This window comes from Electrona antarctica, assembly GCF_951216825.1.
Source record: "Electrona antarctica genome assembly, chromosome: 1".
In the NCBI taxonomy this organism is placed as follows: Eukaryota; Metazoa; Chordata; class Actinopteri; order Myctophiformes; family Myctophidae; genus Electrona; species Electrona antarctica.
Window position 1 is genome coordinate 43,716,143 of NC_136806.1, and position 144,179 is coordinate 43,860,321.

Sequence of the window (144,179 nt, forward strand, 5' to 3'; positions counted from 1 at the left end):
GCAGAAAGCTCTCAAGTGCTTTATCATATTAACAGTTCATTCGTAGGCCTATATACATCTGTGTTAATAAAAACATCAATCAATCAATCAATCAAAACACTGTAAATATTCTCATATTGATGGACTGTATATATTATCCAGATACTGTCACGTATAGGCCAGTTGACACTGTACCAGTCTCATATTCACTGTTGATAGTCCATTCATAGTTTATATATGTATATCCTCAGGTATATACGTGGAGATAAATTGTATATTACACTTATTAATATTACTGACTGAATTCACCATTAGCTGAAGACCATTATTGTTGTCTGTCCTACAGATATACTGTATCTGTATCTGTTTACAGCACTGCAGTGCACACATCAGGGTGTCCTTCACTGCAGTGCACACATCAGGGTGTCCTTCACTGCAGTGCACACATCAGGGTGTCCTCCACTGCAGTGCACACATCAGGGTGTCCTCCACTGCAGTGCACACATCAGGGTGTCCTCCACTGCAGTGCACACATCAGGGTGTCCTCCACTGCAGTGCACACATCAGGGTGTCCTCCACTGCAGTGCACACATCAGGGTGTCCTCCACTGCAGTGCACACATCAGGGTGTCCTCCACTGCAGTGCACACATCAGGGTGTCCTCCACTGCAGTGCACACATCAGGGTGTCCTTCACTGCAGTGCACACATCAGGGTGTCCTTCACTGCAGTGCACACATCAGGGTGTCCTTCACTGCAGTGCACACATCAGGGTGTCCTTCACTGCAGTGAACACATCAGGGTGTCCTTCACTGCACTGCAGTGCACACATCAGGGTGTCCTTCACTGCAGTGCACACATCAGGGTGTCCTTCACTGCACTGCAGTGCACACATCAGGGTGTCCTTCACTGCAGTGCACACATCAGGGTGTCCTTCACTGCAGTGCACACATCAGGGTGTCCTTCACTGCAGTGCACACATCAGGGTGTCCTTCACTGCAGTGAACACATCAGGGTGTCCTTCACTGCACTGCAGTGCACACATCAGGGTGTCCTTCACTGCAGTGCACACATCAGGGTGTCCTTCACTGCACTGCAGTGCACACATCAGGGTGTCCTTCACTGCAGTGCACACATCAGGGTGTCCTTCACTGCAGTGCACACATCAGGGTGTCCTTCACTGCAGTGCACACATCAGGGTGTCCTTCACTGCAGTGCACACATCAGGGTGTCCTTCACTGCACTGCAGTGCACACATCAGGGTGTCCTTCACTGCACTGCAGTGCACACATCAGGGTGTCCTTCACTGCAGTGCACACATCAGGGTGTCCTTCACTGCAGTGCACACATCAGGGTGTCCTTCACTGCAGTGCACACATCAGGGTGTCCTTCACTGCAGTGCACACATCAGGGTGTCCTTCACTGCAGTGCACACATCAGAGTGTCCTTCACTGCAGTGCACACATCAGGGTGTCCTTCACTGCAGTGAACACATCAGGGTGTCCTTCACTGCAGTGCACACATCAGGGTGTCCTTCACTGCAGTGCACACATCAGGGTGTCCTTCACGTTGCACTGCAGTGCACACATCAGGGTGTCCTTCACTGCAGTGCACACATCAGGGTGTCCTTCACTGCAGTGCACACATCAGGGTGTCCTTCACTGCAGTGCACACATCAGGGTGTCCTCCACTGCAGTGCACACATCAGGGTGTCCTTCACTGCAGTGCACACATCAGGGTGTCCTTCACTGCAGTGCACACATCAGGGTGTCCTTCACTGCAGTGCACACATCAGGGTGTCCTTCACTGCAGTGCACACATCAGGGTGTCCTCCACTGCAGTGCACACATCAGGGTGTCCTCCACTGCAGTGCACACATCAGGGTGTCCTTCACTGCAGTGCACACATCAGGGTGTCCTTCACTGCAGTGCACACATCAGGGTGTCCTTCACGTTGTTTACAGCACTGCAGTGCACACATCAGGGTGTCCTTCACGTTGGCGGTTTTCCACCAGGAGTGCCATGGTAAGTAGGCTTCGTGTCCGCCCAAGCTATTTATCATATCTCTGCCCAATCCTTAAAGCCGCTTTTCTGTGCAGCCTGTCTTCATCCAACTCAAGGACTGCCCTGAAATTCCCCTCTGAAAAAAAAAAGAAAAACATTAAATACCGGTGGTAAACAGCAGTAGAGTAAAGTGGTTCTTCAAACCCCCGTTGGGGGCTTTATTTTCATTCAAGCAGGGAAACGTGTCATTGCAGAGTTCTTTCCCTTCACCGATAGCTGAAATGTGCAGTGGATGCCAGGCAAAACACCACAAGCAGATCAGCTCAGACCAAACCTGACAGGTTTCTGGAATGGCGGAAGGTTGTCCATCACACGCCTGGCTCGTCGCCAGGCACAGAAGAGTTGCTATATTATATAGACAACACAAAGGGCCCTTGTTTGCCATCGTTTTGATGCTTCATTGTAATTCCAGCAGTCATGCACAGGGTTATAAATCATTAATCTTTAAGCATGTGGAGCAGATTCATTTGTATATTATGCAAATTACATGCCATGTCAGTTTAAATTATATTGTGGGGATTAACATGAGTGGTTGCCCACGTTGTCTTACGTGAAGCAACACAATCAAATCCTTAGTATGTTCATTTAACTCTGAAGACTGCATACATGTATCAAAATGGACCGGGTCCATTTGATTCGATTTGTACACTCTTCTGAGCTAAAAACAAAACAAAACAAAAAAAGGATTTCACTGTGAAGGACTGAGATATGCATCAGCTTCCTGGGATAAATCACAGTACTGTGTGTTCTTGAACAGAGTCAGTCTTCTTTTTTGAGTAAATATGGACCCCCTGCTTATGCGTATGTGGTACAAAGTGTTCTCTTTGACCAGTGGGTTTCTGTTCCAAAGGAGTTGTCATGACAACGACTTTTCATTGGAATATTCTTTATTGTGGCAAACAGCTCACCAAACACCCAAACCAACTCGACAGGGAACACGGAGGCATGCAGTCACACACGTACTACGGTCCCCCACAATTACACACATAAAATAAATGGCAGCTGAACATAACCCAAGTACAATAAACACATAACCCCCCCCCCCCCCCCCCCCCCCCCACACACACACACACACACACACACACACGCATTCCCACCATAGCAAACATTAACAGAATAGCACACAACAATAAAACAATACACAAAATGTATGCACCCAGAGCACACCCTGGGACACTACACAGGCTACAGGGGTCTTGCTGTCCTCAGCGACCCACAAACTCATCAAAGTCCCAGAATGCGGAGGCATATGCCTCGTTCTGCGTCACGAATCATATAGGCCCATTTCTGGTGAGCCCCAAATTAAGTTAATCCTTGTTAAACTTGCCTTTTGCAGTCTTTCTCTCAGCTGCAAGTAATCATGCAGTCTACCCCATAGCATTCCAGCTCAGACTGTGGCCCAAACATGAGGTCCACATGGGTCTGTAGGCAGCTCTTTCCCAAACATAAGAGATGCTGGGGTACAACATGACGACTCTTGAACGGTCCACTATGGACACAGGACCACAGGCATTTGGAGGTCCTCTATGTATGTAGTCATCCTATAGTCTCTTTTTGAGTGGTGTAAACCACTCCTACAACTGGCTTTGTTAGTGCAGAAAAAATTAGCATGGTTGCTATGTTCACCCTGTTCACCCGGGTGTGATTTCATACAACTGGCTTTGTTAGTGCAGAAAAAATGAGCATGGTTGCTATGTTCACCCTGTTCACCCGGGTGTGATTTCATTACGTCAGACATGATTTCATTACGTCAGACAGGCTATATTACACCACTCAGTTCACACAGGTGTGATTTTTTTATTGTGAGCCGGAAACAGACCTCCTAGAACACCCGGGCCATGAAGTTGCAACTCTCTGTGTGTAGCTTCTCCTCCCTGCACTGACAGAGCATCATTGCTATGGCAATTGTGCTCTGGGACCACGCCTCTGGCCTCTTAGTGAAATAATCCATCACCACTATGAAGTAGCAATTCCTATGGTTTGTGATGGGGCAGAGACCTGGTGCGTGAGGCTCCTCGGTGTTGATCTTGTGCTGGACCACTTGGCACGGGAAAGAAAGATGTCACACGATTCTTCCCGTACTACTGTAAGGTCCCTTTGTGTGGGAGAGCAGTTCTTGCTTCTCTGCTGAAAACGCTTCCCCTGTCTATGAGTCTCCTCTGATGGGCTATAATGATCGTGTTGGTGCAGGTGTTTGGTCTTTCCTCTGTCTTTCTGGCACTCTCTTGTTATTGTCTGGGAGAGACTGATCACTGGAGACACCCGCTGCACTGGCTCTTCGCTGGCCACGTCATCATCCCCCGCCTCTGCTTGTCTGATATAGGCAGGGACAGTCGATGCCATGCTGGCATGGGCTCTACACAATCTGCTTCATTCCGGCCATGGAATGTCTGTGGACATGCAGAAGATGATTGTGATGGAGTCCTTGAACAAAGGCTTGCAGCGCCAACTGTTAACGCCGGAAGGTGAGATAGCTTCCTTGGATAACTTTTTTCAGCTCTGTTGCATGCTCTCCTTTAAGCTTAATGTAGCCTGCTTGTTTTACAACTGTTGTGACACATTTTTAAGTTGAAAATGAATTATTAAACTCAAACAACACTGCCACTCAACTGAAAATATGTATGTAGCCTGCTATTTCGTCAAGCGACAGTCGGGTGATTAAGTATAAATTAGGCTCAAGACAGACCAAGTTCATCTGTTTTCCTATTCATTATTATTTATTCATATTCTGTTTTAGATTTGTTTTGTTTTTCTGTTTCTTATTCAGTTATAGGAGAAAACAGAGGAGAGAGTTGTGTACAGAGGGACAGATCACAGATGGCATGATGTGGCAGAGCTGGGATTTTGTCCAAACCTTTTACTGCGAAGCCCTGAGGTCAAATCCAGCCCAAAACTGTCTCTGTACACCTATGCTTTACACACCCTACAGAATGGCAGATTAAATGCAGGTTGCGTATAGGCTACACTGACCCACACATAAAAAGGAATATGATTAGGTTCAGTTGTCATATATATGTATACAAAAAAATAAAGTAATGTAGGCCTAATGAGAGAGAGAGAGAGATATGTGTGTGTGTGTGTGTGTGTGTGTGTGTGTGTGTGTGTGTGTGTGTGTGTGTGTGTGTGTGCGCACGTGCGTGCGTGTGTGCAACTGTGCATGTGTGTGCGTACGTACATGCATGTGTGTGTGTCTGTGTGTGTGTGTGTGTGCATGTGTGAGAGAGAGCTCGATCCTACTTCCACAATTTAACAGGACAAAGCAATGAGTCAGAGAAGCTTGAAAGAGATATAATAAACTGCGTGCGTAAGTGTGCGTGCAATCTTTAAGTGTGACTGCGCTTTATATATAGCCTTTATATAGCCACAGCCTTCACAATTCAAACCCAACTCACGCATACAATTCATGTGTGTTATGACTGTGCCATAAATCTCTTCATATTATAGACTGTCACCCATAAATAGCTGGGCGTTTTCTCTCCCTTGACGTGCAATCTCCTGGCATTACATAATAATGTCTTGTTATCTTATCTGTGGTCCTCGCACTGCTGCTGATGTGACTGCTTCCATCCGCTGGCAGCCAGCAGCGCTACTGCGCATGTATGTTGTATGACAGGTGCATGCGAGCCTGCCTCCATCTTGGGCATCCCGATACAGAAGACAGGCAGACACATAAACAACACATAATTCATCACTGAAAATTAGCCTACCTCAAATAGGCCTACTAGATACAGGTGGGTGGGGGGGCGGGGAGGAGAACATTTGGCAATTTGCCGAGATGTAACTTTTGATTAATTCAACATCTGCTTCTTCCATCCAACGTTACGGAGGGAGATAATTAAATAATGGAAAAGAGGAGAAACAGCGACCGGTCGTGAAGGCATTTAACGACTATAGCGACAATTCAGCGCTGTCAGTTTTCTAGTTTTCCGTAAGGGAAAATAACCAGTTACAAAACCAAAATGGTAAGTGATACGCGTCTGTTTTCCCAGGAAAACACGGACTTGCGCATGTTTACATCCGATCCGTTGTGTGTCCTGCTGCTGCTGCTGATGCTGAAACGCGTGAGGCGTTCATGTGTCATCACAATGGCTCTAAATCATGGTGGTCGATGCTGTGTGTTTGTTGTCTTCTGTTCACCTCCCCATCCCCTGTGCTGCGCGTCTTCAGCCTCCATGTCAGCATCTGGTCTCACTTCGATCCCTTATGTTCAAACAGGACCCGAAGCTGTGGACAGCAGCCACAGGTTGGGAGCTGATGTTATAGCCATACTGTAAAGTAAATACACCGTGTGTAGGCCTATATGGCCAGGTTCACATTCACAGCTTGTAGATCATGCTATAGGCTCATTTGTGTTTGTGATGTGAGTATTTGCATGGCTGCCTGCAGTTATGGTAGCTCAACACATTGTATCAGTTGTGATTGTTTGGTGTTGTTGACAATAGAAAACAACAACGTTTTTGATTCAGACTGAATCATTCAGTGCTAGGCCATTTGCAACAACAACTCTGGCAACTTTGTCCGATTTGTGGGGGTCAGATCCGGCCTGTCTGTGTAAAGTGCGTTTTATAAAAATCGGGAATTTATGAATAGCCTACAACTTTTTTTAATTGGATTTTTTAAAAGGAGCCCTTATAAAGTGGAGTCTCATGGTATGCTATTAATCTGTCCTGGACCTGAACTAGAAAATCTAAAATAATTACACCATAAAATAGTTTTTAGTTTTTATCCCCCTCCCTGATTTAAGAGACATTTTAATATTTTGAGGCGCTGTTGTCATTTGGATAATGTTATATTTCTCACACTGGGGCATCATTTGGTTATAGTTTATTGTCCTTGTGAGAAGAAATAGTTCAGAGTTTGTTTGGCAAGGGAATAGGCCTACAGCTCTTGCTGAAGTGTGCCCCTCTGTACTTTTGTCCTGTGTCAGCAACCAGCGGGAAGCAAGACAAGACATGGTGCTGCTGGCTCTTACTGTGAGCTTGTAGATCGGCTATTTAAACTTCTTTGGTGTGACACTCTCTTGTACAATGAAGTGTGGCATTGATTTACAAAAAAAAATAAAAATCTACATTCAAAGTTGAAACATTGAGATACAAGGTTTCTAACACGGCAGCAGCAGTACTCTAGAAAGAGTTCAGAAGTAGAGTCTGGTTTGATAGTACCTTTAAGGCCACAACGCAGTGGAAGTAGAGTCTGGTTTGATAGTACCTTTAAGGCCACAACGCAGTGGAAGTAGAGTCTGGTTTGATAGTACCTTTAAGGCCACAACGCAGTGGAAGTAGAGTCTGGTTTGATAGTACCTTTAAGGCCACAACGCAGTGGAAGTAGAGTCTGGTTTGATAGTACCTTTAAGGCCACAACGCAGTGTTGCTTGTTGGCTTTGTGCCCATGGGCAATACGTTATCACCGTGGCAGCCAGAAACTCTGTCAGACTACGAAGAGCTGTGTCCTCCCTGTAACATTGCCAGCGGTGAGGCTGACTCGCGGCACAGTCAAGAAAGGAAAGGAAAGGTCATCTTCTGAAAGCTCTATAGACTCTGTGTTTAAAACGGTTTTGCTGTGTTTCATTAAAGCACAGTAAACATATAAAGGAAAGTCCTGAAATCTGCCATCAAAGCCGCCAGTCATCCACGATACATTTAGCTTGATTCCCCTGTCTGGTATTATTTTCATTATGAGATACTATCTCTTTATAGAGCGACACATCACTGTTAACCTCCACGGTAACGTGACTCCCAGCTGTTGGGGTGGGGGGGGGGGGGGTATTGTAGGTCAGATAAGAAACGGTTTGTGAAGACAGTTGGTCGGATGCCAAGTTAGATATTTCACTTCTACTCCAGTTGTGGGACTGACAATCTGATCTGATCTGAGTTGGCATGTACTTTTTCGCATCTACACAAAATCGCTGGCCAACAATAGCAGATCGACAAGCTCGACAATATGTTGTGAACTTGCAGATCTGTGATTCCCCCAAGAAAATGGATGCTGGCCTGGGGTTGAAGTGCTTAAGATGATCGTGCCTGCTGCACTGGAGTAAAGCAGCAGCTCGCCTGATTTCATTTCAACCGAGGAATGGTCGTGATATATCTGGGAAGACAGTCGTGTTCTCGCCAAGCCTTAGCTGTAACCACAGGCTGTTTCGACTGGTCACCATGTCAAAAGTCCTCTCATTCACTTCATTCTCCTTGTAGGTTTGTCTCTCAGACGTGACCCGTGCGCCACAGCCTGCCAGCTCACTAGTTGCATAATCGTCTAGATTAATATCAAACATGTTTGAAAATTACCGGGGCGGGTTTGTGAGATGCCCCTGAGTGAACCATTAGGCGAGTGAGTGCCTGAGGCAAGCAGCCAATGGCAAAGCCAGAAGAAAAGTGAGCACTACCTCCCCGGGCCAATCACAGGCCGCCTCTTCCACAGCCATCCTGGGGAAAATGCAAATGGGGAACCCTCCCCCAAGAAATCTCCCGATTATCCTGTATTGTGAGCCAGGTTTCAGTTTTGGTAGTTTTTTTGAGCCCCAGGCTCCTATGCTCAGCTTTGTGCGTTTGTGTGTACCAAATCTGAGATGATTGGCTGGGCACGGAATGTGATGTATGATGATTTATGATGATAAGAGCGCCCCTCACTTCACACAAGTGTGATTTTTTGGAGCGGCACTAGCTCCTATGCACAGCTTTGTGTATGAGCACGGAATGTGATGTATGATGATGTATGATGATACGAGCGCCGCTCACACAAAAACTCACACAGTGTGTGAGTTTTTGTGAGAGAGAGAGACTGTCTAGACAGTAAATGGCTGGAGTTCTGTTCTGCCAGCACTACACCAGCCTGTAAGTCTCCCATCCCAGCGGAGGTAAAGGGCACCTCTTCCCTCAGAGGGATGAATCAAGCCAGATACTACACTATTACTATTGCTGTCTGATTAATGACCGCTATCAAGGAACCCTGCAAGCACACGGCCTGTGAGTAGAAAGTGTGTATACCGCACTTATGGCTGTGTTACCATTAGTCTGGCCTTGAATCTGCTAACAGAGAGATTTATGGTAAACACACGTTTGTAGGTCTGTACTAAGTCCTGTTTTATAGTATGTGTGGTTCAGGCACAGGATTTTCTCAGCACCACAACTAAATTATCTTGCCTCAGACAAATGATATGGATTTACACTAAATAAAGTCTCTTTACTGGATGTCCCAGCAGAGATGCCTGGTTCTAGAGCCACTATACTATGGTTGAGGTGTATTTTCTATATGGGAGGAAAAAGAAAATGATTACAATAATCAGAATAGGGGTGCTGGGGGTTCAAGTAGTGAACAAAAGTGCCATTTTAAGTTTTAAGCATATTTTGATTATCGTGATGATATCGTTAATCGCAATTATTTTTGCCACAATAATCGTGACATGTCTGTCTGTCTGTCTGTCTGTCTGTCTGTCTGTCTGTCTGTCTGTCTGTCTGTCTGTCTGTCTGTCTGTCCAGTCATCCATCCATCTACTGTATGTCCTGCTGCTTATTCAGAAGCTAAAGTTACCACTAGGCTAAATTATACATTCATTCTGTAACATTAGCTGACACTCTTATCCAGACTAATTTACGAGTATTCAAACGAATGGAATACATTACCCTCATTTTATTTTGTCCCTTTCTTTCACAGGAAAACGTCTCAACTTGTGTGAAGATGACTTTGAGGAATCTACCCATCCTTCTCCTGATCTTGCTGGTCTGCTTAGAGGAAGGCACTGCCAAAGCCAAAGACAAAAGAAAGAAAGGCGGGATAGAGGTTTTCTGTCCCTCGTAAGTACTGGACCTCTGACAGCCCTGTCCATAAGACAGAACAGGACATAGAAGGCATTGTACTGGACCTCTGACAGCCCTGTCCATAAGACAGAACAGGACATAGAAGGCATTGTACTGGACCTCTGACAGCCCTGTCCATAAGACAGAACAGGACATAGAAGGCATTGTACTGGACCTCTGACAGCCCTGTCCATAAGACAGAACAGGACATAGAAGGCATTGTACTGGACCTCTGACAGCCCTGTCCATAAGACAGAACAGGACATAGAAGGCATTGTACTGGACCTCTGACAGCCCTGTCCATAAGACAGAACAGGACATAGAAGGCATTGTACTGGACCTCTGACAGCCCTGTCCATAAGACAGAACAGGACATAGAAGGCATTGTAGTACATTACACAACATACTGTAGCAGTACATAACAAGACATAGCAGTCAGTGCATAACATGACATAGCGGTACACAACAGGACATAACAACGTGACACAGTAGGACATAAATAACAGTAGATACATGTAGCAGGACATCATTTATTTAACAGCTAGGACATAGCATTACATAACTGTAACAGAAGGAATTTTATGAAACACATTTTGAGCTACATAGTGTATGCGACAGAAACAGACATTTCAATCTTTGTGTTGTTTAAACGGTGATTTTCGGACAATTATATTTTTGTAATTTTCATAATGTTGCTGATGTCTGATCGGGTGGGTGGGTCTTTCAGTACCTTCATGATGCTCAGTGACATCATAGAAAGTAGGTTTGTTTCCCTGCCCACAGCCCTGTTTTTTCTACAGGCAGGTGGTCAGGTGAATTTCACCCGTGTTTAGTGCAGTGATAGAGAAAAATCCCATACACCCACAATGGGATTGATGTTGTTATGTCACATCTCAAACTCGAAGAACTTAAATATACAATGAGGGGCTCCACTCAGAAATATACCAGAGTTTGGCAACCGTTTCTAACCTACTTTGCGGTAGTATTTTCTACGTAGACATTGGCCATCTCCCCCCCTCCATTGTTATTTATCTTTTTGTATTTTTTGTATTTTTTTGTATTTTATTTCAGTTACGGTTGATTTCATTAATGTACAATTTGTGGGTTTTTTTTTACATTGTATTTCAGACTTTTATATTTTATACATGAATGTTGAGTACTGGTGTTTGTTGTTTTGTCCTGTATCTGTTCTGTAATTGTTGTCATGTATCTGTTGTTTGTCCTGTCTCATGTGCAAACTTCAATAAAAATACTTGAATAATAATAAGAAGAATGGGATTTGTTTTACTGGTCCATTCTCACATGTCCCAGGAATGGGTGGACCAAAGGAGAAGTTCCCAGCTCCACTATTTCTTTTATTTTTAGGAATATTTAAAACAATAATATCTACTCTTTTCACCGATTTTGCCCCCCTATGATAGGGCCCACCCATGATATCTATTTTGTTTTTGGCGTTTCTGCCTTTATTGATAGTATCAAGTGAAGATAGACAGGAGAGGGAGAGAGGATCGTCGAGATCGGGAGTCAAGCCCGCGGCACACTGCCAGACTGGATTACCAGCCAAGGTGCCTGGACCGCTGAGCCACGGCCCAGGCCATGATATCTATTTTTGATGAGAAATATGTTTTACGGAATATTTGACATTGGATAAATATATACGGTACCCGTGTGGTGTGACACATTTTATTTGATAAGAGGCTAAGAGCTGGTCACTGTCTCACATTGAAGTTGTTCATCAGGTCCGCCAACAACATTTGTAATCCTCCCTCTCATCTCAACGTTAACCTGATTAGACATGCTGTTTTTTAAACTTCCTGCAACTCAAACACCTTAAAAGGGAACAAATGCCTCGACAATGAGCCTTTCCATTTGGCAGGGGAAGCCTTTTCAAGTAGTAGTGGCAAATGCAAAGCCGTGTGGATGGTCTATATCGGGCACTAAACTGTGTCTGAGAGGATTCACTAAAACCAGTTGGTTCCAGTTTAGCTACAAGGCTTGTCAGAATGTTCAGTTGAAAGAGAAAGAAAAATAGGTTTAGCTGAACGTTATGGCTTTCACTTTGATCAGGGAAGCCGCAAAACATACGCATACTCCACACACACACACACGCACGCACGCACGCACGCACGCACGCACGCACGCACGCACGCACGCACGCACGCACGCACGCACACACACACACACACACACACACACACACGCACAGTTCCTGCTGGGCACTTAAGTCATCCTGGGTGCATGGTAGGTTTACAGTATGTAATGTAAAAGTGCTCTGGGAGGGGGAATTCACTGCCACCCACATAGAGCCCTTCCATTTTCCTGTCTTCCCTGCCAAAGCCTGCCCCCATACCCCCCGCCTCCCCCTCTTGTATACTCTCTCTTTACCTCTCTGCTGTATGCTGTTATTATTTCACCAATCAGCCTGTCACAAAACAGAAGCTGTTGCTTTAGTGTTCAGTGGAAAGTCTTTGCTGTTTAATGTTCTGTATATACACTGTTCAGTAGGAGTGTTGTTGCGACTGTAGGTCGCATTTACTATGAAAACCTGCATCATAAGATCAGACATCCTCTTTTATTTAGTTAGTATTTATTGCGACCGAAGGTCGCAGTTAACTATGGAATTGTGCATTTCCCGTCAGTTTGTGTGTTGGTCGGGCACGTGACATCACGTGACATCATCAGGGCTGGAGCACGTGACATCACGTGAGTCGTGACATCATCAGGGCTGGAGCGCGTGACATCACGTGACATCATCAGGGATGGAGCATGTGACATCACGTGACATCATCAGGGATGGAGATCCCTGATGTCATCAATATTAAGCCCATATATGTAGATCCCTGATGTCATCAATATTGGCCAGCAACTCTACATCTGACCTCAAACACTTAGATCTCCATATATGGAGCTGACCTGTTCTGACATTCCTTATGTTGATCCTTCCCCATCCATCCTTCCTCTTCGATGTCTCCCTTTTGACTGATACCTGTCCATTCAAACTAGACGGGCCCGCCCCAACGTTATTAGTGCAGCCGCGCCCGGCAGCCGGCGAAAACTAGAGTTCTCAACAAGCTCGAAAATTAAGATCTTACCCCCCATGCCAAAGCACCAGCGTCTTACTGGTTTATTTATTTGTGTGTGTGTACAGTGTGTGCGTGCATACGTGTGTGTGTTTCTTTTGATCCTGTGTTGTTCTCTTTGTACATTTTATTTGTATTATACCGGTAAGTGTTGTTTGTGACTGGACAGCGACCATACTGTAGCTGTCATATTCACAAAGGAGACTGAATAAACATCCAGGTAAACTGTCCTAGCAGATCTCTCAGATGTGCTCTTTCTCTATCCTATTGATGGAATTCCTTAACCACTTGAAGCACAGCATCCCTATTCTAGCGTTGCGACTCATTGTGAGATTGTACTGTAGTTCGGCTATTTTAGGTAAAGACAAAAAGTGGTCTGAGTCCAGTCTACACTAAGAATAGAGGATTTAAGTGGTTAAGCTCAATGATGATATATTGTGAACATCTCTAAGTGTCATCTGTAGATGTAACGCATGCTAACACTGGCTGGGTGGTCTTAACTCAGAGCTAACTCAATCAGCTCTCAGGTTAAGAGTTTAATCACAGTATACAGAGAAGTGGAGGTTCTGTACATCTGTTTCTCTGGGACCTGCCAGGAATGTGACTAGCCAATGTTCTTTCTTTCTTTCTTTCTTTCTTTCTTTCTTTCTTTCTTTCTTTCTTTCTTTCTTTCTTTCTTTCAATTCTCTCTCTCCTTTCCCTCTCTTTCCCTTTCTGTATATTTCTTTCTTTCTCTCCATCTTCCTTTCTCACATTCTCTTTCTGTTTGTTTTTTTCTCTGCAGACAGATGTCCACAGAGGACTTGGCCCGTGTTCCTGCCAATACAACCAGTAACATATTGAATAAGTTACTGCTCACCTATGACCCCAGAATCAGACCCAACTTCAAAGGCAAGTCTCTGTTCGTCTGCCTCTGTCTGTGCCTAGTCTTGTTTCTGTCACTATGTCAATTAAATTCAGTTCAATTCATACATATTTCACTAGATCTGTTTCCATTAAAGAGAATCTGATGAAAGTTTTCAGAAAGTCAGAAAACATAAATGCAAATAAATAATAAAACAAATATTATGCAATTATTATGGTCCAAGCAGTAGGTAGAACTATTTTGTCAGTCAGGGGAGATTTTACCTGCTTGGTAGGGCCAATCGTTATGCAGCCTCTGGTTATGCGCTTCTTTCAATCGTGCTGTCTGGAAATAGTACTATTCATGAACGACATTAACTTACAGACATGCTTGGAATTGGTTGGCCTACTCACCAGTACAGTAAAAGTTCTGCTCTCTTTTTCCCACTTAGCAAGTTATTTCTTATAATGTGGGGAGGCTGTGCACACCGCTGTACCTAACATCATTGCACTTTGGCTGCCCATAGTTAAATCACTGAAAATAAATCCAGCAAAATGATGGACTTTATTTGGACCACCCGAGTTTCAAAGTTGGCTTTATGAACTGCTACATAATTATGAGAAAGCATCACAGAAAGTGCCAGATGTTAATTAACGGAGCAGCAAATTGTGCACATTGTATATCAGGAAAAATAAATTAATTCAAACAATAGTACCATGTTGAAAATGGTTAATGTGATCTAGGACAGATAAAAGGCAACCATATGTACAATTGGTATATTGTATATTATCTATATCACTAGGAATTACAACTATGTACAATATAATTATTTAAGTAAATAAACATAAACATGTTTCAAGTTAAACATTCCAGTATCCTAATAACGGTAGTTAGCTGTGACAGTGTTTCCCACGTAGATCTGTTTAGCACAGCTATACTACAGCTAAAACAGACCTTCAACACTAAGCCTGTCTGATGGTCATAGCAGCACAAGGTAGACCCTGTGACTTTGTCCAGCCTCTGGAATCAGACTGGGTTCCAGTCCAACATTTGGTGTTTGATGTGGTCTGTGTTGAACCAGCTCGTGGCTCACTGCCCTGCTAGGTACCAGCAGCCAAACATCTGCTATTCATATCAGGGTAAGATGAAAGCCACTACCATGCATTAACATCACAGTTATAAATTTCATCCAAAGATGTTCCTTGGACATCACTACTAGAGCCCAGGGCCCATTAAACTTTGAGCTGCTTTTACAGGATAATGTTTTAAAGCAACACCAGGGGTGCTGCATGCATGGTGAGTGTGCATTGTAACTTATGGCTTATCAGGAATCGGTAGTTTGCTGATGTTCATTGTTCGTTGTGTGGTTCTTCTCAGTATCACTTTATTTGTGTTCCGGGCCAACCCACTTTAGGTTTAGGCCCGGGACACAATAAATATACTATATATCGTTTTTGTGTAATTATCTATATTCCAAACTAAGTCAGTTAAACTCTGAAACATGAAATAAATATTAGTTCACATTACCTTTTGTAAGTTAGTTCAAGACAATCGGCAGCAAGTGTCCTCATGTGGGTATAAATGTAATGACCAGCTCTATATAATAATAATAATAAAAATCATACCCGTATGAAGTGAGCTCTAATCAATGATTTAATTGACCTTATACCAACCTTGAAACATACCTTAGTTACGTCACCAAGAATGGTGGTCCCTTATTGGCCAAGGGCTTCCACTGACATACCGACAGACATACCGACAGACATACCGACAGACATACCGACAGACGATTTGCTCAGACACATATGATGTAAATTCTCCATTCATTGTCAATGGCATTTAATGCTTGTGTTAAGACAGAATCTACACTATAGCAAAGTTATAGTTCTGCATTTCCGGTTGTCCAGAACCAGCACAAAAGCCTCATTTGGCATGCTTGATAAAGAACTCCATATATGGGCATAAAAGGGACACATACATAATAACTATGGGTGGGGCATGCATTTCTGGTTGTCCAGAACCAGCACAAATGCCTCTGCCCGGGATCTGGACCCGATCACCCCTATATCTCCATACAGTATATGGATCTGGTCCTGATCACCCCTATATCTCCATACAGTATATGGATCTGGACCTGATCACCCCTATATCTCCATACAGTATATGGATCTGGACCTGATCACCCCTATATCTCCATACAGTATATGGATCTGGACCTGATCACCCCTATATCTCCATACAGTATATGGATCTGGTCCTGATCACCCCTATATCTCCATACAGTATATGGATCTGGACCTGATCACCCCTATATCTCCATACAGTATATGGATCTGGACCTGATCACCCCTATATCTCCATACAGTATATGGATCTGGACCTGATCACCCCTATATCTCCATACAGTATATGGATCTGGACCTGATCACCCCTATATCTCCATACAGTATATGGATCTGGACCTGATCACCCCTATATCTCCATACAGTATATGGATCTGGACCTGATCACCCCTATATCTCCATACAGTATATGGATCTGGCCTGTTCTGACATTACAAAAGGAAAGAGGAGATCCGCACACGTTTATTTATTTTTTGCTTTTTTCTGCCTTTATTGATAGGTTGAAAGTAGACTGACAGGAAATGGGGAGAGAACAGTGATGACACGCAGCAAAGGCCGTCGGGATCGGGAGTCGAACCCGTGGCACGCCGTCAGGCTGGCTTAGCAGCCTAGGTGCCCAGATGGTTGAGCTAACCAAGCTCCCAAAACTATTTATTGACAACAGAGCAGAAAACAATACAACGTTTCGGCCTCAGGTTGTCAATCAATTGTTTTGGGAGCTTTTAAAACGGTGTGCGGATCTCCTCTGTCCTTTCTTAGTTCTTCTTTTGGATCCTGCACCCGTTGTGTGGATGTGCGGGCACCTCTTGACCACTGTTCTGACATTACAACACAGGCACCGCTCTAGTAATAATAATAATAGCTATAAGACCGGGTCAAGCCCAAAAAGAAAAATCACACCCGTGTGAACTGAGTGGTGTAAGGTCTTATATAGACTGATCAGCTGTGGTCTGACGTAATGTCTGACGTAATGAAATCACACCCGTGTGAACTGGGTGACCATAGCAACCATGCTCATTTTTTTTGGTACGGACAGACACGTAAACTAACAAAGCCAGTTGTAGGAATGGTTTACACCACTCAAAAACTATACGCAATATATACAATGAGAATGAGCTATATGAACATTGATGACTGAAATTATTTGACAAGTAATAAATTAAAATCAGACTTGTGTTAAGTGAGGGGCGCTCTTATCATCATACATCATCACATTCCGTGCTCAGCCAATCAAATCATCACAATTGTGGTACACAGACACAACGCTGGGCAACGAGGTTTGTGTGTAACCAGAGTCAGACTCCATTTACATGGAAAGTGATTTCTTTGACGTGGCCAAAAAAGGCTTAAAAGTAGATGTTTAGTCCTCTTTCTCACGAATACACTAACTTCAACATGTGTGTGCATTAAACTTAATGCACACACATTAAATGTGCATTAAAGGTGATTTGTTTTAATGTGTCAAATAATAGGATAATCTTAACTCTTTAAATAATTCACACAGTTGCTCCATTAAGGTTGTTCAAACCTGTCAGGAGGACCTGTTGTGACCAACATTTCCACAGGTTCAGGATCACTGCTTGAAGACAACCTCTTATACTATTTTCTTCTTGCAGGAGTCCCAGTAGAAGACAGAGTGAATATTTTTATCAACAGCTTTGGCTCCATCCAGGAGACGACGATGGTAAGACACCAGCCTATGTCACCAGCAGTTCACTACTGATTCCTACTATCAACTCATTGATCAGCCAAAGGTTTAAAGTGTGTGATGACAAAACGTGCTCCTGCAGACTTTGTGGAGTAATCTAGTTATTAGTGCTCTGTATTGTATGGGACTATTTAGTGGTGAATTCATTTGAAGACTGGAGGTCTTCAAGCCCCATTTATCAGATGGCTTAATTGCTGATAAAGATGCTGCTATTTGAATGCTAATGAATAGATTAGAGCCAAGGACAGAACTGGGTCGACCGTGGCTCACTTAGGAAACGTTAAGGAGAACATTCTGGAAACTCGCTAATGAGCTACCAAGGCTGTTCTGTTCTCTCTCTCTCTCTCTCTCTCTCTCTCTCTCTCTCTCTCTCTCCTCTCTCTCTCTCTCTGTCTGTCTCTCTCTCTGCCCCCCCCCCCCCTCTCTCTCTCTCTCTCTCTCTCTCTCTCTCTCTCTCTCTCTCCTCTCTCTCTCTCTCTGTCTCTCTCTCTCTCTGCCCCCCCCCCCTCTCTCTCTTTCTCTCTCTCTCATGTTATTATGATATATATAATATTCTATGGGGTTTGGGGGGGGGGGGGGGGGGGGGGGGTGTTCAACTAGTGTACACACATCCAAAACAAAGGTGGTCATTATAAAAAAAAGAGATCAATTGGAAGATCAATACGTCAGAGCAGCTGCTTTACAACAACAGCAAAGATTGTGATCCTGGAGGATGCTGAATGTCTGCTGTTCTCTGAGCTGAGAGATCAGCAGACATGCCATGCTGTAGATCCAAGGTGCTCCCTGATACCAGCAGGCAGGCGGTCCACTTAACTCCAGGAATGCCCAGAGCGATGTGGAGCAATACTGACAACATATTTAATGAGAAAGAGGAGCACAATTATAACCGAACCAAGATAGGTGTTTGTGCGTGTGCGCGTGCATGCGTGCCTGTGTGTGTGAGTGTGTTTGTGTGTGTGTGTGTGGGGGGGGGGGGGGGGGGGGGGTGAAGGGTGTGAGAACAGAGAGAGATGAAGACAGCAGGAGGGGAGGTTGAGAGAGAGACAAAGTGACAAAGGGCTGTGCGTGCGTGCGTGCGTGCGTGCGTGCACGTGTGTGTGTGTGTAAGAAAGAGAGGAACAAACTCCTCCCTAGGGAGATGAACCGCCTCAGATTAGATCCTCCTCTCTCTACTCGCGCACTCTGGCGAGCTACAGAGAGAGTGTGAAAGAGTGCTAGAGAGACAGCTGGCCACCTTGCCACTTCAATTCGTCACCCAGCAGGATGTCTGATCTCAGAACAGCCAGGCTGGTCATTTACACCACAGACAGCCTGAGCACAACCCTGCCCCGCTGCAGTTAGCACGTCACTAACTGCACTTTATCGAGCGCAGCCGCACAGAAAGATCACCAATTTGATATTGCACTGTGAATTCAATCTGAGCTGTGTTTAATAGCTGCCGCCTGATTACCGCGAGCGCTCGCTGTCTGCGTTAAATCTCCCCGCCAATCGACTGCCGTAATGGCAGTTTGATGGCTAGCCGAAGGAGAAGATATATTTCACTGTCTGGTTTTCAGAAATGGATGAGCTGTCAAACTGTAGAGAGAGAAAAAGAGCACTGCCTTAGCTTAAACGCACTTGAAGAAGGAGAGGTGCTCATAGGCCTATCTCACAGCCATTCCCCGCCCCCTTTAAGAAGGAGAGGTGCTCATAGGCCTATCTCACAGCCAATCCCCGCCCCCTTTCCACGCCGTGAGATAGGCCTATTGCAAGGTGGCGTTCGAGAACATAATGAAACATTTTAAATGATTGTTTGTTGATGTTTCATGAACTCTATATTGACCCTTTTATCCTCTATTGACCATTTTATTTATTATACTTATTGACAGCCACGGTACCAAAAACGTGCTCAGAAAAGCACTTTTTCATTTTCCATCAGTCCTAAAGTCCAAGTTACTTTCAAAATAACTAGTTATAGTTTATTTTGCGTTACGTTTTTTGCTTCAATATGGTTCAGACCGTACGACGTGTGGGCGTACGTCATAACTAATCCAACCGACGGGTTGCTAGCGTATTTTCATTGATATCAACCGATATACCCTGTTTACCGTTCACAAAGAAAGGCTTAATCTAGGGAGCTTTCCGTGGTTTTGACCAGATGGATATACTAAACTCTTCATTTCTGACTTCAACATACCTCAAAATATGAAGCGAGCGATCATCAGCGACTTTTATCGGAATCTTAGCGAGATAAGCAAGCAAAAATATGTCTCCCGTTTTTTTTCCGGAACGGAAGGGGCGGGGGCTTACAGAGTAAAAGCGGCCATATCTTCCCGGGCACCCCGAGCTTCTATTTTGAAAGAAATCCCGGCGCTGATTGTGTTAATGTATACATTTTGATGTGGCACTAGACAACTACTCTGAATTGTCATGTATTGTAGCTCACTATGTTGAAAACAAGTGCATATAGGAATCCGGATGAATTTGGCAGATTGGTCTGGCACTTGGTTTGAATTACATTTTGCTCACCCCAGAGTTGTGGGTGCCCAATCAGAGCCCACTATTCAAAGTGGGACATTTAGCGGAGGAAATTAGAAAACATTTAAAAAGTTTCTGCTACTTTTCTTCTTTGTGGGGAGATGAGAGTGGAAAGGAGAGAGAGAGAGTGGGAGAGAAAATGAGACGCAGTTTATTTCCATGATTAGCCTACACGTTATTGCTGATAGAAAACATGTTCAAAGTGTGTAGAGCGTGCAGCATCCCTGTTATCCTTTATATGTGGTTAAAGAATCTAACTGAGAATCAGCATGTGATTATTAAGTTGAAATGTGAAGATATCACAGATTTCTCTTGGACATAAATGAGAAGACATTACTGAAGGAAGGAGGTGTGATTCTGAACTGCATGCCCAAAATATGCCAGCAGGAGCACAGCCACTGAGGGTTGTCATCCTCTCCATTCCACTTATGCTTTTCATTGAGCAGAGAGGTTTTGTTTCCCACATCTCCTGACATAATTATATCACATTATTAATGCTCCTGTCGGGTTCACACATGAGCAGATCCGTTTCGTAAGCAGATAACCATTTGTGTTTCTTTCAGCTAGCCAAATCCACCATTTAAATAGCAATGCACCAGGTGCAGGCACATCTGGCTATTAAAGGGAACGAGAGACAACACTCTAATGTAGCTTAACATGTTTTGTTTTAAAGATTTGATAACTTACTTGAACAGTGAGACTGAGACAACTTTATTCCTGAGTATACTGAGGTGTGGCTCAGAGCCCCTGCCTGATGGCCTCCAAGGTCTAATTATCTCCCCCGGTCCATATAGGGATGTCCCTTTGGTCTAGTGGTTAAGATATTGGACTTTGACGCAGAAGACCTGAGTTCAAATCCCGGGTGTTACATTAGCATACCAGTGAGTGTCCGCAAGACAATTACTTTACACAAAACATTAAGTATAGTCATCAGTAATAGTCAATACAATTAAAATAGTTGTAAAAGAGTTAAGAGAATAGAAAATAAGAATAAGCTAAAATAAAACAGAAACAAATATGAGAATAAACTAACAGGGCAGCACAATAAATCAATCAGAAATGTCAGTAAAAGGCAGCAGCAAGGTATGTGGTACAGAACACTAGCCTGGAAACCAGATGCACACACACACACACACACACACACACACACACACAAATTGGATGTATTTTATTTGACACGTCATCCATCTTGGCCCTGAGCATTAACAGCCCAAACACCTGGACCCAGAACAGCTTGGCGGTTGGCGCATCCCATCAAAACATGCACGACAATAATGGCCTAAAGCCTTGCTGAGTGATCTATTCCCACCAGCAGCAGCCCCAAAGCAGCTCTAGCATTATAATGAGACTTTATCTATTTAACTTTCCAAAGCATTCTCCCGTCTTTCATTCGATTAAAATACAAACATCAGGAGCATTTCTCTGCTACTGCAGAATCTCTGTAGGGATGTTAAAACCTTGTGCAATATATTGGACATCTTTACAATCTTTTTTACGCTCCCATCTACATCAACAGCTGTCAGCAAGAGCCACAGTTCAACATTAACTTATTTTCCCTTTACCTTTGTTGGTATAAGTAGACAGGACTTTTACATGGCAAAACAATCCTCCACTCCAAAAGCTGTCTGTCCTCTTAAGTATTTTGGATCTTCATTTCGGTCATACATTCATATCCCTTAGACCACTTGTTCTCAAAGAGGGGTCCGGGGATTCAGAGGGGTCTTTGAGGGGGTTCCCCAACTAAATAAGGAACAGATAAAAAAAGAAAAATAGCTGATCTTCAAATAATACCATGTCTTATAGCCCTTGACATTATTTTTGATGGGGTCCCTGGCACAAAATATTTTCAAATGAGGGTGCTTGACATGAACCACTGTCATAAACCACTTAGGATTAGCCGCATGAGAGGGACGATTTAACTTATTCCCAGTAACCTACTGTACAAAACCAGTGAATACAACAGCTACTATATGTAGCACATCCATGCTCAACTGATTTCTTCTTGTTTGTGTCTGGTCCAACCCGACAGGATTACAGGGTCAACATCTTCCTGCGACAGCAGTGGAACGACCCCAGGCTGAAGCTGCCGGCGGACTACAAGTCTGACTCGCTCACTGTTGACCCCTCCATGTTCAAATGTCTCTGGAAGCCAGACCTCTTCTTCGCCAATGAGAAGAGTGCTAACTTTCACGACGTCACGCAGGAAAACATTCTGCTGTTCATCTTTCGCAACGGAGACATCCTCGTCAGCATGAGGTGAGGCAGGTTATGAACACATTCCCCGCCAGGATTAATTAAAGAAGGATTACTATATGCCAGAATATCCCCCCGTTCAACCCTTATTTTGAAGATCCAAAACACCGCAACCGGAACCGGATGTTGGCTGAATGGTGTGTGTGTTGTCGGATCGGTTGTTATTCTCTCACTAGCCGATGAGAAGTACACTTAGAGTATATATTAATAGAGACGGCACCCGGAGGAAACCCTGAGGCGAAATGGACATAGTGGCCGAATTTGGTATTGCAGTGCTGGGCCAAACACATGAACGCGCTGGTCCGTTGACTATCATTGCGCACGTTCATGATGACACGTGAACGCTGAACGCGTGCAATGATAGTCAACGGTCAGCGCGTTCATGAGTTTGGCCCAATCAATCCCAGAATGCACTCTATTCCTACCCGGAAGTTGGAGGAGTGAAATCGCCTCATGCGCTTTTGAGCAACTTAATGCAAGTGGATGGGAGGAGAACTCGGGTGCCGTCTCTATTAATATATACTCTAAAGAAGTTCAGGCCGGCGCCATTACAGCAACCGCTATGCTCCGTGCAATAAGCGTTGTTTTGACCAGAAATGCCGCCTGGGACGGGGAATTGGAGTCTAAAGCGACTGAAAGCGCGCGTGCGCGCACACGTGTGTGCACGCGCAAATCAAGATGGTGCAGTCCAGTGTCTAAGCTAACAACAGATAGCCATCCAAAGCTAATGTGAGTAGCCTTTCCACTAGATCGGATCAAAACATTTTATACAACAGTCTTTCCTCTAGTGCCACAATTAGGCCAAAGTTATCTGAAAATCTAATAGACCAATTGCCATGATACTTCCTGGAAGATTACTCGTAATTATTTTAGTGACCCCATGACTCATCCTCTAGCATCACCCTCATTTAAAAAATAACATGGATTTCATTTTAACTCTCAACCTTTTGAGAGAACATTAAATGTATGAGTGGATACTTAGGCGGCAGGCCTTATGTGTGGTAAAAAGACGTGACTATTGTCAGTTGGTTGACTCATTTGGAACTCGTTTCTAGGTCGTTATGACTTCACTTTGCTGGAGCAGTAAGGTAGCGTCCAAGGTTTTTAACGATTGGTGCCGCCACAAAGTTTCTATTTAAAGGACCACTTCATGTAATTGGTCCTCACAAACGTTCATGATAAAATACCATCATTGTTTTCTACTCGGTCTGTGTCTCATAGGAGGGCTGTGGGCACTTCAGAAACCCATCCACCAGTGACATCATCATTAAGCAGATTTTTTTTAAACAAGATAAAAAAAAAGTATTATCGTGAGAACGATGGCTTCCATTTACACATTTCCATAAAGTGGTCCTTTAAAGGGCATGAACAACGTGGTCCTTTAAAGGGCATGAACAACGTGGTCCTTTAAAGGGCATGAACAACGTGGTCCTTTAAAGGGCATGAACAACGTGGTAGGGTCCTTTAAAGGGCATGAACAACGTGGTAGGTCCTTTAAAGGGCATGAAAAACATGGTAGGGGATATAGTGGTCCTTTAAAGGGCATGAACAACGTGGTAGGGTCCTTTAAAGGGCATGAACAACGTGGTAGGTCCTTTAAAGGGCATGAACAACGTGGTAGGGGATATAGTGGTCCTTTAAAGGGCATGAACAACGTGGTAGGGGATATAGTGGTCCTTTAAAAAGCATGAACAACGTGGTAGGGTCCTTTAAAGGGCATGAACAACGTGGTAGGTCCTTTAAAGGGCATGAACAACGTGGTAGGGGATATAGTGGTCCTTTAAAGGGCATGAACAACGTGGTAGGGTCCTTTAAAGGGCATGAACAACGTGGTAGGGTCCTTTAAAGGGCATGAACAACGTGGTAGGGGATATAGTGGTCCTTTAAAGGGCATGAACAACGTGGTAGGGTCCTTTAAAGGGCATGAACAACGTGGTAGGGTCCTTTAAAGGGCATGAACAACGTGGTAGGGTCCTTTAAAGGGCATGAACAACGTGGTCGGGTCCTTTAAAGGGCATGAACAACGTGGTAGGGTCCTTTAAAGGGCATGAACAACGTGGTAGGGTCCTTTAAAGGGCATGAACAACGTGGTAGGTCCTTTAAAGGGCATGAACAACGTGGTAGGTCCTTTAAAGGGCATGAACAACGTGGTAGGTCCTTTAAAGGGCATGAACAACGTGGTAGTGGTCCTTTAAAGGGCATGAACAACGTGGTAGGGTCCTTTAAAGGGCATGAACAACGTGGTAGGTCCTTTAAAGGGCATGAACAACGTGGTAGGTCCTTTAAAGGGCATGAACAACGTGGTAGTGGTCCTTTAAAGGGCATGAACAACGTGGTAGGTCCTTTAAAGGGCATGAACAACGTGGTAGTGGTCCTTTAAAGGGCATGAACAACGTGGTAGGTCCTTTAAAGGGCATGAACAACGTGGTAGGTCCTTTAAAGGGCATGAACAACGTGGTAGTGGTCCTTTAAAGGGCATGAACAACGTGGTAGGGGAAGAAAGGCAAGGGAGACCTTTGTTTGTCCTGTGGGGGAAATTCCGTTTCACCCATTTGTAATAAGTAACATATATATTACTCTCCTAAGTAATATTGCCCAACACTGCGCCTGACACATGGTTGACATGGTTGACGAGTTGATGAGTGCTCAGGGTGTTGCAGTTTCTTGCTCAGGGACAAGGGCTGGGAGGCATCTCTACCCACTAAGCTTCACACAAATCAATTCCGAGCAGTTATGGAAAAAGTTTCTCTGCTGCGGTAATTCGCCTCCTGAATGATTTTTCCACAGCTCCATGACCATTTCTTTCGATTTTCACTGATCAGAACTGTCACAGTGATTTTGCTCCTGTATAATGTCCATACACACTGCTGTTTAGAAGATGAAGCTGACAATAACTGAAGAGACACCTGGCAAATTCTATACCTGCAAGTTAAACATACTGTATATTAGAGTCCTCAGACCTTCAGCAGGCAAAGAGATGTTTCTGCCATAATAACAGTGTTTGCATTGGCAGGTAATGTCCTCACAAATAGAGATTTCTGTTCGAAGATGGAGATTTAATGTCTCCAATCTCTCCATGCCTTTAGTCTACGAGAACCGAAAGCCGTGTCATTATCCAGATTGCTCTGCTGTAGTTATGAGCGGATTTGAAACGAAAAGCTGATTTTAAATTGGATTTCCTGCCAATGTGTTTTCTGTTTTACCTCCACTGGTAAACAGGAAGCCAGCAGACACTGATAAAAACAACAGAAAACATACTGCAATATAATAGATAATATTAATAACAGTATGTACCAGCATGTATCATCCTTACTCAACAGGAAGCTGCTGGTGTGCAGTGTGCACTATGCTAAAGGTTGTAGTGAACACATCATTAGAGGGAGACTGGGAAACCCAGCACTATTAACTTCAATTCATCAAGTATTGTCTTTGTTTTTTGATGTATTGATGATTCCAAGGCCTGGATAGCGGTGTGAGTAACCGATTAAAGCGGGGTGAAATACTCTCTTAATGCTATTTCAGCTTAGAAACGTCCTCAAATGTGTGACTGGGTTTGAAATGACTTCACAGTTGTTATGTAGAGAACTTCACTCATCTACAACAAAAGCCCAGCATGCAGAGTCAATGTCTGATAGCACAGAGTGGGAGGGTTTTGCATGCAGGTGCACAGTGCTCCCAATGTGGGAAATGACAAACATATAAATAGGAAGACAGTTTTGTGTGTGGGGAAAAAAACTATGGAAACTCATTATTTGTATTGTGAGTCACTCTGGCTTGAATTCAAGGCAGCATTTTTCTTTGCTGTTCTTTTCAAAGTTTTTATAGCCTCTCTCTCTCTCTCTCTCTCTCTCTCTCTCTCTCTCTGTAGCCATTACCATTCATGCACACACCTTGGTCTTATCTTGTCTCTCCCCAGGTTGTCTGTCACTCTGTCCTGTCCTCTGGACCTCGCTCTGTTCCCCATGGATACACAGCGCTGTAAGATGCAGTTGGAAAGCTGTGAGTGTCATCAGTAAACACATGGCAGCATGGCCCACATATTAATAAGTAGAAAATACAGCGTACATAATTATTTTTATATATACAATTATCTGCGTGCATGCATGCATGCATGCATGCGTGTGTGTGTGTGTGTGTGTGTGTGTGTGTGTGTGTGTGTGTGTGTGTGTGTGTGTGTGTGTGTGTGTGTGTGTGTGTGTGTGTGTCAGTTGGATATACCACGGACGACCTGCAGTTTATGTGGCAGACTGGAGACCCGGTACAAATGGAAGAGATCGCTCTGCCCCAGTTTGACATCAAACAAGAGGACATTGATTATGGGAACTGCACAAAATTCTACTCTGGAACAGGTGAGCTCCTCAGAGAAGAACATCCTATAGTGGAGTCTTCTCTACACTCTGCTTTCCTACCATTTGTCTTTCCTACTCCGTCTACATCTCAACGTCTCTCCTATGCCATCTTGTCTCTTGTCTCAAGATACAAGAGACAAGAACTTTATTATTGTGTACAGGAAGAACCATGAACGTTTTCACACAATGGATTTGGTACTTTGCCTTCCACTATGCACACCTAAAAATAAGATATCACTAACAAGCTAAAAGATTTTGTCGAAGTTGTATCGAAGTTAGAAATGTTGCAAACAATGTAGTCGATTATAAATATATATTAGAATGTCTGCGTCTCTCTCGATTCCAGCATATATAAAAACAAATCCAAAAAGTAATCAATAGAATAAACACTAACAAAATAATCGATGATGATTGCACACTATTCAGTACCTGTTGTAGGGACAACAGAGCTGTGTGTGTGTGTGTGTGTGTGTGTGTGTGTGTGTGTGTGTGTGTGTGTGTGTGTGTGTGTGTGTGTGTGTGTGTGTGTGTGATGGCTGGGGGTGGGGGGGGGGGGTGTAGCGAGCTGGCATCGGGGCAGCCTTTTAACGTGTTGCCATAGAAACCCTATCCCCACACAAAGATCACCTTTGTGTGATGGCTGATTGGAGCCTGCTCTGCCACACAGACATCCCTTATAACGCTGCACTGAGTTCAGCCACAGCCTCCATGGGCTAGTTAAATATTATGACCCATAGGACCCTCCAAACGCACCGCCACAGAGGTCCACGCCATGATGATGAGAGGCCATGCACACCTCATATTGTGTACTTTTCCTGCCACTATTTGTCCAACTACTGCTAATGGAGCACTGGCCTTCAGATCACGAGCACTTGTCTTAAACTCTGTGTACGCATGTGCGTGCATGTGTGCGTGCATGTGTGTGTGCATGTGTGTGTGCATGTGTGTGTCTCCTACAGTATCTCACTGTTTCCCAGACAGTGGGTTGGGAGACTCGGGACCCATATGTGGGTCACGGACCAATTTTTAGGGGTCATTAAAAACATTATAATTCCCACAATTAATATACAAACAAACAAACAAACAAACAAATCTAAGAAATTCCATAAATTAAAAAAATAAAGATAACAAAGTAGTGAAAATAGCCGAACCTGCTGGCCTAGCGGTCCAGGGCCTAGGCGCATGCTACATCTAGGCTCTGGCCTGACGCGGTGTGTGTTCGTGTCCCGTTCACGACGACCTTTGCTGCATGTCTCTCCCCGTCTCTTCCTCCCTGTGTAACTATCTAAGGCAGAAAAGCCACAAAAACCAAAACAAAAAAAACAAAGGTGATCTACAAGCTTACGAAGCGACGCGTTGTGCGCCTGTAGATCTGCTATTTTCACTAGTTTCGGTCCCGGGGAAATGTCTAATTGGGTTGGGTTTTGACCTGAAGAGGTTGGGAACCCCTGCTCTATCTTGTCTATGTGTTTAACTACACCCGTTCTGTGTCTGCAGGTTACTACACCTGTGTGGAGGTGATCTTTACCCTGAGGAGACAGGTGGGCTTCTACATGATGGGTGTGTACGCGCCCACCCTCCTCATCGTGGTCCTGTCCTGGCTGTCATTCTGGATCAACCCCGATGCCAGCGCTGCCCGCGTACCACTGGGTATGGATCTGTTTGGTTCTGGCTTGGTTCTTAAAGGGACATTTCACCCCTTTGCAATTTTCTTTATTTTATTTTAATCATGTTTAGGACACAATAAACACTTTCCTGAGGTTTTTATTTGTGTAATATGTGTTTTTAGATATTTTAGCATTTCAAATGTCTGATGACTCATCAGACATTGGTCTCACTTCCTTCCTTCCTGGACTAAATGTTGTCTCAGTAAGAAAGCCCTCTCCCTCTACAAGGAGGGGCAGTGCACCAAAGCATTATGGGAATTGTAGGAATATAGCAATCCAGTCAAACCCTATACTAGTCAAACACATACTACATTATTTTTCTGACCATAGGGTGAAGTCCCGTCCTGTTAACTGTAACAAGGGCAGTGTAACTGTAACAGATTAAAGTCCCGTCCTGTTAACTGTAACAAGGGCAGTGTAACTGTAACAGATTAAAGTCCCGTCCTGTTAACTGTAACAAGGGCAGTGTAACTGCAACAGATTGATGTCCCGTCCTGTTAACTGTAACAAGGGCAGTGTAACTGTAACAGATTGAAGTCCCGTCCTGTTAACTGTAACAAGGGCAGTGTAACTGTAACAGATTGAAGTCCCGTCCTGTTAACTGTAACAAGGGCAGTGTAACTGTAACAGAGGTTGCATATACACAGTATCCTCAGCATTAATGTATCCTTTTGTGTCCACATAAGCAAGAGTTAAATGAACACTCATGGTTTTAACAGTGTGGATACCTGGATGAGAGCAGGCCAGGCATGTTTGTTGCCGTTACCTCATTTCTCACTCAGTCACTTTAGGAATGAGTCATTATAATTATGTATTGGTTCAGTCCTTTATTTAACTGCCACTGACATTTACCAAATGTTGTCGACTGTATCTGGGCACATAACAAATAATAGAAGCATGCACGTGCAAGGAATTAAAGGACCACGTCACCAATTTTCAACCATATCTTCCTCGCCAGTGTTGGGAAGGTTGATTTGAATTAGTAACTAACAATCAGCCTTTATTTCTGCATGGCTTTAGACTACAACAGATGGCTCTAACTTACTTACTTACTTACTTACTTACTTACTTACTTACTTACTTACTTACTCAACATCAACACCAGCCAGGTGCCTCCAATCTAATCTCCATACAATCAAGGAGAGGTAAAGAAGGAGAGGAAGGATACGTCACTTCCATTTGTCCGGCAATTCCAGCTGGCAGATTCGTTGCACTGGGAGGCAAACTGGAGCCGGACTCTGTGTGGCTCACTGTCTGTGTCTGACAGAAGTGTTTCAGACTCAACATGGGCTGCGCAGCAGTGTATCAAAGTCAGTGCATACTGCTTTGGTTGACTTCATATTATAAAACATTGAGCGATTGAGCCACACCCACTAATCGAATACTCAATTGCGCATTTGCCCCCCAATGTCGGCGGTTATTCGAGGCTCAATTATTTATTTGACAGACGTAGAGCATATGAATTGAGTCAGGGATCCTTTGGTCCTGAATCACATCATTACAGACTATCATTCTATACAGCTCTAGACCAGGGGTTCTCAACCCGTGGGTCGCGACCCCTCGGGGGGGTCGCCAAATTATTTTAGGGGGTCCCCAAATTATTAAAAAAAAAAAAAAAAAAAGATTTTGTTTTTTAATTCTTTTTTCACGATTTTTAAAAAATAGCAGACCTACAAGTTCATAGCGCGCCACTCGGTGGCGCGCTATGAGCTTGTAGATCTGCTATTTTTAAATGGGCTAAATTATAACAATGCTTAAAACACCAAAAGGGGTTCCCGCCCAAAATGGTTTAAGGTTATTGTAGCAGTCAATTTATATTGGGGGTCGGGAGGGGGCGGGGCGGGGGTCCCGAGACGTTGCCAAAGCATTTTCGGGGGTCCCCGGCCAAAAACGTTGAGAACCCCTGGTCTAGACTACAGACTGGGGCGGCAGTGGCACATTGGTAGAGTGACCGGATGGCAACCTCAAGGTCCCCCAGAGTTAGTGTCCAAGTGTCCTTGAGCAACACTCTGAACCCCTAAGTGCTCCCGATGTGCAGGTTGGTGCCTTGCATGGTTTCCTCCGGCATCGGTGTGTGAATGGGTGAATGTAATGCACAATCTCTGTAAAGCGCCTTGGATAAAGGCGCTATATAAATGCACCATTTACAGACTATCTTTCTATAGTGTTTTGGGTTACAGACTATCATATCTATACTGTTGCAGATTACTGACTGGCAGACTGGCACACTGAGTCATGTTTAAGGTGCAAGTCACAACAGTTTATTGAGAAAGTTTATTGGAAAGTGGGCAGGGAAGGTTTTAACACTACTACTACTTTCCGGATCAGGGTATTTCCAGTTTTACTCTACTGCCTATGGAAAAAACACAGAGTAGATGTCAGAACACAAGCGAGAGCCTGCGGCTGTCTCCTCAAACAAGAGACATTTTTTGTCTCAAACTGGCATTTCAAAAGGGGAATGTGTTGCTCCCGCCCGACATCATTGCCGCCCTCCCCCCCAAGGAGAGAGCGAGTTCTGATACAGTCAGCTTATATAGCCTGTTTGTACAGTAGGTGATCTAATCGGCCCTCCCAGGCGTAAATATAACCCTCCCACTGATTTAACATGCATGTATCGCTATTCACTTTACATCGATGTGCTGACCTAGGCCTATGAGCTGTCCATGGTGCTGATGTCTCGCCCCAAGCCTAGGCTCCCCCTGGTGGGTGAGGTTAGAGGTTCGGGCCCAGAGCGATTCTCCACAATATACATACCGACAGACAGACATGTAGAATAGAGAGAACTGAGTTCCTGCTAAGACCTGTCTCATCCAAAGTGGAAGACCAAGCTCTGGAGGTTTGGGCTGAAAGGGAGATTGGTGAAATGCCATGATAGAGACATGATTCACCTCAGACAGACACTCTGCTCTGTTAGTTCACACTCTGGATGGTAGACTAGATCGTACGCAGTTTCTGAAATATTATACAACCACATAATCAGTTCTCTGTGTTGGAAATGTCAGATTTTATTAAACACTTTAAAATAGAACGCCAGTCACACCGAACAGACCTAAAGCCGAGCTTTGACATTTAGAAGTCATTCTCATTTCTCCTGAACAGGGAACACCCAATTACCCATCCATGTGTATTTATATAGCCTCAGGCCCAGCATTACTCATCTGAGAAGAGAGGCAGAGAGAGTGCCGGGAGCGGGGCTTCCAGGGGTTGAACTTCCCCTGGAAGTTGTCATTTTTCCACTTCCGCCAAATTCTAGCACTTCCACTAAGACAATCAACAGCGTGGTATTTATACCAATACTGATGTATTTAGCCGCAGAACCCCTGTCTTAAAATGTTTTGTGTCAGGGACCCCCAGAAGAGAAGATTTGTGTTAAAAAATATATATTATTCAAACATTTTCAAAAATGTGTTCAATGTGCACAAGGAGATCAAGGCAGGGAAAAAAGAAAAGGGGTTCCCCTCACATCAGATATTGAAGCCTTTGCTACAAAACGTACAACTAAACAGTTTCTTGTAGCTTTTACCACAAGAAATAAAACAAAAATATTTACACATAGTATACCTGAGATAGACTCAATACTTAAGGAGGTCAGTTAAGATGCGTGAGCATAGCAGCCGATGTGTACTGTGCACTAAATACTTAAGGACGACAGTTAAAGGACCACTTCACCACTTTTCAACTTCTCTTCCTATAATTGGTCCTAACTAATGTTCATGATAAAATACTACCATTTTTTCCTACTCAGTCTGTGTCTCATAGGAAGGCTGTGGGCAGTTCAGAAACCCGTCCACCAGTGACATCATCAATGGTGAATCCAAGCTAATAGAAACGGCAGGCTTTCTTTTCCTGAAAAGTTGCAATGCAAAAGTTGAAGCCATCGTTCTCACGATAATAAAAATCTAAATATATTTTAAAACAAATCTTGTTTAAAAAGAAATCTGCCTAATGATGATGTCACTGGTGGACGGGTGTCCGGACTGCCCAAAGCCCTCCTATGAGACACAGACTGAGTAGGAAAAAATTGTGGTGTTTTATCATGAACATTAGTGAGGACCAATTATATGAAGAGATGTTGAAAAGTGGTGAAGTGGTCCTTTAAGTTGCTAGAATAAAAGATGAACACACAAAAGACAGAAGTGCATTGTACATGGGATTAACGTGCAAAGTGTTGATCTAAATTACTAACCACATCGATCTTTTAACACCATCACGGTGTTGCTGCCACAACGAACACCTCTGGATCTTACAGATAAGATTCATCCACTGTTGTCTCATTCCCCTCCTCCACCTCGACTCACCATCCTCCTCCTCCTTCGATCCACTCCTCCAGTTGTTTATCTCCCCCTTTCGTCACCTTCATCATCATCATCATCATCATCCCTCCATCTGGTCCCGAGAGCTCCGTTCACCTCCGTTCTCACAGTGGAATCATTTCAGGTCAGTCACCTCCCAAAGAGCTGGGACCGCTGCTGGATTGTGTGTGTGTGTGTGTGTGTGTGTGTGTGTGTGTGTGTGTGTGTGTGTGTGTGTGTGTGTGTGTGTGTGTGTGTGTGTGTGTGTGTGTGTGTGTGTGTGTGTGTGTGTGTGTGTGTGTGTGTGTGTGTGTGTGTGTGTGTGTCTGTGTCTGTGTCTGCGTTTGTTTTACTTTTACTATCCATATCCATGTTGGGACCACAAATCCACACAAGGATAGCAATAATTTTCAAATGTTCCGTTTCGGGACGTTTTTCAGGTCCCCTTGAGGGAAAGGGACATTTTCATGGCTAAGAAATATGGCCCCCAACCAGAATCTTGGTTGGCGGCAGGGTTAGGATTAGGAATTTTAACAAATAATTGCTTTTGAGGTCCCCATGATACAAGTGTGTGGTAGTATTGGTAATTGTAGGCCTTTCTGTGTACAGAAGAGTCATCAAATCATTATCCTTCAGAGTCAGAATCTGTAATATTTTTTGGCAGGAACCAGATGCATGTACTGTACAAGACAGTTGACTTATGTACAGTGTAAACTCAGAAGTCAGAAACACTTTATTGCAAGTATGCAGGACATACTGTATAGCAATTAGTTAGGGCAATAACAAATTACAATACATAAAACAATGTCAGGACAATAAACAGTTCTTCACAGATGTCGAGCATGACGTTCTACATGCTAGACTGGCGGGTGGAGGGGAATGAACTGGATCTTTCAGTTCACACTACAATCATCATAATATGAACCAGGGAGGTGAAATGCTCTGTTCTGCCTCAGCTTCCTTTGTTATGCAAAAATAGACTGTGTTTATAATTAACCTGCCCTTCAATAAGCTCTGAGAAAAGCAGCTCATTTACGGCCCTGCACAACATCACAGTCTTCACAGATGCGTTATTTGAAAGGCCTGTTTCCTTTCCCCCCTAATGGAACACAGACGTATTTTCCTAATTATCCTGTGTACTCTTTAGACATGTTTTTAAAGAGACAACAATAATGTTCCTAGCTAACGTGACACTAAACTGCTTGATGTTATCGTACGTGGTTAGCCTATGCTAACTACAATATATTACTAACCAGCCAGAGGGTGTCCTTGCACATTACCGCTGTCCTGCAAACAGGGACATGAATGTTTTCATTGATTTGGCCTTTGGGTGAGAGGATTGGACAATGCTAGGTGAGGTCTGCTGCTTTCCAGAGACTGTCTCTTCTAGCACACATCATTGTTTTACTGCAATACTTGTATCTGGACAGCATGATTAATATAGAGATTGATAGAGAGAATTAGGTAAATCACTGGATTCCAAGGATCCTTTCTTCAGCCAATACAATTCAAACTTTATCTACCTATTTTCACCGTTCTCTTGTCTCTGCTGACTGGTGAGTGATAAGATAACTCCTTCTCTCTCTCTCTCCCTCCATCCCTCCCTTCTGTGTTCAGGCATCCTGTCGGTGTTGTCTCTGTCCTCTGAGTGCACATCTCTGGCCCAAGAGTTGCCCAAAGTGTCCTACGTGAAGGCCATCGACATCTGGCTGATCGCCTGCCTGCTGTTTGGCTTTGCCTCGCTGGTGGAGTACGCCGTTGTCCAGGTGATGCTCAACAGCCCCAAACGCATAGAGGCTGAGAAGGCCAAGATGGCGGCCAAGGATAAGGCAGAGGGAAAGACACCGGCCTTGAAGAACAACACGGTCAACGGCACCCAGGCGACGCCGCTGCACGTTAGCACCATACACGTCAATACCGTGCACGTCAGTACCCTACATGTCAGTACCCTACACATCAGTACAAATTACAATGCATATCAGTCTGCCCTAGGCTTTATATACTGGGTGACCCAAAGCAGGTTGCTCACTGTGATTATGTAGATTTCATCCTCACGGCTATCATGATTGGTATACAGGTATTGATGAGGGGTCGGAAAGCGTCGGGGAGTCCCTCATTTCATGACTGGTTTGTGGAGATAGGCAGGGTTGCAGCATACGAAGAAGTGGCATATAGGAGGTCCGACAGACTGGATCAATATATCCGTAAATGGGGAGGATACATACAGTTGGAGGCCATCGATATTGTCCTTTTCTTTTTGCTGAGGTTTGCGTGATCTGCGCAAAAGGACAGTTAACCCATTTTGGGCGGGAACCCCTTTTGGTGTTTTAAACATTATGTTATAATTTAGCTATTGAAAAATAGCAGATCTACAAGCTCATAGCGCGCCACCGAGTGGCGCGCTACGAGCTTGTAGGTCTGCTATTTTTTTAAAATCGTGAAAATATGTATTTCAGAAAACTGGAGGATTTAGGATTTTTTTAAATTTTGAGGTCAGGCCTAAATGGGTCAAATGATAAGGGACAATATCGGTGGCACCCAACTGTAATGCATATTGCTGTCAGAGATCCCATTGTGGTGTGAGCGCAACATCCTTTTATTTTTCCTTGGATACAGTGTCAAATAATGTCACCCAGGTCTTAACTGTTAAAAGCAATACAACTTTGAATCATAAAGAAAAACAATGCATATCAGTACCCTGCAGTGGCAGTAATGTACTCACGTACTGCACTTAAATAGAAGTCATAAGGCGTCAAGTGGCATGGAGTGTCACTTTTCACACCACTGTAATTATTTGAATGCGTTAGTTACTACGTACTAGCTACTTTTCGAAGATTATTACTGTACAAAACATAAATGCCCTATACTGTATACTTTGCCTATTTTAAAATAGCTGATCAACAAGCTCACAGCATGTTGCTTCGCGACGCGTTGTCAGCTTGTAGATCTGCTATTTTCAAAACAAAAATTTACCATAATGATGAACTTGTGAAATGGGACTTTCTGCGTAATGACTACTTTTACTTTTGGTATATTTTGATGCCAATACTGTAATTTTTGAACACCAGACCTTTACTTGTAACAGAGTATTAGTACATTGTGGTATTGATTACTTAAGAAAAGAAAAAGTCTTCTTCCACCACTGCACATCAGTACAGTCAAATCAGTAGCTACCCTGCATAACAGTAGGTCTACTCTGTACTGGAGAGACAGACAGTAGGAAAACTTAGAAAGAAAGAGTTTAGGAGAAACAGACAGTATAGCTTTTCTGTGGACTTGATGCCCCTCTCTCTGGCTCTTGGTCAGAAAAGCTGATCTCAGCCATCTGTTGTGAGAGAGGGGGGGGGGGGGGGGGGGGGGGCAGAGAGAGAGAGAGAAATGTGAGTCTGTTGGCTCTGTTACAATGTATGATACTGTAGATTCCATTTGCTGGAAAGAGGAATATGTCAGATTTAGAGCTACAGTCTGCACATGTGAAGTAGGGTGTTTGTCTCTACTCACCTGGGCTGTCTGATATAAAATTGTGCTATTTATATAACCACTGCTTCTCTCTGCTTCTGCAGGTTGGGGAGACTCGTTGTAAAAAGGTTTGCACGTCCAAGTCGGACCTTCGTACCAACGACTTCAGCATTGTGGGTTCTCTGCCGCGGGACTTTGAGCTGTCAAACTTTGACTGCTACGGCAAACCCGTTGACCTCGGTGCCCACGGCAAGTCCAAGGCCAAGCAGAAGAAACCGCCTCCTCCGAAACCGGTCATCCCCTCTGCCGCCAAGCGCGTCGACCTATACGCCCGCGCACTGTTCCCCTTCACCTTCCTCTTCTTCAACGTCATTTACTGGTCTGTGTACCTGTGAACACTGCCTCCCTCACCTCCTCCCTCCTCTACCTCGCGACACAAGCTCCTTACTGCTCACTGTTTACTGTATTTAAAGGGTTTCACTCCAAAATTATAGAGATATCCACCGTGTTGATGTCAGTGCTGCTCAGAAGCGATATGCTTATTACACAGTGCCATTAGAGTTGTTCTACCTACCCATGCAGTTCTATTTTTTGAAACATTGAACAAAGAATATCCTAAGAGTTTTTCTATCTTTGTAAAAAATGGATTAATGGCGTTTTGTAGTGAAACCCTGGTTTTATTGATATTGGTACTAGAGAGAAAGGTACAGCATCACAGGATGAATTATTGTGATGAAGGGTGTTTAAGTAAATCCACGTGTATTGTAAATCCACAATCAAAAAGATAAGATAATGTATTCAAAATAATACTGCAGAGATCTATGAAAGAGCATTGTAAATAAGTACCGTATACCCCCTGCCCATTTCCGGGAACTCGCTAGTATGTTACAACTTTTATTTAGCCTTCAGTACAATGTATACCATTGTAGGCTACTGTAAGTACCTTGCATGTTGAAAATTGCATGTATATGAATATTTAATATATAAATATATAATTATGCTTATTTATTAGAGTTTTGCTATGATTTGCATTTGCAAAGACTCTGTGTGGATCTGTGAAAGACCTTGTAAGCTGTTCTGATGGTCAATGTGACACTGCCACTCATTAACTGTAACGTTTGGTAATGAGCTTTCACTCAATCCCGTTCATCCCCAGTCCAACACACTCATACCTTGAATAAATGGGTCACTCCTGTGTGGCCATGTGTTTTTGCCACGTGTGAAATTTACAAGCAAACTATTAAAGTTATGAAAACCTTAATGTGTCGGAATAGTGTTGCTTTTTTTTTAAATAACATTTTATATAAAACTAAATGTAATACAGTCTGTGTTTTGTATAATAACCTATCGTATAAAATATAGGACACAGGGAAACCAGATTTATGCACATGAACCCTGTCAATAGTTAAACAATTCAGTGAAAACAGCTAATCTACAAGCTCACAACTAGCTAGTTTCGGTGAAGAGTTTTTATGTACTGTAGAGGGGGAAAAGAAGGGTGCCAAGTACAGACCCCTGGAAGACCCCAGTCAACAAATGATATGCAGGTTCATTTGAATCATTGTTACGATATGCAGTCTAAGGCTAGAAAATTAGTATTACATCTAAATTGGAAGTAAAGAATTACTTTATTGAACAAACGACAACGTTTCGATCTTGATAGATCTTCGTCGGGTCAGTATCAAGATCGAAACGTTGTCGTTTGTTCTTTACCAAAAGAGGTGCGTGTAAATAGGTATGCTCTGATATTACATCTAAATTATCACAAAAAGTGTTCATGTATTACTAATATCAAACTTTTTTACTCTTTACATTTTTATCCTACGATTTTAACCCATTTTTCACCCGTGCCAATTACCTAAGCTGTCATCCTTGGCACTAGTCTCCCTCTGCCAACCTGGGGAGAGCCCCAAACTGAGCTCATGCTTCCTTCAATGTATGAGGAGTGAGCAGGCTGCTAATATAAAACGTATGGTGACAGCAACTGACTAAAGCCTCGTACACACCAAGAGAAGCAAAACAATAAATGAGCTTCTCTTGGTGTGTTTGAGACTAAAAAAAATAAAAAAATAAAGCATAACAACAAACAAAAACACCACTCTACCTGAAAAAGAAAGGCCAAACTAAATAATCTACCCTCTGAACATAACAGTTTAGGGTGCAATCCGTTTAACAAAAAACATTCTAACAGGCCCACAGGTTAAGGTTTCACCGTGAGGAAAAGCAAAAAAGATGCTGTTCTTCTCCGGCTTTAATTTTTGGCTGGTTGATTGAGGATGAGGCCCAGGTGTGTCCCAAATCTCCTCACTGCTCCTTCAATCTCCACTGCCACAGTCACTCTACTCTCCACTCACCATGGAGCACTGAAAAGTGGCCAAATAGGGCTCTAAGCACATTGTCAGATAAATAGATTTTACAGAACCACATGATTTTTGGCTGGTTGATTGAGGATGAGGCCCAGGTGTGTCCAAAATCTCCTCACTGCTCCTTCAATCTCCACTGCCACAGTCACTCTACTCTCCACTCACCATGGAGCACTGAAAAGCGGCCAAATAGGGCTCCAAGCACATTGTCAGATAAATAGATTTTACAGAACCACATGATTTATGATGAATTAGATGTGGTAAATTGAAATAATTAAAAAACAAAGTGGGGAAACGACTGTGTCACCTGTAGTCATAACTCACTATTAGCTGCTTATTTGTCACATTTTAGACAAACTGCCAATATTCCGCCTCTAAATCATCAGTTCTTCACATTTTTTTCATGCCAAGGACTCTCTAGCCGAGGGGGAGATGAAGCAGGGACCCCCCTACAAATTGTATTAAATTTTTTATAGATTTCATAGCTTCATAGATTTTGACAGCTCTGTCATCAGTGCATTGGATTAATGTTAATGTCACTGTGTATTTTCAAACTTTTTACCCCTTAAACCGTCAATCAGTAGTTAAAGGACCACTTCACCACTTTTCAACCTATCTTCATATAATAGGTCCTCACTAATAATCATGATAACATTTTCTACTCAGTCTGTGTCTCATAGGAGGGCTGTGGGCAGTTCAGAAACCCGTCCACCAGTGACATCATTGTTAGGCATATATTTTCTTTTTAAACAATATTTTTTTACAAAAACGTTTAGATTTTTATTATCGTGAGAATGATGTCTTCCATTTTCTCATTGCAACAAGGTTGTGTCTTCAAACCATGTGACTCCCATTGGAAATCCATTGAGGCGGCCATAACACACAGAAGACATGAAGGCATTCCAGGCAAGAGCACTTGATGAGGAGAGTGTGGAAATCAGACATGGGAAAAGACCTCAAGAGGCGGCTGTTCATATATCGACAGTGTGGAGTCAGTACTGCTGTATGGGACTGAGACATGGACCCTCACAGCACAACAGGAAAGAGCCTTGGATGGAGTCTACACAAGAATGCTACGAATGGCACTGGGTGTCACATGGACAGACCACATCAGAAATGTGGACCTCTATGGGGACCTACCAGGCTACCACGGGTCACAGACAAAGTCAGAGAGAGAAGGATGAGGCTGGGACTGGGTCAGGCACCCATGAACTTGAGGCAAGTAAATTGAGGGCAATTCAGGGCAAAGCCAGAAGGGGAAAGCGCACCACCGTCCAGGCGTCCACCTACCTATTGCACTGTGGCGCGACAGCTTAGCTAACGACACTGTATCAATAACCTGATGTAAGATATGGAAAGTGCAGAGGGCAGCGATCCAGGAGTCCTGCTATAGACCTCCCTCTCGCAGTATAGATCTGCTATTTCGCCAAAGTTCTTCTCAGAATAGGGACGCTAGGGCTAAAAACGAAATTAAATCCTATCACACAAATATTTGTAGTAGTAACTCTGATGAGTGATGACCCCCCAGGGGTCCTGGACATCCTCCTGGTTTAGAGGGGAGAGAGAGAGTGTGTGTGTTTGTGTGTGTGTGTGTGTGTGTGTGTGTGTGTGTGTGTGTGTGTGTGTGTGTGTGTGTGTGTGTGTGTGTGTGTGTGTGTGTGTGTGTGTGTGTGTGTGTGTGTGTGTGTTGTGCAGTGCTACAGTGGCAGCTACCTGTGCGTATTAGCCTACAGTAAATTGTATACTCCTGAGAGTTCTTAGAGAGAAGAACCCATGCATTGATCTCCCACTGAGATGCGCATTAAGCATCAGCACAGCTGCTTCTACCGCAGAGCTCTGACCTGCTCTAATCCACCAAAACCAATATCAATTATTCATAGCAAATATACAGGGGCAATATGCCCTCTGACTATCATTGCGAGACGTCTTATGAACGCTGTCTGTGGCGTAATGAGGCGAGATAGATGGCCACCTGATGTCATGACATTGACATTGAACTTGGCGCAGTGGAGCAGAGTGGATAGCTGCCTCTGTTTGCTCAGACTACTGTATTTATTTTCTCAGTCAGAAGATCATCAGCAGACACGCGCACACACACACACACACACACACACACACACACACACACACACACACACACACACACACACACACACACACACACACACACACACACACACACACACACACACACACACACACACACACACTAGGTGACACACTCCCACATAAAATTTATCAAACTATAGAATCTAGAAATGTGGAATATTTGAGGGCACCTCAAATATTCCTGGATCCATATTCCTGGATCCATCCTAATGTCTCATCTCCAACACTGAATTAAGAGTTTGCTATTTAGTGCCCTCTACAGGTCAAGGCTGTTAGAATCACAGTCACTGTAGTAGTGTACTGGTTCTCCACATACTGTAGAAGGCATTTGTAGGATGACATTAGACATGACACATGTTTATAAAGAGTACAAACGCAAGATAATTCTTTCAAGAAATGAAAATGAAAAACAAGATTTTTTTCAGCAAAATAATTATTTATTGTACATACAATTTTAGACCAAAACGTGAAGCGACCTCTTATAGCGCCAACATGAGGCCGATTTGAACACTTCAGGGTGGTGGTTCTTCCTTGGCATACTGGTAGTGTCCGTGCAAAGTTTCACACAGAGCGAATGCTGCGTACATTATTTGTGACATTCCGTGCAAACGAGCCCCTCTTACGAACTTTAAAAGCCAATAGCTGCCAATCGGAATGGAATATCAAAACTCTACCATGCTGATCACATGACTAAAGAGGTATGATGGTGTGCCGAATCTGTAGGAGTAGGTAGAAGCAAAAAGGATGTTTTGATAAAGCCATTATGGGCTGTGTGTGTAATTGGGAGTTGCGGCATGAGCCAATAAATATCTTTGGGGTTAGAGGGTCTTCCTTCCTTAGCCTATACAGGGTTGCATGGCAACCGGTCCAGCGGTGTCGGATATTAGCTGTTCACAGATAGACACACAGACACACATGTATACACATGCCGAAAACAACCCCCTGGCCTTCGGCTGTCCGGCCTGGTGGAGATAATCTTCTTCTGCATTAAAAATGGAAACCACCTGGCATATTCTTCAGTAAAAATAGGAAAATCGGTCCTTCATGTGTTAATAAGGACATCCTGGTCAGAACAACATCTCATGATTGCTTTGATCGCTGAGGCAGGACTGTCACTTCTCAGCAGTGTGTGTGTGTGTGTGTGTGTGTGTGTGTGTGTGTGTGTGTGTGCGTGCGTGCGTGCATGCGTGCGTGCGTGCGTGCGTGCGTGCGTGCGTGCGTGCGTGCGTGCGTGCGTGCGTGCGTGCGTGCGTGCGTGCGTGCGTGCGTGCGCATGTTGCTCCCACTGTTTGCCAGCTCAGTAACCTATGTCAGCCAGTCAGGTTTCTAATCCAACAGGATCTGTCAGCAGGAGGCTGCCAGAAGGTCAGTACCACTATACTGTAGGTCTAATACTGTACTTGACTTTATAATAGAATGGTGCTTATTTCAAGTTTAATCACCCGTACATCCTCTGTGAAACATTTTTGTGCTGAACCTGTTTATTAAGAGTGCTCACACATGCATTATGTTGAAAATAAGGTGACTTGAATACTAAAATATGTATGTTCATATGATGTGTGTATGTGCATGTACTGTATGTATGTGTTTGTATGTGTGTAAGTGATATGTACGTAGGCCTACTGTATGTTCTTGTTTGTTGTAAAGAAGACCTCGCTGAGTATTTTGTTTTGAGATTAACCACTTAAGCCAGGGGTTAACCTGCAGGGCTCTGTGACCCGCCTGATTGACTTATTTAGTTTACATTTATTCTTACATTGGAATGTGGAATGTGCTACCGGGGGGCACAATAAAGCTCACCAGGGGCTTGATTTGGCCTGCGGGCTGCAAGTTGAATATCATTGATTGATTGATTGATTGATTGATTGATTGATTGATTGATTGATTGATTGATTGATTAAAGATCTTTGAAAACCTTTGTCCCACCTACTTTCAGTAGAACAACATGAGACCAGGCTGAAAGTGGACATTTCCACGCTCTGTCTCACGGACGTTGGTGTTGAGGACCTGTTCAAAGGGAGGAGTTTATTTTTGTTAGTGTGACAATGGAGGCTCAGGAATGCGTATATCTATTCTACGTCTGAGCATAGACATGGTAACGCCCTGTCTGCCTCTGATTGGCCTACCGACACCATAGACCGACACTGCCGGCCTTACCAGAGTTTCCTCCGAGGTGGATAGCGCTATGCTGGATAGTCTGATTCCTTGGTGGGAAATAAATAAATAATACAAGTACGATATAATACAGTAATTTGTATTTATATTCATAACTTATATTCTTTATGCCGTTTATTTACATACATGTGTAAACGATACAGACGGTACAACTATAATCTTCTATTTTGGCCAATGGGAGCTGCCCATGCAGTACAACTACAGTACCTTACCGTCTTCTACTGTTGGTCATTGGGAGCTGACCATTTTTAACCACAGTATTCTACTGTTGGTTGGATACTTGTAGCTTAAATTCAAGTAGTTCACATGGTGCATTAATGAGGATTAATGTTTAATTATCAGACAGACCGAGCTGTTTTTCTCTCTCTGGACTTGGCAATGTTCCCTGCTTGTTAGACTCAGTGAAACAGTTGATGCTGAATTTAGAAGGTTGTGAATGGAATCCTTTTTGTTGCAAATCGATCTAAATGAACCGTTTAATGGGCCTTGTTGAATATTTCTCTACTAATTGTTCCCACCATTTCCTGGTGACACATGGCCATATAGCCTCTTCTGCATCTTTTACTTTACACTCTAATCAATTGGCACTGTGCCGTGGGATCACGATGCCACGCGCGCCTCCTCAAAATAGGGCAGAAAATCTGTATTTTCCCTGATTTCTCAGATTTCCTCGGTGCCAGTCTGTGTCATATTTTGGTTACAGGCCCAGAGTGGAACATATTAGCATATACATGCTGATGTCATGAACATCAGTAGACACCGGTGAAAAACCTACAACCTTGTGTTTGTCAACATGATCACTGAGTTTAGCATCTTCATTAACTACATATCATTTAATCATACATTATTTGTATTATTTATAGAATAAATTGTTTAAAACCAAAAGAAAATGGGACAGAAACAAAATGTATAAATTGATATATCTTCTCTTCCCTATTGCTTTGCTCCTGGACTGATCTTTTATAATTTACCATGCTCGGTTGGGCATTTATCAAATCTCCTTTTCATTTGTGACAGGACATGCAGGCTGGTCTCTTGTTTCTCCAGGGAGGAAAGCTGGTTTCAAAAGGCAGATCGAAGTGAACAGCACAACAAAACAACAGCCAAGTGGAAAAAGTCATTTAGCTTCTGAATCACTTAGCTGACTTATATTTCCCCATGGAGCCAAACCAAACCAACCACATCCACTTGCTTTGTCTCTCTGACCATCTGTCTCTTTGTCTCTCCCTCTATTTCTTTCTCTTTCTCTCTTTCTCTCTTTCTCTCTTTCTCTCTTTCTCTCTTTCTCTCTTTCTACTTTATTGGTGCCAGTATAATCTTTTTTGTATGCTTTTATGTCGGAATCACAGCTCTGTCCTACTAACTGCTAAGTACAGGTGACTGTGTGTGTGTGTGTGTGTGTGTGTGTGTGTGTGTGTGTGTGTGTGTGTGTGTGTGTGTGTGTGTGTGTGTGTGTGTGTGTGTGTGGGCACGCTCTTGCGTGCATGCAAGCGTGTGATGGCCCGGCAGTTAACCGGAGGGCTGGGACTATTTTCCTGCGATCAGAGGTGCCAGCAGTGCTTCAGTGGGGACGCTGCCAATGGCCAGGTGGGCTGGATGCAGGCTCCTCATAGAATATGCATCCCTTGATCTCTACACTCAAAATGAGCCCCATCCCCCCTGCCCCATCCCCCCTGCCCACATGAACACTCGCACAGTCCACATGGGAGGTACTTTCACTTCACTTGAGTAATCCCTTTTTTCAATACTTTATGCTTCTACTCCACTATACGTCTGAGAGGTGAATATTGTCATTTTCATTCCACTACAATTATTTGAACATTTGAGTAACTATTTACTTTGCAGATTTATATTATATTCACAAAATATACCTTAACCCCTCTTGCCTTGTTTTAGACCAGCTATATTAAAAAATAGCTTATCTACAAGCTGACAGTGCATGAGCTTGTAGATTGAACTATATATTTGAAATAGGGCTTAATTCATAATAGCTATATTTGTACTTATGTTTGGGTCCCAAGAGTCCCTTCCTAGAAATGTACGTAGTGGAGTCAAAAGTGACTCCACTCTATGATTTATAGTGCCCACATGCTGACAGGTTAATGTTCTCTTGGTTTGAGCAGTGTAGTTTGGCACAGTGTGGGATCGGATAGGATAATTAAAAGAGTCATTCAAAGGATAGTTACAATCCAATAACATCAGTCTGGTAGCAGCAGATGCACACACCACTTCAACCTAGACAAGGTCAAATAGTTTTAAAGAAATGTTGCTCAGACAATGTAAGAACGTATAGGCTGTTCAAAAATAGCCGATCTACAGGCCCACACAACGTTTGTGAGCTTGTAGTTCTGCTATAAAGGGGGTCGCTGGCACAAAATATATTCCAATGGGAGTCTGCGACAAAATACAAATCATTTTGGGGGTCTTTGACATAAACATGTTTGAGAAGCACTGAACATTAACAACAATCTAAACTAAAGCCCAGTCCACAGTCTCCACACAACACCAAAATGCAGCGGTCTGAATTGACCCGTTGGTGTGACATTTTGGGATAATATTGACAAATGGTTGCAAGTGGTTACTTTGCGATTAATCATTGTCTAGACTGCATGGGCTTACATGGTGGTAGGCTAGATTCACTGACATAATTAAGTAAGTGTTGTTTTCACAGACAATGCAATTTGGGAACCCATTCGGTTAAACAAAGAAGATGCAGTCTGTCAAGTGAATAGCCCAGTGACAATTATGTAACACTGTAGTGCTGTCCATGGTGCTGAAATGTGCCACTGCTCTGTCCATGTACTGTATGTGGAGCCGGCTCTGCTCTCAGCCTAAACTATAGGACTGTTGATATAGGCCTACTCAAATAAATCAAATCAAACATATTTCGTCACATGATTATGATGTGCATTCGCCCTTGCATCTCATAAAGTCTAATTAATAGCTACTCCGTATGCTTGCTTGTAAAAATAAAGTTTTACCACTTTTCGCCCCAAGGGTTTTTAATTTGAAGATTATCATTATTTTTTGGATTAGTTGAGCTTAATTCAGTTTTCATATAAAATATATTGTTTCATATAGCTGTAATATTCCTGGCTGCCGCCTATAGTCCATAAATTGAAGGCATTAGGAATCGTATTATGCTCATGAATGTAATGTTTAAGCTATTTGGCTTCCCTCCCCTTGACATTTAGATCGGATAGGCTAGGCCTACTAGACAGAAAACTGAGGGCATAGAGAGAGAACATGATGACGGGAGGGGATTTGCACTCGGGTCCTAACTCACAACTTGGAATTAATGATCGGAAACTATATTTTACACAGAATTGTAAACGGGCTGATAAGAGCACAATGCTGCGCTCAGGGAAAATATAAAATTAATATTTAAGTAATGAAATGAAAGTGGGCTATATGCTGATTTTGGTCTCGTTTAATTGGTTGTTTGGCTGTGTGGTCACATGTGGTCAAAGGGAGGCAAATTGACACCCGGTGACAGATGATGAATCAATAATCAATCAACCAATCAATACATCAATGTGTGTGTGTCATGTTTTAGTAGGATAAGACATTATGCTATAACTAAATGGCATACTGATACAGCCTGCATGTATAGTGATACACTGTTGCCTTTAGGTTACAATAAAGAGCATGTTTTAATTTAAAGCAATGGAACAGGCCCATAGTTTTGCCATAACAGTTTAAACCCTCACTGTTCCAGCTTGCATACATGTTACCACACTGTATATAGCAAACATTTACCCCACTTGTAATGTGGAGTGAAGAGCTTAATGTATGCTCAATGGGTATAAGGTCGGTCGCTTGCCGACAAGCGCTTCACTTGCCGGCAAGGGCAAGGACACCTATAGCGCCGCAGAGCATAATAACCCGAGACTTACCGACCCCGGGGGACGGGGGTGTCGGGAGTCAAATGAGTTCGGCTCTTGTCGTGTTTTCCCGGCTCTCATTAACATTCTTCACTTGTGGGTGTGAAGCTGAAGGGAGCGGAGGAGGCGAGTAGGCTATAGTGTCCCTGCGCTCTGGAGAGACGCTCTGAAAGAACACCAAGCTCCGACAAAAGATAACAGAGCAAGAGAAAAAACAAGATACATATATATTTAGTCTGCTCGACCGCGTATATAGAGCCTACCTCCTACTACCGCCATTATTTATCTGTTGGTGGAAAAGAGCGCCTGGAGTTATTTAATTTTTTTCTTCTTCTGATCTTCTCACCGAGAAAGAACCACCTGCGAACTGGTCAGCGTCAGCGGCACATCATTTCCTCCAGGCTGGAAGTCTCTATAATGTGTGGGATCTAACATCTCCTCGCTGTGGGGGGAAATCTAAAGGCTGCCTGACTGTCTGCTTCGGATGTGGACACCCCAAAAACTGTGGACATGCAAAAGATAGTGCATTTATCCGTGTTTTTGCAGCTCTCTTTGTGGGGATGTGCGCTCGGAGGCTCGCCCAGTGTTCAGATTGGTAGGCTAATTAAAAATAAAATAAATATAATTGCACTGAATTAATTGACTGTCTTCAAACCAGGACACTTTGCACATAATGCTGAAGACATCAAACATTGAGCTGTAATAATCTAGAATAGTCGTGTAGGCTAGAATATAAACCTGTGTGGTAAAAAAATAATAATAAGAGACTTGTGCGTAATTCTGAAGAAATACATGTAAAATCAATTAACATTGGAAAATGTAGAGATAGACAGACAGACAGACAGACAGACAGACAGACAGACAGACAGACAGACAGACAGACAGACAGACAGACAGACAGACAGACAGACAGACAGACAGTGGATGGATGGATGGATGGATGGATACAGACAGACAGACAGTGGATGGATGGAGACAGACAGACAGACAGACAGACAGACAGACAGACAGACAGACAGACAGACAGACAGACAGACAGACAGACAGACAGACAGACAGACAGACAGACAGACATTATAGTATATAGTCTATAGTTATAAGTATATCCTGTATGTTTGCAGGGGGTCTGTTTCCCAGAGGAGCGGACCAGGAATACAGTGCGTTTCGGATAGGAATGGTTCAGTTTGGCACCACTGAATTCAGACTGACGCCCCACATTGACAACCTGGAGGTGGCAAACAGTTTCGCCGTCACCAACTGTTGTAAGTAAACAAATCATTCATTCACCTGCATGGTTTGGTGCTTTGGGTCAAGTTTATGAAGGAAAAACAAAGTTGTTGTTTTTCCCTCCTAAGAATGGCACTGTCCAGATGACAGCCTTTTAATTTGTGATCATACAACGATATTTGGATTAATGGAAATTATGGAATCGTGAATAATCCCCACATAGCCTATACAACTTCTGTGAACCGACTTCACTCTAGCTTTTCATAAATTATATTTGTAGCCTACTTTAGCTGTCTGCTGTCGAGAAAGTTTATAGTTAGAGAAATGTAAAGTCCAGCCGTCTATACTGTCCAGCTTCTCCCACCCCTCACTGGGGAAAATTCCGGGAGGAAACCGGAAAAGGGGTGAGTTGTCCTGTTACCCATTGACCATACATGGCTCATAGGCTACACACTAACAATAAATGCCCATTTACGCACGCTGTGGTATAGGTCTATAGACCTATATTAATAATATATGGACATTTTAATCATTCTAATAAAGAGGCCGATTATTTGTGAGAGAATGGGCGAGCATCATCGTGTTGGCGCTATATAGCGTGCGTGCGTGTTCACACACGGGTCTGAATGAAAGTTGGTTTCCACAGTAACGGTCTGTTACGGGGAGATGTCTTGTCTCGCGCTTGGAAGAACGTATTGCGTTCACCCACTCATGCATTGCCTCGGCGGCAACAAATAAAATAACTAAAATAACATATATTGATGACGGCCGGGTCAATAAAATTACCGGTATTAAAAAACAAATACAATGATGGCTATATGAAGGGCGTTTATCACAGTGCTCATCATGGGTCACATTAGTCTTATCTTATCTGTTCCTTTGTCAAGCGACACCGTTGTATAAATTGGATTTTAGGAGGGGAGCTGTGAGGTGGTCGTAAAAAGAAGAGATGATATAAGACCAGGTTTACAAGGTCTACAAAATAATAAATCACCGGCATTATCATCATCATCACCAAAACAACCACTTCTGCATCTTTTTTAGCCATATGCTACTAAGATACATAATTCTTGACTTTCAGCTCTGATGAACGTTTTGCAAGGTGCCTATAGAATCACTATCTTTTATGGATAGCCAATTAATAGGCTATAGTGGCTAATTGTGAGGCCAAGTCTCCTGGCAACTATTAATTGGCATTTGGCAGTCCATATAGCGTTTTTTAAATGACTACAACACACGCACGCACGCACACGCACGCGCACACACACACACACACACACACACACACACACACACACACACACACACACACACACACACACACACACACACACACACACACACACACACACACACACACACACACACACACACACACACACCACACAGTTCATTAGTGGTTGCTACGCAACCCGTTTGGTTTCTTCACCCAGCTACACATGTAAATGAAAGGATCTTGATTTGAGCACGCGCCAATGATCGTCAATCACCATATATAGAACTTCCGTGGAGGGAGACATGCGGGCGACAGACTAAAGGCTCATCAGGTCAGACACAGACACAACGCAGCTGTCAATCAAACTGATCCATACTGGAGAAAAATGCTCAAATATATATAGGCTTTAGGAGACTATATAAGTAAAAATATAATATTATAGCCCAGTGGTTCTCAATTTGGAGTCTGCAGACCCCCAGGCGTCCTTTAGGGGGTCCCCAAAATCCAAAATCATTTTAACCGTTTTATGCTCACAACAGATTGTGGATCTACTATTTTCAAAGAAATCGTGAAAAACGTTTTAACAACAGAAATCGTGAGGGGTTCCCTGGCACAAACTATTTTCAGATGGGATTCCATGCATGACCAAATGCATATTATATTTGGGTTCCTTGATATGAAAAAGCAAATCTATGCAAATGCAGCCTAAATGTCAAATGTGGTATTCTCAATAGACTCTCTAGTTTCTGGTTTTGGTTCTGTTTCTCATCCAAATGACTTATAATAATCAGAATCACTTTTCCAAAACAACAGAAGAGGACTGATTTACTGACTGAAATCAGTTGTTATTGTTTACCAGAGACTTGCAGATATAGTTTTTGCACATATGAGTCCATGTACTTGTCTTCAGTCACAATGCTTTGCCCTTTTAGCTTGCATGGCCGACAATAGTCCCCCATTAGCTTGTAACTTTCATGGTTTATCAGATCGATAAGAAAGCTTGCTGAATGAATGTTTTTTGGGGTCTTGCTTGAAACAGATGAGGCTGTTCCATATGAGGATAGCTCTACGTTAAAGACCCATAGTAGGCCTATTAGGTCCTATTGCCCCATACACCCACACAAATAGTCTTGTCTAATTGTCTTGTTTGGATTGGAACAGAAGAGAATATTGATTCTATATCACACCCCATATACGAGTCCCTCTGGGGTTTATAATGGTGACTTTTCTGTTTTCACATTTCGACATTAAACATCTTTGTTCAGTAAATCTCCCTGTCTTTGTAGCTTTGAATGTGAATTTTCAGGTCGGTATACCAATTTTATCCAATCAAGACAGAGAAGTTATACAGATAACAGGATAAACAAGTAAAATTGGAAGTGATGAAAAAATGAGCAGACAAAATTGTAATGGGAACACTATACATCTGAAGTTGATACATGGGAATACTCCTGGTTGGATGAAATTGGCTTCCCACCTGAAAATGTATTTTCTATTTATTAAAGAGCTGAGGAGATGGGGATTAGATCAAAGGCTCTATAGCAACGATCATTTTCAGAATAGAGATATAGGGCTCCATTTTCGTTTGATCTTTCTAAATACACTGTTTGGGGATTTAGCAGTGGGGAAGGGGTGTTCCCCCACTAAAGTTGGTATTTTGGTTACCTGTCTAAATCCCTAAAACACCTCCGTTACCTGTTATATTATGCATAGGTGTGGTTTGGGCGTTACAATAATTGAACCAATCACCAGTCCACGTGCCAATGCCTTTAAGAGATCCCATATCCGTTGCCCATTATGCCAAGTTCTATATTGCTTCATAGCCTTACGGTCTATAGCCCATGGAAGAGTGATGTGTTGCTGCCTTGAAGTCTGCACCCCCCCCCCCCCCTCCGTACCGTTTTTATTTTCTTCCAAATCTCGCCCATTTAAAAAACATCCCAGTTCTGAGCTACTACGAAATTAGGGCTTTCGTTTGGTATATATATCGTGCGTGTAGACCGTCTCTACGGAACGGCATGAAGCGAAAAGGAAAGTTCGGTAAATCGATGGATTAAACTCCTTTTGCTGTGCTGGTGATGAACTAAACGATAAAATGGAATCGCACACGCCGCACAATGCCTAGCTGGCACAAATAACTTCTTTGACTATACAATTATATAAACACAATGGACACAAGGAAGTGGCAGGCACTCACTTCTGCTGATTATAGGAACATTACAAAGAGATGTAGGAGAATAAGGAGAGATGAGGCAGCCTGACTATAGTCTGTTCCATGGACATCTCCATTGAAGCGCGCGCCACGCGCCACTCTACCAGACTAATTTGGCATTACGGGTGGTTTTAAACTCCACTGTCGCTTTCCCAAATGTATGTGGCCAAAATAGCAATTTAGGGGAAAGCGTGCCAACACGCCCATGACAACACCTCTAGGCGCAAATACCGGTTAAATAGATAGCGGTTGACGCTGGACCAAAATACCATTAAGGGACATAGCAAGCTCCTATACTTGTAATTTTCGGGCCGCAGCTGCATTGCGGGCCGCGTCACGGGAAATGGCGGCTACGAAATTGGAGCCCCTTTTAACAAAACCTTTTGTTTTGACCAAAAAAGATCACTTACACTACCTTTAACTTGTCATTTATTGTTGTCAATTTGTGTTGAAAGTTCACAAAGCCTCTGCATATTGAATGTAACCTTTTCCACAATTTAAAGTTGCTAAGATCAAGAGACAGTGTTTCATCTACATTTTGGTGGTCAGGGTTCAGATTTCAAATATAAAGTACTCATCACGTGTGCCACGGGTGTTAGGAATTTGCTGGTACAGCGATTAGCATTGCTGTGTTGTTTAATAAAAAGCATTTTTATCCGAATGCCCTGGCTACTTTTCTCAAACGGGGTGCGTTTGGAAAAGTCACAGTTTCACACCGGGAGCGCACTCGCCTATTAGTCTGTATTGGCAGTGTGCCTATATCGAACACACCCAGTGTTTCAGAGTGCCACACTCCTCCCGACCGATAGGGGCGTGTAGTTGAAAGCCAATGGCTAAAAAGCAGCTCTGATAAAAATGCCTTTTATTAAACAACGCAGAATGCAGCAATGCTAATCACTGTACCAGCACATTTCTAACACCCGTGGCCCACGTGGTGAGTACTTTATATTTGAAATCTGAATGTTTATGTACACGTTTAGAATGTAAATGTAGCGATCGCGTAAAACAGGCGGAAGTTAACACTTTAATTGCCCGGAACTATTTAATCCATTACATTCATGCGCCCAGTCGATTTATAAACACGGACGCCTTTTCTGGACGGACCGGCCGGAAGTTCATGATGTTGTGTAGCAGCTAACAATAGCCACAGCACTTTAGAATCGATCGACAACAACGGGAGACAAGAATAAATCTATCGAGACTAGCGACTGGACCGTGGAGCGCCGTCTAACACAGGATCTTTTTTCAGAAAAAGACGGGATGATTTAGATCGCGATTTATGAACGTTTTAAGATTTTCGTTTTCATCAGCTAAACAGAGGAGGGAGTTTTTTGATGACGTCTCAGTCTTGCGCGTCACCGAGGAGAGCCCAGCAGGCGCGCCTGGGCTATACAGCCAGGCGATCTGTTCTCGTATCAATAAACTTCGTCTTTAGGACAATACTTCGTCCTGAGCATCGGGCGTTACTAATAGAAAGGACAAAGAACTTCGTCCTGGGCGATTAATGTGTTAAGCCATGGCGCTTGTGAAGTACGAGCGTCATGTGAACCATGGTTAGGGTTGTTGAAGTACGAGCGTCATGTGAACCATGGCTAGGGTTGTTGAAGTACGAGTGTCATGTGAACCATGGCTAGGGTTGTTGAAGTATTTGATCTGATTTCCTCCCTGACATCTGATGACATGCTGCATGCAGGCAGGCAAAACAGTTTATTAAATTAAATCCAAGCTGATCGGTATCAATTCAAAGTAAAACGTACACAGTACAGACAGAACCATGAGGAAGGTTAGAAATTCACACTAAGTGATACTAGAGCAGGGGTTCTCGACGTGGGGTCCAGGCAGGACCCTCAGGGTTCCTTGAGGGGGTTCCAAATAGACCCCTGTAGGTCTGTGTGTACAAGTGGAACAAAACCGACCCACTCAAAGTTTGAGAAGAACCATTGGACTAGAGAACTCAACACTGCCTGATGTGAACAGAAACAGAGATATAGGCTACTTATGGGAGATAAGACAGAGGGCTATATCTTGCGCCACCCCTTAACCCTTATCCCTAAACGTATTTGCCATTTTTAATATAAAAAAACCATATAAAAAATAGTTAAAATAGCCGATCTACAAGCTCACAACGTGTAGATGTAGATCGGCTAGTTGAACTATATTAAAATGATTTTCAAAATAGTAAAAATGGCAAATAAGTTTAGGGATAAGGGATAAGGGTGGCGCAAGATGGAGCCCAGAATGTGAATGGATGGTTACAAGGAAAACTAATTGGGACAGGTGAGAGGAATTTGGTGATTGCGAAGATGTGAGGTGAGAAGACAATCAGACTAATTACAACTGTTATGACCTGGCTCTCCATAACAAAGGAGGAAGACACACGGCTGTTTAAAAGTGCACAAACCAATATTTATTTACAACTTAATATGCATCAAACAATACTAACATACTAAGTGGGGTGTGTTAATCAGTAGATCAGTAGTGTAAGTGAGTGGATGTGTGGTGAGTGTAGTGTGTGGTGTTGAATGGTGCAAACACATGCTGCTGCTCTCATGGAAGGAGAGAGAGAGTGAGGCCGGTCAACTCCCAGCCCTTTAGAGAGCACACTGGGAACACTGGCCAGGTGCTCCCAATGCACCGATTGGCAATTCCTCAGGACCTGTGGGAAGCAAAAGACTAGGCCTACCTAAAACCACACACACAGGGGCTGTGACACAACTGAGAACAGGTGTGATAAGGAGTTAACCATTATTCCGATATTTTGGCTATGTCAATATAGGAGAAATGTAGCGGATGAAATTTGCCTTGTTTACTGCCATCGGCCGCACGGCGAATCAGAATTGATTGATTGAATGAAAATTGTATTAACAGTTTGTAGAGTAAGCACAGTTCAAGCAAATACAAGGTCTGCTAAGAGAATTGAAATCCCCAGAAAAGCACAATGGCTAAAGGTAGTTCCAACAGGTACTGCATACAGTATGTGCTTCATGTTTACATACAGACAGAGACAAGATGTCGGATCGGCTGTGTAGGCTTTCTTCACTGTCTCAGAGAAAGATCGCCATTTAACAATTTGCAAGACATGTTCCAATGAAATTTCAATACCACCAAAGATTAAAACACCTCAAATCTGAAGGTCATTTGAAAAGCAGACACATTGAAACGTTACTGTAAGTACAGAAAGTATTTTGTTTGTAATTGAGTAGGCAGGCAGTTTTCATATAGCCTATATATATTTTTATTTTATTGTATTGTTGTATTCAGAGCCTCCTATTGTATTGTGTTGTTGCACAGCAGGCTAGTAGTAACTTGAATTTATATAGTCTTTGCTAGTCAGTGTTTTGTAAAGCTGCATTGCAAGCATCTGTTTACAGTTGAGATGATGTCTTCAGTAGGCCTGGTGTTACTGTTAAAGCAAATGTTTGGCTGAATAGGTGTCCATCCTAGATGTCCATCCTCCATGGCATCTAAAGTTACACTTGTCACTTTTTCATATTATTCAAGTGAGTACTGACCATATTGATACTGCTACCGATGATGCCACTGTTGCCACTGTACAACGTCATATTACAAAGTATAACATAGTTTCAGGAACAGAAGATGTAGTACCGCACATGCAGGAACTCAAAACTCAAGCTCTCAAACATAAATACTGAAGATTTAACTTGAACGAATAACAAACACAAGTTCACTGGGGATTTTACCTCAGTGGGGAAAATCCTCTTAATGACCCTTAAACGAGGTCCTTAAATGAGTTCACCTAAGAAATTACATACATTATTTTCTATCAATTACAAACCCCATGCCTTGAATTCATGGAGATGTTTTGGATTTTGTCGCATTCCGACCGATTCGGAGTCTCCGGTAGGAGACTAAAATGGAGACTCTTTGAATCTGCCGGTCAAATTACTGGCTTAGGAATGCGACCAAAAACCCCAAACAAACAAACAAACAAACAATTTTTTGGGGTGAACTACTCCTTTAAGGATCCATTTGGGTCCATTTCAACACTAGTCACACTTAATTTACAGTAAATGTACACATAATATTCTACTGTAGGCTAATAGAAAGGAGGGGTATACTTGTATACCAGTAGAGGGCAGTCTGCATTACAGAGCACTGTCCTCCCGCATCCATATCCAGAAACATACTTTACTTAAAAAATAAGTTTATAAATGCATGAATTGTACTTTTTTTTTTTTTTTTTAAGCCTGTGATGTGACATTGAAGTTGAAGTTTAGGTTAACTCAGGCACAGTGGAGAGTGACAGGTCAAAGGACAAAGGTTACCAGTACTTGCCAGACTCAAACCAGTGACACAGACAACACGGTACACAGTGTATAAATTAACCTGTAGGGCTAAGAACACAACCATTCCCTCTTCAGTCAGGAGGGAAGCCAAATCTGCACATATTCATACGATGGTGTATAGCTTGTATGTTATTTCTGCCAGTGGTGGACAGTATTTGAGTACATTTACTCATGTACTGTCTGTACCCAAATGTAATTGTGAGGTACTTTTACTTTACTTGAGCATTTTCTATTTTTTGATAATTCTACTTCTACTTCTACATCACTAGACCTACATCTCAGAGGCAAAATTGTGTTACTAGCTATACTTTGTAGAATTTGATTACTATTATACAAAACATACGTCAAAGCTGAAGATGTCATTTAATTCAGTTATTTTGTGATGACCCGACTGACAACATTGGACAACATTTAATTTGGGCAGGCATTCGAAAATTGACCTATAGAAATGGGACATTCTGTATTATGAATACTTTTACTGTTGGCTTTTCAAGTATATTTTGATGCCAATACCTTTGTACTTGTACTCAAGTAAATGTTTAATACAGGACTTTTACTTGTAATTGAGTATTTCTACATTGTGGTATTGATATTCTTGCGAGGCAAACCCAGGCTCATTAGCTTAGTGTTCGAAGATGTGTCTTCTGCAGAGAGGAATATGTGTCAGCGATGAATTGCAGTCCAATGAGCTACTGAGTATAAGTCCCAAAGAGGAAGCGTCAAAATCCTGGCCAAATTCAGTGACAGACCTCCCCCTGGGGCTCTGCCTAATGGGCGGCTCTGCCACTTCATTACTTATAAAAATGTCTGGGTTTCCGAAGCTACTTCATTACAGGATGAACTGACATTTCCTTAAAGTTGTTTTCCTTTACAAAGGTTATGGAATGAGTCACAGAACCGTGTGTGTGTGTGTGTGTGTGTGTGTGTGTGTGTGTGTGTGTGTGTGTGTGTGTGTGTGTGTGTGTGTGTGTGTGTGTGTGTGTGTGTGTGTGTGTGTGTGTGTGCATGGGTGCGTACGTCAATATTTTGAAATATGAACTGAGTTCTGTAATGAGCGTCTATTGCCCCTGGGACTCACAAACACATAGCCCAGGCCCTGGGTTATGTGTTTGTGAGTGTGTGTGTGTGTGTGTGTGTGTGTGTGTGTGTGTGTGTGTGTGTGTGTGTGTGTGTGTGTGTGTGTGTGTGTGTGTGTGTGTGTGTGTGTGTGTGTGTGTGTGTGTTCATGTGCTTACATGCCTATCCAGCATCGATGTGTGTCAGCAACGTCTTTCAAAGCAAACTAATCATGCTCCTTGGGGAGGTGAAACCGGCAAGAGAAGATCATTCCACACGTCAATGTTCTAGTTTTGTTTTGGTTCAATCTCATCACATTGTAATTCCATCTGCCATCTGACTGAGGAATGATCAAAAGACAGCGCTCTCCTCCATTCTCAGCGGGAGTGATGGAATATTAAAGAGGTGTGGGTTCTGGTCAGAAAGCAAGTTCGAGGAGTCCCGTCGAGACCTTTGCTGTCCCAATGCCCTGAACCCAATAATCCTCTCCTCCCCCTGCCCTCACAACACACTGCTGAGCTCCTTAGTTGAAGAGGGTTCATTTGAGGGAACTCACAGTTCAAACGCTTATAGATTTTAGCTTATAGATTTTGTGAATAAGATGTCTACCATTTAGGCAGTTTCTAAAACATCCACATATCTCCATATTTGATTGATTGGTTGTACTGGGTAATGCATTGGGTACTAGCGGGTACAAAGGTTACTCCTTCAACAAGTAGGCTATAAGTAATATTGCCTAAACGGGTGGGGCATGCTTTCACAACTTGCACAACATGCACTGGTGACCCCTGATTATAGCTGAAAGAAGAATTACATGTTGATTTTAATATGGAGGGACGGCCGGACAGGGGCCCTGTAATTATAAATTCACAATTTGAACTTAATGTGGCCAGACTATATGACATGAATCATCTATGAAGCATCTTTGATGTATGACTCCAAATTTGTGCAAGATCTGAGCCCCATTGACATGACAGTAGTACATGATAAAATTAAAGTTAATTATTTCTAAAAGTATAAAACCTACTATGTATGTGATAATTTAGTACTGGTGGTGCACAAGAAATCTGACACAGATGTCTTGTCACACGAACGCACGCACGCACGCACGCACGCACGCACGCACGCACGCACGCACGCACGCACGCACGCACGCACGAACGCACGCACGCACGCACGCACGCACGCACGCACGCACGCACGCACGCACGCACGCACGCACGCACGCACGCACGCACACAACATTTCTATGAATAGTAACTACAGTACATTGCTATGTAGCGTTTTTTTTACAGAACAAAATATGTACTGTGTGTTCAGTTAAGGACCACAATGTTAGGGAGCTTCTCTATGGCCTTCAAGAGAACTCAGTATTACGTAAAGGGGCGAGCAGTCATTCGCTTGTGGATGTTATTCTGTTATTCTGTTATTCTGTGCGAGTAGGTCTTGGCAGTGAATCGTTGTAAGGTTAGCTTAACTCAGATATTTCTTATGTTCAGAGTGTGCCAGTTATAACTGGCAAATGTGGCGATGTGATGTGATGTCACATGGTGTGACATCATGCTATCATCCTGCCAGATTGAAATTCAAGCTAGGCACCGTGATCTCCACAACATGATGGTATATACGTACACAATAACTGTGATGAGAAATACAGTGCATTAGATAAAATCACACCCGTGTGAAGTGAGGTCGTCATACTTCATCCGAATAAAATAAGAATATACTTCTTCATGAATTAATTTGTCAACTTATGTTATTATCTTTTAACCATGATACAATGTTTAAAAAAAACTCACCATGACATGTACGTTGACAACTGAATTTATGTATACGTCATATTTCAGGCACATATGACGTAAATTCTCCTTTCATTGTCAATGGCAAATGTGAGACGTGACAGGACGAAAATATAGCATATAGGATGGGCTAACGCCCCTCAAAAACACAGACTAATTAGTAATGCTTTAAGGAATCCCTTGTGTGGTTTATAATAAACCCACCCCAAAATCAAGCTGACAGGCAAAGCCAGAACGACTCTTCAGAACAGCTTTTCACGGTGTTATAGGACCTCATTATATCGACCCGACACCCAAACATTTGTCTGTTAAAGCTAATAGTAAAGACTCACAGAATGAGCAGGAGAGAGTTGTGTTTATTGGAGATAGGAGCGGGGAAGATTGTTTATTGGAGAGATAATATAAGCTACATGGAGAAGAATATGAAACCTGTCTTCTTGTATTTGTGATTAGTGTGAATGGGTCTGGAGACTCTGGCTACATTGACTACTTTCAAGATCGATAGAGAGAGAGAGAGAGAGAGAGAGAGAGAGACAGAGAGAGAGAGAGAGATGGCATTACAGTACAGTGAAAGGGGGGGGAGAAAGTTGCAGTAGAGAGAGAGAGAGAGAGAGAGAGGGAGAGGGAGAGCGAGAGCGAGCAAGAGAAAGAAAGAGAGAATGAGAATCTCAGGGTCTAACGATACAACCATGTGATGTACGTATCACATGGTTGACAATACGATACATGGACGATATTGCTTCATTATGGCTATACGATAAGATATGATTCAACTATTTAGCAAAGAAAATAAATCTGTGTGAAACATGTGGATAGTGCAGGCTTATAAAGGTGCTACAACTTTTCTTTGTGGGGTGTTTCTTTGGCCCCTCTATGTGTTTTCTATCCCCACAAATAGGCAACTTTGAACAATCAACGATTGTTCAATTTTGAACAATCAACGATTGTTCAAAATTCCTTAAAGTTCCTTTAAAGGAAAATGTATGAATATGGATATAAATAAGTAGGTAAGGCAAGGCAAGGCAATTTTATTTATATAGCACCTTTCATACACAAGGTATAATTCAAAGTGCTTTACAGAATAAAAACAAAGAGTGCAACAGTGCACTTTAAAAATTAATACAGATTATAATAGATACAATTAAAATAAAATAAAGGAGCATATAAATTAGAATAAATACTCCCTACCTTTGATACAAAAAACACAGCTCATTTAAAGCCCAGGCAAGACCTGTTATTACTTATTAGACATCATTAGGATAGGCAATGTTAAATAAATATGTTTTTAAATTGGATTTAAAAACAGCTATGTTTGGGGATTTCCTAATGTAACCTGGAATATTATTCCAGGTTTGTGGTGCATAATAGTGAAATGCTGCTTCACCATGTTTTGTTCCAACTATGGGGTGAGCAATTAGTAGGCCAGCCCCAGATGACCAATAGGGTTCTAGGGGGTTCATGTCTGAGATGTAGCTGGTCCCAGAGACACAAACAAATTTATAGACAAGTAACAACATTTTAAAATCAATTATCTGGGAGACTGGTAGCCAATGTAAGGATTTAGGACTGGTGTAATTATGGTATGGAAATAATATGTCCTAGTTTTCGTCAGGACTCTAGCAGCAGCATTCTGAATCAGTTGGAGTTGACAAAGAGCTTTGTTTGAAAGTCCTGTGAGCAGACCATTACAGTAATCCAGTCTACTGGAAACAAAAGCATATATACAGTATAAGTGTTTCTAGGTCTTGCTTGGACATAATTCCCCTGACTCTTGCAATATTTTTAAGGTGATAATAGGCAGATGAAATTACAGTTTTGATATGACTGTTAAAATTCTAATCTGAGTCTAGGACAACACCAAGATCTATCACCTGACTCTTGGGTATAAGAGACCGCGATTCAAGGTGATAAATTACACTAGTATTTTTTAGTTATAGTTATTCTATTTATGGTGGCTAATAGGAATAGACAATGTGACAACCAGGTATAGTCTGGAGACAGGTGACAGCCGGAATGTAGACAGCACCCGGGTGAGCAGTATGGGTTAGCGCCACCGCCTGTGTCCTCCATGAGGAGGACACAGGTGCAACGCACAGGGCATGGGCCTGGTGAGAGCAGGAGTGGACCTGGTGAGACGTAGGAGGGGCCCGGACAGGAGTCAACCCACAGAGCCTAGTCCTTCCACGTGCCAGATTTTGGTTCTCCCAGTCCCGGCAGAGTAGTTCCAAAAACAATGATCTCAGTTTTATCTTTATTTAATTGAAGAACATTTTGCCGCATCCAGTCATTGATTTCCTCAATGCATTGACAGAGGGAATCAACAGGACCATAGTTCGTTGATGTAACTGATATGTAGATTTGCGTGTCATGTGCATAATTGGTAATTTACTTTATTGTTGCTTATTATTTGTCCTAGGGGAAGCATATATAGATTTAATAGGTGTCCTAGAATGGACCTCTGTGGAACCCCACAGGTCATGGCCATCTGTTTCCAATAGAGACAAAGTATTTCCTATTCTGAAGGTTTGATTTGAACCACTGAACAGTTCCAGAGAGTCCCACATAGTGCTCTAATCTTTGTAATAATATTGAATGATCCACAGTGTCAAACGTGGCACTAAGATCCAGCAAAACAAGAACAGAGACATTGGCCGAATCAGTGTTAAGCCAAATGTAATTTAGAACCTTTATGAGTGCAGTCTCAGTACTATGATTGGGCCGAAATCCTGACCGAAACTATTATTTAAAAGTAAACAGTGATTCTCTGGCAAATACATGAATACATGATACATGATACTTGAACACAAATCACAAAGCTGTACCTTAACATGAACACAGAGAATACACACATTTATTAAATTGACCAAGTGTAGCGATGGAAAAATAATTAAACCCCTCTTTTTCTTTGTTCTTCTTAAAATTGCTACAATGTAATGTATTAGTATTAGTATTGATACAATCGATTACTTGCATTGCAAAATGATTCAATACCGATACGATACGATACAAAGTCAATGTTGCTGTTTAAGTTGTGTTGTAGGCTACTTCGATTCTTGAAATTCAAATCATTTTTTTGATACAATTACTATATCGTTACACCCCTAAGTGAGATGGTGCCAATGATGGGGGGGAGAGAGAATAGGCACTTGTGTGTTGAGTTGTTATAGTGTTATAACTGTTATGTAACATGAATGTTCAATAGCAGCGGTCCGTGGGAGGATTCTTTAAAAGACGTGATGACTCAGGCTATAGGTGTACAATGCACCAGTATGGATGCATATGGAGTATGCATGCAAGCATCCTTGGTGTAAAAAAATAAAATAAAAAACAGGAGAGAGAGAGAGAGAGAGAGAGAGAGAGAGAGAGAGAGAGAGAGAGAGAGAGAGAGAGCTAATCCATGATGTGGATTAGTGGCAAATACATCATTTAAAAAGAATGCACATACACTTTGTCGAATTGATGAACCAATTATTTTTGAATGATTATGTAAACTATTATTAATGTGATATGGTTTTAGCTGTCTGTGAGACTGGTCTGTAACAGATGACCGTCTGGTTTTACTGGGAGAGAGAGAGGAGAGGTCAAGTTCTAGTCCGGATCAGTTTGGTGAGTGCATGGGTCCTATCTTTGGTGGCAGGCCTGCCACTGGCGCTCTGGTGATGGTCTTTGAAGAAATCAACTGACATTTCCTCAAAGTTATTTTCTTTTACAAAGGTTATGGAATGAGTCACTCAGAAATATATGTGAACCCAAGCTGTATTCTCTTGTGTGTGTGTGTGTGTGTGTGTGTGTGTGTGTGTGTGTGTGTGTGTGTGTGTGTGTGTGTGTGTGTGTGTGTGTGTGTGTGTGTGTGTGTGTGTGTGTGTGTGTGTGTGTGTGTGTGCGCGTGTGCGTGTGCGTGTGTATGTGTATGTTTTCACTCCTCAAGCATATACAGCCAGTCTGGTGACTTTGGTTTTGTTTTTATGAAAAGTTACTTGTTTTCAAGTTGCTCATTTGGGCTTGCATCCTAAAGTAGTCTGTCATGTTGCAGGATCTATATAAACAACCTAATGTCACATCACCATGTTTTTCACAGCAGCATTCCCTCTGCTCCTCCTCTTCCCCCATCTGCACATGCACACACACACACACACACACACACACACACACACACACACACACACACACACACACACACACACACACACACACACACACACACACACACACACACACACACACAATAATAAAGGCTGTCTCTTTTTATGTAATATTATTTTATCCCGTCTGATGCAGGAGCACCTTTGACAACCTTTTTTTAACAACATTAAATTACTATTTTATTTTGGGTCACAGGCTAAAAAACTAGAGCACTGCATGCAGTTCAACACATTCATTAACACGTTGACTGCGTTATAAATTCATCTTTAACTCTCGTTCCCGGCCGATGTTTTCACTATTAAAACTGTCTCAGTGCCACAGGACGCCTTTGGACGCCTCCCCTTTATACCTTTGAAGAACCACCATGCCACGATCATCGTTCTGTTTTATGAAAATCCCAATAAAATGTTGTGATCACGCGGACCCGACAACAAAGAGCAATGAGGAACAGCAGCGCCATTACGAGCCATAGACTAACATTGCGCCTCAGTTTCCCAGAAGCCCTAGCAAGCCAGTGTGACTCATCGATTTCTGGTTACGTCATACGAACGCGTCATCCGCGTCAGTGATCCGCAGGGAAGTACCTTATCAATTAAAAGGTTGGGAATATCGGGTTCCGCAGGGAATGTGTTAAGGACACTAGTCTAGCCTTCTTCGGACTATTGGGAGTTGGGAGTTCCTACCCTCTGTGTGTCCCTATTTTGGTCATGTCTCTAATAGGAGAAAATAACAGACAATAAAATAGCAGACCACGTGGCGTGTTGGGAGTTTGTTGATCGGCTATTTCCGGCATGAGACACATTTGTATCAGAAGGCAAAGCTCTCTGTCTACCGAGCAAACTTCGTTCATACTCTCATATGGTCATGAAGTGTGGGTCATGACGGGTGGCTGGCATCTCTCTTAGAGATACGGTGAGAAGTTCACGCGAGAGAGACTCAGAGACTCAGAGACTCGGAGACTTCTTTGCCTGGAAAGGAGCCATCTTAGGTGGTTATCGGGCTTCTGGTTAGTCTCCCTAGCCGAGTGGATTAGTAAGAGAGTGGCGACACGCTTTGGTCTCGCCGCAAAGCGGATGCCTATGGGCTATTGTTCCAAACATTGGAACTATCCCATTGAGATAGAATGAGCACTTCCGCATTCCATTGTTACAATGGGAGTCAACGCTAGTGTCGCCACTCTTTTACTAGATTACTCTGCTCCCTGGACGTCCTCGAGGCACGTCCCACTGGGAGGAGACCCCGGGGCAGACCAAGGCGCAGTTGGAGGAAACACATCAACTCACTGGCCTTGGAACGTCTCGGGATCCCCCAGGAGGAAGTAACTAATGTTGCTCTGGAGAGGGAAGTCTGGAGCTCTCTGGTGGTGCTGTTGCCCCCGCGACCCGACTACGGATAAGCGGTTGAAGATGGATGGATGGATGGATGGATGGATGGATGGATGGATGGATGGACACTATTGTATGACATAAGTATAGGGCTTAAATGCTTAATGTAACTGTGTCCATAGAGAAGAGGCCAGCTTGCTGTGTGTTGTATTACACTCTTAAACCTTGTATGTTCCAACATGATCCCATTACAAGCCAAGACTCTTATTATCCTGAATCCCAGCAGAATAACCAGATGACGGTGCCAGCAGACAGCGGTTTGGTCTTATTATCCTGAATCCCAGCAGAATAACCAGATGACGGTGCAGCAGACAGCGGTTTGGCAGTGCGCTGCTGATGTATGCAGTAGTCTCAAACATCTCCTATTGTTTTCATTCAGCTCCTCTGGCCGAGCTCTTAACTGAATACAACCACTGGTCTGACACACTAAACCACTGGTCTGACACACTAAACCCTGAATACAACCACTGGTCTGACACACTAAACCACTGGTCTGACACACTAAACCCTGAATACAACCACTGGTCTGACACACTAAACCACTGGTCTGACACACTAAACCCTGAATACAACCACTGGTCTGACACACTAAACCACTGGTCTGACACACTAAACCCTGAATACAACCACTGGTCTGACACACTAAACCAGCTCCTATGGCCGAGCTCTTAACTGAAGACAACCACTGGTCTGACACACTAAACCCTGAATACAACCACTGGTCTGACACACTAAACCCTGAATACAACCACTGGTCTGACACACTAAACCATACAACCACTGGTCTGACACACTAAACCATACAACCACTGGTCTGACACACTAAACCATACAACCACTGGTCTGACACACTAAACCATACAACCACTGGTCTGACACACTAAACCCTGAATACAACCACTGGTCTGACACACTAAACCCTGAATACAACCACTGGTCTGACACACTAAACCCTGAATTAGTCATTCTGGTTCACAGCGAGGGGTTGGGGGTTGGGGTTTCCCAATTATTCATAGTTAAAGGAGCATTCAGTGATTTGGGTGATTTGGAAAAAAACCCGGTCCGCCCTGGTAACAAGATGTGCACATGCACACGCTCTACAGTGGGGGAAGTACAACAGACCAACAGCACGTGCACCAAGGTCCGCCCCACTCGATCATGATTGGAGGAAGGCCCCTCTCATCCTGATTGGATGAAGGCTTTGCCACCCAAAGTCCAAACCGAAACTAGGGTTTTTTTTACCCCAGGGGCTCACTGGGGACAGGGAGGAACTCCTTATATGGTCAGCACACTTTATAGTAGGGAGGATTATCCAAAAAATAAGAAAAAATAAGTGATATTTGAATTAAGTGAAATCACTGAATATACCTTTAAGGACTAAAATGGAAACTTAAATATGGGTCTATAACTCAGAGAATGTACAAAATGGAACCAGCAAGCCATCATACACCAAGTATGAATCAGGCTACAGTGTTGCGAGGTCCAGACTGAGACAAAATACACAAATCCCATTGGATCCAGATTACAAACCCCAGAGAAATGTGGTTAAAATCAAGCAAAAATTTGCAAAACTCGGTTTCCATGTTTGTTTGTTTTTTGCTGTCAGTGGCGTGCACAGATAGACACAGATAGACTAGGGGGTGCTAGAGCCCTTTTCCCTCTGGACAAATGTGCCCTTTTGAAAATAAATAAATAATAATAATCTTTTTTTCCTTTTTTGTACAGTGTACACTGTACAGTATGTGGACCATGGTGACATTGATCAATTCTTGATAAAAAAGCTTCTAATATATTATTTAGGCCCCAAAATCTATAAATCTCACACTATTAAGCCAACCGTCCGGTTCCACGCGCTGCACAAGGTGCCCTTTTTTCACTTGAGCACCTGTCCCTCTAAATGTGCACACCACTGCTTGTAGTGCAGAAACCAAAGCCCCCAAAGTTGACTATACCCCTTCCTTCCCGAGGTATAACAAAACGGGACATCGTTTTTTCATATCTTTAGGATGTCCCCTTCATGAAATGGATTGTCCCGAGATTTACTTTTACTGCAAAAGTCTTACAATTGATCCATGAATTGACTCATCAAATAGGCAATAAAAAATGCTTATCTGAAAGAGGGAGTTCCAAGAAAATCTACGGGTAGTGTCCCTACATGCCAGAATAATCAGAATGCCAATATTTGGTTCTATTGTGAATCAGCTGCCTTTTATATAAGGCCTTAAATAGGCGGAAATAGCAAAAACATGGGCTGGGTTTGGGAGAAAAGGAAACCCATGTATGAACATGGGGAGAACATGCAAGGAATGTAGTTGCATATCGTTGCTGTCGGGAGGAAACCACCTGACTCCATTTTTGAGGTTTTTGATTTCTTTGCATAAATCAGTGCTATATACATAAATTGAGCCTTTTAGTTGACCTGTATCCCACGGAATGCTACTGTACTCGGTCTGTGCCCCCCTCTTTCTCACTGATTCAGAGCACCTCCCGCCTACCTACAAAACAAACAACCAAACAAAGCAGGAGTCTGTGACTGTGGATCTGTTGTGTACCATGTCCATGTATTGTTCACATTCACCTCCAGCATATAAACCACACGGCATCCACTGCCAACAGTGAGTGTCTGGTTGCTATGGCAGCCAGTGCGTCTCGGACTTTGGATTAGAGTGTTATTTGTGTTGGTCTTTCTCTTCCATCATCATTAGAACAGAGAGTCTGCTGCTTTGGTATTTCAACTAAAGGTCAGTGGATGTACTGTACAGTTGGTCTTATTAAACAAAGACAAACAAAGACGCTAGCAGTTCCATTCTGTGATACTGATATATGGATTTGGAGAGGCATTATGGTGTGCTGCTGTAACTAGATGCATGCACACAGCCCCAGGAATCTCTTCTATATTCACAACATGTCATGTAAGAAGTCTGTTGTTATGATACTATACAATACATATTGTAATATAACAATATTATACAGGCCAACAATGACATTCACTCAAAGCCAAGCTGTTTGCATTGAGGTATTTTTCCTCTTTCTAGATTTATCCACTTAAGTCCTATAAAACTTGTACGTCAAATAATGAAAATAGCTGATCTACAAGTTACAAGTTGAATGTTTGATTTATGTGACTGTTCTTGCCAAATGTTCACATAAGTTTGCTGAATGTTCACCTATCATAATACAGAATCGGAATTCATGAGAGAGAGAGAGAGAGAGAGAGAGAGAGAGAGAGAGAGAGAGAGAGAGAGAGAGAGTATATATATTGGTCCAGGTCCAGAGGTACTCAGAAGGTAGGAATACCACAGTATTGAAATACTCTATGTTACAGGTAAAAAGCCTGCATTCAACATTTTACTTGAGTAAATGGGTAAATTTGTCAAAATGGGTCACTCTTACGTGTAAAATAGGGCTTAAGTAGTTAATGCTTGTTTTGTAATAATATTCTAAATTTACAAAGTAATTGATTAATTGATTGAATACTTTATTAACAGTTTTCAGAAAAAGCACAGGAAAGTACAGTTCAATAGCCTACAAGGTCTGCTAAGAGGAACCAAGAAAGCCTATGGCTTGTTTCTAGTGGGGTCCTACATATTCAATTCATCTGAACAAATGACATACAACCATTTATTAATAAACATAACATACTGAACATTTGGTAACAAGTAACTAAATATGTCAAATGACTGTAGCGGATTAAAAAGTACTATATTTGCCTCCAAGATGCTGTGAAGTGTGAAGTAGAAAGTATCGCAAAATTTAAATACTAGTAACACAAATTTGTACTGTACTAAAGTCTAGTACTTGAGTACTTGAGTAAATGTACTTGGTTACTTTCCACCTCTGTGTGGGTGTCATAACTTTATAGGTAATGAGTTGTTCAGCTCTGTTCAACAGCACCTCAGCTGTTGAACAGTCAGAGTCCATCCTAGAAACCCTCCCAGCAATTCCTGCACAGCCTGCCAGAGATCTGTCGCCCAGGCAACAGCACTTGGTGGCACGCTGCAAAATATGTCCATCTAAAGTGATTAGCTCAAGTCATTTTGGTTTGTGAATTGAGTTTAAATTGGCATGACTGACTCGAGTGACTGATAAAAGCTGATGGACACTAGCTATTGTTGTAAGAACGCTGTTCTGTACACTGGAAACGAGAGAAACTAATTCAATCCACTGGTCCATTGTTTTGATTTGTTTAAAGACAGAAACAAGATTTTATTATCATTACTCTATGATAGATCCAACAGTGAGACACACGGACACACCTATTTCATGTATTTATGTGTAATGAATCATTATCTCAAAGCTTAGGCAATATTGCTATTGTTTATAACTGTCATGTCAGTAAAACATGTTAAATTGATACAATGGAAACTCAATATGAAATGACTTCCATCAGCATGTGAGCCTGTGTACTAGTCAGACCACACAACAAACTCAACCTATCTTCATTCCCTCTCTGTCAGTCAGCATAGAGGGGGTGTGACTTCACTGATGTAATGGAGACTAACAGAGACAGACAGATGGCCAGATGGGTTCTGTGTTTGGTGAAGTGTCTCCAGGGCAGATTTCTGTTGTTCAAGAAATAGTACAGTAACACTCAGATACTGTAGGTTAGAACAGTGGTCCCCAACTGCTGGAAGGGTTTGAAGGGTTTTGACAATAATTCAATGCCCAAAGTAGGGTGGGGGGATGAATTAAAATTATTAATATAAAAAATTATATATCATTATGATCCCCTCATTTTCCTCTTCTTTCCAATTGCCACCTTGGCAAGTATTGATTCCCCCCAGGTGGCCCCTCTCGGGGGACTGCAGCCCCCCACATTGAAAACCTATGGGCAAGATTAGAATTATGTTCTGACCACTGCCATGTCTAAGCCTGACTTATAGGCTACTTCGGCGAATGATGGCGTTGAAGTGATGTCGAAAATAACCGATCTACAACTCAAAGAGTGTCACGTCAAAATTAAGCATTAGTCTTTTAGTCAAGTTAGTGTGTGTTGTTTGTTGAGAGATGCAGGTCTTAAGCAATTGATATTATTTGAATGTTGAGAGGAATTCACACCATTCTAGTAATTGTTGCATATACACAGTCTGTAACTAGATCAGTTACACATCTGTAACTAGATCAGTTACACATCTGTAACTGAGAGCAGTCAGATGTGTTCAGTGTGCCGTTGGGGAATGGATGGTGAATTTTAGACTCTTTACCAACCAGTGACAGATCAGTTTCGCATAAAGCCACCAAACACCCTACGGGCATTTCTGCAGTGAGAACGGCACTCCAACGAGTGCTGGAGGGGGTCGAGTGCTGTGAATATCCGACATGACTGGCTGATACTGAACATTACGACTCTCTCTCTGTGTGCGTGCGACACGTGTGCATGTCTCATGTTTCTCCTTGAAGTGACGAAGCTTCATCAGCCTCCCTGAAAAAAAATAGACTGGTACAATTAAAGTCTCTGCAGTTTCACCAGAGTGGTGAGAACCAGAGCAGTTAATTGGGACAAGCTAAATATACTTGGCGGGGTGTACCCTCTCCCTCTGCCTAGGGAGGTTTGAGACAGCCGAGACACTTTCAACAGACCCTGTTAATTACAATGTGATGAGGGTTTCCTTGTCATTATTTGAACGAGTCTGCTTTCAGTTCATTCTAGGACCTTGGAGCTTGCGGCTGTGACTCAGGCCGTTTTGGTAGCTAGAATGTTCCCGGTTTGCTCTTCCTGGCTTTGTGTTCTTTGTGTCCTTGAATAGGATACTGAACCCTGAACTGCTCCCGATGAGGATGAAGGGGTTGTCTTAGCTGTCGGTGTCTGAATGTGTGTGCGTGCGTGCGGCCGTGCTTGCAGCCATGCGTGCGTGCGTGCATTGATCATCATAACCTTTATACAAGTACAGCTGAGAGGCAAGCCCTCATTTACAATGCAGCTGAGGTTACAATAAAGCCAATGTAGCACGCATTGTAACTATTAATTGTCACTTTGGATAAAGGCACAATACAGAAATGCAGACCATTTGCCATTTTGACCTCACTGTACTTTCTGCAGTCAGGTACAATAAACATACAACCTATGTCGTCAGTGAGGCACAGTGTACCTGTCACAATGTATCATCTTTAGCCTCGCTATAGCAGCAGGTCTCTAAGCATGGCTTCGTTGGTGTGTCTGTCCATCCGTCCAATGCTTTACTCCCAAACAGTCCGAAGTGAGTCCATGGTCTAATTGAAGTGCAGGGAGACCACCTTAACCACTGCAGATTATGCTTTTATTGTATTAATGCACTACCAGATTGTTTAAAAAGAAAATATATATATAATTTTAATCATTTGTTTTAATATATATATTTGTTTTTATCCCAAGATTTTGCAACCCATTTCTTCACCCAGTGTCAATTATCTAATGTAATCCTGGGCGCTGGCATGGGAGAGTTTGAAATAGAAGCTATTGTTTTTGTAATAATAATAATAAAACCTTTGAAATCTTCTTTGAAATTACCAAACCTGCCTGCCAATGACGAGGGAGGTTTGTGAACTGTTCTGTTCCTGCATTAACACTCTCCAGGCAATTCTGACAACATGGCCTTAGTAATAAAGGCATCACAGCATGGCATCTTAATGTAAATGCCTTTGTAAAGCTATTTTCAGATTATTATTATTCTTTTCTACTCAAATTACTTCTCTGAAGAAATTCGAGAGCAGCAGAATGTGTCCAAAATAAATATTCTTTATTTGGGAACAGTAAGCATCACAGTGGGAGTTAACGTACACCCTCTTCATCTGCTTGTTATGCTGGATGATGAGCTTTGATGTTTATAGATTGTCAACACTCGTTTTGCCGTCAATATTACAGATGAGAGCAAAATAAATAGAGTTCCTCAAATAACACATACAACCACACACAGCCAGCCCTAGGCTAAAATGTCTTCTTGTACACAAGATAATCTAATGGGCAAATTGCATGATTTTGTTTTGTCAACAGTCTCATTACTGTCAATTTTGCAAATGAGAGCAAAACAACTCAACAGATTTATGGAGAGTTCCTGATCTCAACCAACACGCACGCACGCACGCACGCACGCACGCACGCACGCACAGAACACACAAACATTTTAAGTTGTGTATTTAAATACTGCCTTTATCCAAAGTGCTTTACATTGTGCATTCCACTCACTCACACCGTCACACGCAAGGCAACAACCTGCTCATCGGGATGCTCAAGGGCCACAAAAGACTAAAACTAAATCCTCCAGCTCTGAATTATTTTTATCTTCTCAGAACATTCCCCAGATTAAGGGGAATGTTGCTGTGTTTTTCAAAATAACATAAAGTTAGTGAGTATAAACTAGATAATAATACTGTAGAGAGCTTATGGACCCAGCAGTGAGCAATAATACGATTTGTCTCAGCGTTTTGCTCAGGCTGCCTAATTAGACTGTCCTCGTCATCAGCAGGAAAAAAAATGATTCACGCTGACATTTTTCTGCTGCCATGGCCTGTGTTTTCTGAAAGCAAATAGTTTGTAGATTCATTGGAAACCAGCCAGTGTGAAAGGGTTGAATGGGTTTTCCCCTGTGTCCCACATTTTGTATAGAGTTGCTGCTTGTAGCTGTCTTTTCTGGTTTAATTAAAGATGTTGCAGATTCCGTATTGAAGACACAGGTTTAGTATTTATAGGGTAGCGTGGCAACATTGCTAGTGCTAGAATATGCATGTAATATGTTGAAATTGTAAATTGCCAACATGTTTTCATTGGCTTAAGCTGCTAAGAAGTCCTTGGGACTTGCTCTCGCGTAAACTGGAACTGGTCGAGTTTTAATCCTCAGATAGACCAGCTAATGTTGTGGAGTCTTAACAGACCTGACAATGGACATTTCCTCTAAAGACAGAGTTAGAGAGAGAGCAGAAGTGAGAGAAAGAGAGAGACTCATAGAGAAGAGCACACAAACCAAATATGTGCCTTATTTGTGTCTGTAGTAGGATTCGACTTCCCTGATCGGCCAACGCAACCCATGGGCTTCATGGATTTTCCGAGCTTTGCGTAATGTTTGTGCCACTGCACCAATGTAAGTGGTAGTGTGCACAGAATGCTTTCGTCAGTCTTACATAAATGGAGTGTCTTCTTTTCAACAATCAACTGTTGCTGGACTGCTTGTGTAGTACGCTCACTGTGTGCACATAATGCAAGATTGTTCAAACCTGGTTTGAGTTAATGTTGACAAGACATGTCCGAATTCTGTTAACGAGTACTAAGTGAAAGCCAACATTCATTCAAACCAGCATTTTCAATTATGCAAATTTCATTAGCAGTGTTGATGGAATGTCTCTCTGGCCGCTTCGGTCCATTTAGTAAACAATTAGATGCTGCACAAGTGAAACTTTTTTTTAAACTTTTTTAATTAAACAAAATATATTATTGATATAATCTTTGTTCATAATAACTATTCCAGATAAAATGCTTTTTTAATCAACTTCTAAACTTCTGCCCCTGACACTGACAGTGTTGATGTTGCCGAAATGTCCTTCCTAGGATCCAAACACCTCATTAATTTGTAATAATCGGAATGTTCTAAGAAATGTGTTCATTGGAGCATGACAAAGTGAGCCTATACCTTTCTTTGACACAGATATACTTCCTGGATATTCTTACTGGAAGAACGATGTGCAGACTAGCATGGTGAACATCAATATAATCAATCTATCAGTTGTTTTTTTTAATAATTTTCCAGTAATTCACACATATGTGATCAGTCAGTCCCAGTGGAGATTTTTGTCTCCACCAGGCCGAAGGCATGGGAAGATAGTATGTTTTGCACCCTGTGTGTGTGTGTGTGTGTGTGTGTGTGTGTGTGTGTGTGTGTGTGTGTGTGTGTGTGTGTGTGTGTGTGTGTGTGTGTGTGTGTGTGTGTGTGTGTGTGTGTGTGTGTGTGTGTGTGTGTGTGTGCCACACTCTGCACACACACTCCCTGAATGCCACAGCTGAACCTCTGCCCCAAGGTTTTCACATTGGCCTCTTATAGCACCACCAGGAGGCCGCTTTGTGAACAACAATCTTTTGGACAGTACACCTACAGATTTTATCCAAACATCACGCAAATTGGTACACAGTCTCTCTAGAGCCATTCAACGAAACGGGTCTTTCAAATTTTTCAGACTCCATCCTGATTGGCTAAGATTGGCTTCCAAATTTCGCAGGAGTGCTCAGTTTCAAACAAAATGCTGCAAATCATGAACACATTGTGTGATTTCCGTGAAATTGTGCACGCACATTCCCACTAGGCAGAGGAAGAAATGCCACTGGAACATTTTCAACTCAGCCTCATGGTGGCGCTATAACTGGACGATTAGTGTTTTTACCTCTAACTGCACGGATCTGTGTAAAACTTTGTATGCACACTCCCTAGAGGCCAAGGAAAAACCTTTGCATGGATTTTTTCACATCTGCTCTTTATAGTGCCACCAGGAGGCCGACATGAGTAACACACATTTTCTAATATTACTCCTTCAGATTTTATCAAAAATTCACGCAAATCGGTACACATGCTCTCCATTCACGCTTACTGCTGTTACTAATTTCCCTATGCAGATCAAGGAAAATGTATCCTATCTCATCATATGATCTCATATAATTTGCAAGGGAATCCTTTAGCAATTGTAGTAATTGACAGAAGGAACACTGTGAGCTGTTGGAGACCCCAGTTTGTGTGACACCATAATGAGATTTGATGACTCAGGCTTGTTTGTCTGCAGAAACATCAATGGCCACTGTCATCAGCTAAAAGGATTAGGAACTGGGCCACAAACAGATGAAGTGATTAGACGGCTGTGAGCAGTGCACCTCAGATGTCCGTGATGAATGTTTAATTGCCAAGTCAATGGATCAGTAAAGATTTTGGAAGCATACATGTATTGAAGGCCGGCCTTAGAAGAAGTGCTGTGCTCAGATCTAATCATTAGTCCTCTCCAACCGTTCAACTCAACTTCTGATTAACTCAGTCAGCATATTGTTTAATTATGAGGTTTCTTTAAATTATTTAATTGTTATGAGGGGGGGGGGTCAGGTTTGTGACCATAGAAGGTGACTTGTTTGAGTCAAATCACATTCGTGAAGTGAGGGTCACCCACTGTGGCTGCCACATGACGTCACAGGGGGCTGCATGCTTAACGGCCGAGCTACACCAAGTATGTGTGCGTGTGACGTATGCGCAGTCCGTGAACATAATGCGCGTGCGAAACACTCCTGGCTACAAGAGATCTGTGGGCCGCAAAATATTTGCTTAATTTGTCTCCATTTGAGACTTGCGCGTGGGGGCATATACGCACGTAAACAAATATTTTCAGAGCATGCATATGCTATCCCGTGCGGATAACCCGTGCTATCCGTGTGTTTGGTGTATCATTGACATGTGTTGGATATTTCCAAACACGGTCTTTGCACGCAGTAAATTCCATGCACAGACGTGCTCAAACGTGCTCGGTGTAGCTCGGTCATATACTGTAGCAAAGTCCATAGACTTGGCTGCCACACGACATTAAGAGGCAGCCTTGCTTAGGACAAATATTAAAAGTCCAAAGGCATGATGTCATGAATGAAAGCCAGTTGTTGGAGGGGCTCTCACCCCTCTCAAAAAACTGACCATCGGTTGATGGTGGTTGTACTGGGCAGCTACCAGTAACTATGTGGTTGTATTGTTCAGCTACCAGTAACCAACCGTAGAATGTGGTTGTACTGGGCAGCTCCCAGGAGTGAATCTATACACTGTCTGTAACCATACTGCAGGTGTATGAAAAAACATGGCGCACATGCTCAGCAAACGACTGGTTAAATAAAGACGAGCAAACTGATTACAAAGACCACTGCAGTCACTTTTCATTGTGCCAGTGCATTAAAGACGGCCACCACAGCTAATCAGCATGGCAAGATGCCTCCAGTGGTTTACGCAGAGTCAGCTAATATCTAATGTATGGACTCCAATCCGCCCTGTCAGCAAGTCATCCCAGTTTTACTGGGAAAGAGGAAATGAGTCATTGGATTAATTACACTGAAGGACACGCATGTCCCAGTCAATAAGCCTGATTCACTTACATGATCAATATACGAACGTTTACAGCCCACTCTGCTGACCCGGGCCAGTATTCTAGCACCACCCTGCTGCACCATGCTTGCTTACAGTAGCCATTCAATATTCATGTCTATACCTTTACTGTACTATACCTTTTCTCTGCCCCATACATTATGAATATCAAAGGCCAGTCAAAGACAATTGATGCACAGGGCTGGATAAGGATCATGAATCCTTAAACAAAAGGAAATTGTGCACAATCATCAGACCTGAAGAAACAATCACAGATAAGGGGGCGCGGCGGTGACTTCGGGGCAGATGTCTGGGAATCTGAAGATTCCCCGTTTGACCTCTGGCCCCTGGCTCCATGTCAAAGTGTCCCTGAGCAAGACACTGATCCCTTAACTGCTTCCAATGAGCAGGTTGGTGGCTCGCATGGTTGGCTCTGCCGTGTGTGTGTGTGTGTGTGTGTGTGTGTGCGTGTGTGTGTGCGTGTGCGTGTGCGTGTGCGTGTGCGCGTGTGCGTGTGCGCGTGCAACTACTGCTATTTGCAGACCTAACTAGATCACTGATACATAGTAGACTGTATAGTGATGTGTATCTACTTCTACTATGACCACCTAGACCTAGAATGATGAAGGTGAACTGCTGCTCTAGGCATTCTCCATGAAGGGCACAACTCCCCCCCCCCCCCCTGCCATGGAAGAGCTCCCTGACCTTACACATTGAGCAGAAGTCACCTATACAGCGTAACAGCATGAGCCATAGGAGAATGGGCGTTGCAGATACTCAGGGACAGCACTATGCATTTATTTTGGCGGGTAGTTAACTCTCGTGGGACCTTTTACGCAGCTCATCCTCGCCCTCCTCGTGGTTTCGAAGGGTCTTCTGACAGCACCTCATAAAAGTTTAACCCAGTGGTCAGGTCAACCTGCAGCGATATGTCCTATTGTTGATGACAAGCGCTCCCCTGACACTGCTTAGGGAGAGCTACTTTATGTCCTCTTCATTTATCAACCAGAGGAGCGACTGAGCCGTCCTTGGAAGAACCAGTTGACAATGCTAGTGAGGCCCTAAAGACCCAAAGTGCTGTTTACCATGCCAGGGGAAAGCAATTAACTCCAGTAGTTTGCAGAAAGGAGAAGCGGTAGCCGCTTCGGTCCCCAGGACGCCTGGCTGACAGGGACCCTGAAACAGTTTATAGATTTTTATTTTTTATGGTGACATGGAATGGGACAACAGAGCTAAGCCCCGTCCTTGTTGATAAAAGTAAAAATGTCATCCACCTTTCCTATTCCTATATGCTATAGAGGGTATGCGCATGTATAAAGTGAATGGTGAATGGTGTAGCTCTCCTGTGGCACTGAGTGAGTTTTAATGGTATTTTGGTCCAGCGTCACCCGCTATGTATTTTGCCAACACCGTATTTGCGCCTAGAGGTGTTGTCATGGGCGTGTTGGCACACTTTCCCCTAAATTGCTATTTTGGTCACATGCATTTTGGAAGGCGATAGTGGAGTTTAAAAGCACCCGTAAACCGTGCCTCAATGGAGATGTCCAGGCACAGAGTCAGGCACATCTCTCCTTATTCTCCTATTGCATCTCTTTGTAATCTTCCTATAATCAGCAGAAGTGAGTGCCTGCCACTTCCTTGTGTCCATTGTGTTTATATAATATTGTATAGTCAAATTATTTGTGCCAGGCATTGTGCGGCGTACGCGGTTCCATTTGCTCGTTTAGTACTTTAGTTCATCAGCAAATGGGGTTTAATCCGATTTACCGAACTTTCCTTTTCGCATCATACCGTTCCGTAGAGACAGCCTACACGCACAATCTATATTCCATTTCGTAGTTTACATAGAACTTTGAAATTAAAAAAATGGGCGAGATTTGACTCAATGAAAAGACGAGTGTTCTTGGCTCTGTGCGGGGTGGGAAAAAAAATAAAAACGGCATCACAAGTGAGACTTCAAGGCAGCAGCACATCACTCTTCCATGGGCTATAGACCGTAAGGCTATGAAGCAATATAGAACTGGGCATAACGGGCAACGGATATGGGATCTCTTAAAGGGATTTACACAGGTAACCAAAATATCAACTTTAGTGAGGGAACACCCCTTCCCCACTGCTAAATCCCCAAACAGTGTATTTAGAAAATGAAAATGGAGCCCTCAGTGTCCAAATGTCGAAATGTGTCAATGGATGAGAAGAGAGACCCCCTTCAAGTACACTGTGTTACTACTGATGCTACTGCCAAAATAATGTTTTATTCATTCAAATAAGATTGTAGCATTAAGTAAGCATTTTATTATACATACTCTCTCTCTCTCTCTCTTTCTCTCTCTATCTCTCTCTCTCTCTACTCAGTCTGTTCACAGTTCTCCAGGGGAGTTTATGCCATCTTTGGATTCTACGACAAGAAGTCTGTCAACACCATCACGTCTTTCTGTGGGACGCTGCATGTCTCCTTCATAACGCCCAGCTTCCCTCTGGATGGGAACCAACAGTTCATCATCCAGATGAGACCAGACATCAAGGGTCCACTCCTCAGCCTCATTGAGTACTACCACTGGGACAAGTTTGCTTACCTGTACGACAGTGATCGAGGTAATACGCACGCACGCACGCACGCACGCACGCACGCACGCACGCACGCACGCACGCACGCACGCACGCACGCACGCACGCGCACAGGTGGTCTGTATAGTGGGGCAGGTGGTAATTAAATACATTTCCCGGGATGTAGCGATGGATACGTGTGTGCCCTGCTGTCTCCCAATCCTGATTCCAAGATGCTGTCAGCCATGCTTTTATAGTCCTCAGGGATTGAATGGTTAACAGGCCTCAGATGTGAAATTCTGTCTTTGTAAGGACATCAATCTGTCTCGCTATCTGTCTGTCTGTCTTTTATTTTTTTTTGCCTGTGGGCAATTCTGTTGGCATTTCATTTCAAAGGTTGTGGGCCGAACCGGTGTTGAAATATTGAATGAATTTGACGTATGATGATTACACTCTCAGTTCTCCCTTTGATAGATTGACCAGGTGGTGTCTCATAATGTTCTGCCATTGGAATGTGCGGAGGTTGGCAGAGAGCCTCATTTGTCACCGTTTGAAGGGCGAGGCTGTTCAGCACAAGCGAGCAATGCATGCGTCCACTCTGCAGAAATCATATTTCATACATATTTAATATCCCATCGGCCGTGCTGCCTAACTGTTAACACGATGGGATTACAGAATAAAATAAATACAAAAAAAATAACCTGGAGATAATGTGTGTCTATGGGCTCTTAGTGTTGTGGTAGAACTCATTTAGCACCCTTGGATACAGCCATTAGATTACATCTAGATCCCGGAGGTCACAACACACTGTCCTTGTAAAAGACGTAACAAAAACAATGTTCTGGAAATAGTATCGATGCAGCACAGAATGAGTTGGGTAAAGGTCATTGTTCTCCATGATAAACAACTTGTCAGATTCTATCAGGCATGGCACCTACAGTGTACGAGCCTGTTTTAATTTAAAGAAGCATGAAGCATGGAAAAAGCAGTTGCTGACAATGTGCTGATGTACCCTGGAGCAGAGCAGAGGGCTGCCTGCAACCCTCGATGTACTGTAGACACAAGATAACACTTCTGTTTGTTTATAGCTTGTCTCAGTTAGAAGTATGGACTCACTCCCCACTTTGCACTGCAATCTGAAAACTCACCTCTTCAGACTCTACCTCACCCCCTTCCTCATTCCTTGTATCTTCTGTTTACTAAAGAGCTGGAGAGATGCGGACACTCCTGTTATTGAACAAAAAAAACAAAATATTTATATAGATAGATAGATAGATAGATAGATAGATAGATAGTTTTTTTAAGTGTCCTCAAAAGATGCTCTGCCCGCACAGGCTTACAAGACACGCAACACTGATCTGACTTATACAGTATGTCTGAGTCATGGTGTTGTGGACCGCTTGTCTAGCAAAAGACAACCGTTGTACCGGTCTGTCTGTGTCCCTTTTGTGTCTATATATGGAGGTCTAATCCACCGGCAGGCAATTATTTTGCCAACGGCTGATTCGCGTCTGGCTTTAACCAGGCTAGGAGATCCATGCCCCACCTGGCTATGAAATACCAGTTGTACCCGTGTCAGAGTACCCGTTCCACCCATTTGTCTGTGTCCCTTTTATGCCCATATATGGAGATTTCTGTATCCGTCTCTCTGTGTCCCTTTATTCCTATATATGGAGTTCTGTGTCAGGCGTGCCCAAATATGGAGTGTTGTGATTTCAGACGTGTGTGTCTAATTTGAAGTTGAACGGTTACGTGGATTACAGACATACACACGTACATATGGGGTTCTGTGTCAGGCATGCCCAAATATGGAGTGTCGTGATGTCAGCAGAGACCAGCTCCATATGGAGCCTGGGCAGGGGCCTTTTGTGGCGGTTCTGTACAACTGTGGGTCCGACCAACTTGACACTGGGCACTGCACTCCCTGTGGGAGTGTGGAATGCGTGTGTAGAATTTGAAGTCGGTGGGGCGATCGGTTCTCGAGTTACGTGCATTACAGAAGAACGACAGACGTACAGTACAGAGACGTGGTGCATTTATAGGATAGATATATAATATAAAGATAGCAATATCCTTCAGCCCAAGATCTGCAGTATATCCAGTGTAGTCATATAGGACCCATATGTGTCCAGTGTGTGTAGGCGTCCTTGAGGAAGACAATGAAGCTCTATCCACTCAGCAAAATGCTAATGTTAAAAATGTTATGGAAAAGCAGGTCAAACCATGGCTTGCATGTGACGTGACAGCATAATTTTAGTCTTTAAAATGACAGACAAGACACGTGGCCTAAAGCAGATTCTCATTCAGTGAAGGGCTTACAGAATACACTTATCTCAATTTGCTGTGTCATCAAACTTTTATTGTTTATTTTTTGCCGAATCATCCAACTCCACTGGGATTCAGCTTTTACCGTTGGAAGACAAATGAGATCCGCCGCGGTGCTTTCAGACCATTACACACAGAGCCATACAATTCCATTCAACTTTTATTACCAGTACAGCAATGGTGAGAAAAGGAATCTTTTGTGCATATATTTATGCTTTACAGTGTAACAATAGAGAAAGCATGTACAGTAGAATACCGGAGAACTCGCCGGTTCACCAACTCGCCGCAGCGAAAATTGGAGAGAAACAAGTTTCATTGTCTTCATCGTTATGCTAACATGCTGTCTTCATCAGTATAGTATGTCAAACACAAAGATGTTATAGTTCATTTCCAAAGTGATCAAATTATTTTGTGCAATTAAATGGTCAGCTAGATAACGATAAAAAGGTGAGTATGTGAATACCAATGATAGTACCAATGATATTTCAGGATATTGTTTACTAATGAATTACATTGTTTCGGTACTTTGGTGTTTAAACTTTAGTATTCCTAGTTCCTACTTCATCTAGTGTAAACTCTAAACAACTATCCTCTCTCTCTCAATTCAATGCAATTTTTAATATCCTCTCTCTCAATTCAATGCAATTTTTAATATCCTCTCTCTCAATTCAATGCAATTTAAATAAAGGTGAAGTAAAACTAAAATGCACTAAACCGCAGTGAGTCTGAAAACTTTCTCCGGTTACCGTACAGTATTAGTGCAAATCATCGCATCGGTCACATTACACTTCATTCAGGATCCCATTGAATCTCATTTAAGTGTATTTTTAAAAAATCGCAGTGTTCTTCTTAAATGTGCTTTAAAGGACGACATTGAAGAGGTACGACTTTGAAGAGGTACTTTGATTTTTAAGAGCTTTTGAACAATGTGATGAAACAGACTTTGAAGAGACTATAAATAATACACAGGCTTTAGATAATGCAAGGAGAATGTTGAGGGAAGGGAGACCTCGATATCGATAGATCCTTGTTTAGTTTGAAATGCTAGCTGAGCACAACTGCTTTAGCTAGGATTTACGGTCGCCCTTTTCTCTCTCCCTATCATTTTCTGGCCAACCATCTCTCTATCTTCAACCTCTCTTCTTTCTCTCTCCAGCCTCTCTCTCTCTGTCCAACCTTTTCTTTTCTCCTCACTATCTGTCTTTTCTCTGTTCTTTCTCTGTTCACTCTCTGTTCACTCTCTGTTCACTCTCTGTTCACTCTCACCACACTCTCTCTCTTTTTGCTCACTAGTTGTGTTCTCTGTCTGTGTTCACTCTCTGTTTAGAACGTATCCGATGTCCATCCATCCATCCATCCATCCATCCATCCATCCGTAAGAATGACTGTGTTAGTGGCTGGAGAAACAGTACAGAGGCATTGGTAAAGGTTAACCAATAGTATGTTTATTCACCAAAGAGCACTACCAAATGGCATGAATACAGGAAGCACTCTACTCCCACCACAGACTTCAGTTGACTGGCAAATGGCAGCCTTTTATACCCAGCTGAAGATAATGAGAATGGACTATACCATTTACAGGGGTGTCTTCAAACGAGAACATACCATAAATAAGCATACAATACATATAAATAACTTTAAACCATACAAATGTTACAAGTTTCTGTGAACTACATGAACTATACAAGTTATATAATAAGTCCTTCACACTACAACATAAATAAGCAATCACAACAGCACATCTTAACCCCCCCTGCTATCCTGACATGGTCTAGCCCAATCCTTACTGAAACACATCACAGGCAATTGTTAGGCATTCAATCAAACCTCAACAATAGAACTCCACATTATTGCACTTCCCAAACATATTGCATCTATAACCCACATTGCACTTGCCCCTGATGTTTGTTAATCACCAAGCATTTCCCCAGGTGGAACTCGTTGGCTGAGTGGCCATCTCAGCTAAACAGGAAACAGTATTCAACAATAAAATCATGACTGCAAAATACAACTGTGCAAGTTAATAAAGTGCCAATATGCTGTGCAAAATAAGTAACAGAGGACCACTCTGTTACACCATCCATCCATCCATCCATCCATCCATCCATCCATCCATCCATCCATCCATCAATCTGCTCTCTTTTTTCTGGATCAGACAATATGATTGTCTAATCTTTCTCTCTTGAGTTAAGAAGGCAGTATTCACATTCTTCTGCAAAACACCATACATTTTGATACTTGACATTCTACTATATTCAGTATCTCTAATACTGAGAGGATCCATTATAATAATGCTAGAAAGGTGCACTCAGTGTAGCACAAATCTCCACCAGGAGGCATGCCCTCGTAATAATAGTGATGTATGCAGTTACAGTACATACCCAACAGCCGCCTGCATGGCCCAGCCAGCATGCTTTCTGGTCTAGAGGGGAGGGCGCGCTTGGAGCAAGCGCTGGAGAATATTGGTTCACCGATCAGAGCCAAGATCAGCACACACACACACACGCACGCACGCACGCACGCACGCACGCACGCACGCACGTAGGGCTGAATGTATGACCTCCTGGCAGAGATAATAATGATGACCAACCAAGAGCATCAACAATGTAAGAGCTGGTAATTAATCTTTGTGTATTGTGTACTGTCTCAAGTATGTCCTGCATTGTCCTATTGCATTATTGCATTGTATGGCATCCACAGAGCTAATGCTAGCAGACATCTGTGGTTAGAGACGCCGTGTGCACTCTTAATTAGGTCAGAAGGACCTTCTCATTCCCATGGCAACCACGTGCACACCACTTCATGCTTACTTGCTTGGTCTTGGTGACTTCTCTCACTCTCTGTGTGTGTGTGTGTGTGTGTGTGCGTGTGCGTGTGCGTGTGCGTGTGCGTGTGCGTGTGCGTGTGCGTGTGCGTGTGTGTGCGCGCGTGCGTGCGTGATGGGGGCGCAGGGTGTGATTGCGTAGGTGTGAGTGAGTGTCTCGTCTGAGAGAATGATTAAATCTAATTTCCCACTTCTACAGTTAAGTAATATCTAATCAAAAGTGAAAATGGACAGACATTTCTAACCCGTGTAATACCCAGACTGATTATACGGTTTTTGAAATTGGCTTCTGTGGTGGGTAGTCGATTGCTTCTACCTCCTGGTAAAATGCATTATGTATCAGAGCATTCTTTCTTAATTTGAATAGTTTTGCATCCCATTATACTGTATGCGTATGCAAATACACCCCTTCACTGATAGTTTATTGGTGTAATGTGAGAGTGTATAGGCTTTTACTATCAAGGCAACAAGTGGAGCTTTTTTGTCTGTGGAGGCAAAATGTTGACCTTGACTTTTTGGGGTTTTGGATTAATTCTTTACTCCACTTTACTACTGTGAAATGCTGTGAAAATGTCTGAAAAGGGACTCATTTGATTATGTTACAAAAAAGAGCATTAAGAATTATTCATAAAGAGGCTTTCAGAGCACATAACAGGCTTTTTAATATCAGGCTTACTGAAAATCATGGATTTAGTTGAACTACGAACATTATCAGTTGTGTACAGAGCTACAGTATAACATAAATTGTGACCAAAACAGTTTTTTTCAACCAAGGTTCATGTTTTAGGTTGTTATTAGAGAAAGTAAAATATGAGTGTTCTTTTTTTTCTCCATTTGCTGCTTTCTTTCGTTTTAGTGATTTTAGCAATTTTTGACAGTGGGGCGGGGGCATTCGAACATTGGGCTAAATATGTATTTAGCCACAAACGATCACAGAATCTACTGAATGTGAAGGGGGGTACTATAGGGGGATGCCATACTGTGTTGTATGGCTCAACATGTCAGTTTGTCACCCCCTTGTCACCCCCTTCACATTCAGCCCCCCTGTAAAAAAATAGCTTAAATCGCTAAAACTAAAGAAAGCAGCAAATGAAAAAATAAAATAAATAACACTCATCTTTTACTTTCTCTAATAACAACCTAAAACATGAACCTTGGTTGAAAAAAACTTGTCCTTTAAGTGTTTAAAAAGAAAGAAAAATGAAATGTAACCCTCTAATTATTAGAGGGTGTAACAGAGTGGTCCTCTGTTACTTATTTTGCATAGCATATTGGCACTTTATTTACTTGCACAGTTGTATTTAGCATGATTTTTGTTGTTGAATACTGTTTCCTGTTTAGCTGAGATGGCCACTCAGCCAACGAGTTCCACCTGGGGAAATGCTTGGTGATTAACAAACATGAGGGGCAAGTGCAATGTGGGTTATAGATGCAATCTTTGTTTTGTTTTGTTTCGTTCTCTTGTTTTTTTTTTTAGCTCTTAGGTATTAATAAGACTTATCTTCTTCCTGCTCCTTTTTTTTCTTTTTTGGAATATGTAAATGGCAAAAGTAAACAGTAGGCTAGTAAAATTAATATAATCATGTAAAACCATAAATGAAATTAAAATAAAGAAATTAAATTTAATTAAATGAAAGGTGTTGATTACTTTTCGGTTTAGCTTAAGTTCTCAGAATGTTTTTGTCATTTTTTTTTTTTTTTTCTTTTTCTTTTTTTTAAGCGCCCACAGCGTCCCGAGCGGGAATCGAACCCAGGACCTTCTACTGTAGCTAACATTTTTGTGACAGACAGACAGACAGACAGACAGACAGACAGACAGACACTCAGACAGACAGACATTTTGTGATTAGTGACCATCACTCATGAGTAATTCATATTACTCACTCAGTGAGTAATATGAATTACTCAGTTGAATTATTGGTAATATGCTGTAATACCAACACAAGGACAAGCTGCCTCCATACTGTAGTGTAGGCCTAGTGCAAACAGGGCCTAATCGTTTCAAATTTGGTTTCAAATTACACTTAATCTTTAAGCAGCACTTATACAGCAGCATCAACATTATAGAGTTCACACACCACTTTAGTCCTTGTCTACACGGATAAATCAACCCACATTCCAATTATCTCTTTAAATGAGTGTCAGTCTTACAGTCAGCTTTAACCAAAGGACCTAACGACCCAGCAAAATGACGACATCGTTTATCCACACGCAAGAAAACTGCAAGGCACCCATTATCACTTCACACAGTCATAAAAACCTGCTGCACCGTTGGGAGGAAGCTGATTACACCTGTAATTCATCCGACAGCAACACAGTGAAACAGTCGACAATTTCTTTCTCTGGATTGGCGATCAATATCAGAACTGATTCAGCTGAACAACCAGATGAAGTGTGATTGGAATGTGAGCAGAGCATGGACTGTGTGTTCCTCAAGCTGACATAGCACTTCTCCTAGTCCTGGTGTTGCCAAGTCCACTTATTTCAAGTGACTTTGGGCTTGTTTTTCTGTAGTCGACTTGCTTGTAAATATTTGTAGTTGCGGGTTGTGGTTAATTTTTTGGGCGTGTTTCTGTCTATAGTTGTTTGTCTCAAAACATTTCAAGGACCACCATGTATAGAGTCTATAATTTAAGCTGGGAACCCATCGTCAAAAAAAATTGCATCTGGGGGCACCGCCCGCAACCACGTATAGAGACCGGATGTCGACCGGTTCACAGCCCTCCTCTTCTCGTGGTGCGTCTTTGTTTTCATTCCTACTAAGAACAAACTCTACACTATGTAACGGGAGTTGTCAACAGATTCAGCTGCAGAGCTCTGAAAATGTCTTGAGAGATTACCATATTTGTAACCGTTTTAGAAAAGCCACACAAGATCTCAGTTTACCTATATTTTATATTGGCTGAGAGGGTTGGAGACGTGCCTCGTATCTACCTACGCCTCTCAGCCATTATAAAATACTCAGTGAACTGCTAATTGCTTTAAAGTTTAAAGTATAACGGATTCTAGTGGTAAAAGAGATTTTATGGTGTCCGTGATTTTATGGTGTCCGTGTGTGTGTGTGTGTGTGTGTGTGTGTGTGTGTGTGTGTGTGTGTGTGTGTGTGTGTGCGTGTGCGTGTGCGTGAGTGCGTGCGTGAGACAGCGAGTATGTGTGTGTCGTGATCTGGTTTACATGCATGCCACTGCCAAATGCCTTCACTGGTTAGACATACAGTATAGTGCCCTGAGGTTTGTCACAGAGGTTTCTCCCATTACACCTTGTGTGCCAGAGTTGTGTGGTTTTCATTGGGCTCGTGTAGACTCACTCACTGGCACTATTTTATTCATAAATCCATCCTTCTTTTATTTATAAATCCATCCTTGCTTTGCTTCCCTCCTACTTTATGGATATATATTTTATACAAAACCAGTAACTATAGTTTACATTCAAGTATCACCCTCTTACTTACTGTCCCTAAAGCTCGAACTGAACTTGGCAAACAAGCCTTCAAGTCTCCATTGGACAATGTACCTAGCTATAGTTATGGGTTATATGGTATGATTCTATTGGTGCCTTGTATGCCACCGTTGCACTCATAGATTATTCTAAATGTTCAGTTATTATTCTAAATTATTCTAATATCACTGCATATATAGTACTCTGGAATATCTGTGTGGAACCTGCATTTCCAAGGGGTGGACTAAAAATGCCTCTGGTGATAAACCAGAGGCCATATTTCCATACTGGTTCTTGATTGGTCCCTCACTACTTCGGAGGGAATTAAGTCCAATCACAACTGAGCCTGCAGACCAAATCTACAGAGGTCTTTTTTTTCCTGCAATGACAGATTTGACAGATTTTTCCAGGCTAACTCTGAACAGGGCTCCCTAAATAAAGGAATGCATAATTCAAACTCGGGTCCAATATCTTAAACACTAGACCAAAGGGATATCCCCATGGACGGGGGAGATATTAGACTTTTGAGGCCATCAGGCAGAGGCTCTGAGCCACTCTGCTACATAGGCATGCCAGGATTCATATGGTCAGATATCTATCTAACAGTGATTATTGCTGCTGCGTTCTCTCTCCCTGCAGGTCTGACCACTCTGCAGGTGGTCTTGGACATGGCGGCAGAGCGGAAGTGGCAGGTGACGGCCATCAACGTGGGAAACCTGAAGGACGAGAGGAAGGACGAGGCGTACCGCGCGCTCTTCCAGGACCTGGAGACCAAGAAGGAGAGAAGGGTGATCCTGGACTGCGAGCAGGACAAGGTCAAAGACATCATGGAGCAGGTATGGCTCATGTTGAAAGCTCTTAGGTCATGATGGTCATGGTCAGGATTCAGTTCATTATCAAAAAACTAGAGAGGTGTCCTGGGCCAGCTTAGCGGTCCAGGCACCTTGGCTGGTAATCCATGCAGCATGACAGTGTGTCGCGGGTTCGAGAGGCTTTTGTGCTGGATATAGACAACCGGCAATCCGACGGACTTGACACCGTTCACTGCACTCCCGGTGGCGGTGTGGAGCATGTGTGTCAAATTTGAGTAATACTCATTATTTAAAGTATGAGGCATAAAGTACAGCAGCCTTGTGTTCATACAACAGAAAGATAGGGTATTGGGCAAGACTGACAATGTATCTTTCAGGACATTTCACTGCCTCGTCTCAACCATTACTCTATATGGCTCTGGTCTCAGACACCGCAGTGTATTTTTTGACATTCCGTTTCTCTCCAAAGTTGAATGTTGCCACTATTGTTGGAGCAGCCATAAACTACACAGGTTCACCCGATGTTCTGGTCATCTTTGTAAAGTTAGTGTTAGTAAAAAGCAGGTAAAAGATTAACGTTTGAGCAGACTCACATCAGTCACTTTCCCATTCAATGTAGTAGAAGAGCCGACTGTTTACACTGAAGATATGTCGTCTCCGCCTTCAGGAAATTCGTTGCCTGCGACCATGAGACCCGTTTCTGAATCGGTCTATATAGGTGCTCACTGCTCATGGTATACAAACCCAACACACACTCACTTGCACATAGGCCTACAACATACACACATACATGCACACACACATATTCTCTATCCTACCAGGACCTGGTTTTTCCTACCCTATACCAGTTGAACCATTAGTCTCTGTTCTTCTGGCTGTCTGATCAGACCTTGAACTCCACATGAATGCAAATACTAATTACCTGGCTGGATAGATAATCTGCATTATTAATGGTCCTGAAATATCGTTGCTGTCGGACAGAAATCTCTTATCTCCATATTCTAACTTTTTGTGTTTATTCTTAAAAGTATGCCCTCCTTAATCATGCAACAGCGTCACACGAAAGTAGCAAGATGCAGATACAAACAAGACAAGCACAAACAAGCACAAAAAGTATTGCTTCACACCGCGTTTGGAGGTTGCAGATCTGCAACCTCCAAAAGTAGCAAAACTTTTTGTGCTTGTTTGTGCTTGTCTTGATCTGCTAAATGTTCTACTTTTGAATTTGAATCGTGAAAAGAGTTTTGGACATATGAAGTTTCCACCCGACAGAGACAATATTATTTCCTTCCATGCTCAATCTGTCACAGGGCAGCAGTAGTACCCCCCCCCCCCCCCCCCCCCACCCACCCTCACATTCATTAGCAGGAGAGAGGAACCGTATCAATTCCACTAATTGTTCGTTTAAGCTGTAAACAAAACTCAAATTAAATGCAGCAGAGATTTGTATAAACGAGTTATTTATATCGCGCCTAGAGCCCACGCAGCGTATCGATTGGAATTTAAGGCACAGTGTCGATGCCACTTTAACCTGAAATAGTGAGTGGAATGGATGTCTGCAGCCCTCGGAGACCGTTTCATCGGAGAACAACTGAATGTTTCAAGGAGGTTAAGGGCTCTATTTAACTACTTTGCCTTTTGTTTTTATACTATTTTGAAAAACATTTTTGATTAGTTAAAATAGCTAATCTACATCGACACACTGTGAGCTTGTAGATTGTCTATTTTAACTATTCAAAAATGTTTTGCAAAATAGTAAAAAAAAAAAAAGGCAAAGAAGTTTAGGGTTAAGGGGTTTAGCGGTGACGAAAATAGAGCCCATAGTCTTCTGTCCTCCTGCCGGAGATGTAGAACACGTGCACGCTGTGAGGTGTTATAATATTCCAATCCGTTTCATGTGACAGCCCTAGCTGGCAAACACAGGTGTCAATCAACTGGAGGGGATTAAAACCTCTAGCGTGTTATTTCCTACAGCGCCTCAAAAGGTTCATGGCTGGGATGTTTCTCTTTACAGTCACACTGGCTGATAAGGGAAGTGGATTAAGTAGCGCAGTAGGTATCTCTAGGAAGCAGTGTTTATGACTGAATGCCATGGGCCTCGTAATCCAGTGATAACGTCTGTTAAACTAAATTATATATTACATTAACCAGATGGTTTGAATAGTCTAATTTGTCAACTAGTGTAATACAATGTCATGTATGATTCTGTTATCGGTAGTTCCGCATAAATATTGATAATGTTTTCTAAAACACTGACGCTTTCCTCTAGTAACAGTTGACTGAATATCCAGGTTAAAGACACATGTGCTTACGTTGTGTGTCGACTATTTCACCTCAGCTTTTCCTTGCGTCCATTTTGTTGCTGTTGAGTTTCAACAGACATGTCTTTGATTAACCTATACTAATAACGTGATCATGTGTCTTATTGTTGTGTTCCGTAGGTCATCACCATTGGTAGACATGTGAAAGGGTACCACTACATAATCGCCAACCTGGTGAGTTTGAACAATGATTGAATAGTGAATGTGTGGATCTAGATCTCATTCTGTGTGTACCTTTATTAGGTATTACTACCTAATAATCAGTCATTTGATTTATTGTTTTTACAACTACAATTTAGGAGCAGACGCTCTTAATCCAGAGCGATTTACAGTAAGCAAGAACAAAAACACGGTAATAGGACTACATCAAATATATAAAAAATAAAAATAGTCATCATGAATCATACGTAAGCTTAAGAACCAGTGGAATATCTATATAATGAAACTATGTGTGTATACACTATAGAGTGCTATAAGTTGAGCCTATGCATACGCCTGTAGGTGGTCGAGGGTAGGGCAAGTAAGACGGCAAGTGCTATGGGCTAAGACAGAGTCTGAAGAGGTGGGTTTTCAGACTATGGCGGAAGATTGGGAGTGAGTCTGCAGTTCTGATTGCAATGGGAAGTGCATTCCATAGTTTTGGAGCCAGAAGGGAGAAGAGTTTGGGACGTGTGGAGCGTTGTTCCGGTGTTTTTAGGTAAACACAAAGCAAAGGTACTTCCAACTTCCCTGTGTCGGCTGATCTGAGTGCACGGGAGGGTGTGTAGGGTCCGATCATACCTTTGGTTGCTTTGAATGCCAGCATCAGCATTTTGTACTCTGTGCGGGCAGCGATCGGGAGCCAATGGAGGGAGCGTAGAAGGGGAGTGACATGTGAGAATTTTGGCTGGTTGAAAACCAGGCGAGCTGCGGCATTTTGGATAAATTGGAGAGGCTTAAGTGCACATGCCAGTAGGCCAATAGCGAAGGAGTGTACATACAGTACAGTATAGCTTGATAGATACAGTAAATATACATACAGACAGATACTGTAACTATAGGCCTAGATAAACAGACAGACAGACAGACAGACAGACAGACAGACAGACAGACAGACAGACAGACAGACAGACAGACAGACAGACAGACAGACAGACAGACAGACAGACAGACAGACAGACACCTGTAGGTAAGAGTCTTGCTGTGTGCAGGGGTTCATAGATGGAGACCTATCCAAGATCCAGTACGGCGGAGCCAACGTGTCAGGATTCCAGATTGTGGATTTTGACGATCCGCTGGTGTCCAAGTTCGACCAGCGCTGGGAAGCTCTGGAAGAGAAGGAATATCCTGGTGCTGACAGCAAGATCAGGGTGAGTGAGCGCACACACACACACGCACATGCACACACGCACGCACGCACGCACGCACGCACGCACGCACGCACGCACGCACGCACGCACGCACGCACGCACGCACGCACGCACGCACGCACGCACGCACGCACGCACGCACTCTCTCTCTGGGGGGCTGCATTCAATAACCAGGGACAGTGCTGTGTGGCCCTATGCAAATATCCTAAACATATGTGTCTCCGACATGTCAAACCAGCAGAGAAGTATAAACCATGCTAAAGCTAGAGTTTCCATAGAGTTGCAGCCTTGTTGTTTATTTGTGAACTTCTTGAAATAAGCAATCCTTCCAGCAAATTGCAAATCACCCTCCACATTAAGAAAACAAACACACAACTGTATTCATCCCACTAGGGCCAATTAGTTTAGGGTTTTTGCTATTTTTGTGGCAGCAGGCCTGTACATGTGACATTGTATTGTTGGTGATGTTGCTATGCACATTGTACATTGTACATTGTACATTGTACATTGTACATTGTACATTGTATGCACGCACGCACGCACGCACGCACGCACGCACGCACGCACGCACGCACGCACGCACGCACGCACGCACGCACACACACACACACACACACACACACACACACACTCCCACGCTCTCTGTAACAACAATTTACAATTTACAATTCAGGCATTTAGCAGTCGATCTTAATCCAGAGCGATTTACAGTAAGCAAGAACAACACATGGTAATACCGTCAAATACATACTGTAAATAATATGTACTGCAAGAGTTGGTTGAGAACTGAGTATACACAATGTGTCTCTGTGCTGTTGCTCTGTGTGTAGAACAAAGTTCTAGTGGTCCGGGGGCCCCTAGGGGTCCTTGAGGGAGTTCCAGGGGGTCCCCAGCTAAATGATAGTTAGGAACCAAATGGACACTTATGGGTCTGTAACTCAGAGAGTGTACAAATGTGTACATTTACAATTGTACACTCTCAGAGTTAAATTTAATTTCAATATGTACAGTATATAATATACTGTACATGTACATTTCTATCTCTGGAAATGCCGTTAAATAGGGGGCTGTAGCCTAATTCAGGTCAAACCAGGGGCCCTAGACTAGCAGTAAAATCTTCTCTTATGGGGGTCCTTGGCATGTATTTTCAAATGGGGGTCCGCAGGCTAATGAGTATCATTTTGGGGGTCCTTGACATGAAAAGGTTTGGGAACCACTGGTGTAAGAACAGTGGTTCACAATGTGTCTCTGTGCTGTTGCTCTGTGGCATTGAATTGGTTCAGGCCTGGGCCGTGGCTCAGTGGTCCAGACACCTTGGCTGGTAAAGCTCAGTGGTCCAGATACCTTGGCTGGTAAAGCTCAGTGGTCCAGACACCTTGGTTGGTAAAGCTCAGTGGTCCAGACACCTTGGCTGGTAAAGCTCAGTGGTCCAGACACCTTGGCTGTAAAGCTCAGTGGTCCAGATACCTTGGCTGGTAAAGCTCAGTGGTCCAGACACCTTGGCTGTAAAGCTCAGTGGTCCAGATACCTTGGCTGGTAAAGCTCAGTGGTCCAGACACCTTGGCTGGTAAAGCTCAGTGGTCCAGACACCTTGGCTGGTAAAGCTCAGTGGTCCAGACACCTTGGCTGGTAAAGCTCAGTGGTCCAGACACCTTGGCTGGTAAAGCTCAGTGGTCCAGACACGTTGGCTGGTAAAGCTCAGTGGTCCAGATACCTTGGCTGTAAAGCTCAGTGGTCCAGATACCTTGGCTGTAAAGCTCAGTGGTCCAGATACCTTGGCTGTAAAGCTCAGTGGTCCAGATACCTTGGCTGTAAAGCTCAGTGGTCCAGACACCTTGGCTGGTAAAGCTCAGTGGTCCAGACACCTTGGCTGGTAAAGCTCAGTGGTCCAGACACCTTGGCTGTAAAGCTCAGTGGTCCAGACACCTTGGCTGGTAAAGCTCAGTGGTCCAGATACCTTGGTTGGTAAAGCTCAGTAGTCCAGATACCTTGGTTGGTAAAGCTCAGTAGTCCAGATACCTTGGTTGGTAAAGCTCAGTGGTCCAGATACCTTGGTTGGTAAAGCTCAGTGGTCCAGATACCTTGGTTGGTAAAGCTCAGTGGTCCAGATACCTTGGTTGGTAAAGCTCAGTGGTCCAGATACCTTGGTTGGTAAAGCTCAGTGGTCCAGATACCTTGGTTGGTAAAGCTCAGTAGTCCAGATACCTTGGTTGGTAAAGCTCAGTAGTCCAGATACCTTGGTTGGTAAAGCTCAGTGGTCCAGATACCTTGGTTGGTAAAGCTCAGTAGTCCAGATACCTTGGTTGGTAAAGCTCAGTGGTCCAGATACCTTGGCTGTAAAGCTCAGTGGTCCAGATACCTTGGTTGGTAAAGCTCAGTAGTCCAGATACCTTGGTTGGTAAAGCTCAGTGGTCCAGATACCTTGGTTGGTAAAGCTCAGTAGTCCAGATACCTTGGCTGGTAAAGCTCAGTGGTCCAGATACCTTGGCTGTAAAGCTCAGTGGTCCAGACACCTTGGTTGGTAAAGCTCAGTGGTCCAGATACCTTGGCTGGTAAAGCTCAGTGGTCCAGACACCTTGGTTGGTAAAGCTCAGTGGTCCAGGCACCTTGGCTGGTGATCCAGTCTGGCAGTGTGCCACGGGTTCGACTCCCGATCACGACGGCCTTTACTGCATGTCACCCCCCCCCCCCCCCCCCCCCCATCTCTCTCCCCAGTTCCTGTCAGCCTACTGTCTATCCCTCCATAAAAGAATAAAGGCGAAAAAAGAAAAAGACATTTAATTGGTTCAGAACCCTAAAAGTTGGTTCGGAACTGGAGCAAAAACAAATGTCTGCCAGTTCTGTGAAATAATCTAGAATGGAACCAGTTCTAGAACCACAGTTATTTTGGTGGAAAAGGGGTTCACAATGTAGGGGAACAGGGACGCGCAGGGGTTCCAAATGGATCCTTACAGGTCTGTAAGTCTGAGAGTTATGGGGGTCAATGAAAAAAAGAAAAATCACACCCATGTGAAGTGAGCGGTGCCTTTTATCATGATGATGATGTCTAGACCCACATGATCTCACATGACGGTATAACCACAGTAATCGTGCTGCTACCGACATATAGACAATAGACATACAGACACACACAAAGTCAGAACATCCATCCTATAGTTGTTGTTGTTGTTGTGTTTCAGTACACGTCAGCGCTGACCTACGATGCGGTGCAGGTGATGACGGAGGCCTTCCGCTACCTCCACAAGCACAAGATCGACATCACCAGAAGAGCCAACAACGGAGACTGTCTGGCCAACCCGGCCGTTCCCTGGGCACAGGGGGTGGAGATAGAGAGAGCACTGAAACAGGTCACACACACACACACACACACATACACACACACACACACACACACACACACACACACACACACACACACACACACACACACACACACACACACACACACACACACACACACACACACACACACACACACACACACACACACACACACACACACACACAGATAGATATACAGATAGATGCACATACTTACTGTACCACACACAGTGTGTTAGTGAAGGCTGGTTGCCGTGGTAACAGTAGAAGTCCTTTGGCGAATTTACAAACACACATACACATGCACACAATGGCTCAAAGCAGTACACACGAGCAGTTTCAAAAAAAAATTGTTGCTCACGCACGCACGCACGCACGCACGCACGCACGCACGCACGCACGCACGCACGCACGCACGCACGCACGCACGCACGCACACACACACACACACACACTGACAGCTATTCTCTTAAGGCAAGCCATCCAGTAACAGAAGCCTGCCCACACAGTCAGAGACACTCGTTGACAACTGCCTGCTGGCTGGTGCCATGTTGCTCATACTCATGTTTACATAACAGGACCAATACATACTGCATGTCACTGTTTCACAAACCCAGAGTCACAGACCAAGTTTGGTGGGTCAGCAGTATACCCCTTTATCGTTGGATTTCATGTTTTTTTCCAAAGAATTCCATTCAAAAAAATCATTAATTAGAGGGGGAAATGCTTTTAAGAAATTGTGAAAATAACAGATCTACAAGATCGGCTATTTTAGTTTGAGTCCTGGTGGAGACATCAAATTTCTCTTTTGGGTCTTGAGCTAAAAAGTTTGGGAGCCACTGCTGTAGGCTACATGCTGTGTCTGCAGTGCATATAGTCTGACACTGTCGTCACGCTGCACTGGATGTGAGGGCTGGCCATTCACTAGTCTGTCACGCTGCACTGGATGTGAGGGCTGGCCATTCACTAGTCTGTCACACTGCACTGGATGTGAGGGCTGGCCATTCACTAGTCTGTCACGCTGCACTGGATGTGAGGGCTGGCCATTCACTAGTCTGTCACGCTGCACTGGATGTGAGGGCTGGCCATTCACTAGTCTGTCACACTGCACTGGATGTGAGGGCTGGCCATTCACTAGTCTGTCACGCTGCACTGGATGTGAGGGCTGGCCATTCACTAGTCTGTCACGCTGCACTGGATGTGAGGGCTGGCCATTCACTGTCACGCTGCACTGGATGTGAGGGCTGGCCATTCACTGTCACGCTGCACTGGATGTGAGGGCTGGCCATTCACTGTCACGCTGCACTGGATGTGAGGGCTGGCCATTCACTGTCACGCTGCACTGAATGTGAGGGCTGGCCATTCACTAGTCTGTCACACTGCACTGGATGTGAGGGCTGGCCATTCACTGTCACGCTGCACTGGATGTGAGGGCTGGCCATTCTTGCACAAAGTTTGAGCATGATGACAGTGTGAAACATCTCTGCACCCGCACTGCCATGCCATTCTACTCAGAATGGCATTCCATGCCATTCTACTCAGCACTCAAGTGAAACAACTGTGTAATATAAGTGGAAGGGAGGCAGAGAGGGGGTTGGCTACCAGGATTATACATGTCAGGAATGTTTCTTCTGGATTTGGAAAATCAATAGAACAAAGTGAAGTTAATGTCATTACAACTCTGCATGTTATCTCGACGTGGCTCCTTTAGTGCTTTACTGTTGTTATTGTTTAAAGTAGCTGAATTTCTGCCAGGCTGAAAGTGTGCAGGCCTGCAATCTTCTTAGCAACTGTTCTATAGTATCTTTTTAAAAGCAAATCATTGACAAGTGTGTTTTTGGCACCTACAAACACCTACAAATTGATGCAACAAACAAATTCATCAGTTTCTTTATTTCTTTATTTTAATAATCAACACAAATGACCTGTGTCCCCAGGTGCGAGTGGACGGCCTGACAGGGAACATCCAGTTTGATCAACATGGGAAGAGAGTCAACTACTCTGTTAACATCATGGAACTGAAGAACAACGGACCGGTTAAGGTCAGACTAGTTGGTTCCCTTCAACCATGCAATGCGTTTACATATAACTCAACAAATAGACCCATACGTTAAATACTGTAGGTAAAAATAGACTAGCCCGGCCATGTGAAGGTTTACTATGTATAAACATTCAGTATGCTTTTTCATTGTTTAGTGTTTAGCTCTTTAGTGGACACAAGCTACTATAGTAGAACACTAGTTGACATTCCCACAAGTGGATGATGTAGAATATAACATTATGAATGCCATTGACTTAAACATTTGTAACAACTTTCTGTGTCGGCAAGTCATAATCACTCTAATGCCATTTAAACATTTTAGCATTTTAGGCCCTATTCCACACTTTCCATACTACTGTAAAATAGAGAAAATATCTGATCGCAACGCATCCCACTGACCTATGGGTGGGTCATCTCCATGTTTCTCTCCACAGATTGGATATTGGAATGAGGTGGACAAAATGGCCGTCACCAAATCGGACGTGTTGGCAAATGAATCAATAATCGACAATAACAAAACTGTTGTTGTCACCACTATCCTGGTAGGAAAATCATTTCATAATTTCATACATTTTTCTGCTGTTATTTATGGATTCTAGGAAGTCTAAATTGTACTTTACTGTAATTTAATATTTAGTCTTCAGAGCTCATGATAGCCCGGGCTAAATAATAACTACACTGGATCCATTAGAACACAGCTTCTTTTATCCCATTTCCCGAAAAGGTTTTGACTGTGCAAGGTTTCTGCCCGACAGCGGCATTATATTATCGTCTCTGTCAGGTGGAAACCTCAGATGTCCAAGACTATAACTTGTCAGGATTCAAATTAAAAAAATATCAAATGTAGCAAGCTCAAAATGTGGTGCTTCGAAGCACGCTTCAAGCTTGTGTGGATCTGCTACTTTTGATACTTTTATGTGATGCTGTAATATGATCAAGTAGGGCATTCATTTAAAGAAGTTAGAATATGGAGATAAAAGGTTTCTGCTCGACAACAACGTTATGCATTAACCCAATGTTGAACTGCACTATGTTTAACTCACATTTTGTCTTGTATTTTGTATCTTGTATTTTTAGGTCATTACTTGGTCTATTTTATGGTTGTTTTTCTCGCTTGTTTGTACCCCCTTAGTAATGTTTTTATGTGCTCCTTTTATATTGTTGCCTGTTTTCTGTTTGGGGACAACAGATGGAAACTAGCATTCTTGCTAAATCTGCGGTATTTTACACAGCATTGTTTGTGTTGTGTTAAATATGCACTGTCCCTCCCAAACAAACGTATAAATAAAATGAACTATATTCATATGCTTTCAGTGCAGAGCGCCTCCAGTAGAGAATAGCAGTGTGTTCTGTTGTTCTGTGTCTGATAGGAAGCTCCTTATGTGATGTTGAAGAAGAACGCTGACCTTTTCATGGACAACGACCGCTACGAGGGCTACTGTGTGGATCTGGCAGCAGAGATAGCAAAGCACTGTGGCTTCAAATACCAGCTGAAGATAGTGTCAGACGGAAAATACGGAGCACGGGATGCAGAGACAAAAATTTGGAATGGAATGGTGGGAGAGTTGGTCTATGGGGTGAGTAAAGATGAATACTACTTTCTTTGCCCAGAGCGATAGAAATCATTTCAGTCAAGAAATCGATTCAGAACTGTGGGGGCATGGTGGCATTGGTGGCACAGTCGGTAGTGCTGTCGCCACACATCTATAAGGTCCTGGGTTCGATTCCCGCTGGGGTGCTGGGGGCGTGCTCCCTCCTCCGCGTCATCAGCACCCTTAGCCGAGGCGGGCTTGGCGAAACACTTTCTGTGTGGAGTTTGCATGTTCTCCCAGTGTCCCCTAGGGTAGGTACACTCACAAAAAACATGCAGTAATCCTGGTCTCTAAACTACCTCCCCCTGACCAGCCTGATGGAGGGGAAAGGAACTGGTCAGAATAACGTGTTCCTTCCACTCGCTATGTCCGGCCAGGGAAACTCCCCCCTGTCAGGTGAAAAGAAGCAGCTTGGACACCTTATGGAAGCATGAGTTCAGTCCCCCCACCCCCCCCACCCCCAGGTTGGCAGAGGAAGTGTAGCGCCCAGGATTACATTAGATAATTGACACTGGGTGAAAAAAATGGGTTGCAAAAAATAAAAATAATTTAAAAAATAATAATTAAAAAAAAAAGAAATCGTTTCAATTGAAAATATAAGTCTGTGCCTTTGTCTGACATTCCAGAGACAATCTCACAATCCACTGGGCCGATCAGCGCCAAATGTCTTATGCACACGTATGCACACTGCCAGTTACATTACAGCTGTATGTTTTATACTTTTTAACGACTACACTGCTATTGTATCATACATATTGCACCATACATACATGTTTTAATGGAAGTCAATGGGGCTCTACTTGGAGTCATAAGGGAATGTCATTGATTATTAACAGGCTGGCCACATGAAGTCTGATTTCCATATTAGTGTCACGTGGTTCCCATGTGTATCCCGAGATCCACATGAATAGATAATTGTTTGTTGTTCCTAATTGACATTATAATTAATCATTTCATGTATTCGCATGAATAAATAAATGACAACACACGCCCGGGTTGCGCAGAGGTAAAGTATAGGCTACCTCTAGGGGCTTGAATCCACTGTAAATGATACATTGGCCTACACATAGATTTGTCATTTCCATTTGACAGCATAGCTGATCCTTCCACCTCTCTCTCATCTACAAAAGCACCATCTGTTTTGTCCTGACAGAAAGCTGATATAGCGGTGGCTCCTCTGACCATCACCCTGGTGAGAGAGGAGGTCATCGACTTCTCCAAACCCTTCATGTCTCTGGGGATCTCCATCATGATCAAGAAACCCCAGAAGTCCAAGCCGGGCGTCTTCTCGTTCCTGGACCCGCTGGCGTACGAGATCTGGATGTGCATCGTGTTCGCCTACATCGGCGTCAGCGTGGTCCTGTTCCTGGTCAGCCGCTTCAGCCCGTACGAGTGGCACACAGAGGAGTACGAGGACGGGCAGATTCAGACCAACGAGGCCAGCAACGAATTTGGGATATTCAACAGTCTGTGGTTCTCCCTTGGAGCCTTTATGAGACAAGGCTGCGACATTTCACCCAGGTGGGTAAATTATAAAATATAAAAAAAAGAATAGTATTTATTCTAATAATAAAACCAAATTCTTTAAAGTCTGTAACTTTAAGCCCTGAGGTAGATGTCACTTTAAGAGTCCCAGTCCCAGTAAAGTCTGTGTAGATGAGGATGTGTGTGCTTCGGTACTCTCCTCTTTGTTACCATAGTTTAGCAGATCCACCACCACCATCATTGCAAGAGTTTAAAGTGAAAACCAACAAACTTTATTGGTATTGAGCCTCCAAAATAATATAATTTGACTTATACTGTGTGGGAAATTGTGACATAACAGCACACGTACCTGTGGTTTCAGGTGGTTGCATCATCTACTTCAGTGACAGTATAGCCTCTAAACCATTTGAGCTTAGAGAAATCTGCTTTGTTTGTTTTATAGCATTTTATAGCAGTTCCAATATGTCTGCTTGTTCTTGTTCTTGTTTCATCACTTCCAATTTCACTTGTTTATCCTGTATCCTATATGAGTTCTCTCTCCTGATTGGATAAAGTTGGTATCCCAACCTGAAAACGTATTTTCTGTTTCCAAAGAGCTTGAGAGAATGGGAGAGCCCTGATACCGAATAGTTTATATTTTTTACTTTTCTTCTTATTTTTTACTTGAGAGCTACTTTCAAAATGACCAGCTCAACAAGATTTACCCACCCAACCAAATGGAAATACAGTAGTTTAAAATGTACCCGAGGAGGCTTTAGAATAGCGGCCCTGGCATTACAAGACAAACACACTTGGAATGAGAAAAATGAGAGGGGGAAAAAAATCTAATTGGCAGTTTTTTATTTATTATAATTTTTTGTATATAACGTTGTAATGCTACTGACATTAGTGCGCAACACTCTTGAAAAGAAAGTAGGCCTATTGCATTGTGGGTTACTTTGAACTGACTGGCTCCTTTTGATGTCAATCAATCAAGTCCTTTTAGGGGTGGATGTTTGATAGCGTTTATTGTGTATTCTCTGTATATTGCCTGTAGTTTATTCTGCACGGTTCATAAACATTCACAGCGGTCCTTACATAAGAACCATTACGTTTAGTCAGCAGTGTCAGCATTAATGTATTCAGTGTCATGGTGTTTGGAAGGTGTCTGGAAGAAAATTTAATGAGATATGAGGAGAGCTGGTGATGCTCTGCAGAGTGGGGACCTCTATTCCTGGGAGATTAATGATCTCTAAACGCACACACACACACACACACACACACACACACACACACACACACACACACACACACACACACACACACACACACACACACACACACACACACACACACACACACACACACACACACACACACACACACACACGCACACAATCAACAAAACAATTGCAAAAGTACACACCCACACGCATGCTCTCACCCAAGCAAAACCCAAGACAAACCTGCTTTTTTAAGTGCTTTGACATACATTTGACTGGTCTTGCCTCCCTGCTATAACGATGTTACCATGACTCCGTTTTGGGAAAACAGTGTTTCCTGGAAAATATTCATATATATTTTTTCCATTCCTACGAGTACCATTCTGGAAATATTGTTTTGTCTGACCATGTACGATGTATGGCTCACTGCATGTTCCCACCACAACACTGACTATAGCACACCTTCACCTAGAGAGGCTGACCCCAGTTGGTGAAGGTGTAGTGTTTGGCTGGGTATAAATACCTGAATACATTATCGCCCCCCCATAGCACATTTAAAACATGCACATGCTCCGGACGGTTAGCTCAAGCGTCTGCAGGACACCTAGGGCCCTATTATGCGTGTCTTAAGTACCAGGTCTTATTCCTTAACTTAAGACCTGGAGGCGTGGTCAATGCCATTTGGCCACTCAGAATAGCCAAATGGCATTGATCACGCCTCCAGGTCTTAAGTTAAGGAATAAGACCTGGTACTTAAGACACGCATAATAGGGCCCCTAGGCTGCTAGGCCGCCCTGGCGGCGTGCTGCGGGTTCGGCTCCCAGTCCCGACGGCCTTTGCAGCGTGTCGCTTCCATGCAGTCTCTCTGAGTCTACTATTAATAAGGCATAAAAGCCCCTAAAACAAATAAAAACACGAGCGCATGCACGCACGCACGCAGGCACAGACAGCTGCCCACAAATATAATAAATACATTATGACCAGTAAAGGATTTTAGAAGTTGCCCATTCATTCCATTAAAACCCACTAATGCACACTATACCAAATGCTTGTAATCTTGTAAGAGAAGTATTGTGTTATGAAGATGATCATGTTGGTTTTGTGGAGTTAATTTCAAGCAGTGTTTGAGCATGGGTATGTGGGTGTTTTAAGGCCCCGTGGCACCTTCCAGATGACAGGCAGACAAAACAGATGATGACACGGGTGAGCTGCATCCTCTAGAATACTCCTGGCTCTGTGAAGGAAGCGTGATCTGAGGGTGTCTTACAGTGAGGGCAGGAAGAGTCCAATTACATTCTGTGACTGTGTTTATGAGCCTCTGGAGAGATCTCTTGTCTTTTGCTGAACAGTTGCCACACCACACTGTAATACAGCATGTCAGTACACTCCCTATAGAGCCACTTCTCTATAGGGAGTGTAGTGTAGAATGCTAGAATACAGCTAGAATACAATCTGTCACCACACTCCCTATAGAACAGGGATCGTTTGTTGTATGGTATTTCATTTGTGGAATTGTCTTTTTCTTTCTGTACAGTATATACATGGGAACCAATGGTTCCCAAGCCATGTGAACCTTAGGTCAAGAGCCTATCCCGTTTCCATAGCACAAGGCACTAAGCAGATTGATGTACTGTACAAGTACACCCTCTCGACTTGACGCTAGTGTATGAGACTAGTAATCCAACCCTTGATGCTGAGTGCCAAGCATGGAGACATTGTACCATTTTTATAGTCTTTAGTATGACTTGACTAGCGATTGAACCCCAGATCTCCCAGTCTCAGGGCAGACTGAGGCCACTGAGCTGTCACTACACTCTCTATAGAGCAGTGATAGGACACGAGCAGCTCCTTGTACAGTGTGGAGTTCAGTTTATTGTCCATGTGAGGTTCTCAGTGATGAGGCTTAACTAGAAACCGGAAGGTGGAAACCAGAAACCATCTCCACTTCTTCTACCTTGATGTTTAGAGGAAAGAGGTCCCTCTTGGTGTCTCCTGAAGTCTATGACAAATTCTTTAGTTTATTTGTTCATGTTCAATGATGGATTGTTTTCAGAACATCATCTCTAGTCTGTATATGCTTTCTCATCCCCGTTTGAGGGGACGTGTCACATGTAGCCTGCAAATGTAGCCTGGCCTAGAGGGGCGAGCGGGCACGCATGGAGCTTGCACTGGAGAATATTGGTTCACCGATCTGAGCCCCCGCCCCCTCCACCCCTCCCCCCCCTAGTAGAGAACAGCGGAGGAAAACGACGCCCCTCTGCACTGTAGTTCACTCCCACTCCTACTCTCCTAGAGCAGGAAATGTCTCTCGTTCCCCCAGGCTTTCATTTTTTGAGCCGAACGCGAACGAAAATAAAAGCGTTCGGCTTTTATTACAAATCAAACTAGCCGGTGCATTGCAACGTGCTGTGAGCTTGCAGTTATTGTTATTTACTTTCATCTAGGATTTTGTTTTGTAGGGGGAGAAGTATAGACCCCTGGGGGACCCTGGTCAGTCATGTTTTAAGTGATTAATGATTGTGCTTGAGGGCGTGTGGGGTGCAGTCATGTGCATAAAGGGAATAGAGGAGGGGACTCTGGCGGTTAATGTAAGTAGGAAGTCCTTGGATCCACATGCACAGTCAGGGAGTACTGATATAATAGTTGAATCAAGAACCAAGAGTGTTTTTATTTGTCACTTAATTATATTGGTACAAGCCGCAAAGTGTCGGTGGGACCTGTTCAATAGAACTGTGCTAACATAACAATGCAACACAACAGCACAATATCAAAATAATTAAAATGTAGTGATAATATTAGATGAGATGGAAACAAAAGGTAGAGACAAGTAGAAAGGCAGATGAGTCGACAAACATCTTAAACAGCTAGAGTTATTTTCATCAGCACTGTCAAAAATGTGCAAGAGCCTAATATATATTGACTTTTTATATCTTTAGCTGCAGTGTCAGATGTGCCTATGAAGCAGAAGGCACATACTGATACTGTACATCCTAAAGTTACTTGTCTATTTCTATGTTGTCTGTTTTTATTGGACCCTGAGTTTGAACAAATAAAGTTGATTGATTGATTGATTGATTGATTGATTGATTGATTGAATGCCTTTATTGCAGACTCAGGGTCCATAGAGAAACATACAAAACACAATAATATGTACATTCTGAGTGTACATTTTGCTGCTATTTTTGGTTTAGTTTGTTATTTTATTTTCCTTTTTTCACCATGTCCTGTTTAATTTTTTTTCACCATGTAATAAATGAATAATTGCACACAATTCATTCAACATTACTGAGGAGTCGTCCTGGAGTTGCCTGAACCCCACATCTGTCCTTCTCCCCTGAAACGTCTCCCTAAAATCATGACCCCACCTTGCTATGCCCACAGGTCTCTCTCTGGACGTATCGTTGGTGGCGTGTGGTGGTTCTTCACTCTAATCATCATCTCTTCCTACACGGCCAACCTGGCTGCGTTTCTGACCGTGGAGAGGATGGTCTCCCCTATAGAGAGTGCTGAAGACCTGGCTAAACAGTCAGAGATTGCCTATGGCACACTGGACTCTGGATCTACCAAAGAGTTCTTCAGGGTAAGAGATGGTTTTACTCTTGTTCTATTCTGACTTAGAAACTTAGACAATAGAAACAACATCCATTCTGTAATTCAGGCAGTCATGCAGCAGACTATACAATACATTAGACACACTATCTATTCATATAGTAGATTTAGCTCTGGTCCATAGCCTTCTACTGCTTCTACGATTCTGCCCTGCAGTATAAGGCTATGGGACTTTCAGTTTTAAATCTCAAATCGAAATCAGACCAGCCTCTCCTCTTTAGCGTATTTTAAAAGAACGTTTTTGCTACTCACCAAAACAAAGGCTGGTTGTGTCATTAGAAAGCCTACTTTCCTTAGTAGACGCACTCTGAGCCCCCCACCACACGTATAAACGGTACTTTTTGGCCAAAAAGGGATTTTGTTTCCACCGGAAAAAGAATACTTTTAGTTACTCCGCTGCGCCCTCTACCGATATTGCCCAGAGAACTGCCTCATAGAGAATATTTTTCCTCCGTTTATACGTGTGGTGGGGGACTCAGAGTGCTCCCACTAAGGAAAGTAGGCTTTCTAATGACACAACCCGCCTTTGTTTTGGTGAGTAGCAAAAACGTTCTTTTAAAATACGCTAAAGAGGAGAGGCTGGTCTGATTTCAATTTGAGATTTAAAACTGAAAGTCCCATAGCCTTATACTGCAGGGCAGAATCGTAGAAGCAGTAGAAGGCTATGGACCAGAGCTATAGTAGATTATACACAGTAGTCACAACATTTATTCAGACAATAGATTATACAGTACATTAGACATAGCATCCATTCAGACGTCATCTTCAGAGCACCAGATCCTTGGTGTTCATCATCTTCAGAGCACCAGATCCTTGGTGTTCATCATCTTCAGAGCACCAGATCCTTGGTGTTCATCATCTTCAGAGCACCAGATCCTTGGTGTTCATCATCTTCAGAGCACCAGATCCTTGGTGTTCATCATCTTCAGAGCACCAGATCCTTGGTGTTCATCATCTTCAGAGCACCAGATCCTTGGTGTTCATCATCTTCAGAGCACCAGATCCTTGGTGTTCATCATCTTCAGAGCACCAGATCCTTGGTGTTCATCATCTTCAGAGCACCAGATCCTTGGGGTTCTACTAATGGTGTATTTTTCTCCTCTCATCTTCCTCCTTCAATGCAGCGCTCCAAAATCGCCCTGTTTGACAAGATGTGGACCTACATGCGCAGCGCTGAGCCCTCTGTGTTTGTGAAAACCACAGCAGAGGGCGTGGTGCGCGTCCGCAAGTCAAAAGGGAAGTATGCCTACCTGCTGGAGTCCACCATGAATGAGTACATTGAGCAGCGCAAGCCCTGCGACACCATGAAAGTGGGAGGGAACCTGGATTCCAAGGGATACGGCATCGCCACGCCCAAGAGTTCCTCATTAAGGTGGGTGGAATAGTATAACAATGTTGTCCAATGTTGTTATAGTATCCCACCTACCCTGATGTAGCTTTGCTTATCTGTCCTGGTTTGTATAAGAAGAAGATGAGGTAATCCCCCTTCTGCCCCATAACACGCCTCATCTCTATGCCACAACATTAACAAGTTGAAAGGCGTTGCAATTTATTGTAAGTCAATAAATTGCAAAAAAATATACATACAAAAATATAGATCTAGAATAATTTCACATGCAAAGTTTATGTTATGAATGAATTCTATGAAATATTTTCTCTAATCTTTAATCTTTATCTGTTAATCTCCAGTTTGGATGACTCAGACTGAGTCTCCTCCAGTCACCTGCCCCTTTTCCAATTAGGTCTGGTGTGGATCCTCTTTCTGTTCAGTTCTGTCTCAACTGTCCTTGTCCTTGTTTTATATGATGCCTAACATTTCCACTTTTGTCTGAATCGTTTTCCCATGTCAGTGATGTTGAATGAAATAACTTTTATATTCGTTTTTCATATTTCCTGCACAGATGTGATAGATGTGTACAGTTTAACGTATATTTGCCTACTGTATTCTTGCTAAACCCTCGCAGTACACTCGTTTTATTTAATGATTATTGATAAATATTCCTTTGTGGATATAATTTGGCGATTTCCAAAAGCAATTTATTCCTCATTCAAATTGTGGCACTGCTTCGGTTTCTATATCATATAATGTGATATTTTGATTCAATATGCCTTTGTCTTTTGTAATAGCTGCTATATTAACATAGCAAATGGACTGTCACCTGCCCATGAATTGAGTAATAGTACCCCTCACTGTAATATTGGTGCTAAAGGAGAATGTCTTGACTACATTATGATTTCAAGAGGTCTAACCATTTTTCATATTGTTTCTATTTTACTGTCTCTCTCTTAGTGGAGTCACTTAAATGTTGTGAGTACTCTGCTCTAGCCACAAATTAAGCCCACCCCCATCTTTTCATTAGCACTCCATTCTCTCTGGTGTGTTACAGCTAAGCTCTGCCACCTTGAGCAATGATCTTAATGTATCTTTAAATTTACCTTTATTATGTAACAGTTACCAAGACAGAGGGGATATACATCCCTTTTTTCTCTTTTCATTTTTTTGATAAACAAAATATCAAAAAAAGAATCAAATGAGAGTGGCAGATGAACAATTTGCTCAATGGCTCACCCTGTCTTACAAGTATGTTTTATCGTTTCAAGAAATGCGGTAAACCTCGCTGTACTAAAACTGAATGAGCAAGGCCTGTTGGACAAATTGAAAAACAAATGGTGGTACGACAAAGGAGAGTGCGGCAGCGGGGGAGGTGATTCCAAGGTCAGCCCCAGTGAGCAAAGCGATGGGTAACTCACAATGTAACTGCAGAAAAGTAAGCAGCAAACCAGCGCAGGGTCAACAATTCACACCAAATGTGTAGCCTAGCCGCTCACTGAATTTTGACGGCTAACATTCAGTGATAACTCTTATCATACATACACTAACATACAGAGACAATCGTAGTGGGCTACATGTCATGGCATGTACCTGCAGAGCATTTCTAATTGGCTCCTGTGTACTCAGCTCCACAGCACATCTGCCGCACTTGCTGCTTACTTGAGGCGATACGGTGACGCACATTTGGCTCTGCAAAACTCACGTTTGCTTAGGCCAAATGGCGCATCAACGTCAATTGCCATGGCAACAGAGATAGAATGATAGATAGAAGAGTCAATTGAGGGAAAAAGCCAAGCAAAGAGAGAGATACTAAGATGAATCAGTGTTAATGTAACAATAACATAAAATAACATTGATAATGTTATTTATGTTATTTTTCTACGTGAAGAACACCAGTAAACCTTGCAGTATTGAAACTCAGTGAGCAAGGCGTCTTAGACAAGCTGAAAAACAAATGGTGGTACGATAAGGGTGAATGTGGAGCCAAGGACTCTGGAAGTAAGGTCAGTCACTGGAGGTTCTATGTGAATCTAAGCACTCATATTAATAATAATAATAATCCTAATAATAATCACAATTATTTAACAATTACAGTAGTGGGAATGACCCCATTTAAATGTAACTATAAATCATTTCAAGCAAATGCACAAAGCATGAGATGCCTTGGTAAGATACCTTTACTAATGCCTGCAGAAACTAATTATTAATACTATGTGTATTTTATGATAGTAATGCATGCATTGTCATTCACTTAACTGTGCACTTGATCATAATGACACCTCAAATCCTGTTCTTTCAGTTCCTCACACACCACCTAATTCCAAATTGAACATTTTCAAAGCTTTTTTCTTACAAAAAAAGAAAAGCTTTTGTCTGAAGTCGATGATTCAGGAACATTTGGAACACAGATAGACATAAGATTCAGAGTATCTGATAGATATTAACTATTCTCTGGACCATGTGTAAAGGATGTCCAATAGTGTTTAGTGTGTACTGTGTTGTACTTATGTTTCTGTCTTTCAGTGTGTAGTGGTGTTGTACTTGTCCTGCCTGTGAGTCTTTTGTTTTGTGTTTCTAGTGAATGTGTTGATTTCGGCACATTAGGGAGTGTTTGGTTGTGTGGGAACCCACTGATTTCAGACCGCACGTACTGATTTAATTAATCCGCTGTAATAACTTGCCAATTGGCAGTGCATCAGCAATGTCTCAAAAGAGGACAAATCGGAGAACAAATCGGGCAACGGGAAAGTTCCTTCACTTAATTTCAGTGTGCCAGAATTACGCTGTGTGAAATCAATGGCTTTTAAATATGAATCAAGTCATTGTGAGAATAAATGAAGTATGTTGTCCTGTTTCACTGTACATATCTGACCAAATAACTATTTAAATAGTTCAAATCAGTATTCCCTTAGATATAGCTGTAATTCCCATAATTACAGCTGTACTTTTATGTTGTTACTTTGCCTCCAAATCTCCATTTCCAAATTGGCAGATTTACTTAGCACCTTTTTGTGAACACACCGGATTCCTATGTATCCATTTTGCCGCCAGTTTAAATGAATACATGGATGTGTTTCTATACTGATGACACCATGTTATGTGTTAAGCCCTTGTTGGTTAATGAATAAGCTGTCTTACTTGGTGTCCCTGTCTACCAGTCTTGGTGTCTGAGCTCGTTTCCTACAACTACTGCCCTCTGTCACAGGGCATCCCTTTAAAATGGTCCTTGTACAGTACACCAAACAACACAGATTCACAACACATAGAAACTATGCACTGCATATTGACTGCTACTGCTTTACATTTGAAATAAAGCCTTCTAAATCAACAGCCCAAATACTAACCTTATCCATCACATTGCTTTAGATGTAACCGTAAATGACACGCAACCACCACAGTATGTGTTTTGATTCTGTCCTGTTATTTTATTGTGCTTAGTGTGTGCTTAGAATTGTGAATTGCTTAGTAGACTCATAGCAGCATTAAAACAACTGTATAGGTATTAGAATTAGTGGTGGATTCTTGTCGCTCGTTGTAATACTTTTTGTTGTTGCTGTTGGATATGATTTTTTTGTTGTACTTGTTACCTTTTCTCTTTTCACCCCACTGACCCATGTCATGTGCATTTCACAGGAGAAGACGAGTGCCCTCAGCCTGAGCAACGTGGCTGGGGTCTTCTACATTCTGGTCGGCGGGCTCGGTTTGGCCATGCTGGTGGCCTTGATTGAGTTCTGTTACAAGTCCCGAGCCGAGGCGAAACGCATGAAGGTGGCAAAGAATGCACAGAGTATTAACCCAACTTCCTCGCAGAATTCACAGAATTTTGCAACTTATAAGGAAGGTTACAACGTATATGGAATCGAAAGTGTTAAAATTTAGGGGGTAGGAAACGAGGTTTTCATAAATTACACCCCGCCCTCCCCTCCCCCCTCTAAATGCACGCTGTTTTGGCTCCATCTGTTCCATCCGTGAATGTTAGTGAATGAGCCAAAGGATCGTATGGATTTGACTCATAATTTGATGAGAGAGAGAGTTATCCCTTCCTTCTTTACAGCTTATAGTTGTGTTTGTCCTTCTTATACGTTCCCTTGCTACTTGACTTCATTTTCATGTATGAATGTTGAGGCTACGCTCGTCAATATCTCTGTCTAAGTGACGCCACGTGACCATAATGCTTGCTAAGATCATTTATAAGCCTTTACATGAACATAAGCTTCCTGCATCGTGTTTATTCATGCCGAATTGCCAATCATGTTTGTTTGTCATTTGCATTTTCACATGCATTTTCACATTTTCAACATTTTTTAGGTTGAACAATTGGAGATATTCTGAACTAACATGTAGCCTTGTTCGTGTGTGTGTGTGTGTGTGTGTGTGTGTGTGTGTGTGTGTGTGTGTGTGTGTGTGTGTGTGTGTGTGTGTGTGTGCGTGCGCGTGTGTGTGCGTGTGCGCGTATGCATGCGTGCGTGTGCATTGTGTGCATGCGTGCATTTTTAGATGACCTTCGGGGATGCCATGAGGACTAAAGCAAGACTATCTATAACTGGAAGTAATGGCGAGAATGGTCGTGTACTGAGTCCAGAGTGTCCCAAAGCTGTCCACGCTATTCCCTACATCAGACCTGATCTGGGACTCAACGTCAGCCTGACAGACCTGTCCTGAGACCCTAACCGTCCGAGTGCCTTACAATGCTTTCAATACAGCCATTTTGTTCTCCTTTCACCTTCCCCTGCTTTTCTTTGTGCAGGGTGCTTTCACCTCTCTATCTGTCTCTGTGTCTGGTGAAACGCACTTTGAGATGGGGCATCGTTGTGTCATTGTACCACAAAGACTTATTTTCTCCCCGCTCTGTTCCTCCAAACAAAAGGCCCTTCCCCTTTATGGAATTACATCTCTGGATACAAAAGGTTTTCTTTCTACGCTGATGGCACCATCACTTTGTACCCATTGGACTGGAGGGACAGGACTGGAAACTAGGGCTTGATTGACGTCAGGGGCTGCTTCTGAGAGCTGGAGTTTAGTTTTCTGAACTAAATGTGTGTGTGTCTGTACGAGTGTACGTGTTTGTCTCTGTGTCTGTGTGTGCAGCGTTGGCATTGTCGAGACAAGACACTGTTTCTGTAGCCACAACCACCAGTACTGGAGAAGTTCAAGCACACCTGCCTTCATCTGCATTTAAGATGTGAAATTGTCTTTTCTTTTTTTCTAATAAAATTCAAGAAAATAAACTAGCAAAAAAACATTTTTAGGTATTTTCACGAAATAGCTTTTAAATAAACTTGCTTACATACTGGTTGGATATAAACATATTATTGTGAGTATACTGAGAGAACAATTACTAAACAGCTTCTAGTTACATATTTTTAAAGCCAAATACTTTGCTTAATGGAGGGGAGTGTGAAATGTTTAAAATCATGTAATTTATTACTCTTCTAAACGTTCCTGTTCTTTAACATATTGGTGTTGATATGAAATATTTGTCAATGCTCGACAATTACATTCTTCTACATTTTGACTTGTTAACATTTGGTGCCCGGTTTTATTTTTGTTTTGTTTTGTTTTTGATCATTTTATGTCTCATTGTTTGCTTTAGTGCTTCTTGCTATTTCTATTATTTTCTGATGAGGACCGGTAGTCAATCTACAGTACTTTCAAAATGAAATGAATCTACACACCATGAATGCAGCAACGACACATATGTAGTTGTGTAATATAATATTACATAAAATGTTTGCAATGAAGTCAAACACAATCTAAAACAGTCACATGATGGACATGGTCGTAAAGGCTCATTTTTGCTCAATGTTAAAAATGGAAGTTGGTGGAAACCCTTTCTCCATCCTCGTACACATTGTTGTGATGCTTACGGATATGGACAGAACTAGCAAGAGCATCTTGATTTGCAAGGACATGCAGTCCGAGCGAGACGTGACGAAGACTAAAAATGGCAGAACTTTTTCAGGAGAGGTTGTGCAAGTTATTGAGAGCTTATATATGATGTCATTTCACCTGTGTGCACAGGGACAAACAGCTGTTACAGAACTCTTCCTTGTCAGGAAGCCTACATTATTACCACCTTCATCCTTGGCCTCTGAACTGCAGTGCAGTGGTTCTCAACATGTGGGTCATGATAGTTAAGTGACAATTGAAGGACTTTCAATACCTTTTTAATACCAAAAAAATAATAATAATAATAAATACCATTGCTGCATCAAAAGTAATCAACAAACTATACTATAAAAACTTTGACAATTTGTCAAATAAAGAGGCAAACATTTTTTTTTAATAGTCAAACTAAATATAATTTCACCTGCAATTCCAAGTGCTTGTCAGGGGGGTCCCGACTCCCCAGTTCAAATATTGAGGGGGTCCCCAGTTCAAATATGATTACTTTGGGGGGTCACTGAGAATCACTGCTCATTTTCAAGTCAAGTCAAGTTGGTCGCAGAGACGCAGACCCCCATCTCAAAGATTATCTGTTCCAGGGAACATCGCAATGCGGTGTGAGCTTGTAGATTGGCTAATTTTGGATATCCGAGTGGTTTAACTGTTCCTCATTTTGCTGGGGACCCCCTGGAACCCCCTCAAAGACCCCAGGGTTCATGTTCCTGGACCCCACTTTGAGAACCACTGCTCTAGTGGAAGTTTGGTACAGTACAGTACAGTACAGTACAGTACAGTACAGTACAGTACAGTACAGTACAGTACAGTACAGTACAGTACAGTACAGTACACTTGTGCCAACGTAAAGGACACATGGAAGTATGTGAGCATGCAGTGATGGTTACACATATATTTTCGTATGTACAAATGGAGCATTAATGAGCCTTAAGGTGCCAAATATGTACGAGTGCCAAATCCTATTGCCAGTAGAAAGTCATAGGATCACATGAGTTCCCTCTCAGTAAACCATACATTCTGTAAGTTTTGTAACTAGCTGTACAGTTGACAGAAACAGTGTTTATACTGTACAATAGCCTTCTTACATTATGTTTGATTTCTTGCAGGACTCTGTTTATTTTGCATTGATCTGAATATAAAGTACCAGTTGCATGTCGTCACTGCAGAGACAATTAATTTCATTAAAGCTAAACATGCATTTCCATTTTAATGTTGACATTGTAAGATTAACTGTTTGAGATTGGAAATACAATGTTAGACATATATACTATACATAATATACATATATTTTATATAAAAGTATAAATATTGAAAAAAAGATAGCCTCATTTCTGTCGTTTTCAAAGGTAGTCATATGAAATACTACCTTTGGTCTATATTTAACTAATTCACAATGCCATTTCAGGTGTCTGTGTGTGCGTGCGTGCGTGCGTGCGTGCGTGCGTGCGTGCGTGCGTGCGTGCGTGCGTGCGTGCGTGCGTGCGTGCATGTTGTCTTTTCCAGGATGCATTCTTATTCTTAAAGATGTATATTTTGTGAGACAACGTATAGTACAGACAAGCACTTCTGATTTTGGCACATACTGTATGAAAGGTTTTAGTGAGGATTGTCTATCTGTCTATCTGATATTGACCTACAGTATTACACGCCTCTGTTTGAGTGGTCTTGGAGGCGCAATGTAGTAGGCTATCATTATCACTGTTGCTTTTTTGTAATTGAAAATAGAAAAATAAGCTGTCATTTCTTATCTCATCACATATCCACACTCTTATCTAACATTTTGTATGGAATGTGTGGTAACTTGTTTATTTTTGGGACTATTTCTAAATAAAAGTGGGTAATCTATTATTGTTCGTGTTTCTGTTATTAACACCAAAATCAAAACTAAGTGAATATGATATTGTTATAGTTTGTCATGCCTACATATTAAGCCTCTAACTTAATGATTCGTCGAATTATTGAGACCAAGATCAAAACAGCTGTGTTGTACATTTTTGGTACAGTAGATTGATCAGTTTGATCAAATTCATGATGATAGATTGTGAGTAGACCAAATTCATTAACTGTCAGGACCACGCCCTCATTCCAGAGATCCTCATCTCCAGTAGCCTCGGTCCCAGGCTTACTCATCTGCGAAGAGAAAAGCCTGGTCACAACCTAAAGTGTCAGGCCTGAACATCCGCCACACATAATATTTCCCCAGATACCGTGTTTTTTCGACCAATCACAACACTTGTTTCATTCACGGAGATGTAAACTGATTTGTAAAGCGTTTCCTTGAGCCGTACTTCCGCCAAAATCCTGCAACTTCCACCAAAAGAATGATACCGTCTACATCGTAGGTCTTGCCCAGCGTGTATCTCCAGACTAACACAGTAACTGCACCTGCTCCTCATTAGTTCACACCTACAGTTGGAGGCCATCGATATTGTCCTTTTCTTTTTGCTGAGGTTTGCGTGATCTGCGCAAAACCCCTTTTGGTGTTTTAAACATTATGTTATAATTTAGCTATTGAAAAATAGCAGATCTACAAGCTCATAGCGCGCCACCGAGTGGCGCGCTACGAGCTTGTAGGTCTGCTATTTTTGAAAAATCGTGAAAATATTTATTTCAGAAAACTGGAGGATTTAGAAGGATTTTTTTAAATTTTGAGGTCAGGCCTAAATGGGTCAAATGATAAGGGACAATATCGGTGGCACCCAACTGTATACTGTATACTGTATACACCCCCTACTCCACTCCACCTCAGTCAGTCAGTATTGTTTGTCTAAATGTCTCCTCTAGACTCGAGCCACTCTGCACAGTCCAGTCTGTTTATAGCTATCTATCTCAATCTTGTAATGTGGGTTCATTATTTTCGGTTGTGATGATGGCTTTACTCAGGGCCAAATTAGCCATTGGGCCAGTGGGGTCCAATGGTGCCTTCATTTGCCCATTTGCTTCATTTGATTGTGCTCTTGTATGTACCTCAAGTATTGTTCTGATTGATTATTGAACATTACTTAGAGCAGATTGCCCAAACTCTAAAGCACTTTTGGTACCAAATGTTTTAGTGTCAGTCACGTGACGTGACTATACTATGCAATATAAGGGAGGTTGTCATTGTTACCGAATACTGTCAGCTGATGAAGGCCACTCGCGGCCGAAACATTGTGTCTGTGACTAGAATGTCGGTGTTTTAATAAACACTGTTGGAGCTAAGGCAGTGTGCACGATTAATAATTACTACTTTGTATCTATTGGACCACATTTTTCAATTTCCTGCAAAGTAACAGTTTTGGACTACTGTTCAAGGTTTCTTCCCAACAACCGAATGGCCAATGCATACAGGCAAATACAATTTACAGTTTACAATTTAGGCATTTAGCAGACGCTCTTAATCCAGAGTGATTTACAGTAAGCAGGAATACATCAAATACATAAAAAAGTCATCATGAATCATACGCATGCTAAGAACCAGTGGAATATCTATATAATGAACTATGCAATATACTATATAGTGCAATGTCTACATAAAATGCTATCTAAGTTACATAAATTGAGCCTTTGTGTATGCCTGTAAGGTCGTCGAGGCTACGGCAAGTGCTACGGCAAGTGCTACGGGCTAAAATGGAGTCTGAAGAGGTGGGTTTTCAGCCAGAAGCCAGAAGGGAGAAGAGTTTGGGACCTGTGGAACGTAGTAAAATATGACCAATGCATACATACAGGAGAATATAATAATTAATTATCAACGGCCAGTGCACCCACTGCATAGTAGTATAATAATTGGTGGAACTGAGCATTATTCAGTAAATGTTAATTCAAACCGTTAATTGGGCAGTTAATCCACACAGCATAGTGATCAATGACCTGGCTGGAACCGATAAAATGAAGAGTTGCATTTTATTTCATTACATGCTCATTTAATCTTCATGATTGATGATTCTGTCCCCATTCCCTCTCCATTACTTTACATAAACTGATTAGTGTCTAAACGTGAGCAAGCATTCATATAAGGAACCATGCCTTCCTGAATTGCTGATTTGAGGGGTCACGCAGAGGCACTGCGTGCGTGCGTGCGGGCGTGCGTGCGTGCGTGCGTGTGTGCGTGAGGGCATTTTCCACTAAGGCTCCTCTAGTACAAGCGACCCCTCTGTGAGAGATGGTGATATTGAGAGGTGTACTCTGTCAAATGAATCAGGATGTGTCAAGGCTGCCATAAGCCCAAAGCAGCACGCGTGAATCTTTTTTGCGTCCGAGCATAGACATGGTAACGTCCCGCCTGCCTCTGATTGGCCTACCGACACAGTACAGTCAAGACGGGCAGTGTCGGTAGGCCAATCAAAAGCAGGCGGGGCGTTACCATGTCTATGCTCGGACACAAAATAGATTCACACCAGCAGCACGCCACTCTCTCCGAGCTGAGTATTAATGAATGTCACATGTCTATATGAACCAAAGGTTGCTTTGTACGTAGGCCAGCATCAGTGTTTTGTACTGTGCGGGCAGTAACTGGGAGCAAATGGAGGGAGCAGAGAAAGGGGAGACGTGAGAATTTTGGCTGGTTGAAGACTGGATCAATCTGGATCAATTGGAGAGGCTTAAGTGCACATGCTGGAAGGCCAGTAAGGAGATCACAATAGTCAAGTTTTGATATGACTGATGTCTGGATAAGGAGCTGGGCTGACTCCTGGGTGAGGAACAGTCTAATCCTTTGAATGTTATAGATGTATACCTACAGGACGAGTGACCGCTGTAACCATCCTCCACACACCCTCAAATCCATTTTCCTTGTCACATCTCCGTTGAAAGACGTCCATCCTGGCATCTCCATTTTCAGCATGTCATAGGTGAAAAACATACAGTAGCCTATACATTGTGTTTTATTTTATTTGACATTTTCCAAATGTTTGTTGAAAATGTACAGCATACAGCTCACAATGCTTCACAATCACAATGCGTGGTGCGTTGTGTGACATTGTAGATCTGCTATGTAGTATTAATCGGAAATATTAATCGCATGCGGTCCGTCACTCAATCCGGACCTACCCACTGAGCATTTTTGTAGTCTAATAGACGTCTAAATGACAAAATAATTGGTCTAAAAACTGGGGTGAAAATAGTCTAAAAATTTAAGTTTTTTAGCAGTCTAGGCTTAGATTAGACGTTGAAACAACGTCTAATCTAATAAAACAACATCATTTCAATGTCTATATATAGACGGTCTACATTTAGACCTTGATCAAGGTCTAAATGTAGACCATCTATATATAGACGTTGAAAAGTCTAAGCCTAGACTGCTAAAAAACTTAAATTTTTAGACTATTTTCACCCCATTTTTTAGACGTCTAAAAGCCGAAAATTGCTCAGTAGGTAAACTAGCATGCAGCATGCTAATCTGCTAACCGGAGCGATGCGCAAAGCTTATATTGACATCCTAAGATCATACTTTTTCTCATGTCACTAGGTTCAATTCCGAGATGTACAAGCGGCTAAAGATTGCGACCATTACAGTGGAGTGTATGGAGCGCGGAGAATCGTTTATTTATTTTCTTTTGGAGGCCGGTTCCAGGCGTGGGGCGCCGCTAACAGGAGGCTAACACGTGCAGTGGCATTAAAGTGAGGGGTTTTCTTAACCGTGTTTAGACGTGTATGGTACGGAATGTGTCAAATTCAAATGACATGGGGAAACATTTACATCGAAAAACAGATTGCCATGTGGTCTGGAAATTGAGTTTATATTCTGCTTCATGGATACAGCAGTATGCTTGTTATGTCCCTCCACAGAGTTGCGTACTCTGAATGTGTCATGGCAGATAACACAGGAAACCGTGTTCAATGATGTCTGTTTAATTTTTCCCAGCACGTGTGATAAACAGACACTGAAGTATGAATGAATGTGAGGGGAGTTGTCGTTACAGAAATCAATTAACTGCACAACTGTCATTGGAATACTTATCAAGGTTCTGGTTTCTAACATGCTTTTAGTTTAATTTAGTTTGCCAGCTGATTAAACCTGAAACAATTTGGCAATGAAACGATGGGGGTTATAATCAGTAATTACGATAACACTATGATAACACACTATGCTCTGCACCAAAAGTTCAAGTAAACATTTCAACTTTTAGTAGTGCTGGTGTTCTGTCCTGCGGGACCTGTTGTAGCCTACTAGTAGTCTTCTATCTTACCAAGACCCATAGCACTGCTGGTTTTCTATCCTACCAGGCCATTTACTGTTGGTTTTCTATCCTTTTAACACACTTCGAGCCATACACGTCCCAAAAACGGTTAATAAAGCTCCACACTCTTATGTCATGCTCGCGTTTGAACGTTTAACAGTCATACTGTACTTACGCCTCCCGGATACGGGCCCCGACGACCAGAGGACCAGCCACCATGTTGGAACGGTCGAGAACCAAAAGTGACGAAAATAATGATAATCCGTGCTCCATAGACTCCCATACTGTCCGCGATCTTTAGCGGGGTTTATCTCGGAATTGACCCTCAGATTTGGTGACATGAGACAAAGTATGAACTTAGGATGCCACTAAAAGGCTATCGCATCGCTCCGGTTAGCATGATATGGTCTCGCATGCTAGTTAGGGACCCGATCGAGCTGCGGAGGGGTTGCGCTCTTACTTCTGGATTTAAAATGGCCGGTCAGGACCCAGCGAAATGACGTCATTTTGTAGTTTTTTGCCTGGAAAGGTCTACTAAGGTGCCCGAAAACAAGCCTCTCCAATTGATCCAGATTGATCCAGTCTTCAACCAGCCAAAATTCTCACGTCTCCCCTTTCTCTGCTCCCTCCATTTGCTCCCAGTTACTGCCCGCACAGTACAAAACACTTATATGAATCGTCAGAGCTGCCCCCCCCACCATAGCCAGGCTGGTCAGATTGCTGGTTGGTCTGATAGGATCCGCCATAGGCCAGGATAATGATGGTTGGTCTGATAGGATCCGCCATAGGCCAGGATAATGATGGTTGGTCTGATAGGATCCTCAATAGGCCAGGATAATGATGGTTGGTCTGATAGGATCCTCAATAGGCCAGGATAATGATGGTTGGTCTGATAGGATCCTCCATAGGCCAGGATAATGATGACAGAAGGTACACAGGCCTGGCCTGGATCTGCCACCTCATATAGAGGACATCGATAGTGAATCCGAGTCATGATTCATGATTGCACGTTTATTAACAGCAGCTTCACAGTATAGCTTCTGCCTCATTAAAATGCAACGGATGATGGCAGAGAGAGATGGTTACAGACTGAACTAGCCCATTTTGACCTGAGATCAGATTCAAAAAATGTCTTCTACATCCTGACAGTTTTCTGAAAAAGCTATGTTTATGTCAGTGGTTCTTCGATTTTTCAAAAATAGCAGACCTACAAGCTCGTAGCGCGCCACTCGGTGGCGCGCTACGAGCATTGTTAAGCACAACAATGCTAAAACCAAAAGGGGTTCCCGCCCAAAATGGGCTAGAAAGGGGCGCTCAGTAGAGTGCAGATCTCTGCCAGGAGGCATGCCCTACCTGCCTCTATCTTTGATGGATGCATGTGATGCCAAATGTTTCGGGGTTGTGTGTGTATGCAAAGGCACAGGGTCAGGGATAAGGGTGGGAGGTATAAAGAAAGACCAGAATAGACTAGACAGTCAATGGAAACAAATCTATGGACAGTGAGTGTGGTACAGTAACAGTATGTTGTCATCACTAGGACAAACATAGCGTTACAATGTTGCAGCCTAATGCTATTCAATATGTGCGTGACCCTCCCTGCCCCAGTGTCAAGATCCTGCTCGTAATTCTGAACAGATCAGAGCACTTCTGCATTCACCGCAAGAGGCTCATGCATGCTTCATTTACTTTTCTGCTTTAGGCTATTCCACAAGCATCTGTGTTTCAGTGTTTGTCATGCTAAAGCTTGCATCTGCATTTTCAGAAAAGTGTGTGGCTATAGGCATTCATACAACTGAACCGTTGGAGGTTGGATGTGTCTACAATACCTGTGAAAACCTCATGCCCCTCTAACTATACGTCTTCTCTCTTCTTGTCTCTTGGCTATTCTGTTTCACATTGTCTACTAGATTCCTCAATGAGATATTGCAGACTATTGGCCCAAATACTTTATCTATTATAAATTGCTCTCTATACATTATAATTATATATTCGATGGATGAGAGGCTGCTACCCTCGCCCCTGGAAAGAAAATCCCAGAAACATGCCATTGACATATGCTGTGACACCACTATGATAGCGTTGTCTCCAACCAGACCCATAACACAAGGCGGCACAAGATATGTTCAGTTCTATCCCTGAGGACCTGTCTATTAAGCATGAATGGAGGCATCCTGGAAGCAGGAGTGGGAGTCAGCTGGGCCTACATGCTGTCACCGCTATACATCTTGGGACCCAGGAGACGGCATCAAAGGAGAAGTTCTGCCGACTGCGTACTGGGATTGGCCGCTTCAAAACATCTATGAAGAAGTGGGGCCTGGCAGACAGTGAAGTATGCGAGTGTGGGGAGCTTGAGCAGCACTGCTGATCACATAATCACCACCTGTGCCCTGTATAGACCACTATCCGAGGCCGGCCTCTTTGATGTGGGACCTGAGGCAAGCGCGTGGCTGCACCACATTGAGCTGGACATCATTTGATGATGACACGAAAGAAGAATATTCATGTGAAATGAATGTCTGTGGGGGCTACGTAACCCAACCTTCTCTAAACTTTAGAGAAGGTTGGGTTACGTAGCCCCCACATTTGGCATGAAAATGTTTGAGACCCACTGCTTTAGTCAAACATTTTCATGCCAAATGTATTTGGTCGCATGAATTTGGTCGCAGATCCCCATTTGAAAATATTTTGTGACAGGGAGCCCCATAGCATAAGTGTCAAGATTTGTCAACATTTTAAAACAATAGCAGATCTATAAGCTCACAAAATGTTGCACCGCGTCAAGTAAAATGTTACACCAAAGCAATTTACCTGGCTGTCAGCTGTCACTAAGCAGAGAGAGAGAGAAAAAACAACAACCAAAAGAAAACATTTTATTCACTTCGGGCTGCATGGTTGCAGCTCATAATTGATGGGCTGTGACTATATTAACCCATCTGTCACCATGTGTTACTTTATTATATTGGCCAATCAATCAATTATTTTGTTGTCAGGAGAATATGGACAGTGATTAGAATTCTGGCATGAAGAAGGATGACTCCAAACAATACCTAATTAATATCTTCCAGCTAATGATTTTCTATACATGTCCATGTTCTAATGAACATATCTGACCAATTAAAAGAAGACATTGGTAGACCATTAATAACCATAAAGAGTCCCCGAAACTGAGAAAGTGTAAGAATAAGCTACATTTGGATCCAAAAACATGTAATTCATTAAGTAATTACTTGACAATAATTGGGAGTTTCTGATGCTGTGAGATGCGTGAAACAAAAGCGTTCGAGGCCCACCCAAGCCTGGAGCATCTAATCCAGTGGTTCTCAACGTGGGGTCCACAGACCCTCAGTGTTCCAAATAGACCCTTACAGGTCTCAAACTCTGTGTGTCAATGGATTATAGGTCATTTTGGTTCCATTTATAGTTTTATTTTTTTAAATAAAAAGTTTGAAGGTGTATAGATACTCAGGGAATCCACGCCATGCATTAGTCCCTGTCTTGTTTTTTGAGGGGCCCTACTTGGCTTTAGGAATTACATAATGTGGCAGTCAAGTGTATGGCTGTTTAAATGTTTGTTTAGAGCACTTTAAACAAACTTTAGCAGGTGCCCCTCAATTTTCGAAATTCTATGGACTTTTAATGTTTGTTTAGCACTTTGTGCGGCAGACAAGTCTATGGACTTTTGTTTGTTTGTTTACAGTAGTTAAATGTCACGTTACCAGTCGCCCCTCGCTTCACACGAGTGTGATTTTTGTTTTCTTGTTCGCTGTAAAGAGTTGTCCTCTGGCTGCAGTTGTCATGGTAACGGTATCGGCTGTACTCAGAGTGGGCTAGAAGGCTCTGTTTCCTGTTTAACATTCCTCCGTATTAACTCAACCCTGACACCATAAATTGATGGCACCAGTGTGATTCATCAGAGCTGCAGACGACTCTGTTTGTGTTTGGTGTGGACTGGAGGAACGCCTGAGGGTGTGTGTGTCACACGTCCATGTGTATGTGTTAAGCCATCTGCACCCGAAATGTAAGTCGCTCTGGTAAGAGCGTCTGCTAAATGCCTAACTTGTAAATTGTAAAACTACATTAGGAATTTAGTATTCTGTTTGGTACCTAAAGATTTTAATTATTTTACAGACATACTTTGGGCAAATATCTCCCTGTACATCTTTAACAATTTTAGATGACATTTTTGCCAAACTGTGACATTTGTAGCATGTGTGGTCTGAGGTAAACACCACCATGTAAAATAGTAAAATAGTGGTTGGTTCTGCGTTGAGATTAAAAAATATGTCGATCTGAAGATGTGCACATGATTTTTTTAAATATCTTATTTAGATTACACAATTATTTTTCCTCCCTTTTTCTTCCTTCTTATTACATTCCTCCCACTGATTGCCACTGCTATTGTACATGCTCACCTGTCAGTGAGGAGCCCCCAACGGGAGGACATAGCACCTCCATCCAACACTGTTTTAGCATTCCCGACTGAAAATGTCAACATGGCCACCATGTGAATATGGTCTATAGCGCCACCATGAGACCGTTTTTAAAGATTGGTGGTGGAGTGTCTTGCCTGGTCTACTGTGTGCATGCAAAGTTTGACACTAATCGGTCCAGCGGTTAGCAAGATTAGCTGCACACAGACACATCAACAGACAGATACATTGAACCCCTAGAACTGCTCTCAATGGTGCCTGGTGCCTTCCTTGCATCATGGTTTCGTATGCCATCGATGGATGAATGTAAAGTGCTTTAGATAAAGATGCTATAAAAAGTACCAACAGCATAGAACATACTACGGGCTACACAGCAACTAGACATTTTTACTGAATAAAAAAGATACTCTACACAGTGTATTTCATACATCAAAGCATTGTGAATTTTCTTTGTGCAGTACATTTTTTTCTTTAGTCTGAAAAGCTTTGACAGATTGTCGCAAACCTCCCAGTCAAAAACTAACATATTACTGAATTATCCGACACACAAGATGAACACAAGATTTTAAGATTGGGGAACAGAAGGCTAGTGGAAAACATCCATATCAGACAAAACAGGCTGTTAGCTGAGCCTGAGATGAGATGATGCTCTATTGAAACCTGAGGGAAACCTCACAGAACATGGATGCACATCCACAGTATACCTCACTGTCTGCTGTTTAAGGCATCATCTGTAGCCAAAAAGAAACTGGAGCCTTGAAAGTTTGTCTCTTTATCTAGTTTCTCAGCTCCACTGCTGGAGGTCTGGTGATATTTAAGACACACATTCTTCCTCATTTTCTTGAGGCACTGAGGAAATTCACCCATTTAAACCTTATCTTCGTATAATTGGTCCTCAGCTAATGCTCATTGGAAGATAGATTGCACCATTTCCATCTCAGAAAATGATTGTCTTTCCCTTATGCTGACATACAGTAAAGCATGCATTTTCCACAGTCCACCTTTGAAACACAGTGTGCAGTGTCTTATAATCTTATACAGTAAATAGCAATAGCATTAGTGAGGAGGACCAATTATGTTAAAAATGAAAAAAGATTGACAAATAATTACACTGTAATTGTCTCCACCAGGCCGAAGGCCTGAGGAGAGAGTCTTTTTGCGTCCGTGTGTGTGTGACTGTGTGTGTGTCCGTCCGTCCGTCCGTCCGTCCGTCCGTTACCAGCTAATCTCCGGCACCGTTTACCTGGTCGATGCCAAACTTTGCACACACACACTCCCTAGATGCCAACGATTGATGCCCCAAATTTTCCAGAACGGCCTGTTATAGAGCGTCGCAGTCCCGCCTCCTACCCGGGACCAGGAAATGAAATCCAATGCATTATTCTCATAGACATTTCGTAAAGTATTTATTTAAAGACGGTTACGCCGCGGACAAAGCCAACTCGAGTCGTGACAACTCATGACAACACAAACAATATTTTGGACCAAACAAATAATTAGAAAGAAGAAAAAAACGGCAGGTTACAACACTTTTTTTGTTGTTTTTCTTCTTTCTAATTATTTGTTTGGTCCAAAATATTGTTTGTGTTGTCATGAGTTGTCACGACTCGAGTTGGCTTTGTCCGCGGCGTAACCGTCTTTAAATAAATACTTTACGAAATGTCTATGAGAATAATGCATTGGCTTTCATTTCCTGGGCCCGGGTAGGAGGCGGGACTGCGACGCTCTATAGCGCCACCAGGAGGCCGACTTTTGTAAAACACATTTTTTTATATTACTCCTCCAGATTTTGTCCAAAAATCCCACAAATCGTTAACAGTATATCTCTAGTCATGTGCTCAAGACGGATCTGTCTGATATTTCATATTCCATCCTAATTGGCTAACATTGGCTTTCAAAGTTTGCAGGATTGGCCCGTTTTGAACAAAAAGCCTCAAATCATGAACGCAGCGTGCAATTTACGCGAAATCTTTCACGCACTTTCCTACTAGTTCTGGACTGTTTCATTCATGTCCTTGTTTCCATATTTTGTCGTCCTGCTTGTTGTTTTTCGCATCTGACTCCCCTCTTTGTCTATAGCACAGAATTCAGTGAGATGTTGAGATGAGAAGATGCCGTTTTCTCCCAGCAGGTACCTTCGGGAGAAGGGGGCTGCATGTGTAACCTCAGTGCTGCCAGCTGCTTAAATATCATGTGGATGAAATAGGAGCTGTGACCTGAAGTTCAGGAGGCAGCGAAGGGTGAAGCATGGAAGACGAGGCTGTCTGAACCCTCAAGCTGCATGCCTTCCTCCGGAGCTGCCGCGTGCTGATGGAGCTGCCATTGTGTGAGATGTCACCACAGAGATGGCTTTCTCGTCTGCCAAGATGGATTTTCTGTGTCGTCGGGAGGACCGCGAGATTAAATCTTTCATCAGAGTGGGAATGGTCTGATTTATGTATGGAGAAGGACCCGCTATACTTACAGGGGTAGAAACTATTATGCCAGCTATGGAGCACATGGAGCAGAAATCTTGATGGCAGTGATCGGCAGTTATGAGGTTGAATGTGTTTGTGCGTGAGTGTGTATGTGTGTGCCTGAGAGCGTGCATGTGTGAACGTGTGTTGGTATGTGTCGGTGTACTAGCTGTGTGGACGGGCGATGATGTGACGTGTTGTAAGCTTGTTGTTACGTCCCCGTCTAGGGGAAAAAGGGGATGCAACATAAATTGGGAGTGAAACCTGTTTTTATTAATAACTTAAGATATTTACATGAATTAAATATGAATTAAATTAAAAAACAGAGCAACTCAGGGAAATAAACAAAATCATCCTAAAACCAAATTTGAGTTTTAAATACTAACCTATACAAAAACAAAATAAAGTGACAACAAAACCCTATTATTGTCTACTCTAATTTAATCTAACAAAATATGGCATATTACAAAAAGCAGGCTTCCGTGGCCAAGTGCTTTGACATAAAATGACTTAAGGTCATGACTAAAGGACAAAATTACTAAAGTTTATAAGGCAAAACATACTAAATAACACAGAGTGTTTGTGGGTGGACAGCACTACTGCAAGTGCTGTCAGAGACCACAGGTGTTTACAGATCTTAAATATTAGCAGAAGCAAGGGTGATTGGCAGCCAGCAATCAGATGATTTTCAGCACCTGGAAGTGAACACGTAGGGCTCTATTTTAGGGCATCTTTCTAAAGCCACTATTTGGGAAATTAGGAGTGGGGAAAGGGTGTTCCCCCACAAAAGTTGGTATTTTGGTTACCTGTCTAAATCCCTTAAACACCTCTGTTACCCGTTATATTATGCATAGGTGTGGTTTGGGCGTTACAATAATTAAACCACATTTAACCAATCACCAGTCCACGTGCCATTGCCTTAGATCCCTTATCCGTTGCCCGTTAGTGCTATATTTCTTCATAGCCGCTGCCCTGAAGTTTCACTGCTGCACCCCCCCCCCCCCCCCCCCCCCCCTGCCGTTATCTGTTTTTCTCCACACGCACAGAGCCAAGCACACTCGTCTTTTCATTGAGTCACAACTCGCTCAAATCTTGCTCATTTTTTAAAGTTCTATGTAAACTACGAAATTAGGGCTTTCATTTGGTATATAGATTGTGCGTGTAGGCCGTCTCTACGGAACGGTATGAAGCGAAAAGGAAGGTTTGGTCAATAAACCCCATTTGCTGCTATGGGGTGATCATGAACTGAAAGAGCAAATGGAAATGGAATCGCGCACAAATAACTTATTTGACTATACAATTATATAAACACAATGGACACAAGGAAGTGGCAGGCTGATTATAGGAAAATTACAAAGAGATAGGAGAATAAGGAGAGATGAGGCAGCCTACTCTGTGCCTGCAGACCTCTCCATTGAGGCGCGCGCGGCGTGCCGTGCGCCGCTCTACCGAACTAATTTGGCACGGCTTACGGGTGCTTTTAAACTCCACTATCGACTTCCCAAATGTATGTGACCAAAATAGCAATTTAGGTGTGGTCATGGGCGTGCCAACACGCCCATGACCACACCTCTAGGCGCAAATACCGGTGTCGGCAAATAATATAGCGGGTGACGCTGGACGAAAATACCATTAAGGGACAGAGAAAGCTCCTATATTCGTAATTTTCGGGCAGCGGCTGAATTGCGGGCCGCGCTGCGGGTAAAGGCTGCGACAAAATTGGAGCCCTTAAACTCACACGCACTAAACCCACACATACACCCCCTTTCTGGGGGTGTATGTGTAATATTATTGAAATCCACATGTCACACAAACATACATGATGCAATGCAATATAACTGTAAACAAAATAACAGGTAACACAATTGCATAATGGTAACCATGGCAACGAATGGTGTCTGTTTCCTGTTTCTGCACAAGGAGGGCGAGTGTATTTCCAAACAGTTTTTATACCCAGCACCCTAATCAAGGGAACTTGATGCAGCTGGAGGGGCACTTCCTGACGAGGGAACCTCCCGAGAGCACTTCAAGTCAAGGGACTGGTTTCAAAAAGGGCCACACTGACACAAAACCCACACACACTCTCACAATCACACCATACTCACACCCGTAACACTTTCGGATCGGGTATTTTTACTATTTTAAAATGTTTTAAGACCATAATAAAAAAGGAACGTTTTGGACATTCAGTACAATTAGGTTTCCACCAGAAACTGGTCGCTTGAACCCGGAAGACATTTTGTTCATTGTTCTGACATCATGATCCAGTGGAGCAGGTCTGTAAACAAACAATGCAGATGAATGGCATTCAGAGATAACAGAACCCCCCCCCCCTTCTCTGTAAGCTGATTGGTTGCATACTGTGTTCTGCTCCCTAGAGAGCTGCTGGCATATGGGCTGGTATGGTACTAGCCAAGACACAGCAGAAAGATGGTGGTTGGCTGTGTGTGTGTGTGTGTGTGTGTGTGTGTGTGTGTGTGTGTGTGTGTGTGTGTGTGTGTGTGTGTGTGTGTGTGTGTGTGTGTGTGTGTGTGTGTGTGTGTGCGTGTGTGCGTGCGTGCGTGCGTGCGTGCGTGCGTGCGTGCGAGATGGGGTAAATTAATTGAACAAATCAACAATTGGATGTGCCAAAATGTTCTTCAATTAAACAAAGACAAAAGTGAAGTAGTAGTTTTTGGAGCCAAGGAAGATTAAAAGTCTGCGTGGCACAACTCCAATCGGTGATGTTAACCTATAGCAGGGGTGGGCAACTTTGACGATGGAGAGGGCCACTATATTTCCACTCTGACTCCCTATAGGGCCATATACTGTCGTAGCAAAAATAGCCGATCTACAAGCTCAAAACGCGTCGCGCTGCGACGCGTTTTGAGCTTGTAGATCGGCTATTTTTGCTATACTCGAATTGAAATCTTACATTTTTGCTATTTTTGAATTGGAATCCTGAAAATTAACATTTTTATGTAATTTCAAATGCTTTTAATTATACTTGTGTTGAGCATTGAGCTACTAATTTAGACTGAAGTAATTAAAGCGGGTCATGTTTGCATGTTGTGGAATTGTAACAGCTGAAACCAATATTATATCAGTATTCTGACATTAACCTGAGGGCCGCATTAAGTGAAGGTGGGGGCCGCATGTGGCCCCCGGGCCGCCAGTTGCCCAGCCCTGACCTATAGCCAAGACAAAAGCCTTGGCATAGTAATGCACCACGACATTCTGCTTCCCATATGTCCCTAAAACCAAAACTAAACGTGCAGAAGCAGCATTTTGGTTTTATGCACCACATACAACAAACTCTTAGAAAACTACTATTTCTTTTAAAATGCAACTACACCTTTCTGTTTGCCACTTACAGTACTAACTAACTGCCTGCCTTTGATTGAGTTACTGTCTTCTTTTTTCCCCCTCTTCTGTACTGTAACTGTGTTGTGTAATTGTGTTTCCTTTGCTTGCTGTTCTGTGTAAAACACATTGAACTGCCTTGTTGTTGTAATGTGCTATACAAATAAAACTGCCTTGCCTTGCCTTGCCTTGAAGGGGAAGTGTTTACACTGTAAATATGTCCAGTCCGGTCCAGGCCACAGTCTCCAGACCTACGACTATTGATCTTCATACAGTAAAAAGCCCTGGAAGGGATTTACAGAAGTGTGGCACTCTTCCCAGCCAGCCTCCTTATCCCCAAGATACCTCTGATGAAGTGTTCTGATACTTGGCTATTCCTTGTCTGATATTGTTTACAGTAACTGCTGGGGACGATATTTCATGCACCTCCTGGGAGTTCTGGGTGGGATTTATGATGGCTGCAGATTTAGGACTGTGTAGAATGTCCTGTAGTTACACGATTCCATACAGGCTAAAGAGTGGCATTGCCTTTGTAGCTCAGGTTCCTGTCTGTCATCTTATAAATGCATAAAAGAAATAATGCATTTGGTTAAAAGTAGAGATGTCCCGATACTGTATCGGTATCGAAAAGGTATTGGTATCGGCCCTTATTTGTCATATCGGGTTACGTATATCGGTATCGGCAAATATGCCAGTTTAACCACCGATCCGACACAGGGGTAAGGGGTGTTGGGGCATGTGGAGTTTGCTTTTGAGTTGCCCAAACTGCAAGTGCACATAAGGAGTCTGCTATAAACACAACACAAGATATATAGCTAGATAAACACAACACGAGATCACAACACTGGTTCCGGTATTCGGTATCGGCTAACAAAAATTGTGGTATCGGGATCGGATCGGGAACGAAAAAAGTGTATCGGGACATCCCTAGTTAAAAGTGACCAAATCTACAAATATCTTTATATCCGTTTATATCCGCCAGTCTGTCCACAGGGCTGTGGAGGATGCACTCTCTCGTTTAGGGAGGTTTATGCACCTTCCATTTGTGGAAAATGTGGAATTAAAATGTGGAATTATTTGAAGCGTGTGTGTGAGGAGACCCTGGCGAAGAGCTATTCCAAACTGCATAGCGGCTTGTGTCAGTAGGGATGGTACTGTGCATGTACAATGGAGCTCCAATCGAGTGGATGGGAGGGGTTAGGATGAAGTTTAGTTTGTCCCTAATTCTCCTCTCTGTAACTGACTGCAGCCCTTTCATTCTGAGGCCAACAACGAAGTTGGCCTTCTTGTCGAGCTTGTTAGGTTCCCAGGCATTAAAGGAGAATTCCATGCTAGAAGGCTTTCTTACCTTTCTTACCTTTCTTTGTAGTCCCCACCAAAGAGGTCCAGGTGTTTTTTTGTGCAAAAACTCCTTATTGGCTATTTCCCCTACCATAAGCCCTCAATGAATTGCATTGAATTGAATGAGAATTGAATGGGCCTATGGGGTGTTGTGCTAATTCGCTTACTTCCATCGAAATAAGTAGTAAAGTGTGCCGCTTGGGATATTATTTACATTATGAAGAGAGGATATATACAAAAAATATATAATTTTGAGCGATGTAAATAAGCGAATTAGCACAACACCCCATATCCCCATTCAATTCCCATTCAATTCAATGCAATTCATTTAGGGCTTATGGTAGGGGAAATAGCCAATAATAGCTTTTGCACAAAATAACACCTGGACCTCTTTGGTGGGGACGTAACAACTACAAAGAAAGGTAAGAAAGCCTTTTAGTATGGAATTCTCCTTTAATTGATGCTCCTCCCCAGCATACCACTGCATAGAACAGAATTCTGGCTAGTGGCTACAACAGACTGTGCTGGAAAAACATTTTCAATAGCCTTTTTGTAGACAGCCTCTCTCCAGTCCAGATCTTTGTTCAGGTGGACGCCCAGGAACTTGTAGGAGTCAGTTCATATTCTCTACCTCTTCCCCCTGGATGGTGGGGTTGTCCTCTTGCTGCGTCTGGCTTCAGATCTGAAGCTGAAGTCGGAAGTGTAGATGGTGAACAGGAAGGGAGACACACCAGGCACATTGATTGACTAGACACATTGATGATGACTCACAGTGTATCACATATTCACAACATGGGTTTGAATGTCATCCTTACATAATTGGATACTGTAGATGAAAATATGTCAAAAGCAACACACAAACTTACAATACATGTGAGCTAAGAGAGAAAATATTTATTTGTTTGTTTGTACACACACACACACACACACACACACACACACACACACACACACACACACACACACACACACACACACACACACAGAGCATATGTACCTTTCTATACCAGAAGGCAAAGCAGCATCATGTAGCTTGGAGTTTGGCACTCGTTAGATTGCAGTTGCTAAATGACCCTTGATGACGCATGCGCGCACACACACACACACACACACACACACACACACACACACACACACACACACACACACACACACACACACACACACGCACACACACACATGCACACATGCACGCACACACACATGCAATGATGCACGCACACACACAAAGAAAGGGAGAGAGTTCCCCAGAGGGTGATGTATCTTGCTGGCTACACCCTTCTGTCAGCCTGTAATAAGACGTTCCATGCCCGCAGTCTTCCTCCGCTTGGCCCCTGATCTATCAACCCCACGCCAAGGTGTCAGGACCTATTAACCAGGGGGGCCTGGGGCCACCCCCCATCAATATTATGTTTACGCTCATCACTCCACATAAAGTTCATCCATCTCGGAGGACAGAGGGTGGCAATACAAGGTTCTCCCTGGTCTATTAGAGAGGAACCAGCCCTGACCTACAAAACAACGGAGGTTTATCTTCTCTTTCGTGGCGCTGTGACTTTGATAGCTCAGGGAAAGGAAAGAGGACAGAGAGAGAGAGAGAGAGAGAGAGGGGGGGGGGGGGGGGGGGGGGTATAATGTAACTATGAAGGATTGTCCTGTTTACTGGAGACATTGGGTTGTTTGTTATAGTTTTGTCAGTAATGGAATAATTTCTCTTTATTGGTTTCAAGTGATCTTTATGACTGTACCTGTTGTGGCAATAGTATTTGAAGAGGGAGAGTTATAAACAGTGATTCCTATAGGCATCAAGCTGTAGATCATCAGGTCTAGTAACTCTACACAGCACCAGGAGAGAACAGATTGTGATACCAGGTGTTCCTCAGTATTTCCATCTCCCCCACAGTCCCACCAGACAGACACCACACAGTCTGTCTCTCCACAGTATCCCACTCTCCTTCCAGATCCGCACTACTTGATAGAGTTAGAATCTACCAGTCGTTAGAATGTACCAGTCGTTAGAATCTACCAGTCGTTAGAATGTACCAGTCGTTAGAATCTACCAGTCGTTAGAATCTACCAGTCGTTAGAATCTACCAGTCGTTAGAATGTACCAGTCGTTAGAATCTACCAGTCGTTAGAATCTACCAGTCGTTAGATCCACCGCCCCTCTAGACGGTAGAATACAGGCTGGGCCAGGCTATCCCTGTGTTGATTGTCAGTTTATTCACCTGTGCCCTATTAGGCTCTGTGTCTATTTAAACTCCCCTAGCTGTCAAATAAATGTTGTTTTTGTGAGTGCTTGTATTACGCATTCAGCCTTTGACTCTAGTTTTGTTTGGTCGGTGCATGTTCTGTTTATGTTGAACCTTTGGTGAACCTTTGTTGTTGAAATGATGTCTTGCGTTTGGGTCCAACTCCCCACTTCACGTCACATAACACAAAAAGTGTCACTAGGCTACTATGACTGGAACGGCTGTTTTGAGCTGCTTGCTGCACATGCAGCAAGCAGGAAATATTAACGTGACTCGGCTCGTGAAGCAATGGAGTACGGACATTTCTGCGATTGACTGCAAACTAGATATAGATAGATGAAATCCTGAACACTTTAAACGTTCCATCCCTATTTTGGACATAGCAGAAGTCCCACCCACTAAACTAAAAATTAAAAATAAATGATATAAGTGTAAGAAAAGAAAAAAAGGTTAATTTTCAAAGGTGTGTGTGTGTGTTAGTGGGCGCCCGTGTTATTGTTACCTCAACACTACTAACAAAAACCCTCCCCAACCATAACTGTCGAGTTTATTCCGTGAGTGGGATCATTATAATATTAAGTGCCGACCCAGCTTATATTTGTAACTTCATGTTTGTGTCATTTATGTATAGATGTTGGTGCTATTAAGAAGTTCACTGCCTATACAGTAAATACTCTGTGTTATATAAGAACAGAGATCCTCTTATCAACCAATTACAGTATGTCTCAGGGATGTAGATATTAATACAGCTAATTGGGGGGTAAATGTGTTATACCAATACTATATACTATGTGGAATGCGAGGTCATACTAGGACATGGTATGTGAGGGGCAGGAAGTGTCAGGTGACAGAGAAAGAGGCGAGCGTATGCACAGAGCAGGATGTGTAGAATGTTCTTTCATTCCATTCAGTACAATGTAACAGACGGGATGACGCGTTTAAGTAAGTCCTTGTAATGTGTTATATGTTCGTTAAATGCTCTAAATTCAGTCATAATGATGCATCTATGCAGTCGCTATATCTGTGAATTAATAGTATGTATCTTGTGTTTCTCTTGTGTTTGCAGTTATTACCTAAACGCCACAGTCTCCGATTCCTTTGTAATGATCATCAATGCTATTGTACTAGATCTAACACGGGCCAGACAAGGCAAATAAGGCTTTATACTGTACACAAGTTTAGTAGAAGTATGTTTGTACGTGTGTGAGTGTGTTATGAGATAATAGTAATAAAATGGCCAAAATCAAGTGATTGTTTACGGGCATTATTGCAACGTCGAGGCTATGTATGTTTGAGTAATATAAATGTTACAATTGGTGTGTGTTAAATCACAGTTACCAGACCTGTTTGTTATAACCCCTTTGCGGAGGGTTTGAATCAGTAATTAAGCAAAGCTATGAAACAGCAAAGTTTAGTTATATCCGTACAGTAATAATTAATTGCGGTGTAACCCACCAGAGTAATAATTCATTGCGGTGTAACCCACCAGAGTAATAATTATCTGCGGCGGCGTAATCCACCGACGTAGTAATTAATAGCGGTGTAACCCACCGACGTATTGCTGAAGCAACGGTACTTAATTCACCGTAGCTAAAGTACTACGAGCACCGTGTAATCCACGATGCTAATGAAAGCCATCGGCCCGTGTTAGCTTAGCTGTTAGCTTAGCTACTACGTGATCAATGGTTGTTGTCTGCTGTTAGCGTGACGCTAGCCAAGAAGCAAGACAACAAAGAGACGGCCATCCAGCGTTTGCGGAGCATCGCTGACCCGTCGTCGATCGCCGTGTCCAAGGACCAGCGACCGAAACCCGTAGGCTGCCGGTGTGACAATTTAACTTGTTTCCAAGTAAAGTGGATCCCGACTGGTTTTGCACGTTCACGAGCCGTCTTTCACAGATGTTGTTTCAGGAAGGGGCGGAGCTATTGTAGCGCCGGCCGCAGCTAGAAGAATATGCAAACCAAACGATCCCCGAGCCTACACTATCTTCTCCTGTTCTTTTCAATAAAGATCATTAAATACCCATCCGATTGTTTGTGGAATCTCACTTGTATGAAACAGTGACAACATGCACTTATAAAACACAGAATGATAAAAATAAAAAAAAATTAAAATATCATTGTGGGAAGTGGGATTCGAACCGCCTTTGCAATGAACCAAAAAAATCGGGGGAGCTGTGCTCTACGCATCGCGCTATGATAAGCTGACAACTGTTGTAGGATACGATCTATTTGATCTTATGCGTGTCTGTCCAGGTGTGAACTCATGGGAACAGTATAGTCACAACATGCCATGTTGTCTTGTGACTCTGGTTTTTTAACTGATCAATGAATAGCTGTAGAAACAAGTCAATGATGTTGGTATAGTCACACCATAAAACACAAACTCTTCTGTGGAGACTGACAAATGCAGAATAGCGTATTTAATCTTTTCATTTGTAAATATCGAGAAAATAACACTGTGCAGAGCATAAAACAGCACCACCTGCTGTTGTCTAGCAGGCAGTGCAACATGTCAAGTTGTGACTGTCTGTGTTCCGCTGTTTTCAAACAAATAATATAAGCGTTAATATGCTATTGTGCATTTGTCAGACTTCACAGAAGAGTTTGTTTCATGGTGTGACTACCAACATCATTGACTTGTTTCTACAGCCAGTCATTGATCAGTTCAACGGAGCGCTTATATTAAAAAAACACGAGTCACGTTAACACCTGGACAGACACACATATATAAGATCAAATACACCATTTCCTACGGCAGTTGACAGTGCATCATAGCGTGATGGGTAGAGCACAGCCCCCCAAATATTTTTTGGTTCATTGTGAAGATGGTTCGAATCCCACACACACTGTGATATTTTCATTTATTTTTTATTGTCATCATTCTAACTGTTGTGTTGTGTATAAGTGCATGTTGTCACTGTTTCATACAAGTGAGATTGAGGTGACCTGGGTTGACTCGGGAAAGGATGCTAGTAGCGTAATCCTGCTGCTAAGGAGGTTGTGCCCTGGGTGCTAGGAAGCATCCGGTTTTGCCGACCTAAATAAAGAGTTTCAGTGCCCACATGAGTGCTTGTGCATTGGGGGGAATATCGCTGGAATTGTGTGTTGCAGAAAGGAACTGTGCATTGACTTTGGGGGGTATACCAGACAAAGCTAATGGTAAACAAGCAAGAAGCTAGCCACCTTCCCATTGACATTGCATTGTGCCTAGCAAACAACTAGCATTAGGCTAACGGTGGCTAACTTTGGCTGACTGACAGTAACGCTAATGCTAAGCTAACGGAGGTTAACTCCAGTTAGATGTTGTTGGGGCTAGCCTAGCCAATGCTAACGCTAATAGCATAGGAGTTGGGGAGCTACCGCATTGTATATGTTTCACAGCACAACTGGCCGCCAGGGAGGAATGCCGGACCGGCCATCTTGAGAGACAAGGTTGGTGGGGGGGCGAGCGAGAAGCCATTTCGTGTAACCATGACGACCTTAGCTGTGTTAAAGAAAGCGCGCGCGTCAAGCCAATGCACGTTAACGAAGTTAACGACCAAAGTCAAATCTACGGCTGCCTTTAAGTCCGAAAGTGAACTTAAGGCTTTACTGAAAGACATGGATATAGGTTTTGATGAACTTCTAACTTGTAGCATGGATTATAAAAGTGCATTGGAAGAGGCTGATGAAAACGCTGTAGATATAGCTGTTGTTAGTACGAAACTCGATGCCGCAAAGGCGTCCTATCTTTTGGCTCGGACAGAATTGCAGAAGAACTTATGGGAGCGGTTCATTGATGAGTCTGTGCAGCGCGGACTCAAGTGGGTGGCAGAGGCGGCAGATAGAGCCCATCCTGACCGTTACAAAGAAGAGCAGATTGACCTAAGTCTTATTTACGGGCTAGAGGGTGTAATTGATCAATCATTAACAGACGTGCAGACGTTATTAAACTCTTGGGAAGGCTGCATTTCTGACGGGAATTTGACCAAGGCATTAGCTGATGTATATACCTTGAAGGGGCGTAAGAGTGGCAACCTCCAGGATTTAAAGCACAAAGGCGGAATAATAATAGAAATTAAAGAGGAAATTAAACAAGAAAGTGTACCTCTCGCCGTTGACAATGGAGGAAAGAAGTCAGGCAGTAGCAAGCTGGCTGCTCAGCCTATGAAATTACCCCAATTCAATGGGGAACGCATGTCATACTTCAGATGGAAGAGACAGTGGCATAGAATTTATGCACTCTTTGACAATCCTGGATGGGGTGATGACATGCGTTACCAACTACTGATTGATTCCATTGATAAAAGGATAAATGATGAATTAAGGCTTGATTATTGCCAGACTTCAGATGAGGTCTACCAGAAATTAGAGCTCCACTATGGAAACGTAGGACAAATTGTTAAGGAGATTATAATGAAGTTGGAAAGTGTGCCCGCTGTAAGCAGTGGCCAACCAAAGGAGACATTAAATCTCGTTAGATTAATAGAGCAATCAGTTCTGGATCTAGCTGACCTTAATGCTAGCGACGTCATTCACAATCAACTCGTCATTCACAATTTGGAGGCTAAATTGCCGCCAGAAATGCAAGAACGGTGGCTTGTGATGCGTTGTAATCCGAATAATAATATAGATAGCCAGAACAGGTTCCCGCATTTCATTGCCTTCTTACGCGAGCATACAAAGGTGCTCGTTGAACAAGAACAATTAAATGCAAAAGGCATAGGGACCAAACGAAGTGATCCGAGCTCACGTAGCCGTAATAATGACCGACAGAATGACAAGCCGGGGAACGGGGCGCGCGAGAAGCGTGCGTCGACAAGGGCTACGTTTAGCGGCGAGGAGGCGCGGGGTTCGTGCGTAATCTGCGGAGAGAGCGATCACTCAGGGGCACTGTTCCGTTGTAAAATATTCATGAAAGCTAACGTTGAAGGCCGGCGAGCGTATGCGAAGAAACATAAAGCATGCTGTTTATGTCTACATGACGGCCAATGCAGAGTGCGCACTGACAATTTCCTGTGTAGGTTAAGTGAGTGCAAAAAAGACGGCTCGTCGCCTCCTCATAATTTCAAGTTGTGCCCCAAAGCGCGTCCACGTAACGGGGATAGCACTAATAATAATAGTGACAGCGCGAGAGGGGGGGGCTAGTAACGTGGGGAGGGACTCACGTGGGCCTACACATGAAATTGAACTTAAGCTTGCTGAGGCCGAGTTGACGCCAAAGCAACTAGCTATAGTGAGCAAAGCTTACACAAACAATACAGCCACGACAGGCTGCACTGAGGGCGGAGAGTTGCCTGCTCTGATGATGACGCTGGAAGTAACCACGAAAAGTGGTGATTGGGTGGGGGCTTTGATAGACCTCGCCTCTGATACAAATTATATCACCCACAAAGCTGCAGAAAGACTTGGGCTAAGAGGAAAACCTGTTACTCTGAGCGTGCAGGGCGTTGGGGGGATGAAAAAGACATTCAAGACGAAAAAATACTCCATTAAGTTGAAGACAATGGGGGAGAAGGGCTCTTCTCCACTGGACCATGACATGACTTGTTATGGTCTGGATGAGATTGCAAAGATCAATTGTCCAGTTAATCCTAGGCGCATTGCAGATCTTTTTCCGGGCACCGATCCGGAGGAGTTGCGACGTCCACTGGAAGTGGAAATACTTATCAGTGCGCGAGAGGGTCGTTTAGCCCCACAGCGGTTGGCTAGATGTGGAGATTTGGTACTTTGGTCGGGGATTTTGGGTAAGACGGTTAGCGGATGTCATCCGTCTCTATTCGACGCCAGTGAAATGATCACAGGACAGTGGCCGTCAACCCATTTTGCTCTTTCAATGAGAGGTGGAGCCGTTGAAATTAGGGTGGCGACTACTTGCCATACTGAGACCAGCGCGGCACTGTCTTGGTGGCGTTGGGACAGTATTGGGGCGGCATGCGATCCCCTGTGTGGGGGTTGTCGTTGTGGAAAATGCGCCCCTGGTGGGAAAGAGATGTCTCTCGCTGACGAGAGAGAAATGGAGATTGTCAAGAGGGGCCTGACTTTTAAGACAAGCGACGCTCACAGCGATGAGTCGCATTGGGACGCGAGCTATCCTTGGAAAGAGGACCCGTCTACTTTACCGAATAATAGAGCGGCGGTTGAGGCCACGTTCTTAAAGTCTGAGAAACGTCTCAGGCGAGATCCCGTGTGGTACCAGGCCTATGCTAGCCAGGTGCATGAGATGCTCAAAAGAGGTGCTGCTGTCAAGCTGTCTAAAGCTGCCATGGACATGTGGGACGGGGCTGTTTGGTGGATCAACCATCATATGGCACCGAACCCACACTCAGTTTCCACACCAGTTAGGATAGTCTGGGACAGTAGTCAAGAATTCCGGGGCGTGAGTTTGAACAGTATCCTGCTAAAGGGGCCCGATGTTTTGAACCCGATCCGAGCAGTGTTGCTGCGTTTCAGGGAAGGGGAACACGCCGCCATCGGCGACGTAAGCAAAATGTACCACTCCGTTTGGCTAGAAGAGCGGGAGGTACATTTGCACCGGTTCCTATGGAGGGACTCAGTTGACAGCAAGATTGAAGACTATGCAGTTGTACGGGTCAATATGGGAGACCGTCCAGCGGGTAGCATAGCTCAAATAGCGATGCGCGAGACAGCGTATCTACCTCAGTTCACCCACATGGTTGACGAGAGGGACGTAATCGTGGAGAACGCTTACGTAGACGACATTTTTCTATCTCACAACTGCCCCCAGAGGCTGGAGAAGGTACTGGCGGGGGTTAAAACCATTCTGGCTACCGGGGGGTTTCACCTAAAGCCCTGGGTACGGTCAGGCCAAAGTGGGAGGGAAGGAGATGGAGAAATGAAACCAGAGACTATGTTGTTGCCGAATCAGATGAGAGAAGAGGACAATAAGGCTCTGGGGGTTGGTTACCATGTGAAGGAGGACAGCCTCTTCATCATGGTTGCCATAAACTTTTCCGCCAGAAAGAAAAAAGTGCGAAGCGAGGAAAACCTTGCTCTGGAGGAGGTGGCGGAGAAAACGCCAAATCCTCTGACTCGGCGTATGTTGCTGAGTCAAGTAGCGGGGCTGTATGATCCCATTGGCCTTGTGACGCCTCTGAAACAGAAAGGCGTTATTCTAGTCAGGAGGGCGTTCCAAGAGGCGGGGTCATTGACCAAAGACACTTGGGATCAACCGTTGTCTAGCGATCTCCGCGTGAAAGCGGTTGAACTTTTTGAGGAATACGCAAAGCTGAGTGCGATCACGTTCCCCAGGTGTATCACTCCGCCCGGATGGGTGGGGAAACCCTGGGGCATCACCTTCTCCGACGGGAGCTCGGAGTCCTACGGAGCGGTGCTCTACCTGCGGTGGGAAACTGCTAGCGGGGTGGAGACTCGTCTGGTGGAGTCAAAAGCCAAGTTGGCTCCTCTAGACCAAAAGGGCGATGCAGTGAAAGCTGAAATCTGCGGTGCTGTCTTTGCCGCACGACTGAAAGGGTACGTGCTGAAGCATAGCAGGCTGACAATCGAGAAGTGGTATCACTTTGTCGACAGCCAGACAGTGCTGGGTGCCATTCAAAGGGACAGTTATGGGTTCCAAACGTTCTTCGCTAATAGGGTTGGGGAAATCCAGAAGGCGGGGCCTGTGACTGACTGGTGGTGGGTTCCCGGGGTGGAAAATGTAGCTGATCTAGTCACGAGGGGGGGTTCTCCTGAGCAATTAGACAGTGATTCCCTGTGGCAAAAGGGACCAGAGTTCCTAGCCAGACCAGTCGACCAATGGCCTATGAAGTCTGCTGCTGAGGTGGCTGCTTCATCGCGGGAAATCGTGAGTACATTGCAGAGAAAAGTGTTCAAAATGAAAGCATTCTCTGCTGCTGTTACTAGATCCCAAACTAAGAACCAGGGGTCCACGCCACTGCCAGACAGTGGCGGGTCCTCACCAGTCAGTGGCAGATCTTCACCAGACAATGGGGGGTCTCCAGCGGTCAGCAGGGGTCCTTCACCAGTCAGTGATGGGGGTTCTGTGGCAGCATCTAATGACGAAACTGAACAGCTGTGGGGGTCAGGCCTTGTGAACCAAATGGACTTGGCTAGATGCAGCACACTGTCAAAACTCTGCGGGGCAGTTGGCTACGTCCGCAGAGTGTTGCACGGCCACGGAGGCTTATTCAAGTCCGGCAGTCGTGTACAGTGGGGGGCGGTGCTCTCTGTCGGAGAGCGGGACACAGCATTTAAGGAGCTGTGCCTTGCCGCCCAAGAGGGAATTTCTTTCCCGACAACGACACTAAACCGTCTTGTAGTTAGTAAGAACGACAAGACAGGTCTCTTGCTATGCCGAGGCCGGGTTCAGACCGTTGACCAAGAAAGCCAGGGCGTGCCCATCATTCCTTACGAGGCACGACTCAGCACACTACTGTGTGAGGAGGCCCATCGTGCAAACCACGAGGGCGTGGCTGGGACACTCCTGCGAGTCAGGAAGAAAGCCTGGGTGGTTCAGGGGCCAAGGGTCGCACGTAAGGTGATCGACTCTTGCCTGTTTTGTCGCAAACGGGGGGCTAAGCTATCCAGTCAAGTGATGGCTAATCTTCCTACAGTGCGCACAAGTCCAGCAGCTCCGTTCGAGTACACAACGCTGGATTTGTTCGGTCCTTACACTGTCAGGGGCACTGTGAAGCGACGCATTAAGAGAAAAGTCTGGGGCGTGGTCTTCAGTTGCATGGCCTCACGGGCTGTCCATGCAGACCTAGTTGAGGACTTGTCTACAGAAGGCTTTCTGCAGACCTACCAGCGATTCACTGCTCTGAGAGGCCATCCAAAAAAGTTGTGGTCTGATCAGGGTACGAACTTTGTTGGCGCGAGACCAGCATTGGAGGATCTGTACAAGTTCCTAGGGGACATTGACAAGGAGCAGATCCAGCAAAGAGCAGCAGTTGCAGGGACCGACTGGGCATGGGAGTTTAGCCCAGCGGACTCACCGCATCGGAACGGGGCGGCCGAAGCTGCCGTCCATGTTCTGAAAAGGGCGTTGAGCAGCGTCGGCGACACCGATGATCTGTCGGCGTTGGAGTTCCAGACTCTACTCTACCTTGCTGCTAACCTGGCCAACGAAAGACCCATCGGAGCCAGAACTCAAGTCGACGAGGATTCCGTGGACATCATCACTCCCAACTCTCTGCTGTTGGGGCGGGCAGGGCCCAGGGGAGACATCCTGGGCTTTGACTTCCCTAGCTACCCGTACAGTCGTCTTCGGGCGGTCCAGCGCGAGGTGGACAAGTTCTGGAAGCGGTGGAGCCAGTTGGCGGGCCCTCATCTCTTCATCCGAGAGAAATGGCACGTTCCAGCACGGAATGTGGCCGTCGGCGACCTGGTGTGGGTCGCGGACCAGAATGCTCTACGAGGTCGATTCCGGATGGGTCGTGTCGTGGAGGTGAAGCCAGATAACCAGGGTGTCGTCAGGGACGTAAAGGTGCGGACATGTCCAAGTCTGCCCATCAGTTGGTCGCAGGTGGTGAAAGACGTGGTGGCATGGCCATCCGTCATCCTCCATCGTGATGTGCGGCGGCTGGTTGTCCTAATCCCGGTTGAAGATCAGTAAATTAGACTAGAAAGTCCTCTTGAGAAATACCCTAACGAACTCTTCCATATGCATGCTGCGCGAGTAAGACTAGTCAGTGGGTATTTACTTGAGGCAGCTGGGTGATGGGGCATACTTGTCACTCAGTAAGGAGCAAAGCGGTGGTGCCTACCTCCTACAGTCAGATTGAGATCAAAATTAATTCAGTGCATGAAAGTAAACTAGGTTTATTATTTCATAAGTTCAGCTGGTGAGTGCCATCCGGAGGCGTTCATCAATTAGAAGCATGATTGATATACTTATTTTTTATTTTTGTTTGAATGTTTTTGTTTGCAAATGATTGTGGGGAATTTATTTAGCCTACTGGGTTTATTTTAAACCGTAGCCTAAAAGTGGGAGGTGTCGAGTTTATTCCGTGAGTGGGATCATTATAATATTAAGTGCCGACCCAGCTTATATTTGTAACTTCATGTTTGTGTCATTTATGTATAGATGTTGGTGCTATTAAGAAGTTCACTGCCTATACAGTAAATACTCTGTGTTATATAAGAACAGAGATCCTCTTATCAACCAATTACAGTATGTCTCAGGGATGTAGATATTAATACAGCTAATTGGGGGGTAAATGTGTTATACCAATACTATATACTATGTGGAATGCGAGGTCATACTAGGACATGGTATGTGAGGGGCAGGAAGTGTCAGGTGACAGAGAAAGAGGCGAGCGTATGCACAGAGCAGGATGTGTAGAATGTTCTTTCATTCCATTCAGTACAATGTAACAGACGGGATGACGCGTTTAAGTAAGTCCTTGTAATGTGTTATATGTTCGTTAACTGCTCTAAATTCAGTCATAATGATGCATCTATGCAGTCGCTATATCTGTGAATTAATAGTATGTATCTTGTGTTTCTCTTGTGTTTGCAGTTATTACCTAAACGCCACAGTCTCCGATTCCTTTGTAATGATCATCAATGCTATTGTACTAGATCTAACACGGGCCAGACAAGGCAAATAAGGCTTTATACTGTACACAAGTTTAGTAGAAGTATGTTTGTACGTGTGTGAGTGTGTTATGAGATAATAGTAATAAAATGGCCAAAATCAAGTGATTGTTTACGGGCATTATTGCAACGTCGAGGCTATGTATGTTTGAGTAATATAAATGTTACAATTGGTGTGTGTTAAATCACAGTTACCAGACCTGTTTGTTATAACCCCTTTGCGGAGGGTTTGAATCAGTAATTAAGCAAAGCTATGAAACAGCAAAGTTTAGTTATATCCGTACAATAACCCCAAACCTAATCCTAAACTGAGTATGTTAACAGTAACACACATATTCCTTCTCCTTCTGTGTTTTGATGATACATGCTAGCTAGCGGCTGCTGTTGTTCTGCTATACACTAAAGGCAAGCAGATGCAGACATTTCCTTGAAAGAATTTAGAACAATGCTGTAAGTCTGTTTGTTCTCACAAATACTGAAATCCCACCATCTACTATGCCAACCCCAAGCCCCAACAAGCAACGCAGTCCCAACAGCTGATTGACTCCATGCCCAACAGGGGAGCACTACCCCACCATCCCGAAGGCCGAAGCAACCCTGCAGATGTGAAGCGATTGTGTTGTTTCTCATCTTGTTTGCTGTGATCTCTTCTAGTCAGTATAATCATCTCTGTCATTTCACACTCCGATGAACACAGATTGCAACGGGTCAAGGGAGATGACACAATCACCCAAGAGTAGACCCACATGGACCTATCAGTGTGTGGAATTTCCTGTATTTTGTGGCTTTTCCTGCGTGCGTGCGTGCGTGCATGCGTGCGTGCGTGCGTGCGTATATGTTCGTGACATTGGTCACATTTGGGGACAGGTGTGCACCGTGTTGGATATCAAAGCAGTTTATTGGGGATGACGTGCAGGCCCCCATTTGACCTCAGTTAGTAGTTACATTAGTTGAGGGTAAGGGGAAATGGATGGGAATGAATATACTGTAAGTTGGCAATCAGTCCTCCTGATTCCTGAGTTTCAACAGGGTTTGTGACTCCCAGCATGTTCAGCTTGTGGTTGTGGAGTAGCCATGTTGTTAGAAGAGTTGCTAGCACTTGTTATTTGTACTTGTATAGAAGCCTTCTCCTGTCTCTTTGCCATATTTGCCCTCTGCAACCAGCTTGTTCAACATCTCACTGGGTGCAAAATGTTGGATGGATTTGAACTCCTACTAGACTCCGCAGTTGTGGGAAGGTATTAGGTATTACCAATGTGCCACCCAAGCGCCTACAGTATATGGTACCCTTTTTATACTATTCCTAGCTCCCCACAAATGTCCCAGAACCTGTGTGGGACCGTTTTGTGGTAGACTGTTTTGTGGCAGCCATTTGCAAAACATGTTGAAAGTAACTTTATACTGTATGACCTAATGAACTAATGAACTCCACTAACACCTGGGCCAGAAATCCCCATGGAAACCAGATGTTGTTTTTCTTCTCGTGTCACAAAGTTCGGTACAATCAACAAATTATGTAGGTCAAGTACACAACAATTCACCCTCAGAGCAAGTGATAACATTTGTTCACTTCTAACTCAGATTTCACCCATAATTCAATGCAATTTATACTGTATGCCTCCTGTCTTGTGATTGTGAAATGGCAAAGTCATAATATAAATATGTATGTTTGCTCTCTTAAGGTGCAGTGAGTGTTTTGTGTGATTTATAACAGAGAAAAACAAGGCAGTGTGTTTTCTATCTTTGCAGATTGTTTTATACGGGAAGTGGAGTGTACAGTAGTCTCATAGGATTAGTCTCGCGTAGCCAGACAACTATTCCACAATCTCTGAATGCTATATAGAGTTTGGAACTATACACCTCCCGAATCAGAGTAAGGAAGCTGCCATTTCCGTTCATGAAAACATTTTGTTGTAAACCCAGAGTTATATAATCTAGAAAACGGACAGCCCAGCCCCCACTGTTCATTTCAATGGAAGTTGCTCAGTAGCATTTGAGGACCCAAAATAACTCTCTACTTCTGCATTTTTTCGATTTGCCAATTTGGTTGGCAAAATGCAGAAGTGCTAATGAGCGCTCCGTGTTAAACCCCAACTTGTACTAAATGCACGGGCAAAAACTGCCCGCCTGCAGTTCCAGCTTTGACCAGTAATGTTCGGTGGCTTCAACGTTGACTAGCCGCTCTGGGGGCTTGGGTAAGCCTGCCGGCCCGTCCCCCCTTCAATAAGACATATCGTTCAATTATTGTAATTGAGGCAAAAGTTTGAAATAATCGTGATATTGTTTTTAAGTCATATATATCACCCACACCTATAGTCTCAAGGGAACATATGCTGTCTCAATTCAGGCCGACGTTACTCCCTCACACATTGACGTGGAGGCTCATAACAATGAAGGCTACGGCGTCTTGGTGTGTTCATTTGATCCCAGAGGGGAGGGTTAGTGCTCCCAATAGACAGTGAAGTGCATAGACATCA

General features: G+C 43.2%; 2 protein-coding genes across 5 annotated transcripts; both read left to right on the forward strand.

The window, feature by feature from the left end:
• Positions 1 to 4,426: 4,426 nt before the first annotated feature.
• On the forward strand, positions 4,427 to 37,386 carry glrbb (glycine receptor, beta b; the record flags this gene model as incomplete). Its single annotated transcript, XM_079497138.1, has 12 exons — positions 4,427 to 4,505; positions 6,208 to 6,283; positions 6,968 to 7,013; positions 9,691 to 9,830; positions 13,698 to 13,804; positions 17,497 to 17,564; positions 22,135 to 22,361; positions 26,275 to 26,357; positions 26,567 to 26,707; positions 28,205 to 28,357; positions 34,284 to 34,591; positions 36,230 to 37,386. The coding sequence occupies 12 exons, from the start codon at positions 4,427 to 4,429 to the stop codon at positions 36,518 to 36,520; spliced, it is 1,719 nt and encodes a 572-aa protein (XP_079353264.1). The 3' UTR covers positions 36,521 to 37,386.
• Positions 37,387 to 47,830: 10,444 nt separating this feature from the next.
• gria2b (glutamate receptor, ionotropic, AMPA 2b) lies at positions 47,831 to 110,943 on the forward strand (the record flags this gene model as incomplete). Of its 4 annotated transcripts, none has more annotated exons than XM_079502674.1 (15): positions 47,831 to 47,918; positions 77,420 to 77,659; positions 86,838 to 87,034; positions 89,452 to 89,505; positions 90,522 to 90,680; positions 93,860 to 94,027; positions 95,939 to 96,043; positions 96,477 to 96,584; positions 97,413 to 97,619; positions 98,788 to 99,155; positions 103,703 to 103,901; positions 105,055 to 105,302; positions 106,532 to 106,646; positions 108,897 to 109,031; positions 109,761 to 110,943. In XM_079502674.1, 15 exons carry the CDS (start codon positions 47,831 to 47,833, stop codon positions 109,923 to 109,925), a joined length of 2,556 nt encoding a protein of 851 aa, XP_079358800.1. In that variant the 3' UTR covers positions 109,926 to 110,943. The 4 variants fall into 4 exon arrangements, with proteins under 4 accessions (XP_079358800.1, XP_079358802.1, XP_079358803.1 ...); XM_079502676.1 differs by lacking the exon at positions 47,831 to 47,918 and adding an exon at positions 52,163 to 52,245; XM_079502677.1 differs by lacking the exon at positions 47,831 to 47,918 and adding an exon at positions 53,583 to 53,621.
• Between the last annotated feature and the right edge of the window lie 33,236 nt (positions 110,944 to 144,179).